Source organism: Diadema setosum, chromosome 16 (assembly GCF_964275005.1).
Source record: "Diadema setosum chromosome 16, eeDiaSeto1, whole genome shotgun sequence".
Taxonomy (NCBI): Eukaryota; Metazoa; Echinodermata; class Echinoidea; order Diadematoida; family Diadematidae; genus Diadema; species Diadema setosum.
The window spans coordinates 30,738,737-30,870,883 of record NC_092700.1 but is presented as its reverse complement, the minus strand read 5'-3'; the positions used below and the strand labels follow the sequence as shown (position 1 = coordinate 30,870,883).

The following is a 132,147-nucleotide window of genomic DNA, read 5'->3' as shown; positions in this document are numbered from 1 at the left end:
GATTAAACAATATTCAGCATTTATGTTAAAGAAAAAAAAATGCATTCAGGATCATCATGATCATATTCCAAATCTGAATTTGGCAAAACTACTAAGACGACAAAATAACCGAGTTTTGTTAAAAGTGAATGACAGAATTTCATTAAAAAGGGTCTTCACATAATGCGAAAGTCATGAATTTTGAGAGTGTCAAATGGATTAGAGCATAAATAAAACATGTTTTTGTTAATAATCAGGCAACCACCACGACCACCGCCCCTTTCCCTCTAGCTGTCATTGTACTGGGTTATCAAAAGATTACTTTTTTCCCCATGAGAAGGATACCACTTATTATCAAATTCATGTAAAAGGGAACTATAAATCATGATTAGTGTACAGGCAAATTGAAGACTTGTGAGGTAATCACAACACATCCTCCAAAAGTGTTGTTATATACAAATATCAACATTTTTGGAACAGCAATAAAAATGTGAAACGTAATAATTTCATAACTTTTTATACTATACAAAAAATGTCCAACTTTGATGGCGCCACTACCACAATGTCTTTCTCTGGTCCGACTCCAGCTATTGAAATCAATTATTTTGAATAATGGTTGATAGGTTATACATATATGAATTAAAATACTACTCCGTGATCAAATTAACTTGTGAAATCAAACTTGCAGGATGACATAAGTTTCAATCGGACATAACATTACAACAACAACAACAACAACAAAAGAGAGAGAGAGAGAGAAGCAAAATACAGAGACATCAGTGCTACGGTCAGGCAGTAAGTTACGTATTAAGGCTTGTGAGTTTTGAAATTGCAGCTTGTTACGTCTGTCATGTGAGAGATCCCAAGAGAACAGGCAGATAGATCCTGAGCTTGCTTCCAAAAGGCCCTAAATCCAATATTTATCGAATTGCATATTTTGCATGATTCGAATAGACCTATTAGATACCATGTCTATCTAAATCACTTAATTTTTACTCAAAATTGTTTCAGAAAAATATGAAAATCAATGTGTGAAATTTCTGCTTTCAACCCAAAGGCGCTAAATCCATATCAGAGTTCAACCCGTTGAACCGAAAGGCGCTATGTCCACTTCCTCTAATCTTTACTCTTGATTGGTTCAACCATACAACCTCGTGTTGTTTGACCAATTGGAGAGCAAGATGCAAAAGCATAGTAAACATCCATTCCTTGCTATGATAATTTTATGAGGGAGATTAAATGTGGCTTCTTTCACTTTGACTCTCTCAGTGCGAGTCAATATCTCTCCGTCAACCCCTAGAGGGCAGCAGTGACACAGCAAAGAAAATACTAATGAGCCTCTAATTAAAGTAATACACCGTGTTGTATCCACAAAACTGAGAAATTAACAAAGAGGACAGCATCATATCCTGCACAATATGTTTCATTCTATTCAAACTGTGTATCTCGAACTTATACTGTCTACATGTAATTTCTCCCCCCCCCCCCCCCCCCCCCGGTGTAATTTCGATATGATATCCATTATAACACTACTTTAAATCTACAACATAAATGGATATCAAATAATATTTCATCTAAGTTTACAACGTCGTTTCTTTGAACTATTATTGAACCTTGACCCCACCCATAGATTAGGAATGGGTTTGGAATCTCCCCCCCCCCCCACGTTCCAAGGAAAGAAAAAGAAAACAAAAAACAAAGAAAATGATAAAATTAAATGGGCAGATTTTAATAACGTCTTCGATGATGTTTCTTGCTATACGTTGTATAACGAGCGCAGTATCATTGAAAAGATTAAACTTCTCGTCTCTGTTTGATGATGACCATACCTAAAAATATTTAAAAAAATGAAAACAGCACATCTGTTTTTGCATTCAAACTCCTAACGTACCACTATACGCATGCTACAAAACGTGGTGAAATAAGTACGATAGGCCTTTATGAATTTATCTGTATAGGAGCACATATAGATAATTTACTGGACGAGGGTACAAAATTTCTCCAAAACTCAATAATAGTTTGTATAGCAGCTGGTCTATGTATGATTACAAATTGTTGATAACTGAGTTGATTTTGTTTCACAATCACTCAATATCGGTCTTAAATTAATTGCTTAGGTTCTCAATAGGCCTAAATCTATTTGAGCTAATAGGAAAAATTTTCTAACAAAATGCTTACAGAAAGCCTGAACAAAAAACGTAGCTCTATATGATTCCTCTTTAATCACAATGAAGGCACAATTCTTTTGACCATATATAGGCCTACTTTGTGACTTCCACCAGACATTTTGAATTTGATCTTGAATCAATGGTAAGACTTGTTAAAGTTTTGCGTACAAACTTGAAAATGCGACACACGACCAGCGTAATGATCAAGAAAATTTGTCACAAATAATAGGTCCTATACAGATAAAAATGTAAAAACGCTAAGAAATTCACATTTCACCTCGGATTTAGAAGAAGATGTCGATTTATCACAAGGTTTTATCGCGTGAACTGTTCGAAATGTTCACGTTAGACATTTTACAGTAAAATACCGGTACGAAAAATTTAAGCCTCAAGTTTGCCGATTTATTCTTTGTCGTCCGCTCGGTAAGAATGTGTACGGTGAATCGTGGGTATGAATTGTGATTCTGGTGCCAGGACAAGGTGCGAAAGATTTCGATTATTCCATTACTAAGTATACGAAAATCGTGTCCGGAATTAGGGCCTATAATGCGATTTTACACCGCGCAAAAAGACAACTTTTTGGAGAGGGGTATACATTGAAGTCTATTTTTCAAAAATCGGAGTGAATAATTTTCATAATTTGCCGAATTCGTAATTTTCAGGACTTTGTGAATAACTGGTGCTATTTTTGGCCGAAATCGCTCATCCTCTAAGTACGGAATTCAGAGCCACGGAAAAAAAAAAAAAAAAAAAAAAAAATGCGTCCGGTGAACACGATTCGGTACGATTCACTCTCCGACTTCGACATGCCCGCGCTTGCCTCAGGTGACGAAAGCATCACTAATTGTAAGATTTTTCCGTAATATAGATTATACATACTGTAAATGAATGAAAAGTAATAACACCTGTACCACTGTAGCTTCATAAAAAGATACGGCTTATGGCAATAACGGATCCAGAGGGGGCGGTGCTTTAGAAAAGAAATAAAAAGAAAAAATGTGTGTGTGTGTGTGTGGGGGGGGGGGGGAGGGGGCGTGCGCCCCTCTTTAATTTTGTAAAGGCGCCTCCCCTTTATGGAAATTCCTGAATCCGCCCCTGTATGGTGCTAGCTATTGGTGGTTAGATTTTGAGATCAGTGTTTGAGACTGTGTAAGCCTAGATGTGTTCCTTTTTTCAACAACATAGGGCATATTTACAAAAGTTCACACAAATGCACAGTAATAGGTCTAATATAGAGAGTAGGTCTATGCAGCCCCCATGCAGCCCCCAGTAGGATCCAGAATACTATAAATTCACCGGCTTGGTTTTTACTTGCACATGGCAAATTTTTATTTTGTACAATTGATTATAATTGCCATCTGTAAATACACTCTGTCCGTCGGCCGTTGATGTCACCTTGTACCATCCCAGTATAGCTTCCCACGAAAAGCTGCAACAGGGATTACTCCTTCAAGGTTCAAGGTTCAAGGTCCTACATATTTAAGGAGAATTCAGTAGAAAAATACTTAATTAAGGCAACACTAGTATCTGGAACATTTAAGCTTTATGGATCCGTGAGGGCAATACAAGAAAAAAAAAATAGGGTTAAGGTACCCTGTACAACATTTTCAATTAAAAAAACAACAATAATAATTGTCATTCTTGAGGTAGACCCCTGGAGGTGAAACCAAGCTCATTTCTTTTTTCTTCTTTTTTTTTGTCTGCTAATCGATAGGCCAATGACCCTATATTACTCGATTTTCTGTAGAACCCTAGTATTTCATGAATGCAATGTAAGCAGAAAATTCGATTTTTTTTTTTTCATCTGTAAATAAAAAAAAAAAAACACGTACACACTTAGTATCTGAAATTTCGGTGAAAATCATTTTTTAAATTTAATTGACAGATAATCAGTTAATAAATTGATGTCCTACTGTCAATCCAATAATGAAGCTATCACGACATGTCAAAGGAAAAGCGCTTGTTAGAGTGTTTTGGTTTCTGTGTTTTTTCCACCATCTAAACCGACTGTAATTGAGATACAGAGGTTTTGTCGCTACGCTGGCGCCTCAACAGCGCAAAATGTCGTACGACGTAGGCATAAGTGTATTACGGAAAATAGTGATGCACATGTTTCGGACTAGACCCATCATTCCAAAGCGTGCATTCTGCTCAAGCTAGTATTCTATCCTTCTATACGTGTGGTAGTAGGTGCTTCGTACCTTCAACAAAGCAGCTTGTCTGGAAGTTAATAACGTCTCTTATACAGAGCGAAGAATACGCAAAGCATGGGTAGTAGAGAGAAGGTAAGCTATGTGCACATTAATCTGTTAAGTTCTTGTGCATTCTTGTATTTTCTCGGGTCACTCTCTCACGTCAGTCAGAAAGACTGCGTTCTTCCTATAAAGTCGTTGAATCGTGTAGTGAACGAACTTTTTCCTATAGGAGTATAGTGACACGCGTAGTAGCGAATTACAATGGAGTCGCAAAATTCTCCGTGTGTTCTTTTGCGCGGTGATACAATAATGTAGTGACTTCTTCTGGTTCTTGTTCTTATACTTCTTCTTCTTCTTCTTCTTTTTCTTCTTCTTCTTCTTCTTCTTCTTCTTCTTCTCCTTCTTCTTCTCTTCCTCCTGATCCTCGTCCTCATTATTGTAGTCATTCTTTTTGTATTTAGACCTAAGTTTAAACCATCACCAACCCTTCTCGTGCAAGCAACCATCAACAGCTATTAGACTTGTTACTCGAAAACTCACTGTCACAAGTTATTAGAGAAGTCACTCGCCCTGCATCCTGTAACATCTTAGATCTTCTTGTAACCTCCAACCCAGCCCTCATTTCAGACGTTAATGTACATCCTGGCATCTCAGATCATGATATTATATCCTTCACCTTCTCTGGCAATCTGAAGACAGCACCCAAGCCAGCTAGGAAGATCCTTCAGTTTCACAAAGCTGATCACGAGGGTCTGTCAGAAGCCGTCTTCAACTTCTCAACTGATTTCCTTGCTTCATCACCGGAACTCAATTCTGTTGATGAAAATTGGACCAAGATTCTCAATTTTCTCAACAAATGCATCAAAGACTTTATCCCATCCAAGATGAGTAAAAGTAGACACCACCTGCCATGGATTACACCTGAGCTTAAACGGCACATGCAAAAGCGTGATCGACTGTTCAAGAAAGCTCGAAGAAACCCTACGACAGCTGCCTGGCAATCTTACAGACAGCATAGGAACAAAGTCGCCAAATTAGTACACCAAGCACACCATAATTATGTTAACAACGTGATTGGTGAAAGCCTCAGTGAAAACCCGAAAACCTTCTGGTCCTATGTCAAACTCTCTCGTACTGAGAACTTGGGAATCCCTTCTCTACACCAGAATGACAAGCTCTATGCTACTGACAAGGACAAAGCTGAATGCCTGAATGCTTACTTCCAGTCAGTCTTCATCAAAGAAGACACTTGCCCAGATCTTCACCAGGGCACCTCCCCCTACCATCTCATTGGTCATCTCCACATCCACCGGCCTGGTGTTGAGAAACAGCTCCGTGAACTTAATCCATCAAAAGCAAGCGGCCCAGATGAGCTACCTCCTCGATTACTACAACTCATAGCCCACGAGATTGCTCCACCCTTGGCCTTCTTATTCCAACAGAGTTTCAACACAGGGACTGTTCCTACACAGTGGAAGCATGCCCGAGTTACTCCTATCCACAAGTCTGGTGACAAATGCAATCCTGCAAATTACCGACCAATCTCTTTGACCTGTGTCTGTTCCAAGATTATGGAACATATCGTACTCAGCCATATCTCCAAACATCTTGCCTCCCACAATATCCTCATTGATATACAACATGGGTTTAGACAGAAACTTTCCACCACCACCCAACTCATATCAGCCATTCATGACTGGTCCAGTACTCTTCAGTCAAGGGGCCAAACAGATATCATCTTCCTGGATTTTCGTAAAGCATTCGACCGAGTTCCTCACCAACGGCTAAGCTTGAAACTCCAATACTACGGCATAACTGGCAATACTCTACACTGGATCAACTCCCTCCTTTCTGGTAGACAACAAGCAGTCACAGTAAGAGGATCTCAATCAACCTGGAGACCCGTGTCATCAGGAGTGCCCCAGGGCTCGGTGATCGGACCAGTTCTCTTCCTGCTCTATGTAAATGATATCAATGTACATGTCCAGTCCAAGATGCGGTTGTTTGCAGATGATAGTACTATCTACCGCGAAATCCACCATTTGGAAGATCACGAAATCCTGCAGCAAGACCTCCATGCTCTCGCCGAGTGGTCCAAACAGTGGCTAATGGATTTCAACATTCCCAAATGTGCTACTCTTACTATTACCAGAAAACGGAAACCTTCGCTCCGTGAATACAAGCTCCTTCAGGAGACCATACCCAGAGTCCAACAATACAAGTACCTGGGGGTCACGGTTTCAAAAGATCTTCGCTGGGCTACTCACTGCCAGGCCATTCGTCAAAAAGCAAACAAAACTCTCGGTCTCCTACGTCGTACATTATCCCCATGCTCCAAAGCTGTCAAAAACAGGGCATATCAAATGCTTGTTCGTCCGCAGCTAGAGTATGGATCAGAGGCATGGAATCCATACCACACCAATACAGTACAAGGCCTTGAAGGAGTCCAAAAAGCAGCTGCTCGCTTCGTTCACCATGATTACAGATGGGGTACTTCCTCTACATCCCTTGTATCCAAACTGGGATGGGAGACACTGCACATACGACGCCTCACAGCACAATGCACCATGTTCTACAAAGTCCACTACAACCTTGTCAACATATCACTTCCGCCCTCCATCTTTCCAGCCCCTTACATTGGCAGACATGACCACCAGCTCAAATACATGATACCAGATGCCTCAATTGACCCATACAAATATTCCTTCTATCCACGTACTGTATGGATCTGGAACCACCTACCAAGCAACGCTGTCACTGCACCTACTGTTGACACCTTCCAGAAGGCTGCCCTACCAATTATCAGAAGGTTGCAGCCTCCCGTAGGGTCCAAAATGCTGTAAGCCTGGCAGCCTGATTTTTATTTGCACGCACATGACATTTTATTGTAAATAGTTACATCTGTATAATAGCACTTCAAGCACCGTCGGCCAACGTCGTCATCGCACAGCCCATCCCAGTTTAGCTTCGACGAGCTGCTACAGGGATTATCATTTCAAGTATTCAAGTATCAAGTAAACTGTAGTCATAAAGATGAAACTATACACCACAACCCTGTTGCTGTACACAAGTGTTGGCACACAGGGATGCCGTGCGAAACCATGGGCTAGTGACAGTAGTGTAATTAGACGGTGACTTCCCTCTACCTGGCTCAGCAAGAAGCAATTAAATTTAACTTTTTTCATAGGCAAGCAAGAAGCATGTAAGATAAATTACTATTAGCCCGACCAGACACCGTGCGAACGACACTGGACTTGTGTACAGCGACAGGGCTGTGTACCGGTATAGTAGCCCTACTACATATCGACCACCCTTATTGAAACCGACCGCGTATAATTCGCGCACTGAACACTTAATACGCACTTCTCTGCGCGCAAAGCACATAAAAATGGATTGGCTTTGAATGTAGATTAGGATGGTGTGGGAAAACGCGATAATTCACTCTTCATTAATGGTTTTAATCAAGGACAAAATTTCGAATGAATATTTTCACCGAATCGTAATGACAGCACAATGTAATGTCTATGGAAGTTTCTAAAAGGCTTCTAAAAAGCTTCGTACAACACGGTGTTCAATACAACTCGGTTTACGTGCATTGTCAATGCAAAATCAGCGGTCGATCCTAAAAACGCGATTTACTGCGGGGAGCTGAAACGAGGCCACGCAAGTTCGTCGGCGATATTTTTGCACTGAAACTTCGAATCGAAAAGGGAACAACGGCATTTGATAGAGCTGGATTTTCTCAATCACGTAGGTCAAGTTTTTAACGTGAATTTCAGTGTTAAATATTCTTATCAAGCAAATAAACATTAGGCGGTCGATTAGTAGTAGGTCCAACCCTATATAGTCCTACCCCTAGTTAGAAATCTGCCTGCTTGTTAGGTAAATCATGTTTTCATTCATTTTCTTTCTTTATTAAATGGGATGATTGTTTGATTTACTTCCACCACAAGTGCGTACCTGGTAATTTACACTGGGCGACTGGTACAGTGTGTGTCAGTAAGTGAGCATCAAATGTTAAATCCTGCATTTGCAAATGTGAGTTGATTTTATATTCTCAACCACAGGAAGCCATTGTAATCTGCCTTGATGTAGGGCCGTCCATGAACCAGGCTGCCCCAGGACACTGCACCAGTCTGGAGACGGCTTGTGATGTCATTACAATGATCCTGCAACGCAAGGTGAGCCTTTCTTTTGACTTTTGTTTCTGTGTTGTTGTGTTGTGTTTTGTTTGAATGCTTCTGTAAATCATATGTTTTGGGTGATTTTGTCCATTTTCAGCATGTTAAGAGTGATATGTAGAGTCCACTAACTAGCTATTTTATCCATATTCTAAATTTCTATGCTTGAGTCCAAAATGTATTTAATGTGAAATCAATCTTTTGGAGAATGGTGATCTTTATTTGACATTTATATATAAATTCAAGATTTGCTTCATAAGCAGAGATTGAGCAAGGAAACAATGAGTGCCCATGACAGCCCACAAAACGCAGTGGCAAAAAAAAGTTGTAATGCACAGATATCACAGTGGATATCAATGAACTTTACTATTCTCAGTGAAAAATGACTGCTTGAGAAAAAAGAACATGAGCTGGACACAGCTCTTTGAAATTTCCTGTATGGGTGGAAACGAATACGACACGAGTTGAGATGGATTTATTTATTTAGTGTGACCAGTAAGGAAGCAATGAAAAACATCAAGCAATTACTGTTAAACCAGAAATATTCACGGCATGAACCTTATGCATATTGCCACTGACATCCATTGTGTTGTGTAGACAAAAAACTTTTGCTTGCATTTTGAAAATCATGGCTCCTTACGAAATTGGCGAAAGTTTCATGCACTTGAAAATTTCTGGTTTTACAGTACTGTGGCATTATACAGAATCTGCTCAACAGCAGGTAAATCTCTCCTCTGTTTTACCTCTACCAAGGGAGGAGGTAATGTTTTCATCGGCATTGGTTTGTTTGTTTGTTTGTTTGTCCATGTGCAAAATGACTCAAAAAGTTGTGCACGGATTGGGATGAGACTTGCAGGAAAGGTTGAGAATGACACAAAGAACAGATGATCAAATTTTGGTAGTGATCGGGAAATTTGTATGGATTTTCTGAAGGATTTTCAATGTTTTGGCTGGGAGGGTCAATGAACTTGGGAGTTCAAGCTGCACATTTTTGAGGTTTTCATACGCGCACTAAAGTGCATGCTTCAGTTTTTCTGCAGCTGGGAGAGGCGCGCCGCGCAGCTCAGGGTTTATGACGTAACAAAGGCGTCTATATTGGGAAATCGGGAGATTTTTTTCAGCATGCATACATATGGGTGGAAATCACTGATCTCTATGAAAGAGCAAGATCATCGGTGGAAAGTAACTGCTTGGCGGAGGTCTGTGCCCTCAGAGTGCTTTTCTATTTTTTTTTATTTGTTTGTTTCTGTTTCACTGAGTATGTTAGAATTATTCTTCATCCTGCATTTGTTGATATCTTGACAGGTCCTTTCAGAATCCAAAGATGAGATTGCCCTCCTCCTCTTCGGTACACCGGGCACCGCCAATCGCCTTAGCGATGAGGGTTATGAGAACATCACGGAGGAAAGGCCGTTCAAGATGGCGGACCTGGATTTCATCCAGCACATCCGTACCAACATCCACCCAAGCCCCGTCTCTGGCGACTGTATCCTTTTAATGTTGACCTTGAAAGTGTTATAATAGCAGTGATAATAATTATAATGATTATAATGATTATAATGATTATAATGATGATGATGATGATAATGTTGATAATAAAAAAAAATCATAGTGATACTGAGTTCTTGAAAATGCCTTACCATAAGATAAGCCGTGCTTATATTGAAAAAAAAAATTACCTACAAGAGTATAAACAAAAATTTCAGTGTTTATATAAAAGAAGAATACAGTTATCAATATTAATTATCCAAAAAATGATTTTTAATGCAGATTTGAATAAATTTATCAAAATCTGTTGTATATTAAGTGTTAAGGGGAAGACTGTTCTGTATAATGCTGCTGCTATTTTCCCCAAAGCCCTATACCCTTTATCTATATTGTGAAATTGTAAGTTTGTCATGCGTGGATGTACATCAGTGCTCCAGGTTTCTAATCATGGTGCATTTGAACATTTGACTTTCTCAATATGCAGCTTGTCACTGGATTGAGTTTTGAAGCACAGATGGGGCACTGTGGAAAAATAAAGTATGAGATTGAAAGGTGATCCTGAGTGATTTGTTAGGAGTAAAATAAATGTATTAAAGTAAATTGGATGACAAGTCATGCTCATCAATACAGCAGTGAGTTCATTAGTGAACTTACAGATAAGTTTGTTGTGTGCAAATTAGTATTCTATGTTACTAGCCCTAGGTGATGACACTTCAGTTGCACTGTACAGCAGAATAAGTTCATAATCAAATCAAGTCACTATGGAAAGTACTGTGTCATATACAAGTAGGTATTGCAGATATCATTAGCAATGGACATACATGTATGAATATATTGTTGTAGAAAGTTACCATGTCATTCCGTGGATTTGTTCCTGCTAAGATGATCCTTGACAACAAGTTTGCTCCCTGACGCACATCAGGCATTGATGCGCTGGTCGTTGCCATGGACATGATCCACACGGCCATCAGTGACAAGGGGGCAAAGTTCACGCAGAATCGCATCATCCTCTTCTCCGACCTAGGAGGAGAGTTCGCTGACGACAAGCTCGAGCAGGTCATCGGAGGGCTCAAGTCCATGAAGACTGAAGTCAATCACATGTGAGTCCTTTGGGTATGAAGACTAGGGATGCCACCTTTTTGGACAAAAGCCTGAATTTAGGTTGTGGTAGTATCAAATTTCAAGCGCATTCATTTACAAACTAGCTTCTTGCAGATGATTTTCAGGGGGCCGTTTCATAAAACTTGTCATCAGTGACAAGTTGTCATAGATGTGACAAGCTACTGAAATCCTTGCATCTGATTGGCTGAGAGCAAATTTGTCATAGAAATGTGGCGGTTGTCACTGATGACAGGTTTTATGAAACAGGCCCTGGGGTCTTCTCTTTCATTCTTAGTGGCCTCCCTGGAAGACATTGCATTGTGGTATAAAATGAGATGAGATGAGATGGGGTAACAATGAACCATGTCACAGGATGGCCATTCAAAGATGTAGTCTCTTCCTCAGAGTCTTCCTAAGGTTGTTTTTTTTTTTTTCTGTATCTTTGTATTAGAATTTTGTTTTGTCTTGTTTTTGGTTTTTTTTTTTTTTCAGGAGGCAGTGATTGCCTTCGGAACAGCATGTGTTGCACTTTGAAAATCAAATTGTAACTTTTATGCTTAGGAAATATCTTAGAGGAAATAGTACCAAGGTATTGACATTTCTATTTCCATCAAATGCTTTCAGATTTGAATGCCTCTGTTACTACTGATTTGGATATGTTCATCATACCAGTCATTATTTTCAGCTACAATGATGTACCTTCCTGGTGTGGATCCACCAAGACTTGTACATTCCCCTCTACTCCCAAACCAGCTGTGCATAACTATAATACTGCCATTGCTCAGAAAATCCATAATCCCTGGCCTGATCTCTGGAGTCACACTTCTCCCCTCTCCCTCCCCTCCAGAGGACTCCAGTTTGAAGAGGATGAAGATGAGAGTGAGGACCACGATAGACCCTCTACCAGCTCCAACAGCCGAGGGGGTGGTCAGCAGAAGGCAAAGACTCCCCAACAGAGGGCCGGAGAGCAGCTGATCAAACACATCCTCCAGCAGGTTGATGGGCAGAACTACACATTCCAGTAAGTTTAGGTTTTATCTCAGCATAATGAAGGTTCTCTGTCGAGGGTTGTCTAAGTTCCCCTTGGTGTGATGCCTACGTATCCCTCCTCTCTCTTCGCTTTGTCCCAAATTAACCAATCATAGTTAATACAAATTTCTTCTGCGTAAAATATGATTGACAGATTGCGTATGCCAACAGACGTCCTGTAAAGGTGCCCTATTTCATGCTTATTTTAGACCATGGTCTAAATTTGTACCACAGTCTAAGTTTAAGCCACCTTCATGAATTTGGGCCAAAATGTTTGGAATATCAACAGAATGATTAGATAAGCTTCAGTTTTAAGCACGCCTTCTGATTTTGCAAATACGCTCTGATGTAAAGTTTAACAATACATAATTTGATGCAGCAAGTGTATTATGTCTTTCTTTCTGTCCAGATTGTACTGTTTTACAATTTCAGAATTATGACCTCAGTTTTCTTGTATTGTTTCCATTCTCATGTTAAAATACAGTATATCTTGATAGATGTCTATGTAGCAAAGACACTCCATTATTTTGGTATTCGAAGGTAATGTCTAGACAAATATTTTTTTTAATGAATTTACTCCTTTCCACCTGCCACTTTGTTACCAGGGAAGTAATACCAGCTGTCACCATGTTTGAGAAGCGAGCTGTTCGCCCTACACCATGGAAGGTGAACCTTGAGATTGGATCAGAGCTGAAGATACCAGTGTCGGGATACCTCAAGGTACTTTTCTTCACTTTCTCCACTCTGTACAATGCACATTGTGTGTGTACAGGTCTGTAGCACAGCTTTTCCTTGTCATTTAGTCTGTGACAGAGTTTTTAGGACTTGTCCTTTAGAGTGATATATTTCTACGGGTTGATACCGTAATATCTATTTAAGTAGGAGGGGATGTGGGGAGGAGTGAAAAGTTAGCTGTTGACCAAAGATGAATTTTTAGTACACCTCCATTCATGCTTAGCGTTGTTTAGTTCCATAAGTCATATATTTTCTTTCAAAATACTGTACTTATGATATAGTAGTGTAGAAATATAGTATGTTGTTAATATGCTTATATATTTCTTCATATTTGCTTTCATCATGTATCAATATATTTATATATCATAATCATTTAATGTATGATATATCTGATGTCTCAATATAAAAGTTATATTGTTCCTTTAGCCATTTAACACCAAAGTGTATAGTCTAAGAATGAATCACTAGCAGAATGTCACAGGCGTTAATCAGTCATTGCCAATTGGGGAATCACATGTCGTCTTCTGTGCACCTGTAGGTGAAGGAGACCCCGATGCGAAGCTGGAAGTCCACCTACCAGAAGGGGCCAAACCGGGAGTACACGCCCAAGACCATCCGCTCCAAGCATCTCAACGATGACGAGGAGACGGAGGTGGAGAGCGAAGACATGGTGGAAGGTATGCCAGTAATGTCTGTTTCTTTTGCTTGCAGGTGAAGGTTAGGTGTTTTCTGTGTGGGGCCACTGTGGCATAATGTATAAGACTCATGACTACAGTCAGATGTTCTGAGTTTGAATCTCATCAGGTGCTTTCATCTTCTTCTGCATCTTGTATTCCTTCCTGTGTGTATGCCAGATATTGGCAGGTGAAATTCGCAAATAACTCTTTAGTATGGATTGGATGTATTCATATAATATTTAATATTTCAAAGAGCAAGGTTGGAGGGATTTAAGTTAGTTATTAAAGGGAAGATAAACCCCAAGAACAATGTGGATTGAGTGAAAGCAGCAACATTAGTAGAACACATCAGTGAAAGTTTGAAGAAAATCGGACAATCGATGCAAAAGTTATGAATTTTTAAAGTTTTGGTGTTGGAACCGCTGGATGAGGAGACTACTAGAGGTTATGACGTATGAGTGGACTACAATATCAAGAAAATATAAAGAAAATGCTACAAAAATCCATTTTTCATGAAAATTACAAATTCCATCAACTTGATATTGACATATGTTAAGGGTAGCAATACCATCCTCTGCTTTCTGAAAGCGGTTGGTCCACTGCTCTTTCATAATTCTAGAAAAGTGAATTTTTGTTGAATATCCTTTATGTTTTCTTTGTATTGTTGTCCACTCATACGTCATATCCTCTAGTAGTCTCCTCATCCAGCGGTTCCAACACCAAAACTTTAAAAATTCATAACTTTTGCATCGATTGTCCGATTTTTCTCAAACTTTCACTGATGTGTTCTGCTAATGTTGCTGCTTTCACTCAATCCACATTGCTCTTTGGGTTTATCTTCCCTTTAATGACAAGTTTAAGGATGAAATGACAAATGATATGTGAGAGAACATTCAAAGGGTAGAGTAGTTTCAGGTTGCTGTGGGTCCAATGCATCCAGACCATGAATGAGGGCTTGAGAGTGATTGTATCTGTGAAGTCCTTAGAACTTGTCACTGTTGTGATGCTGTTCCGAATGAGACATTTCCATTAGAGGTATGGCATGGGTTGTAAGGGCATGAGGCAAAGAGTATTGGCTTCAGTACCAGAGAGGAATTAGAAGGTTTTCAGCCCTGTCTTAATGATGGAGTCAGTTTAGTCAAGATGGGTCCTAGACTTCATTATCCTGAGATGTTCATAGGAGGTCTTCCGTTGAGTGGTTGAGCCACTCATTGTCCATTGCAGTTGATTGTCAGATCTTTTTCAGTTCATCACCAATATCGACGGGTTGATCTTGTTACGACACTTTGCAGGATAAAACTGTGTCACTGTCAGTATCTCCTGGAGTTCTCTGGGTGTAGAGTTCAGCAGCGCTACATCATCTGCCAGAAGGATAACTCTTGAGTATCTATTGAGGGAAGGAGCATCGGAGGTCTCTACTGCATAGTTCTTTGATGAGATCATCAATGAATGGAGTATATAGGGAGGGCGAGAGGACTCCACGTTGTCGTACTCCCTTGGTGATGTGGAAGGATGTTGAGATTCTCTCTTGCCAGTAGACTCTGCTTGCCATCCCATCGAACATATTTTGAATGATGTTGTGTTTTTCCTAGAAGTCTCTGATGCCACACTTTATCGAAAGCCTTTTCTGCATCAAGAAAGGCAATGAAAGTGGGTTTCCTGGAAACACTGTATAATTCCATGACAAGTTCAAGAGTGAGTGAAGTAAAAATTGGCAGGTAAATCCCTTATGAAACCCAAATTGAGGTTCATCAAGTATACCTGGAGATGAGAGCTGTTGTTCAGGGTGGGGTTTTATGCACTGCTCCAGGAGCTTGTCCAAGACGGAAGTGAGTGTGATCCCACGGTAGTTTTTTGAGTCTGTTAAATCCTTGCCTTTACCTTTGTGAAATGGCAGGATAATGCCTTCCTTTAGGGACTGTGGGCAACACCCATGCTTGATGTTTGGCATTCAGCACTAGTAGAAGCATCCCAAGATTTTTGAGATGCTAAGGGCTGGTGTTATCTGGGTTACTTTCCTTGCTGGTATTTAGTCCGTTTATTGCTTTTCATACCTTTTCAAGAGTTAAATTTGAAAAGCCATTGGCTCTTTTCTTTCGAAAGACCAATAAGTGTACAAGCCATCCTCCAACCCTCTGTCTCGTTGCTCGCTTCCCCCATCGCCAGGCCATCGCTACGGCAACGACATCATCCCCATCTCCGAGGAGGACAAGAAGAACATGGACTACCAGAAGCCCGGCAAGGTCATGCAGGTCTTGGGGTTCACCAAGGACACCAACGTAAGTCAAACTTCATTGTGGTCATTGCTCTCCTGGAAGCACCTGGCACTATATGGGTGACACTTCATTCAAGTTTTTTGCATTAGCGAAGGTCTTCAAATATATAACATATAAATGCATCCAAATTACCAAAAGATTGTAAATGTAGTGGATGCCTAGTGGTAGACTACACCAGTATCTGAAGTGTTTCAGGTCTTGCTCTTTAGGACTTCCGTATGGAGCAAACAAATATTATAAAGCCTCTCTCTGTTTTGTTCTCATAATTATTCTGTTCATATGAATGCATTTCTTTTTTCGTGATATGGTTATCAGCCTCTATCTGTAGCCAATACACAAATCAATAAAAGTTCATCAGTGCAGGCAAAGTGTCGGTAAGAATTGTCTGAACCATTCAAGGCAGCATATTGCTACTCAACTCTTTCCAATAATTCATGAAAGATTGTCTTTAGTGTTAGCCCAACTTGATACTGTATACGCTATATATTTCGTGGGGGTTTTATTTTCGCGAGTCGGGAGCTATTCGCAAAATTAACAACACGCGAAAATATTACCTTCTAAAATGAATCCCTTGCCTTGATGATACGAACATTTCAGTACCTAGTGTACCATGTCACGGCTTACCGAACAGACCATACTGGCTAAGCTTGTTTACGTACATATAGCACGTCCACGTCTACTTACGAATACTGTAGAGAGCCAAATCCATTGCGCCACAACGTTACAAACGCGCAGCGTGTCACCCTTGATTTGATACATGTACTAGTACTAGCTCTTGTGTTTGCATGCCGCTACGTCTTTACAACTTTAGGGGCTGGGGCTTCGTATGCTCCAGCAGCTGGTTGCCGCTGAATTTACTCGTACCCCTCGTACCACTCGTCAGAAATCTAGCGCGATGGACTCAACCACTTCAAAAATCATAAATGTTGAATTCTAACTTACTAGTTTGCAGAGTTTGGTAAGTTTTTTTCATGCAGTGTATAACTAGTATCATTCTTATTTGCTAGTGGCCTAGTAACAAGTTGAAAATTCACACTTTCTTTGCCACTTCATATTTTCTCTGGTCCCCCAATCGCGAATTTAACCACTCGCGAAAATGTGTGACAGCGGCAATTCGCAAAAATTTATGTACGCGAAAATTATAGCGTATACAGTACTCTAATTACAAGATTTTCCATGTATGTAATGTCCCTCCTGTGTGACCAAGTTCTATTTTGGGAAATTGTTCAGCAAGGGAATACTTTGCCAGGGTCTGCAGGGCCATGACCTGGGTTGCTTCCCTATCAGACATTTAGCACAATCGCAGCTTGGATTAGTTGCAGTTAGCATGGCAGCAGTTTTGAAACAACCAACTGACTGTGAGCTATGTGATTGTTCCCATAGTCACTGCAATCTTAACAATGAACAAGAAATCACATGGCCTCTGGCTGACATGTTTCTACCAACTCCTTCAACGAGGGTGTTCTAGATTCAGTGTCTCAAGTACTGATATCTGAGAACAACCTTGTGAAGCTCCTCCCCTTCTCATATCTGTTACCATGGATACCCAGATCAAGAAGCACCACCAGATGGGTTCCAGCGTGTACATCTTCGTGCCCCAGCCTGACGACCAGGCGGCGGCAATGGCCTTCTCTGCCTTGACCAATGCCCTCTATGAGACAAACTCTGTGGCCATCATCAGAAGGGCGTATTCGGCCAGCAGCAACCCTCGCATCGGATTCCTGGTCCCGCACATCAAGGCCAAGTATGAGGTCAGTTAGCGGTCAGCCCTCATCACAAACAACATCAACAACAATCAAGATTTTTGTACACTGTAAGAGCTGTTATTTTTGCAAGGGCTTAATTTTTTTCTGCAATTTCACGAATCATGATCAGGACACAAGTTGAACAACACACAAAACTATCACCAGGTACAGTAATTGGTGGAGTGAAGGAGAGTATCAGTGTCAAAGCACAGAAATGTCTCTCAATAATGTTTGTGACCTCCTCGTTCACAAAAAATATCTGACTGTACATGAAAATTCCAGCTTTTACAGTATATCTCAGAATTTCCCTGTCCTCATTTCTGTTACAAAGTTCTACATGGATTTTTTCTTGCATCCTAAACTCTCTTCTTGTTGGTTGATGTGAAGGGAAAAGAATCACATATTTCGTGAGTGTAATGATTTACTAATTGGGATTTGTCAAACAATTTTGTGATGGGATCAGGTGTTCTATTTGCTGTTGAGAACCATAATGACGGAACAAAAAATATGTGTTCTCCCTCTTTGGAGAAAAGCATAATGATTTCCCAACGTGGAGACAGTATTAGGCCCATTACAGGATGCCTAATGCAAATGGTTACTTTCATGAATATTGGTTGACCCGAGCACTTCGCGAAGATTAAAATGCTGCAAAATGTACCGTGAATACAGGACATGTCTGTATGATTAACCCATTGAGGATGGACTGATTTTGCTGCAACACGCATTTCCCAGAGACACTTGCCCGAGTATACTCGGGACTCATCCTCAACGGGTTAATTACCCTTATATCTTTGTCTGTTTCCCTTCGTAGGCCTTATTTTACATTGAGCTGCCCTTTGCCGAGGATCTACGAATGTACACATTTGCCTCACTCGATAGCAACAAGAAGTGCAAACCAACTGGTAAGTTCAGTTCTCTTCTCCCAATAAAATGGAAGAAAGAGAATGAACAATCAACAAATTTTTCCTGTACTCACCCATTCAGCAGTGTATGTATGCTGATGCAAGTGTAAGTGTGCATTTGTGCGTATGTGTGTATGTTTGTATGTGTGCTGATATACATACTTATGTATAATGCATTATCACAAAAGCCATACAATGTTCAGAATGTGATAGTATCCCCCGAACAGAGTTCGGAGGATACTATGGATTTGGCCTTGTTGCGCTGCCGCGTCCGTGTCCGCCGCAGAGATTTTCTTGTGAGCGCTCTACTGGCTGCAGTTCTTCTTAGATCATTTTCAAATTTGGCATGAAGGTGTGTTATGGTAAGACGAAGAAGCCTTTTGTTTTTGGTGGTGGTGCCCTTGCTTGTTCCGTCTTTATACATGAAAAAGTAAATATAACAGGGTCTGCTAGTGTGTACGATGCTGGCCTTGTTTCTTGACTGATTTTTTTTTCAAATTTGGTATGTAAATGTATCATAGTTAAATCTATACACCTATACCTATTGATAATGCTGCCCTCACTGTTCCACCTTTTACAGGGTCAAAGGTCACCCTGATCATGTCAAAATTTGCAAAAATGCCTATTTATGCAATAACTTGATTGTTCTCACTGGATTTTACTCAGACTTGCTAAGGAGGTGTATGGGTGGTCATTCTACATGAAGGACACAACAGTTTGTGGTTATGGCGCCCTCAGTGTTCCGAATTGGATGCCATGTCACGTTTCTTGTGTGCGCTCTATCAGCCATATTTCATATCAGATTTTCTTCAAATTTGGCAAAAAGGTGCATTATAGTGAAATGAAGATGCCTTTTGTTTTTGGTGGTGGCGCCCTTGCTTATTTCGTCTTGCTTATTTCGGTAAATTTTTCAGGGTCTTCTTGTGTGTAAGATCCTGGCTATGTTTCTTGACTTTTTCTTCTTTTTTTTTTTCAAAATTTGGTATGTAAACATATCATAGTCAAATCTAGACACCTTTACATATTGATAGTGCTGCCCCCACTGTCCCACCTTTTACAGGGTCAAAGATCATCCTGATCAGGACAAAATTTGGAAAAAATGCTTATTTATGCAATGACTTGATTGTTACTGGATTGTATGCAAACCTGTGAAGGAGGTGTATGAGTGGTCATTCTATAGTAGGACACAACAGTTTGTGGTGATGGTGCCCTCAGTGTTCCAATTTGGATGCCATGTCACATTTCTTGTAGGATACCATTCAAACCTGCTGTGGAGGTTTATGGGGGTTATTCTGGGTAACAAAAGTTTTATGGAAAGCGCCCTCATTGTTTAGACGTTTATAGGATGCCATGTCATATTTCTTATGCTACACCAGCCTCATTACAGTGATCACAACCTAGTGTATTTGAAGACTCCTACTAATAACCTGTAGTGGCACAAGGTAAATTCTGTAAGAACAACTGATCGAAAACACCCAAAGTGCAAACATTGGTTCCCAGTTGCCATATTATTCAACAGTTTAGCCTAAAAAAAAATCATCCAAATGGGGTATGGGGGGGGGGTTCGGGGAATGCTCTAGTTTGTTTGTCTTTTTTGCAGATATAACTTTGTCAAATGCTAAGCTCTCAATTGATATATAATTTCCTCTGCTTCATTACAAGGAAAATATTCTCAAAAAGAATTTAGTGTTAGAAATCTGTAAAGGTTATATTGCCAAAGTCAGCTTTACTTGCATTTTCCTTAATTTTATGATCTTTAAGTGGGTGTCGTGATGATGCACCACATATTTTGGGTGTGTGTGTGTGTGTGTGTATGCAGATGTGTTTTTTTTGCCATGATTTAGCAAAACATGTATTGGTAATTCAAAATATCCAAGATTTTCAATTAAACAGTTAACTCTCCAGGTGAATTGCTTTCCAAGATAAGTTGTCTGCTAGTAGTGGCGAACGGTCTTCTGCTATCCAGGGTACTCAAGTAATTGTAATGAGGCTTTGTTTTTTGTTCTTTCTGTAAACTTGTGGACTCCTTTTTCTGCAGATGAGCAGTTAAAAGCCATTGATGATCTGATTGATGGGATGGATTTGATGAAAGCCAAGGAGTGAGTATACAGGCATTAGTGTCTAGTAAATTCTTTCATATTCTTTTCGCTAGGATCTGAGATTGTGTAAATGTTTTGTTGTTCATTTGGATCAACCATATTGTGAATATTGGAGGAGGTGGAAGAGTGAACTCAGTTAGGGGACTTGTTTAGGCCACTGCTGAGAAATTTGGAAGTCAACAGTGATCTACAATTTGAATAATGCACAAAACTCAACTACTCAGTAGTTCTGTGTGTCAGCCACACTTAAGCCTTTTTGTTGCAGTCTTCTGTATTTTTGTCCCCGCCGAACGAGTTCGAGCAGGGGACTATGAAACGAGCTCCGTACGTATGTGTGTCCGTGTGTCCGTCCGTCCGTCCGTCCGTCCGTCCGTCCGTCCGTGTGTCCGTCCGTCCGTCCGTGTGTCCGTGTGTGCGTCCGTGTGTGATCAAAATCTTCAATTTGCTACTTCTCTGTCATTTATGAGCCAATTTTGATTCTGTTTGCTTTATATGATAGCACTACATGGGAGCTTTGAAACTTCTACACAGAATTTCAGTCGTGACCTTTGACCTTGACCTTTGACCTATATTGTACATTTTGCTACAAAATGCTACTCCTTCGCCATTTCTAACCCGATTTCGATTCCGTTTGCTTTATGTGATGGCACTAGGTGAGGGCTTCAAAACTGCTACATAGAATTTTGACCTTTGACTTCTTTGACCTTTGACCTTGATTTTTTGACCTATATTGTACATTTTTGCTACAAAATGCTACTCCTTCGCCATTTCTAACCCGATTTCGATTCCGTTTGCTTTATGTGATGGCACTAGGTGAGGGCTTCAAAACTTCTACACAGAATTTTGACCTTTGACTTCTTTGACCTTTGACCTTGATTTTTGACCTATATTGCACATTTTGCTACGAAATGCTACTCCTTCGCCATTTTTAACCCGATTTCAATTCTGTTTGCTTTATATGATGGCACTAGTTGAGGGCTTCAAAACTTCTACACAGAATTTTGACCTTTGACTTCTATGACCTTTGACCTTGATTTTTGACCTATATTGTGCATTTTGCTACAGAATGCTACTCCTTCGCCATTTCTAACCCGATTTCGATTCCGTTTGCTTTATGTGATAGCACTAGGTGAGGGCTTCAAAACTTCTACACAGAATTTTGACCTTTGTCTTCTTTGACCTTTGACCTTGATTTTTGACCCATATTGTACATTGGCTACAAAATGCTACTCCTTCGCCATTTCTAACCCGATTTCGATTCCGTTTGCTTTATGTGATGGCACTAGGTGAGGGCTTCAAAACTTCTACACAGAATTTTGACCTTTGACTTCTTTGACCTTTGACCTTGATTTTTTGACCTATATTGCACATTTTGTTACAAAATGCTACTTCCGGCGGGGACATATGTTACGCACCGCGTAATTTCTACTTTTCCTTGTTTATCTATAAACACAAATCTAAAAGTATAAGAGCTGATGTAATAACATATAGAGTGTGTGGCAAGAATGTATATAGAAATGTTTGTAAGTTTTGATGAACTTTCTTCACAAAATATACATGATGGACACACATGCAGTGCATGGGTCTGCAAAGGTAGCCTAGTAATGTACTGGAATTTACGGTGAGCCCCGAAAAAAATTCAATTCAAAATCTAACGGTCAATAAAAATATACTAAATGTTACCTTCCACTTTCAATACTTTATGGGAGTTTCTAAAATAACACTCTCTTCAACATACCACTGTATTTATACAACTCTTCATTTGAGGCATGCAAATGGGATTCCCTACCTTTAACACAAATTTATTTGGCCTCAAATATCTATTTGGGGAAAGCGTAAAACATGTTTGATTTTGCATGCATTGATTAAAATGGTATTTCAGCATAGTCTTTTGAGACGAAACAAAAAGAGAAGAAGATAGAAATGATAGGAAATCATCGTTGTTTTCATGTTTAGCAGTATATGCTGTAAGGGTTTGGAAATAATTTATTTGTGTAGTATATTGATCTGTTACACTAGTCTGCCCATAACTACACTGTAACATTTAATATTTGATACTTTTTGCTCAAAATTTGTTTCCGTAGGGATGAAGACGAGGAGGAACCACTGAAACCTAAGAACACATTGAATCCATATACCCAGAGGCTGTGCCAGGTAAGCCCCACAGATTTACCTTCATGGAGTGTGAACTCACCCAAATCAGTGTGAAAGCATCATTGAATGGACTGTTCACTCTCACACTCCATTCAATGCCTTACACTGACAGTCATTTCCCTCTGTGATATATATATATTTTTGGTGGTGGTCTGTTCACATTTTGGTCCATTTCCTACTTCGTTCACTGGTTTAAACCCTAAAAAGACTGGGCTATTTTGGTAGCTCGAAAGACTGGGGGGGGGGGGGCTTAAAGGGCCCCCCCTTAAGATCTCGGCTGTGGATCGCGCGATCGCCGCGGAAATTTGCACAATGGTAGTGTGCGATGTAATCTACAAGATCGTATATTCAAATTTTACAAAATAGTCTTCTTTTATTTTATTTTGATTAATTATGCTAATTCATGTGAGAAATCAGACTCTTTGATCTAAATCAGTAAATAAAGCTCCAAAAGTGCTCATTTTCGGTCTAATTATTCTTTGTGGCATTCTTAGCAAATGTACTAGAAAAAAAATTCGGTATCAAAATTAATTTCTTATTTTTTTATTGTTTTATGAATTTCTTATGTATTTCTTTGTTTTTTCGACCTTTTGATTTTATTGTTTTTTTTAACAAAATTTGTGGCAGACACTTTTTGAAGCATAATACTCCTAAAACAAATTAATTTTAGCCATTGAGAGTAAAAATAAGCATATTTATATGAACCATTTGAAAAAACTCAATTTGCATTGACTTTGTACACAAAATCACATTTTGGAGCCATTTTCGGCCTCATGTGCATGTACAAAAAGTTATGTAACTTCAGAACCGTACCCCCGGGCGTCACAAATTTGGTGTCAAAATGTGCGGGAAACTCGAAAGAAAAAAGTCATAGAGCATCGCGGCGAGAGCATTGCGTGTTGCAGAGTAATCGCGCGAAATGTCGAGGGGGAGGCCTTTTAGGCCCCCCCCCCCCCAGTCTTTTTAGGGTTAACCCTTTCTGTGCCAGGGACTTTGAACAGTGTGTACAAAGTTCTGGGGTTTTCTATGCCAATCGGCATTCAAAGCACAATATGGGTTTAAAATAATTAGGAGGTGAGAGGGTTAATCATGATCTGGCAGCGTGCCTGCTTTTTGGCCTTTGAATTTTGATTTTTGGTTGTGTTATACTGTCAGAAAAATGGATGTTGCAAGGACGACATTTCTGATGACATGGGAGTGGGGTTGGGGATGAGGGATTAATGGTACAGTCCTAAAGTGCCTTGACCCAACTCTAAAGTTCCCTAATACTTAGAAATCTTCTTAGATTTGTAGGTGTACTGGCATAGAGTGTATATGTTCTTGAGCCCAATGACTATGCCGATATTGTTGCTTTGCCCAACCCAACACCCATAACATGAGAAATTCTGTGGATGTTGTCGAAACAATTTTTTTTAAAGTATGTTTTTGTAAGTATGTTTCTTCCCAGGAAGAACAGTACCTGCTTATTGATGGGGCTACCCTGTTGAAATGAGACTGAATCAAATAAATGAATTAATAAAATGAATAATTCTTAATATCGTTCATATTCCCTCTCTGCCTGTGTGTTCTGTCCAGTGTCTGATGCACCGTGCCCTGAACCCCGATGACCCCTTGCCAGACATCCAAGAGGCCATAGCCAGCTACCTGCAGCCTCCCAGGGCGGTGGCCGTCCGCTGCGAGCCCCAGGTCGAGAAGGTCAAAGGTCTCTTCAAGCTGGAGAAGGTCAAGGCCAAGGAGGATGTGACGGGAGACACTCTGTGGAAGGCGGGGTGAGTCGCAGGGTTGCTGGGACTGCATCCCAGATCCAAGTTTTAGGGACTGATGGGCTGCGTTCGAGCATCTCGAAAGTGAATTGAGCCATACCGTACCATACTTTGCCATATTAGGAGCGTTTGAGAGCTGTGTAGAGGTAGCGAACCTCGGAACTTATTTCTGGACTCATGTCAGAGATAGAGGGGTCACATATATTGTAGCAACTGGGTCATGCACCTTGCGCACTTATGCTGCCTACAGATGTCCCTAACAAAGAGAATCGGTTCTTTGTATTATGACTTGGTATATTGTGAGCATTCTTCTCATTCAACAGCTTGGAAGGTATGCTTTTGGACCACTTTGCGCCCGGGTGCTGTCTGGCTCAGTGTGGCACACTTTTGGAGCTTATCGAAAGTGGTCCACTTTTGGCACAGTGCAGTGCAATGCAGTGCAATTTAAAAGTGTTAGGGTGCGTTCAAGCGCTTTAAAGTGAACCAAAGTGAACTGAACCAACACATACCGTACTGAACTGTGCCAGATTTGGAGTGTTCGAGCGCTCTGTTGAGAAAGTGTACCTCTGAGTTAATTTTAGAGGGAGTCACAAATTTTGTAGCTAAAGGTCATTTACTTGACGCACTTAAACTGCTTACAGATGTCCCAAACAAAGAGAGTGAACTCTTTGCATTATGACGTATATGCTCGATACACGCATTCTCATATGTGAACTTTGGTACGCTATTGGTACCCTCTTGGAGCGCATCGCAAAGTGGTACACTTTTGGCTCAGTACAGTACGGTACGGTACGGTACACTTTAGGAGCGTTCGAACGCTCCTCTGGTATGGATATGGTACGCTTGAACGCACCGTTACAGCACTCCTCTGGCTCCTATATTGTGTGACATGCTTTAGGAGAGTGCTCAGACACACCCGTAGACATTGATAAAGTGGTCTCCAGGCAGAAATTAAAACAAAACAAAACTAAAACCATTGTCATTGATTTAACAAAATGAAACTATGCCTCCTAGTGGTCATCATACCAACAAACAATGTACACCAGGTAATTACATGAAAGGACTTATGTTTGATGCAGTGTAACTGCTATACTTGTAAAATCTGTGGTGCAAATTTTGTATCAATATTCTCTCGGTATTGATGGTCTTAACAAGAAGTGGTTTTCCTCACCGACAGAGACCAGACCAATGGTGAGCCTGCATCCAAGAAGGCCAGGATGGATGATGACGCTAATGACGGTGACCTTACCCTCGCTGGATTAACCAAGGGTGCAGTAACGGAGGTGAGATCCTGTTAATGGTATCAATAGTAAAAGTGGTAAGATTAGTAGTACTACTAGTGTTGAAGTTATGGTGATGGTGGTGGTGGTGGTAGTAGTAGTTGCAGTAGTAGTAATAGTAGTAGTAGTAGTGGTAGTAGCAGTAGTAGTAGTAGTAGTAGTAGTTGTTGTTGTTGTATTAATGGTAGTAGCAGTAGTAGTAATAGTAGTAGTAGTAGTAGGAGGAGGAGGAGGATGATTAAGGTAGTGCTAATGCTACAAGTAGTATGAAAGTTTGAAAAAGATAGTAGTTGTGGTAGTAAATGCACATAATAGGAATAGTTCTGTAAATGCCATACATGTATATCTCAAATTTGAACTCTTGAAAGTGGCTCCAGTGACTGAATTAGAAAGCATTGCTATTATTTTTGCTGGAGCAAGATTGTTGATTTCAAGTCATTGGTTTTGACTGTCTCATAAACATTTCCCTTTTTTGGTCTTTCTGCATAGATTAAATTTCGGCTCTCCTGTGAAAGAAAATTTATACTAACTATTTTTTTTTTTTTTTTTTTGGTGTACCATTGCCATTAGTGCTGTTGAATGAGGACAAAAAAAAAATGCTGTGGTGATTTTTCAAAGGCATGTGCTGAAAGGAATATTTTCACTCTTCCACACACTTTCTCTCTGTTTTTTATTACTTCTTGAAGGTTGGCACTGTTGATCCATGCGGCGACTTCCGCGCCATGATCTCACAGAAGGACGAAGACAGATTCAAAGAAGGTAGGTTTTCACTGACATTATTCAATAATGATAGTGATAATAGTAATTATAGGATATAATCTATTATTATTTTGTGTGTGCGTATTTGAAATTGCATGTCCTTCAATATGTATGTAAATTAGTCACCTTTTTCCTGCAATGGCATAGTTATTGCTTTGGATGAATGTGTCTAAGATTAATAAGTTACATCAGACTATGTTGCCATGTTTTGTGTATCTCTTCTTTGCTATCTTTCTCTGATGTCTGTGAAGAAATTTCTAAAGAGAAGTTACAAAATCTTCATCTTTTTGTCCCCGCCGAACGAGTTCGAGCAGGGGACTATGAAACGGGCTCCGTACGTGTGTGTGTCCGTGTGTCCGTCCGTGCGTCCGTGTGTCCGTGTGTCCGTCCGTGCGTCCGTGTGTCCGTGCGTCCGTGTGTGATCAAAATGTTCAAAATGCTACTCCTTCGCCATTTCTAACCCGATTTTGATTCTGTTTGCTTTATATGATAGCACTACATAGGAGCTTTGAAACTTCTATACAGAATTTCAGTTGTGACCTTTGACCTTGACCTTTGACCTATATTGTACATTTTGCTTCAAAATGCTACTCCTTCGCCATTTGTAACCCGATTTCGATTCCGTTTGCTTTATATGATGGCACTAGGTGAGGGCTTCAAAACTTCTACACAGAATTTTGACCTTTGACTTCTTTGACCTTTGACCTTGATTTTTGACCTATATTGTACTTTTTTGCTACAAAATGCTACTCCTTCGCCATTTGTAACCCGATTTCAATTCCGTTTGCTTCATGTGATGGCACTAGGTGAGGGCTTCAAAACTTCTACACGGAATTTTGACCTTTGACTTCTTTGACCTTTGACCTTGATTTTTTACCTATATTGTACTTTTTTGCTACCAAATGCTACTCCTTCGCCATTTGTAACCCGATTTCGATTCCGTTTGCTTTAAGTGATGGCACTAGGTGAGGGCTTCAAAACTTCTACACAGAATTTTGACCTTTGACTTCTTTGACCTTTGACCTTGATTTTTGACCTGTATTGTACATTTTGCTACCAAATGCTACTCCTTCGCCATTTCTAACCCGATTTCGATTCCGTTTGCTTTATGTGATGGCACTAGGTGAGGGCTTCAAAACTTCTACACAGAATTTTGACCTTTGACTTCTTTGACCTTTGACCTTGATTTTTTTACCTATATTGTACATTGGCTACAAAATGCTACTCCTTCGTCATTTCTAACCCGATTTCGATTCCATTTGCTTTATGTGATGGCACTAGGTGAGGGCTTCAAAACTTCTACATAGAATTTTGACCCTTGACTTCTTTCACCTTTGACCTTGATCTTTTTACCTATATTGTACATTTTGCTACTAAATGCTACTTCCGGCGGGGACATATTTTACGCACCGCGTAATTTCTACTTTTCCTTGTTTTTTATGGTATGTAAATTGCCAATGTTTGCAAGGCTGTACAGATTTCTGAGTGTGAGCACTGCGAGAAACACCCTGCAAACCCTGCAAGCCTAACCGCTGTCAGCTTCATGACTTGGTAAAATTGCACAGGATTTAAAAAAAAGAAAAGAAAAAAAAAAGAACTAATTACTGATAATGCTATTATTGTAGCTGTCAGTTGGTTTGAAGTGCAACTTGGCTGGCAAAGGTGAACATCTTTGTTGCTGTACTTTCCAAATAAAAAGTAACAGACAAAAATTACACCAATCTGATCTCATCATTGTGAGTATTCTGCCATCCTGCCTTGATTCTGATGATGGACATAATTATCATAATCATTTCCCATGGCAGCTGCCAAGCAGATGGGTGAAAGGATTCTGGAACTGGTGCGGAAGTCGTTCGGAGCTCAGCTCTACTCCAAAGCCCTTGATTGTCTTCGAGTCTATCGGGAGGAGGCCATCAAGGTAAGCCACAGATGGAGGATTTCTACATGTGGAGATATAGGTTGATAAGATGGCTGCCCTCCAAATTCTGTTGTGTCAAGGGATAAGTCCACCTTCACATACATGGGGATTGAGTGAATGCAGCAATATTAATAGAACACATTAGTGAAATTTTGTGGGAACTCAGACAGTCCATTTAAAAGTTATGAATTTGTAAAGTAATTACAAAGTCACTGCTGGGTGAGAAGACTACTACAGTGTATGATGTCACATGAATAGAATGATTTAAGGAATATAGAATACAAGGAATTTCACAAAATTTTATTTTTTTGAAAAAAGTGCACATTTTCTTGACTTGTCCCTGACATATGTTAAGGGTAGTATTAATCCCCTTGCCTTCTAAAAGAGCCAAGTCAAGTGTCCTTTCATTATGCGAGAAGAGTGAAAATGTGTTTAATTTTCTTTAAATTTCCTTTATATCGTTGTACACATGTGTCATCACAAGCTGTAGTTGTCTTCTCATCCAGCAGTGACTGAAACTTTAAAGTCATAAATTTTAAACGGATTGTCCCATTTTCACGAATGTGTTCTTCTAATACTGCTGCATTCACTCAATCCACATGTCTATGAAGGTGAACTTGTCCTTTAAGAGTTCAAGAATAAGTTCGGTAATATTTCCAGCAAATAACATACATGAGCATGCATGATAATGTGATCATTGAATATGCTGGGGGCATATGTCTAGAAGTGAAAAACTGCCACCTTTACAAGACTATGGTGTCCCTTGTCGTCGTGGACCATTATGATGTTGTAGCGTTGTTGCTATTGTTTTTGTGCATCACAGTTGAGTGAACCGGAGACCTTCAATGATTACATCAGGAAGCTGAAGGAGGAGCTGAAGGAGCTTCAGAAGACTGATTTCTGGCAGGATGTGACCAAAGGTGAGTGTTAGGGTTAACATACAGGAACCTTTTGTGGAGTGGTTAGGGGGTAAGGAGGCAGGTAGGGAAGGGGGACAGTCTACCAGTGAAAGCATGCAGAGATCCGTTTTGTGGGTCACTTAAAGGCATAATTTACCATTTGCAGATGAAACAAAAACCCAACTGTAGTGCTTCAAAATAGTTCTAAAATGTTAGGGATAGAAACAACCAATTTAAAATTTGAAACAGTGTAATCGATGTTGAGTATTGTTAAATATAGAAAATGTGAACAATTGTTATAATGAAAATGTTTCCAGACTAAACTGTCTACAGTTATGGTTTATTGAGAAAAGCAGTGATATCTCCTTATACTTTAGGCTTTATTGCAAATTTGTATATGGTAGGATGTTTTGTGATACAGCTGACCTACACACATGTATCAAATGTGACATTCTGAACATTTTTTAAATCACTGCTTCCAAAGGAAAACAGGACCTTTAAGCCTTATATCTTGGTATGGCTGAACGTCCAATCGTGTCGTCATATCTATCACAGTGTACCTATTAGAGAAGTGCTTTGCAACACCTATCTCCCATAGACACCTGCCCGAGTATACTTGGGACTAGTTTCAACTGGTTGATAGAACAAACAAAAAAAATGTGCTGCTAAATGTATGGGCCATACAGTGTAAAGTATGTTTCCTTTGGCTTAACATTTCAGATAACGTTACTCTTGTAGACAGCTCTGAATCCAGCGACAGTAAAGTAACCAGAGAAGAGGCCGAAAAGGTATGTATTTTTCTTCTCTCTCGCATTGTTGCTATTGTTAGAAGACATTTTCTTTCCCTTTGTTGTTATAGTTGTGGTTTCTCTCACAGTGTTTTTCTTCTTTCTTTTTTTTTAATCTTTGGGCATACAGTTTGGCTAGATTATCATACAAATGTGCAATTGGGCTAATCAGAAGTGGTTCCCACACTTTTCCAGCATTTTTCTGCCGATACAAGCAATATTAAGTGAGATCCGCACAAACTTTATTATCATTCTTAGAAGTAGTAGTTGCAGTAGTAAACAAAGAACAGAAGTGTAACCTTACAAAGCAGAAATTGATATAAAAGTTGAGAATTTCATCAAGCCATATGACACTTCACCTCTCTGTTGCTCTCCTGCCAGATTTCATTGTAAACAACAACAACAAAAATGCCAACCAATTTTTTTTTTTTCAGTTTTAAAGATTATCCTCACCTCGTACCAACAGTAAAGATATTCAGTGTCATACTAAATTCCAACGATTTTCTGAAGTGAGATACGAGACTGAAAAAACGTAGCAAAATCCACACATTTATATGCAAGTAAGCTGAACGACGCAATAGAATCCTTATGCTGTACATTGAGCCTGGAAAAAAAAAGAATAAAAACATCTTTTAAAACGTTGGGATATGATCATTCACAGAATTGTACTCTCTTTTTTAATTGTAAGCAAAATCTGCAAATTCTGCCATATGTCGTGATACAGGCCTGGGCCCTGTTTTATGAAGAGTTATAATTGATTATATAGTTGATATTTATCATAAGTCTATGGCAGCCTCTGTGTGGTAAAGAAACTTATAATAGATTGTATCTTTTGATGAAACAGGGCCCTGACCTCACTTTTTCTTTTAATCATGGTGCGATATATTAATGGCATCACGATCCACTCGCTATATTTCTTACCATGTGCTCTTCAATCTCATTGCCATGTTCAACTGCAGTTTATCCAGGAGGAGGAGGTGCCAATGGAAGAAGAGCCAGCCGCAGCAGAGCCTGAGGAAGATGCAGATGATTTGGTAAGTTTCTGGTGTTTATGCTCTTTGGATTACCTTAAAATTCAGAACCCCAAAGCATTATGATTATAGTCTGTGGTGCAAAATCACCTGCAGCTATAACAACATTTTGATCTTTATAATTAAAGAAAATTTCTGGTCCTGAGGACTTTGTTATGACATGAGTCGTTGGTATATACAGTGCATAAAGAACAGGATTTTGATGAAATTCTTGTTACAACAAAGTATACAATCAGATCCCAAAATCATAATCAATATATCTTTTGATATATACTCTGCTCTTTGGCTATAAAAGAAAGAAAAAAAGAAAAAAAAAATCAACATATTTAAAGAAAACTACCGGTCCTAAGGATTTTCGTTACAATGGGAGCCACGTGTATTTGAGCTAGAAACATTGATGAAGAGTCAATACAAGTTCTCAAATTCCTGATTGGTTTATGACTCTTAACTAAGTACCAGTACTCTATCAAGATTTGCAGGACATTACATCAGTATTTTCTGTATGATAATTATTACAAGAGGGTATGATAGAATGAAAGAATTTTGTTGTGATTGCTGTATAAAAGTATGAGCATGAAGAGGCTGTTACTAGTTTGCTCCTTTTTTTTTTCTGTGAGTTTCACATGACATATTACCATCATTATTAGTCGTCAGCCTATAAAATTTGCTTCATTTTAACTCACACATATCATTATGTAATCAATCACTGTGTAAAGATCAATGCGTTGTGTTGATCTGACAAATTTTACTATTATGTTGTAACATAATCTCGACTGTGTTTTCTTTGCCAATTAGCAAAGATGTCTGGAAACTAATCATCAGTGAATAGAGATTACCCAATCTTCCTAGTCCCTAATGTGTCATCATGGCATTCCGGCTTATTGCCATGCCTTAGTGGGCTTGCTTTGAATGCTACGATTATCCCTGATAGGTCAAGTTTTGATGGATTAGTGAATGCTGTTGAAAAAGCTTGGCAAGTTAAAGGGATAGTATAGTATAGTATTGGTTGAAGCGAGGATTGAGTCTTTATTTATTTATTTTTTATTTTTTTGCAAGATACTCAGATATTTCTTTACGAAATAAAAAAGAGCATACAATTCTAAAAGGAATTAAAAGTGCATTTGATGAAAATCAGTTTTGAAGTGGCTGAGATGTAAAAAATAAAGTAAATCAAAGTGATCCTAATAAGAGGTGGGTCCCACTTTTTCTTTTGGATTGCTTTGTTTAGGGTATCTCAGCCATTTCAAAACCAATTTTCATCAAACAAACTTTGAATTCCTTTTAGAATTATATGCTCTTTCATATTTTATAAGAGGTTTCTCATCATTTCAAAAAAGATATTATAAAAAAATGTTGGAAACCTGTAGCCCCATCTCAACCGAAGCTGTACCATCCCTTTAAGTTTAGCACATACAGGGTGAATGGGTGTTTGAAGTGTGCAGAATCGAACATCCTTGTTACTGTCTATCTTGTCCCATTCTTTTCAGCTTGATATGATGTAAGAGACCCAGAAAGCCCCGGAATGAGAACATTGGAGAGGAGTTGAGGACGTCGGAGAAGAGTTGAGGGAACCATGGCAACAGAAATCATTCCTCCATCACGGGAAGCAGTGACATTGCACATCAAGGGCTCCCTCTCCATCTCTGCTGTAGCAGCTCTTCTCTCGTAATGTTCCTACCACGCCATGAACACTCTCAAACTGGCATGGCTGCAACAGACAATTGACGCACCACAGTACTTGATTCATGGTTCGTTTGTCATGCGCATTATGTTTTGTTGTGATATCAACTGTGACAGGGACATGCCCTAGGAACACACAAGAATCTTAAGAGGGATAATATGATTAGACTAGGACTGCTATCTGATTATTTTATAATAATATTTTTTTATTTTTTTCTGCATCAAAAATAAGAAAATATGTTTTTGAAATGAAAGATACATGTCTTTTTCTGAAATTTCACGTACCATGCAATGTGTACACAGTAAGCTTATTTTCTAACCAGAATATGACCTTTGTTATTGATTTTTTTTGGATAGCAATGCAGGAGCAGTAAATGAAAATAGTGCACATTGCAGTGTTCTGTATCCTTTGCATTCATTCCATGTCACTATCGTGAATAATTCCCTCTATCATGTGCTATAGAAGATTGCCTGACAGACGTTAGCACTGGACAGCTGCCTCAAAATGGTATTTTTTGTTGATGTTTCGAGGGTGCGTTCACACGTGGGATAACATCTTTGAGAGCGGTTGATAGGCGAGGGTTGCGCAATGTTACATTGTTTTGGGATCAGAGATTTGCTGATGTTCAACACGTCTATGCCTCCAACATGGGAAGATTAACTATGTAGATGTTTTTACTTACTCAGCAATGAATTTTGTATTCAGGACTCAACACTTGCTAGAAGCATGTAGCTAAAAGCATGCACCTCCCAAACATACCAATTTCCATAGGAGGCATAGAATTAATTGTGCCGTTATTTGCGATACTGTATGAATGACTGGATGTGAAATATTCATAGGTAATTCTGGTCATGGCGGCATTGTTTCATCATTAAAGAATTCTGTTTTAGTACTCGACAGAAAGAGAAATTAACCAAAGTAAATGTGGATCATTTAGTAGGGAGAATTTACACACTGGCATTGTATGATAATCATCATTATTCAGATAGTTGAGTTTTGCTGTTATTGTTGGTATTTAATTCAAATTATGTTTACCCAGGTGGCATATCATCTATGATAACATCTCAAAGCTGGTTGCTTTCATATACCGCTGTGCTACCATGAAGTTGTTCCATGTGACTAACAAGAAAATCTGGTGGCTGGGTCACCTGAATGAAGCCAGCCAATCACCATCTACATCAGTCCATCTTTTTCTTAATATTTGAGAGAAGAAAAAATTTTAAAACAAAAGAAGAATCATACAACATTTGGCTTTTGAAATCCTAGCCCTTCATTTTGATTTATATTAATCACTACATACTGAGCAGCCAGAGTTGTTTTATTCATTTGACTTCCTCACTCTTTTAATGTTTTCATTCTGTGTTATCATTCAGTTTAACATTTTTTATGCCTCCGCCAACGAAGTGGCCGGAGGCATTATTATTGGAATGCAACATAATCTGGCTGGAAGGGGGAAATGATTTTTATGACCTTAAAGGACAAGTTCACCTTCATAAACATAAGGATTGAGAGAATGCAGAAATGTAAGTAGAACACATCAGTGAAACTTTGAGGAAAATTGGACAATCGATGTAAAAGTTATGAATTTTTAAAATTTTTGTGTTGGAACTGCTGGATGAGGAGACTACTACAGCTTGTGAGTCATATGTGTACAACAGTATAAAGAAAATGTAAAGAAAATTCAACATATTTTCACTTTTTGTCCCCGCCGAACGAGTTCGGCCAGGGGACTATGAAACGGGCTCCGTACGTGTGTGTGTCCGTCCGTGCGTCCGTGCGTCCGTGCGTCCGTGTGTCCGTCCGTGTGTGCGTCCGTGTGTGATCAAAATGTTCAAAATGCTACTCCTTCGCCATTTCTAACCCGATTTTGATTCTGTTTGCTTTATATGATAGCACTACATGGGAGCTTTGAAACTTCTATACAGAATTTCAATTGTGACCTTTGACCTTGACCTTTGACCTATATTGTACATTTTGCTTCAAAATGCTACTCCTTCGCCATTTCTAACCCGATTTTGATTCCGTTTGCTTTATATGATGGCACTAGGTGAGGGCTTCAAAACTTCTACACAGAATTTTGACCTTTGACTTCTTTGACCTTTGACCTTGATTTTTGACCTATATTGTACATTTTGCTACAAAATACTACTCCTTCGCCATTTGTAACCCGATTTCAATTCCGTTTGCTTTAAGTGATGGCACTAGGTGAGGGCTTCAAAACTTCTACACAGAATTTTGACCTTTGACTTCTTTGACCTTTGACCTTGATTTTTGACCTATATTGTACATTGCCTACAAAATGCTACTCCTTCGCCATTTCTAACCCGATTTCGATTCCGTTTGCTTTATATGATGGCACTAGGTGAGGGCTTCAAAACTTCTACACAGAATTTTGACCTTTGACTTCTTTGACCTTTGACCTTGATTTTTGACCTATATTGTACATTTTGCTACAAAATGATACTCCTTTGCCATTTGTAACCCGATTTCAATTCCGTTTGCTTTGAGTGATGGCACTATGTGAGGGCTTCAAAACTTCTACACAGAATTTTGACCTTTGACTTCTTTGACCTTTGACCTTGATTTTTTTACCTATATTGTACATTGGCTACAAAATGCTACTCCTTCGCCATTTCTAACCCGATTTCGATTCCGTTTGCTTTATGTGATGGCACTAGGTGAGGGCTTCAAAACTTCTACATAGAATTTTGACCTTTGACTTCTTTGACCTTTGACCTTCATCTTTTTACCTATATTGTACATTTTGCTACTAAATGCTACTTCCGGCGGGGACATATATTACGCACCGCGTAATTTCTACTTTTCCTTGTTTCGCATAATAAAAGACCACTTGACTTGCCTCTTTCTAAAGGCAGGGGGAATAATATTACCCATAACATATGTCGGTAACGAGTCAAGGGAATGCGTATTTCTTTTCAAAAGATGAAATTTTGTGAAATTCTGTTTATATTTTCCTTATATTGTTGTACGCATGTCATGTGACATCTAAATTATTCGTACACTGCAGTAGTCTTCTCATCCAGCGGTTACTGCACAAAAACTTCAAAAATTCATAACTTTTGAACGGATTGTCCGATTTTCCTCAAACTTTCAATAATGTGTTCTACTAATATTGCTACATTCTCTCAATCCTTATGTTTATGAAGGTGAACTTGTCCTTTAAAGATGGGGTACACTATTGAACACCTTGCTTGCTTCAACTTGATGCGCACGTAGCAAAGGTGCATTGCTATTCAATAGATATTGTATTCAATAATCCACCTATATATTTTTTGAATTTGGTAGATCATAAAGTTTGATGCAAAATACTGTAACTTGCCTTTGCCTGCTTCAGAGGTTCAATTGATAATATAAAATGCAGACCACATTGGGGAAAGGGGATTGTTCGTGTATGATCTCTGAATGAAATGAGCTCATAGGTTGTGGCTTTTGCTTACTCACGCCGAGGAGGTACCACAAATTCCCTCAAAGATGATGAATATAAAAGTGCCGGAGCTTTTTATGTTTCCTTCCACCCTTTTAGCAGGAGGTAGCTATTAGTGAGCTCTTTAGTTCAGCTTGTGAAAGTTAATGAAACTTTGGGTGGGCTTGCCTATGAAGAAATGGCGATTGCCTTTGATATGAGAACTTGCGATAGCCCGACCAAAAAGTTTCGAAAGTTTTCTCTTTTTTTTTCACATACATGAATACATTTTCCACATTGAAGTATAATTAAGTTTAATCCACTTCTATAACATTCAGCAGATTTTCCTCGTGAATCTGTCAACTTTGATTATGCCTCGGAGTGAAAGTTCTCAGGCAAAGTGTAGGTGAACTCCACCTCGATTGATATCTTTCGGTGTGTAAATCCCCCTTGTGTGTCTTTGGTTTACTCATTCAAGTCCCTGATGTGTTTTAATGTACACATAGATCATTGGCTTACAGTGATTTGACCGAGTATAAGGCGTACTATCTTGCACTGCTATCTATACTATCTTGGTGCAGAGGTTGCAGCTGAAACACTGAAAGTTGATATTTTGTGTCCTCCTTTTTCTTGTAACGTTTTCTCTTACCTCCCATGCAAGTCATTGTAACAGGTCATAATATTTATATATCCAAACTTAGGATTTAAGTCCAAGCATTGTTATTCTGACACAATATTTTGAGGTAATACAGGACTCAACTTATTATATTTCTGCTGAAACAAAACAAAACAAAACAAAACAAAACAAACCTGGGACATCACTGTGGGAAAAGGTTACCACACTTACAATTGTTACTGCATCAGTTCACAATGGCTTTGGCTAGAAACTTGTAAAAAAAAATTATCTACATACACGTTGGTAGATTTTAAAATGCCATCTTTAATGACTTGGAAAGAAGAAGAAGAAGAATACATGTCACAAAATGTCAAAAAAGAATGGCCAGTTTGGTTCTTGTGAGGAAGGAAAGCGATGCCAATATTGCAAGGGCAGCTTTAAGCAGAGCTTAACGAGAGTGCCCATGTTTATTCTTTAAGAATCTCTGGAATATTTGTTGTACGTGTTTCCAGAAGTTTATTAATCATGAAATGATAAAATTGTACGTTTATGAATTGACCCTATTTTTTTTCCTCATGAAATTCCTTGCCCAATTGTTCTATTTAGTTGCTAAAATGAATGAGATTTTGCTGGTAACTGATTTTGGTATGGTGTTAATGAAGTCTGTTTTGAAATATAAAGAACAGTAAAATGAAATAGGGGTTGACATGTATGTAACTGTTCACTTCTTGTGTATTTTCGTGTGCATGCACACACAAATTGTTTTTGTTTTTGGCATAATGTGTCTTTCAATACAGTGTACTTTCATTGTAAATTGGGATCTTGAAACAGTGTTGTTTCGATCTGAAAATTTAAGAAATATAAAATGAAGAAATCACACACAACACACAGACACACACACAAACATGCATGCACATGCAACCATACATACACCCGGGAATGTACTGGGAAGATAGCACATGTCAATGAAATGCATGTAGAACTATGGCCAAGGATTTTGTCAAGTACAGCTATTACCCCGCTCTTTCATCCTGCTGGTTCAAAATGCTTTATGCTAGACCAAATCAATTATCAATTTGAATTCACTGGAAGTTTGGTTGGCACGAAGGGAATGCCTGTAAAGGCCTCTTTCCTTCGAATCTGGTTGCATGTCCTTCGCTCTGTGGATGTGATTGCTAGGCCAGGCAAGTCTTTGGTAAAGAATAAGGCAAGTCCTGGCGTTATTATGGAAGCTTTTTTTTTTTTTTTTTCAGGAAGCAGTGTGCGTAACATGGATGGGGAAAAAAATGGACTCTATGACATGAACAGTGAAAGGCAACTCCATGTGAAGATGATTACAGAAAGCAATGCGGGTTTGTCACCGAGTGTGACATGGCATCAACCTTGTGCAAACATGGTTAATAATTATGGTATATTGCCACTTGGTATAGTCCCTTTTTGTCTAATGCCCGTTTGGTCTCATTGTACGTGGTCTAATCCCGTTTTGTCTACAACCAGTTCGTCTAAAATTGATATTATTTGGTCTAGTAGCCACCTTGCCTACTTACCATTTAGTTCGACTAATACCATTTTAATTACGCTGTGCTCATTTCATCTAATATCCCATTGGTCCATTACCACTTAGTCTGTGTCTAGTAGGCGAGTTGAAAACTAAAGTATTGGTCTTTAGACGAAATAACTGTTGGCCTAAGTTGGTATTAGACTATTAAGTGATTATTAGACGAAATGATCACTTAAATAGACCAACTGGAAACGGACCAAACGGATGAGTCGTGTTGTTATTAGACAACATAACAGTGCAGTGAACTGTCTTTATAAAGAGCAATGGTATTTTAAAAAAAAAAAAAAAAAAAAAATTGTAGATTGTAGATTGTATTGTTTTTCAGTCCGAGATATGACACATTTTCTATGTGACAAAGTGTTATCTGTTCCCAAGGGAGTATGTTGTAACAAGCGTCCAATGTTGTAAATTGGCATATCAACGAGCTTTAGATCAGCGACGCGAACGCTATTTAAGACGACGCAGCCTCCCGGGTTGGACAATAGAAACGGCTGTCTTAGCTTGCGCGCGTGCAGAACACCACTTTTTGCCTAATGAACATCGTCTTTCTAAGCGTTCGCGTCGCAGACCTATAAATCTCGATAATGTTACGTTCCTCATCGTTGACTCTTTGTACATGTATTCGTATTGTTCTGTGTAGTTTGTACTTGTTCATCACGAGCACGTGATTATGAGCCGAAATAAAGAAATGCCTTTAAAAGGCGTTGTCATTTCTTACACAAAAGACTCTCATGAATTGACTGTGTCATTTTGAATGTTGTGGCGTGCCCAATTCACTCTGTGCTGAACTCATATGAATCGAGTGACTCGTTTAGAAACGAAAGGGTAGAAGTTTCATCCAAATCGAATAAAGAATGAGAAAGTTATGGAATTTCATAAAAAAGTTTCATCGTTTTTACAAATTAATACTACAGCTGTACCAGTCACAAATACATACGAAAGTTACATAAATTATAGGGCCATATCCTCAAAATATTTGAAGGTATGCTTTCATGGACATTGTTATTGCATACTGTACACGGAGTATAGAAAGCTTTCTGTGTTTGATGTACAACGGAATGTCAGCGCGCAACTGACTGGATAGAGGTATTATTTCATTCGCGACATGTGCACAAATATTTTATTGTTGAATTTATTTTTTTCATTTGCGCCGTACAATGGAATGTTGTGTTGATGAAATTTCCAAGTCGTAATTCACCGTGTGATCGCACTTTTTAACGTCAATGGCATGCTAACAGGCTGACAGGAGCTGTGTCGAGATCTGAACGTATGAAATAACAAACTTCAACATTATATTGTTTCAAACATGATGGCTAGGAATAGACATGCTACCCGATATGCTTCTATGCTATGGAGGTACATGTAGGCCTACATGTAGCTGATGGCAGGATCGGATTCTTTTCTCTTCTCTCTTTTTTTTTTTTTTTTTTTCCTACAAAGAGCTCTTTCATGAGGAGAGCGCGCATGCGCGCTCCTACAATGAATAGGGAGCGGCCCCACAAAGCACTTATTGTATTTTTGAGCAAAATAAACAAAATGAAAATTATGCAGTGCACTGTAATAAAAAACACGCTGATGAGATTGAAACACACTATTTCTCGGATAACAAAAATGTCGTTTATGTTCAAAACTTCAGTGATAGCGTTCTGTTGTATCCATAATAAACATCTCTTTTTGGATTATTTCCACGAACGTTCTCACTGGCTTTCGCTAAATACATAAGCATGCTCACGTCGGCAATAATATGTTTTATCAGGGAAGAAATTACTATACTTTCTCCCTCGGATGTGCTTGTCGATACATTGTACAATGTATTTCTGTAGTAATTATACTCGTAGATATCACACGCATGGTGTTTTTCGCGGCTTAGGATGACCTACGTTTTGGGCGAAGGAATCCGAACACTGCCAATAGAGTGGCGCTCTGAAGCCAGGCGCGCTCTGAACAAACTCAAGCCATCCATCCTCCACCTTTCTAATCTCGCTGTCTCCCTCTCTCTCTCCTTTTTCTCTCTATCTCTCTCCCTCTTTTCCCGTCCTTTTTACTCACTTTCTTTTGAAGTCTTTTTTTTTTTTGTATCTTTATCGACATGATATTTTCACAGCTGGTATATTTTTCTCCTTCTTTCTAAATGCTAACTCTCAGGGCATCTTCTCTAAAGGAAACTACCTCAGCTTTTAAAGTTTAGGAGCGATGTATTGTGGGAATACTAAAGTAATAAACCTCATCAAATGATCCGGATTTCTCTTATCCAAGGCAAACCCTCATCAGTGGGCGATTGACAAGATAACAGGTTTCGATTCCGCCGTTGATACCGTGACTTTGATGATTGTCGACAATATCTGCCGAAAGATATTAGACCAAATTTAGAAGTACACCGGTAAAATAAATGGGGCAATAGGTAAATTCAAATCGCGAGGGTTATTGTAAGGGAATCGAGATTGCAAGATTAAAGCAATTAACGTTACCGAACTTCAGGATAGCACCAATGAAAGATTGGACTGATGGAAATGACGGGGGAGTGTGGCTCTATGAGCCCATGAACCCTTTTCTCGCTCCTCACGACTTTCCCCAGTCCTGACGGTAAGTGACGGCTAAATGAGGAATAATGCGCTGGCTATAAAAACGTGAGGCGAGAAGACGTCTTCTAGAAGTTCGACAATGTTCCTTATTTGGGGTGAGAATGCGAAAAGATGATTTGTTCGAACTCGCTAAAGCGCCTTTATATTAGGATGAGAAGGAGAAAAAGGCAATTTCCCCAAACTCGCCTATAGGCCCTTTGCTTGTTTAGAACAAGAGACGCGTCCTCTCAAAACTTGGGTAAGAGCTTTCATGTCGGAAAAGAAACCGAGAAAGCGACCTTGTTGAAGTTGAAACTAGCTCATCCGCCTCGTTGAAGACGATTGGCGCCGAGGCGCCCTTGTCAGGCGAAAAAGCACCTTCTTGTCCCGTTGTCGCACACAAAGCACCTTGGCGAGTTTTGAAAGCAGCCTTCATGCCTTATTAGCGAGGTTTACATCTGAGACGCGAACGCAAAGGACGATGCTATTAGGCTAAACATGGTGCTCTGCGCATGCGTGAGACATCTGTTTCCATTGTTCAACCCGGGCACGTGCCGGGAGGCTGTGTCGTCATGGCGTTCTCGTCGCAGATTTAAAGCTCGATAATTGTCCTAAAGAAGGTGCTTTTAAGCGAGTTTGCATAATTATAAACGATTTCTCGTTTCACGTTTCAAACGCTGCGTTGGCCATCGTCAGTTTGGTCGGTGAGTATTCTGGGCCCTGTTTTATGAAGAGTTAAAATCGATTATAAAGTTGATTTCAACTGTAAGTCTATGGCAGACTGTGTGGTAAGGAAATTTAAATATTTAATCTTTTGATAAAACGGGGCCCTGGACATGTTTTTACATTCACTTTTCCTACAGGATGATGAAGAGATAACTCAGTGATTCCCCTCAGCTGGAGATATAGACATACCGAGTACTGGAGTTACCAACACAAGAAATTAAACAGATGGCTAAAATCTGAAGAACAAAAAGAGAATAGCGATTATACATGACAAAGCTTACATTTATGAGTCCTTGTTGAAGTAACAATAAGTTCAGACATAATGAATTGATGATAAGTATAACAATATTTACAATATCATTTATAGATATTGATATTCTTACCGTCATCGTTATAAGTTATTGAATTCATGAAAAGAATTAAGAAATCCATTAGATTGCTATCCCAAGGCAGACATGTTTTCATCCACATACCTTGATTCGTCTCCGAAATAATTTCTCTCTTTTTGTCATCAGTTTGGCAAGTATCATGTTCCAGTTTTCGCCCTGACAAACGTGGAACGAGAAATGAAAGTGTTCCACCAATTTCTTCTCGTTTCCTTTGGATGACGTTGAGCCACTGAGTAGCCCGGGGACAAAATGTGTCAGTTCTTACGAGACTTGATAAACCTATTCACACTTACCAACATTTTAGGATCGGAATATGCATGTCTGTATACTCACAAAATTTGCACGGAAACAGAAATACCAACGTTCTTTACCAGGAATCGAATCTATACGTTCAAATACGGGCATGTTCGCGAACGTTTCCACTCTTGAAAACTTTACTTTACATCAGGCCGTGTCACACCTTTCCGGGCAAGCTAACCGGTCTTGTTGCGAGGAGGGATTTTCCGCACGCAGGAAAATTTTCCGCGGGCGGACAAGAATGTTTGCGAGTTTCGAACCTGTTTCTTACCTACTAGACACGTACTACTTACCTACTTCTTACCTTCTACTTGCGTGTATTCCGTGTGACCTGCGTGAGAGCTTTGAAACCGATCCGTTTTCTGTTACGAGCGACTTACAGGTGCTGAGATGTACCTGCGTTGGAGTTGCCTACGAGGCGCTGCTGGTAAGGGTCTCATACTGGTGTTCTGCGTGTACCTCTGCGAGCGAACCCCCATGACTCACTCGGAACAAGTTTTGAGCATGCTCAAGGCCTTGTCATACCACATTAGGGGAAGTTTTGCGGCTTGACTTAAAGATTTACGTGCGCACGTCCTGGCGACTACGGATGAGATATACGTGCCAGGTACATCTCATTGCATCATAAGCAATGAGATATACGTGCCAGGTACTGTCATGTGCGGGTCATCAGCGGGGACCTCCGACAAGTCGTACGCAAGGCTTGCCCGGAAGCGTTTTTTTTTTTTTTTTTTTTTTTTTTTTTTTTTTTTTTTTTTTTTTTTTTTAAGACGGCACAGATTGGGGCATGGGAAAAATGTTGGGTTAGGGTTTTTGGTTGGGGTTAAGGTTAGGGTTAGGGTTAGGGTTGGGGTTAGGGTTAGGGTTAGGGTTTGATGGTTAGGGTTAGGATTAGGATTAGGGTTAGGTTTAGGGATAGGGTCTCCAATAGATTTTTAGAGTCCCCAATCTGCGCCGTCTAAAAAAAAAAAAAAAAAAACACGCTGCCCGGAAAAGTGTGACACGGCCTAACTGCCACAATGGACATTCCCGCGCAGAAATTTTCCCGCTATCGTTAACACGTATTATACAGTGCCCGGCAAAAAGCGGCGGTGCTCGCTGAGATCTCACGATAATTTCCAGCAAACTGTCGGAATTGATGTTCATACTGAATACATGTATAAGAACAATAATTAATTTGAGTAATTTGAGGAGGAAAAATACCACTAACCGTTGGCCTGAAATCTCGACTCTGTTATTGGTTGAAAATGTGCATTTTCCGCTGCAAAAGGCAAGGAGTTCAATCACCGGCGTTCGAGTAAAAGCCCTATAGTTTGGCGTGGTGTGAAAGTTTTCTGTACGTCACCCACATGTAAGATTGGATAAAATGAAATTACATGTTTGCATTATGAGTCATCAACGCGAGCTGCCGACTTGCAGATTTTTTATTTTTTTTTTTCTATTTGAGACCACCCGCATTGGGTTCTTTTCTCTCATTGCGTCAATTATCTTCGTTGTGGTTATTCCCTCATTATCACACGCATGCGCATTATGAACGTCTAGTGTCTGGATGGGGATCAATCTGAAAATCGCTTCTTTCAACGCTGAAAGGTCCAGTTTACCTTTGGGAGCAGTGATTTGAAGAATTTTCAAGATATCACATTTGATGCATAAGTGTAGGTCTGTTGTATCACAAAAACATTCTACCACATAAAATTTTCGCAATAAAGCCTAAAATAAAACAAGATATCAGTATTTTTGTCATTCAACCATAACTGTAGACGGTTTAGTCTGGAAACATTTTTATCATACCTATTGTTCACATTTTGAGTATTTAACAATACGTAACATCGATTATAAGGATTCAAATTTTTACAGTGGTTGTTTCTATCCCTAACTCACATTTTAGAACTATTTTAAAGTACTAATGCTGGGTTTTTCTTTCATGTGCAAATGGTAAATTATGCCTTTAGATTACGATTCCTTCGCTTACCACACCATGGCAATTGCTCGACTGTCAAAAATTTCCAGTAATTTGGGTTTGTTTCCTATACTGGCTAAGAGACTAACGCCTTGCACCACTATAAAACTTGAAGAATTATTCTACATTTTTTGCCTTTGAATTTTCACGAACTATCTTTGAGATAAGGTTTTTCTTGACACCCCCAAACAAAAAGCATGTGGGAGCTTTACTGCTTTCAATTGTCAAGAAGAAAACCTTACATTAAGTTTACAAAAAGCATCGGGTTTTCTAAAGCAAGACTATTTCTTATTTTTATTATCATTATTTTTGTTTTGTTTTGCCGGCACGTTACCACATAATCGGTGTATATCTTGGAGACATTTACCTTTCGACTTGTAACACGTGACCCTGAGTTTTACATTATGGCTGTTTCTTGTTTTGTTTTTGTCAACGGGAATTTATGAATAGGAGCTTGTACAGAAAGCGAGAGGTGAACTAAAAATAACTCCGACATATAAACATAAGCTTCCAACAGTATGTACCGTGTATGAAGTACGAGACGGTTAATTTCATTTTAGAAAATTCTTCCTGACCGAATCGATGTAATCCGTGAAGGATTATCGAAAGCCTAATCATATCAGCGAATAGGGAATGCAATTTTCCCTAATTTGAAGAATGTTTTCTTCCAAAAATGCACCCCTAATTTTTGTGAATAGGCCCCCAAATCGAGCTAATTTGGGTTTTGACGTATAATACGGGATCCAAAATGTCCCTCATTCACGTCTTTGTTGATGAGCAAATCACGCCGGAATGTAGTCTCTTCAAAAGGATCGCGTCTTGAAAAAAGATCCCTGCATCGTTATTGTGTGATGACTGCGGGGAATAAAGGATGATCCTCGCTTAAAGGGTGTGTACAGTTCTGGTCGAGGTGAAGATTTCGCTTTTAACGTTTTGTGAGATATTCAAAAACCACTCTATGAGATGTCAAAGAGCATGCAGTTCTAAGGGGTATCAAAAGTTTATTCGATGAAAATCGGTTTTGAAATGGCTGAGATATCCAAAAACAAGGTGAAACAAAGAGATACTAATAAAGTTGGGGCATGTCGCCTTTTATTATTAGCACTTTTTGGGATATCTCAGCCATTTGAAAACCAATTTTCATCAAATAAACGCTGAATCCTTCTTAAAATTACATGCTCTGTCATATTTCATAAGAGGCTTTTCATTATCTCACTTAGGAATGTTCAAAACATGAATCCCTACCTCAACCAGTACTGTACAGTCCCTTTAATCTTAGGCTTCATGTCGTGCGTGCATGGATAGAGGAGACGCTGGAACGAAAGAATGAAAGAAATGACGAGCGAATGCATTTCGGTCGCCCGTAGGTGATAAAAGCACTGACCGTTGCCTTGTGGTAATCTCGACAGTTCGTTGGAAAGTTTTAACCACTGCTGAGGGTATAGAGTCAGTCGCCTCGATATGGTTGTCGCTCTGCTTTTAATACGTCTCTACTCTTGATAAAGACTTTAAAAACACACAATTTCTTATCGGCATAATTCTCCAGGAAGCATGGATACGATGTGCTGAAGTTGACATGTGAGGGGTTACCAGAAAAACAAAAGCCATCTTTGACTGACTTAAAAATTAGTTACTTTATTCAAGTTCGCTATCTCGGAAAAACTGTAAGATTTGAAAAGAATTCAATCAAACGTAGAACCTTTCAACCCCAAACAACAACAATTAAGGGAATAATCATCAACATCTAAAGAAAATAGAATGACAAATCAGACATTGCCCTTCAAAAAGAGTATAATTTCATCACTATTGTTTTCACAAGTATCAAGGTAGAATCACTAAAGCTCTGCCAAGAAATGTACCAACTTGGTCTGTGTAGCAGACTAGCACATCTTTTGGCAAATTGTGGTAATCTGCGATTACTATTAATCTCCTATCAGAAAAGAAAGAAGTCTTCAGACCCATCACTCAAAACGTCGTTCGGAATTCTCAGTGCATTGTGCCAATTCATTCAGAGCCCTAAGTACCATGATAATAGCATGATGGGAGGTCCGATTCTACATACGGCATACAGTCTTATTGCTGTCGTAGCCCGAATCTAGCCTTTCCATTAAAAAAGAAGAAGAAGAAGAAAAAAGTAACAATGAAAGTCCAAACCTCGTATTTCCCAAGAGTAGAAGTTGGTATCAAACTAAACCTAAAACCCTATCACAACCCTAACCCTTACCCTAGTCCTTGGAGAAAATTAGACCCGAATAGACCGGTTCTGTGACGATTCAGATTTTAATCATGCTTTGCCCGGGATGCTTTGTTCACAAAGGTTGCCCTAACAACTACAAAGCTTGCCTGACCTAGCAACAACCAAGCAAATTCCTTCCTATGGAACTTAATGGGAGGGAGCAGGTACATGTAATGTTTTGCTACGATGCTGTTGGAAAAGAAACATCCATAAATTGTAATAAATTACCGAGACGGTCTGTTGTGGCAGAAGCAAAAGAATGTCGTGTCAACCTGTTAGAATGATAGTCAGCTGCGCTAGTTCGACTTGGACGGCAGTGAATGTTTTGCCCTTTTCAAGAGTTAAGGAATTGCACCTGTTTTGAGCACGGTAAAGCAGGTGTTCACATTTTACAAATAGGTACATTAATGTAAATTTCACAAATCGATACATTCAGGCCGGTAAGTTATTAAACTTGCAGCTGTAAACAGTTGAATGTCGTGCAAATAACAATGAATAAATGCCAGGGGCACTGCCATATAGGCCTACTGTAGTGGATTATAATTGACTTTTAAACAAAAGCCTCGAGTTCGAATCCCGCCAAGTGCGAGAGTGATTAGAGAATATTTCTTTCATTTTATTTATTTTTGGTTATCTTTACTCCCACGATGGTCCTCTCAAACCATGTGTTTCGGTTATGTATTTAATAAATGGATACCTGACAACGCTATATAGGGTGATGATAAGGGCAGGACACTGGTAGAGCAGTGACAACACTGAAGAGGCCTACCTGCCTACCTGTCGGGAAAAAAAAACTAAAATCTTTAATGTATTATCTAATTTAATATCTCATCACCACCTACATTGACATTAGAATGTCATTCAGGAGTGTTAGTCAAATGAAGACGATCTGACTCTACAGTGAAGGATTTTTTTTCCCCCAAAGACTATGATCTCATCAGTTTCTTCACTGGAATAGCCTTATTTTGCTTCAGTGTAACTAGCAACCATCATTACAGTACACTGTGGGAGGGGATCTTTAAAAAGGGTAAGCTTAAAATACAGCTACTGACCCTTCATTATCAACCCTCCCTACCCCCTTTCTGTCCATCACTTTCTTCGTGTAATGAATTGGTCCCTGTCATTCATTTCGTCCTATCCTGTTTCATCTCATTTATCCTTCTTTTGTCGTGAGATCTTTTGTCGTGTGACACGATAGGCCTATACAGGTGTTACTGTGCGCTCAATGCTCACTGATCTCTGCGATAGGTTCACACATCCCATTCAAACGCACACTAAAAACGCAACAACGCGTCGACTATTTTGCGCCTAGAGGAGAAAAATGCGACACCTCCAAACAAAGCAGAGCCCTTCAAGCTATGAATGGCGCCACCTATGGCGGCAGCCTATCAAAATGCCGATCACTGAGGAGGACATTACGACGAGTCTGCTGTTTAGGGTATAGGGCAATTACCCCCAGAGCAATTATCCCGGACCCATCCCTTGACCCTAACTCTCACCCTAATCCTGAACCTAATCCTAACCCTAACCCAAACTCCGAACCCTAAACCTAACCATAACCCTAATCTTTATTGTAACCTTATCATTAACCAGTAATTAGCCGGGGGTAAATTGCCCTCGGGGGTAATTGCCCTGATATGCCACCATGCATCTACAGTATTTTGCCGTCTTTCGTTGACCCAGTGCGAATATGTCTGGCTTACAGTCAGTGGGTCTAGGGTTCGAACGTCATTGAGACAATGCCGTGTGTTATCATGCCATTTTCTCTGTGTACACCCGCTCGCGGATAAAACCATGGAGCTACCATGATAAAACGTTACAATGGAGGTCGCATGTGTAAACGAGAAAAGTTCATGCACGTTAAAAAAAAAAAAAATCCATTCTTCATAAAGCCCCCGTCACATTAGAGCGGATCGAGCCAACGAATGCCTAGCGGATCCGAAAATTTGCAGATACGCTCACATCCGTTGCTCGTCGTTCTTGACCCGCTTGACATTCGTTGTATCCGCTAGCTGTTCGCAGAGATTCGCAGAGATCCGCCGGAGCCAAATTTTGATTTTGGACATGTCCAAAATCTTGAGCGGATGACGAACGGAATGACAATCCGCTCTGTGTTCGCTTAGCATCCGCTGATTGAAAGTTTTGGTCGCTCTGCATTCGTTTCTCATTCGTCCGCCGTTCGTCCAAATTCGCCCAGCAAATCTGCACAGCAACACACGTTAATCAAACGTAGATAGAAAATAGATATTCATATATAGCACACAATAATAATAACAAAAGTGATAATTATAATAATAAGAAAAAAAGGTCTTATTTGCCCAGGGTAGTCTCTTCAGTGTTGTCACTGCTCTACCAGAGGGCCCTGACATTATCATTACCCCAGCGTTGCCAGGTACCCATTTATACACCTGGGTCGAGAAGGACATCGTGGGTAAAAAAACAAATCTTGTCCAAGGATGTAAGCACTGGGCGGGATTCGAACCCGTGTCCTCGGTTCGGGAGTGGGATCCACTATGCCACAGCCCCCCCCCCCCCCCCACATGACATTTTATTATACGTATTCTGGCATTGAGTAGTAAGAGAACATTCTTCTAAACCACTGCTATAAAAGTCAACCTGTAGTAAATGGGAATCTCTGAATGGAAATTGGGAATTGGGAAAGTTCGACTTCAGTTGGAGGCACCAGACGCAATGGAGGATGTTGGACTACCAACATCATCGTCACGTGATCATCAGAAGGAAGTACTAGGGAATCTTGAATGAGCGACATCAGGAGTACTTGGTGGTTACTTCTGCTTCCTTCTTTTGGGGGCCATTTTTACAGTCACAACTATCTAACAAAGAAGAGTGAAAATGTTCAATCTTGAAGGAGTGAATAACAGAAAAGAGTGAGTTTCGAGTGAAATTGGAGTGACTTTGGAGTGACAATGTTCATTTTTCACTACTTTTGGAGTGACCTCAGGGATCACTCCAAAATCTTCTAGTGATCCCTGAGGTTACTCCAAAATTAGTGAAAATGAACATTTTCACTCCAAAGTCACTCCAATTTCACTCGAAAGTCACTCTTTTCTGTTATTCACTCCTTCATGAGTGAACATTTTCACCCTTCTTTTTTTAGAGAGACATTACTTGACACTGTCACTGCTCAATGATATGGTAGAGTGTGCGTCATCCGAGATCCGTCACGTGATTGCCGCAGTATCGCTCTGCATATGTTGGGCATTCGCTGCTCATTCGCTTTATCCGCTCAGCATCCGTCGGATGGACTGTACACATTCGCTTTCATTCGTTACTTTATCCGCTCGTTACACGGTTAGCATATGTTCATCATTCGTTAGGCGAACGTTCGAAAACCACATTTTGCTTGCGAATTCGAGCGGATTTGAGCGTATCTGGACTTTGCCAAATTTTGCCCATCCGCTAGGCATTCGTTGATTTATACGCTGTAGTGTGACGGGGCCTTTACCTTGGGAAAGGGGGCAAAATCGCTGTGCTAGTTCCACAACAATCAGAAATCAAGAAAATACCCGAAACTGTTATGTTCTTCTGGTTACTCTGACGACTTGTTACTACAGTAACAGAGACTCCAACTCTCCCGTTTTCGACGGGAGATCTCCCGCCGAAAACCCATTTTTGCAAAATCTCCCGTTCTCCCGCTTGAGATTTAATTTCTCCCGCCCTGGCTCTGTCTCCCGTTGGAAAGGATTTCTTACTTATTGCTATTGTATGTTGAAAAAATAAGCCTTAGATAGCACCAGGGAGCATGTAGAACCCCAGGAACTTCGCGCTTCGCACACATCAACTTGGAGTCTCCCGTTTGCTAGGGGTTTCAGGCGGGAGAATCTCCAGATTAGAAGGTGCTTTGGGTTGGAGTCTCTGCAGTAATAACGTTTTTCTTTCTCTTTTCTCTGGCCTACCATGCGGTTGCTACCGCAATGCGCCAGATAAGTAGCCGGGTGCCACTGGGAGCAGTATGCTGTGGGTGCCGCGGGCGGCCGCGATGAAGGAAGCACTTCAATTACGCGCAGATTTGCTCATTAGCGCTTAGGCTCCATGAGTATTACGAGCCTATTTCTGGCGGTTTATGATTCCAACCAAGTAATGGCCGAGTCAGAGACACCGAGGGTATAATATCCACCTCATTCTAACTTCTCCTTCAAACTTTCCCACTTCAATGATTCACCCTATTCTGTTGGAGATGGGGCGGAGGGAGGGAGGGGTGCATGGGTAGTTCGGATGGAGGTGGAGGTAATTATAATTATCAATGAAGGGGGTTATTATTGTCGCAGAAAATGGTGTCTGGTAAAAGACAATCATCCCAAAGCCGATAACGACTCAACCTTAATTTCCTAATCGAACACTAAATGAATATGCCGTCATCATGCATTTTCTTTTTTAAATTCATACCTCCATCTTTTTATTCATCCATCTAATTCATAAATTCATTCATTCATTCATTTTGTTTCATGCTGTATGTGCAGGAGAAAAGAAAACTGTTCGGAAAGATTTCATCACATCATAAAGATCCAATGGCACAACGAAAACAAACGAAATTGGCAGGTATAGACTCGACCTAAACAAAAAAAGGAAAAAAAAAGAGAGAAATGGGTGTGGTGTAGTGATATTTTGAGTAAGGTTATACGTGCTGCCACATCTTACTGCCGAAATGACCGCATTGGTTACGTGACTGTTTATTTGGATGACGTCACCCGAAAGATACACAAACATGACTGCGCCTGATAACGCGCCTTCCGAATACCGAACTGAAACCCTGAATTGAATGGACCCAAAACATGATATTTTCTGATATTTTTATCTTCACACTTATGCGGAGTGCTTTTCAGTGATGACATCATAATTTGTTTGCCTACCTGATGCAAGCGATATCACTATTTTGAAAGAAAAAGAAGAAAACAATGTGAAGCTTTACAAATCCATAATTGAAAATATTGTGTGGTTGCTCCGCTTGAATCTTTTTTCCACACTGTCTGTCGGATTTTATTTCATTATGTTTGTATGCTGAAATCAGTTGAAAAAGGCGAGATGTTTAATTTCAAGTCTTCATCACCTGTCGACTCTTGTCAATGTTCACGGTAATATATCATTATGCTCTACACAATGTCACCTAGAATGAGAAGTATTGGACAGGACGGTGTTCCCTATCAAGCTTCCAATTTAATGTTTTGATACAAAGTGTTCAGAAGAACAAAAGTATCCATAAATTATAGATTCTCAGAGAGAAAAAAAAAACGCCTGCAGATATACTGTTTGCGATCATCTCTATATATGCATGATCAGTATGGCTTGGCTATTTCGTTTATCGCCTATCATACTGCCTATATATATTTTGTAGTGCCGTATCACTTCGGGTCGTTTAATCACACTTTGAGAGTGAGATTTGTTGCTAGGCAACGTCCCGCTCCGTTGGAACCTCTCCTCTTCAGTTACTCTTCACTGTCATCAATAGATAATATGGGTGTGGTACCAGCCGAAGATCTCTGAAGACGCATGAAAAAAGCGGAATGCGAATTCGACTAATCTCAAACTTCCGTTGGTTCTCCGTCTCTCTCTCTCTCTTCTTCTTCTTCTTTCTATCTTTCCCCTCTCTCCCTCTATCTCTCCCTTTCTCCCCCTCTCTCTCCTCCTCTCTCACTCTCTCTCTGACAGGAAAAAATAGATAAGACAAGACTGAAGAGTTGCCACTGCCATTTGAAAGGTTGACTTTGAAATTTGAAATTCCAACTAAGGAGGTATCATTAACAAGGAGGTATATCACTAACTTTATACCTCCTTGTTCCAAAATTCGACTGAAAAATTTAATGGAGCGCTCTGGGACCTGTTGCACAAAACGATGCAATCAAACATGAGATGTCCGAAAATCAATTATAGGTCAGATACCAGCCAATCAGAACTGAGTATTCAGAGACTTGTTTTTGATATCATCTTGTATGCAACAGGGCCCTGGTCGCCGCTGCATGATGATGATGAGTTATAATTGCGTATAGTAGGTGTGTACGCACGGTTGTTAGCATGATACATACACAGATAATGTATGGGTATAAATGCTTGTACACAGAATAGGTATACAATTTCTTGTTCACCGTGCGGCAAAAGAAGTGCAGACAGTTAATCATTGCTTGCTGGAGCAAGTTCATATGAAATGTATGCCATGTTCACGCTCTGTGGGTAATTGCACACTCTCGAATGCAATGAGTTGAATAAAGATGAAAGAAAGAAAACACATTTGGGGGAATAAGGGTATGTAAGGAAAGTATTTTAAGATTGCTTATAGCCAGGATCCGGTTTCAGTGGCAAGTCCCCCGCGTGGCAGATTGCAGGGAAATAAATGGTGAATTGACGATGTTTTGACATTGACAGTGTATCGAAACTCCTTTCACTCGGTAAATAGTTCCACTGTGGGAGAGATTTAAGGCTATTCCACGTGAGGGTTGGGACATTTGCACCCGACAAAACAGTGACAATTCTTGATGGTAACAAAACGTGAGGTATTAGGAGAAAGGAACAGAACAAAATAAGACAAATTCCTAACTGAAAATGTTTAAGAGAGATCTTCTTCTCTGTATACCTTCATCCTGCCGGCCTCTCGGATCATGCTAAAGAGGAGTTATGTCGTGGGAAAACGAGACAATTGTGATAAACATCCCGTTCACGGTTGACTTGAAACCATGGTGAATGAAGTCGAGAACGGTTGTCTTCATTTTGATTCATCACTTCGCCTCAAAGAGATGTCGACAGCACGTACCGAATCTATCTTCCAGTGCATGTGCGGGGGCGTAATTTGGCAAATCACGAGAACGAAGCTGTTTAGCAGAAGGGTGCACGCCACGAGTTCGACACCCAGGCATCATACAGCCCACGAGTCATACAGCCCATTCATCAGTTCGACACTAAGCAAACAGGGCTCACGAGACCGACAGCTTAAATCCCTTGTTGTAATGTAGAAGTCGTGGGCTGTTCTTCCCTAGAGTCGAATTCATAGGCTGTATGACTCACTGACCTTTTTTGAATGTCGAACTCGTGGGCTGTATGGCTCGTGGGTGTCGGTCTCGTGGGATGACCCCAAGCAGAGCAAAGCTACAAGGTAACAAGACCGAGAACAGTGATTCACAGTGAATCATTATAGTCTCAGGTTCCCAGTTCGAATCCCTCAGCAGCTACCAGCTGCGGTGGGTGCATGTTACGAGACCGACACTCACGAGTCATACAGCCCACGAGTCATAAAGCCCATGAGTTCGACACTAAGCTAACAAGGTCCACGATACCGACCCGTGTTATATCTGTCGAACTCGTGAGCTGTTTTTACCTGGTGTCGAACTCATGGGCTTTATTTGCCTAGTGTCGAACTCGTAATTGGGCTGTATGACTCGTGAGCTTTGTGACTCATGGACCTGTTTTCAATGTCGAACTCGTGGGCTGTATGGCACGTATGGCTCATGGGTGTCAGTCTCGTGGGATGACCCCGCTGCTGTGATGCTTCCCTAGGACGCCTTATCCACGTTGCCTTGCAATCTCATATAGCCGTTGATCTCGTAGCATGGTAACACGCATTACAGGCTGGGACATTTAATAGACATGGATGCGACCAAATTCAAACCAAAAAGAACGAACGAACAAAGAAACCAACAAACAAAGACAAATGTACAATTAGCTCACAATCTACAATAAAATAATTACAGATTACTGTATATCACAGATAATATCAGGGGGGCATTTCATCAACGAGTTCGTCGGAGTTTTCACCGACAAATTTGCTATCAGCCAATCAGACGCATGGATTTCATTAGCTTTTAACAGTTGTCAGTGTAAATCCTTGCGTCTGATTGGCTGATAGCAAATTTGTCGGTGAAAACCTCCGACGAACTCGTTGATGAAACGCCCCACAGGGCCGATACTCTATAAAACATTAACAAAAAGATATGCGAGAGCTGAATATCATTGAATGCTTTATGATACGTTGTATGCCTTACATCAAGTAGGTACTATAGGCAAGCTCTCCCTGGTATAATTAGCTACCTTTTCTATTCTATATACCGTTCTCATTTGATATGAAAGCTTGATTGATGCAGTAATTCTGCCAAATTATATATATATATATATATATATATATATATATATATATATATATATATATATATATATATATAATATATATATATATATATTAATTACAAAATGTCATTATTATCATTCCCTAGTGTTGTTATTTCATTTTTGTTACAGCAATGAATCAATGTAATTTGACTATCGCCTTCATTTATAAGTATATATTTGCATAATATTCTACTGAACTTGGTAGAGGCGATAAGAGCAAAACGCACATCACCAAACCTACCAATCCTACTTTAATGAAGTTAAACATTGCCTTTCCAAAAACACTATAACATTTTAAAGACTAGCCTTGAACACTTTTGAGACTAGCCTTTATACCTTTTCGTGCCGTGGGCCTCGGACGACATGAATAAGTCTGAGGGGTTTGTGTGCCAGTTTGCAAAGAGTTGAGCAATACTATGTACTACCTATACTTATAGCTAAGATTTCAAATCCTGTTTCCATTGACTTGATAAAAGTTTTTCTGAAGGCAAATTAGGGGTAGGATGATAGCTTCTCTCAAATTGGAAGGAGGGGGTAGGGCTGGGTATTCATCCCCCCCCCCCCCCCGCCCCACCGTTTTAAGGTACCCTAATTAACTGGGTCTGCCAATAACTGTCAAGGGTTTGTCTCGTCTATCATGCCAACAAAGCACGATTAGTGTCTTTTAAGGGTTTTTGCATTTGTTTTCGTTGTTTTTTAAAGTGCCATGACAGTTTCCGTTTGTCTTATTTCGCGTCTGTAGCAATTCCCTATCCCTCCAAAATGTTGTCTGGTGAAGGGTGAGTCACACGGAGCGGGGGGAGAGATCCACCCCGAGAGTTCCCGCTGGGATACAGGAGGCGAACAGCCCTCGTTTCTGGCTAACCCCGCGGCCTCATTACGTCTCGCAAAAACGTTTCTGGTATTACAAAGAGCTGATAAAGCAGCGTTTCAAAGTTTGTTGTCGGCTGGTAAAACGAGACAAAACAAGGAATCAGGAAAAGGAAGGGGAGGGATTGGGAGAGAGGGAGACTTAGGGAGAGTGGAAGAGAGTGATGGAGAGAGAAATAGATAGAGAGGGGGAGAGAGAAAGGTAGACATGCATACTAACTAGCAGTCATGTAAAGTGGTGCACTCGTGGTTCAGAAATTTAATAAGACAACGCGTTCGATCGCTGTAACGGAATTCACAGAGAAATACAAATTAGGTAAAATTATAAATAGTATGAAAAGATTAGGTAGAAAGTTTGGATATATTATCTCTTCTATATTGTTGAGATGTGCTCTTGTCGCGAACTTGCACTCTATGTTTCGTCTGAACGGTGAAAAGCCACGGTGAAAATATCTGCATAGCGCCCTCAGTGTTGGATTACACGTTGCTCGTTTTCACCCCCAAATTCTGCAAAATCCGTCACTTCATATTCGCTTGAATTTTTAACGCTATTTTCTTCACATTACGATTTTTAAACATAATCACGGAATGATATACAATTTTAAAATCAAAATACCAGATGTAATTTTGTAGTTTGTAGTTCTCTGTTCTCTGTATGTTTCACGATTACACTGTATCGTGAAGTTACCGAATTTACATTCTTGGCACGTTCATGTTTAAACTCAGCTTTTGGCGTCAGTGGCTCTTGAAGTTTGAGGTATTATTCCCCTCAAACAATTATTTTGTCCTTTCGAGTGCATTTGTTCCATGGCAATCGATGTGTTTTCGTCTTGTTGAGATGATGAAGACATCTTTGTATTGACTAAGGTAACATTTGAAGAATAAAAACGGTATAAAATAGTCACTGAGTTAGCAACTACAATGCTACGCTGTTATCCACGTTGTCGGGTATTCAAAGATGAGTTGATTTTAACTTTTGCTAATCAAAATTATATACTAGTAATGAAGAGATGAAAGCACGCTTTTAAGATTAGAACCAACATGGACACAATATAATCAAGAGCTGTAGAATCATCGAGCATCTACCACGGATCACCGAAAATAAAATTAGGATTTCCCATGGTTGATGCGGTTGCACTATATATGTCATACTACTAGTGGCAAGTTTTTTGTACACTAATTGTTTTCGTCGAAATTACGTCATCAAGGTTATGGTAGTCCCGTCCCGCTAACTTCACCGTTCCCATAGCATGGCGCGCCGGCTGTCCGTGTCTCCCGCGTTTCTTTGATCAAGCTGTTGACGGGCTCCACGCCGCATCTGTTCGCGGCATCCCCGGCGATAGTCGAATTTGACATGACACCGGAAATATTTCCCCCTTCTTCGTCATCCCCGATCTGACAAGAGAGATGCTAGTCTGAGCTCAAGGCAGACGCCCATGGCCATATACAATTACAACCATAGCTAGGTCGTATCGCGTTGGCCCCTTTCCCACCGTAAAGTAAAGATTCGAAAGGTATGGACGTAAAGTGATCATGGCGATATCTATACCTATTTATGTACCTATCATACTTACCGCTGCATCTATCTATCCATCTGCCTACCTACCTGTAAATCAATCAGTCTATCTACCTACCTATCGATCTATCTATCTATCTATCTATCTATCTTTCTTTCTTTCTTTCTTTCTTTCTATCTATCTATCTATCTATCTATCTATCTATCTATCTATCTATCTATCTATCTATCTATATCTATCTATCTTTCTATCTATCTATCTATCTATCTATCTATCTATCTATCTATCTATCTATCTATCTATCTATCTATCTATCTATCTATCTATCTATTATCTATCTTTCTATCTATCTATCTATCTATATCTATCTTTCTATCTATCTATCTATCTATCTATCTATCTATCTATCTATCTAATTATGTGATATTAGCACTCACACAGAAAACACACACACACACACATTATATACATTTAAAGTGCGTTATTCTATCTATAACCATTGAATACGCATCCTTTTGAATAGGATAAGAAAAAAAGGGGGCCAGTGTGATATGAAATCAAAATTTTGAATAGACAATCTAGCTATAACCGTTACCTGCACAGCACGCAGGAATGAAGTTTGATAGACTTGATTTGAACAGTTACCCATTCAGAATTCAATGTTATAACCTTCAACATGTTTCAAAGGTTTAACATAATGTTGAAAGAACGCTCGTTACACAGGTGTTCTTTTTTTAATTGAATAAGTCCGTGTGACTCAATTACATGAAATTAATGTCCAATATTCGAACGTTCACTCTCCAAATGTATTGTTCCTTTTAAAAAAAAAGTTCAGTTACAACATTATGTATTCCTCGTTTGATGTTGTTTTACACCATGACCCAACCTTATCTTCCGACTGATTCTACATCGATACCATGATTGCCAACATTGCCACGACATTGAACAGTCGCACCAAGGAGGTAGCTCGCCAAGAATATCTCCTTGGTCGCACTGGTTCGGTTGATCAAAAGGAAGAAAACTGAAGAAGCCTAAAGAGATTCAGACATCGCTTGTCAGGTGGACACATCGCAGGTGCGCGAGCTATCAGGAAAGATCTCTTCATTTCATTTCGACGGCTCACAGGCGCGCCAGGTAACCAAGGAGGTATAACGATGCGTTCGGCAAGACTCATCCCCTCCTTGAGACAACCACCCACCCACACAGACACGAAGAGAACCTAACTAAGAGCATGTAGCTCCATGCTAAAAGTATTGTAATGTTGATAGATGACAGAACAGCGCGCCCTTCTATCATTATAGTACCACAAGATGACGAACGGTTACTGGATGACGAGGCAGTATTCGCGGGAGTTTTGTCTGCTTAATTGCAGTCATATTGACTTTGGACAAGAAAGGGGGAACAATTCGCTTAGCAGGATGCAGGTGCAAGAAACCAGGGGGGTAATCATGTCCGCCAGAAAGGAAATTTCCCCCAATAAAACCATTTTCACTTGCCCCGTATATACGTCGGTTGACTGACGAAAAGGCAATATATATATCCTTTGAGTTACAAGTTCTGCGTATATATATATATATATGCCTACACTGCCAACTTATCTATCGCTGTACGAACACAGGGTTATGCTACGGTACTACATATTCTATAATAGTCGAAACGGTAGGGGGAGGGGGTACCATTGATCCTTGCCACCCCCCCCCCCCCATTAAAGAAAAAGAAATGTTCCGACCTCTGATATGATTTCACATGCACTGTACGAGAGTATGTAAACGATTAAAGAAAATGATAAACCCATGTCCAGAAGGCCGAGGTGAAATACATTGACACGTGAATTAATTTCTCATTTTGAGTCCGTATACAGTCTTACAGTGATAGGATTTGACATCGCAAATATTGATTCCCCGTGCACGAATTCATTGTTTTCAGTGCACATACGAGTGCTATATCGAATGTAACGAATATCACGTGATAACAATTTAACCACGATCAAAACCGGACCCAGATGACAAAATCCGATACACCCGCTTATTGTCACCCGCCGAAAGTTGGACAGCGTCAGAGGAAAAATCAAGTGGTTTCACTCGATCTCTACAGTCAGTGGCAAACGATGATTATTTCTGGGCGCTCGCGACTTCCGGTTCATGTCGACTCGAATCAATTCGGCTCTCCGAATAAAACAACAGAAGCAACAACGCCGACAATGTTACCGTGGAAAGACGTATTTCACCCCCTCCCCGCCGATCACGGCGTGTCTCGTACGTTGTCGTGCTCAGCTTTCGAGGTCATATTATTGTTTTGTTTGTTTTGTCTCATGTCCTCTTCTTTCATTTGTTAATGTGCTTCTTATAATGACGAGCAAATAAATTCATCGCGTTCGCTAAGTTGCAATGATTCAGAGTTACTCTTCCGTAAATACGACTCGAATGGTCGAGGTGATTCACGGGGGCTCTTCCGATAAATATGACACAAATGCGTTCCGAAAATTGACTGGAAACTTTTCGAACATACGCTCCCGACGCCGAAGCCAGATCTGTTGGCTTCGCAGATCAGTCTTGAAGTATGTGAGCTTGACGGGGAAATCGTTGACGTTTTAGGGAATTACACGATATGATATAAAACAAAATGTTCGCTGTATTCCAAGGTTAAAAATGATAAGCAACCCCCTCCATGACTTACTGAAATTATTATGTTAAAAGCCGAGAACCACTGTTGCCAATACTCCCTCCCGAAAATTGGGATTTTTGTGCTCGAAACTAAACCAACCAATGCATGATTAAACAGATTTGAATGAATGAATGAATGAATGAATGAATGAATGAATGAATGAATGAATGAATGAATGGATGGATGAATGAATGAATGGATGAATGAATGAATGAAGGAATGGATGAATAAATGAATGGATGGATGGATGGATGAATGAATGAATGAATGAATGGATGAATGAATGAATGAATGGATGGATGAATAAATGAATGAATGAATGGATGAATGGATGAATGAATCAATGAATGAATGAATGAATGAATGAATGAATGAATGAATGGATGAATGAATGAATGAATGAATGAATGAATGAATGAATGAATGGATGGATGAATGAGTGAATGAATGAATGAATGAATGAATGAATGAATGGATGGATGAATAAATGAATGAATGAATGGATGAATGAATGAATGAATGAATGAATGAATGAATGAATCAATGAATCAATGAATCAATGAATGAATCAATGAATTAATGCATGAATGAATGAATCAATGAAGGAATATAAAGGGGTAAAATTCATGATTGAAGAATTTTACAGAGAACCCCTTTCACCTCTTTGCATGGACTTGTTCTTATTCTAACGCGGATAATTGAATTCGTTTTGTTTTTGTTTTTGTTTTATTCATTCTACTTGGCCACGTAAGAATTCCAGAGTCCAAATCGGGTTTTATCGATAAGAAGAAACATTAACAAGAATTCAAAGAAAACAATGATTTTCTTTACATAGAAGAAATGCAGAGCAATATCTTTGACCTTCAGATCGACTTTGATAATTATTGTACAGTTCAATCAGACGTAAAGAATAATAGACTTTTGTCAAAATCTGACAGAAAATAAAGCAAAAATGCAAGTGCGTGAAAATAGGATCAACAACAAACTCAAAATTGAGAAGGTTATCACGTTACAAATCTCCCCTTGACCCTTTCATTAGTCCTCGCTAATAATATTTATAGAACAAACTTTTACCATTTCTTTTTAATGAAATTAAGAAGAATAAGATGTTCCCTTCTTATCAAATTAGTGCAGCTTATAAAGAAAAAAAAAAAGAAACAAGCAACAATAATTTTGCTGCAAAGATATAGAGTAGCTGAGACTTCCGATTAATCATATAGGTAGTATGATTTTCGTGATATTTTTACATACAAATAAGTGGGTAGTTCTGAGTTTACGTATTTCAATTTGGTGTATATGTTGTGCGGTTGCTACGAAGTTATAATTATTCTGTGAAAAAAAGGTAAGAATTAAAATGTCTCATTTTTTTTACGTCATGTCCAATTTGTTTGAAATCTCTGTCAGTCTCTCCTTTTGAATTTACTCTATCCATTAAAATCAACTATAAAGTGGTCAGGTGTGAAAATGTAAGAATATAGTCTGTATTATCAAGTCATTGCTCCGCTTCTCAACATCACGATATTGGCCTACTGGACGATATTTCAGTGTCTGTCTCGTGCGTATATTCTGGTTTCGGTCGACACCGCGACGTCATTCGTGTTCTGCCGTGTGTTAAACTCTGCCGGTGAATAACCTCGGTCGTCTGAGCTGAGCAGAAATAAAGCAAGTGATAGAACGCAGTCAGAAAGACGCGCGAAACAAAACAACGAAGACATTACAGTAAACTCGATAGACGGGACCGACAATTACAGCTCACCGCGCGACTACCGGGCTTTAATGCTTGCACGATGTTTTGAGAGGGGAAAAATGAACAAATGTTTGAAGGCCCGGAGGAAGCTGTCTGCCTGACCAATTACTGGCGGGAAAACAGTCAGTGACTTGTATTATTTGCTGCTCCCTCTAATACCATGCCCTGTCCCCTCGCTGGCTACAAATCTTCAAGAGGTAATAGTGTAAATCCAGATCATCTCCACAAACTTTTCTGTTTGTTTGTTGGTTTGTTTTTTGATTGTTTGTTTGTTTGTTTGTTTGTTTGTTTGTTTGTTTGTTTCTTTGTCTGTCTGTCTGCTTGCTTGCTTTTGTGTAAATATAGTGCAAGTCAACTAAGGATAGAAAGTCAAATAAGGATAGAAACGTGTGCGTGATCTATTCTGTTCACGTCTTATATGCATGTTTTTAACGACATTGAAGATGTGGCAAAATAATTTCCCTTGAAGAATTTAAAAACAGGAGTATCATCCGTCTTTTCATCGACGTCCGAGACAGGCGTACCCTGATTAAGGTACCACTTCGGTAGCAGTGGAAAGCGCCTTGGAAAAATGAATTAGAAATTCCGAGTTCAAATCCTGCACGATACGTCCATTCTTGCTTAATTGAAAACGATGATCATAACGACAATGTCGACGACATTGACGACAACATTGGAGATTATGACATTTTTTTCGTTACTATATCACTAAAATCGTTATCATCCTTATCATATTGTTATTGTTGCTGGTGCTACGGAAATTACAATATTATTATCATCTGATTACCACCGTTTACAAGAGTCACTAAGAGGCATCGAGCAAACAATACATTATTATTCATCATTACTATTATGACGAGGATTATTATTATTATTGATCCTGTTATTATTATTATTGATCCTGTTATTATTATTGTTATTATTATTATTATCATATTTGTAATGATATTAATCCTCAGCATTATTACTATCACCATCATCATTATCACCATCGTTACTGAACTCATTATAAGTGCTGTAAAAATTATTTTAAAAGTCGAAAATTATCCCAATTGTATTCCTACTGCCTTTAAAGGGTGTGTACAGTTCTGGTCGAGGTGAGGATTTAGCTTTTAGCGTTTTGCGAGATATTCAGAAACCATTCACCACCAACTTATTAAAGAATTGTCCTGTCTCTCGAGTGATTGTTGTGGAATAAAAAAAGAAATGTTGAATGAATTTCTTCTTGATATTGTGGATATCATGTTTACAAGTCATAACGCTGACTCTGTCATGAGGTCGTCACGAAACTAGTTCGCAGATGTATGCTTCCCCACTACTAAACACATACAGGAGTGTTCAAGATTCATGATGGATCAGCCACGGGGGTGGGGGGAGGGGGGAGGAGGGGGAGGGTGGAGAAAGGAGAGAAAGTACAGAGGGGGAGTGTGCTTGCGTCTGGAGTTCTGGAGGGGTAGGGAGACAAATGTAAGGGGGAGGGGATTTAATTGGTAAGAAACATACGAGAATGCAGCAGCTTCCGGAATACACGCCAAGTCAATTCTCGCCATCTCGCCTCGCTAGACAAACGACAGCCTTCCGTCTTCCTGCGACCAGAGGAAAGCTTGGCAACCAGTAAAACTAGCCAGCCAGTCGGCCAGTCAAGCGACCAGCGGTCAGCAGGATCTCTTGACATCGTCCTGTCGCGATTTCTAAAGCATCCCCTCTCCCCAGAGAAGGGAGGAAGGAAGCGAGGAAATAAGGGAAGACGGAGGGAGAGGAAGCGCTGGCATTTCTTTTCTTTTTTTCGCAAGTCACGCTTCAGTGGAAGAATTCACAAAGGGGTATTAGTAGTTCGTGGGAGAAAAGAAAAGAAAAGAAAAAACAACACGACAAAATACGGTGGTAAGGCTTCGCTAAGAAGTTGTTAGATAAACCACCGAGCCCGACTTATCCACAAACCCTTTCAAGACTTTTTCCCCTTCTTCTTCTTCTTCTTCTTCATTTCATCGCGGCGATCTAACAATAGGGGGTGCAAAAGCGTTAACGGCCGTATAAGGGGAGACCGCGGTGCGGGAAGCAACTGGCTTTGCTCACTTCGGAGAAAGCGCGGACGGGTTCGCGACGTGTTTTGTGTTACCTCGGGAGTTTTCTTTCGCGGAGGAGTTTGGGGGCGACTTGCAGGGGTGTGAAGAGAAGTCACTAGCAAGAAAACAAGTCAACGCAATCAAGCAGAGAGGTGAAAATAAAGGAGTGACAAGGTGGAGAGGAGGAAAAAGGTATCTCTTTTTGGTGCCCAGTCTAGCGTGGCGTGTACTATCCGCGATGTAAGGGAGGGTTTAGCCGGAGGAAAATTGGGCTTTAAAGTCAACACCGTCGCACGGACGGATTCGAGAGTTATTAGCGCCTTTACAGTGGAGGAGAAACAAGAAAAGGCGAAGTTCACGGAAAAAGAATTCATTCATCGGGAAATTGCCACAACTTTTCGTGGAGTTGGCTCCCTGTCGCGAAGGGTAACCCTTGTGATTAATAATAAGTGCACAGAACAAAACCTGCGTGAGTTCTGTGCCAGGGGGAAAAAAAAAACCAGCGTGACACGCTCATAGGTGATTGACACCTAGCTATTCATTCGATACGGAGCGTCTCTCAGATAGGGCTCCCGCGGCAACCGTCTGTATCTACTCACAGTCATGGAATACCTTAGGAGAACTAACATGGATCTATCCACTACGGCCAGGTACGTCGTCCTCCTCAGCCTCCTCTTCGTGCCGGGGCTCGGCTGGGACGTTTTTTACGCCAGCGACGACGACACCCTCGATCTTTCGCGATCGCGGCGCGATGCCGGCGAGCGGTCGACGTCGCGCATGAGCACGTGGGAACGCAACGAACTCCAACAGGAGATCCTGAACATATTGGGCCTCCAGCACCGGCCGCGACCGCCGGCGCTTCGCGGGGGCCACAATCACTCGGCCCCGCTGTTCATGATGGAGCTGTACCGCTCCTTGAACGTCGACGCGGAATCGGAGAACGGCGGGATGGACGGGGGCAGCGACGGCTTCTCCAATGCCATTTACAACTCGCCCGACGCGGGCAGACTCGGGCGAGTCATGTCTGGAACTGGTTTCAACTATACGAGGAACGAAGTTCAGGCCGTGACTCAGGCAGATACGATCATGAGTTTACCTGGTATGATTTCTTTCACAACTATTATTTGTCTTTAAAAAACTTGTTTGTTCATCTGTTGTCTTGTTTTATGCAATGTATTGTGTCGTAATGCAAGAGGTAGACTTCCTCTAAAATCCCTCCTTCATTTATTTTATTTTCAGGTAGGCCTATGTTACATGCCAAAGTGAATTTGCATCTTTTCTAACCCACACAAACGGGTCAGCTTAGAAAACGCATGTGTAGTGAATACATCTCTCTTGTTTTGAGTGGTGATTAGTATTTCCACAGACCATTATTGAGCTGCAAAAGGTATTTTAATATACAACGTAGTCATATCGAATTCAATTATGTAAATGACGCCGATTCTATAGACAATATTACGTCCAATCGTCGTACGTTCAGGGAGATTAACTCGGATTTTGCTAAACTGGTCCCAGATCAAAAAGAAGAACGTCTAAGGAGTGCCTAGTGTTGATAAAACAATGTCAATGCATAACAACTACTTAATCAGTGTAGTTGACCAGTATCATTACAAAACAACTCGGAGAAATTATCAGGTTTTGTGGATATTGATCCATTGGACGCCTTGCTTTAAAATATTGCGGATACCTCTTTAGATACCTGGTTGAAATCACGTTATATCTCATTATGGCCAGATAATAGAGCATGTTAGCGTTTCAGTGATCACACGGTTATGATGATCTATCAGTGGGATCAATCTACATTTCACTAAAATTCCCTGAATGTATTTTAACAAATCCTATCAAATATACCTGCTAAATGAATTTGTTCCTGTCTCTACCTTGCATTTCATTATAGCATACAAACTAAGTTAATCTTCGTATTAGGCCACACAACGCTTTGGAGATTAAAGGAGAATACGAAGAATGAGCATTGCAGCATAGACGAGATAATCAATGCAGTCCCATGTGTTGATGAAAACGCTGTACATAACAGAACGCCACTTTCTCCATTGTTTGATAACTCCGTTTGCTATTAGAGCGTGTCATACCACACGATCCGTGGGTCGTATAGAGAAGCGTTACGAACCATGGACTGGTGGTATATAGAGTATAACTCCGCTCTGGTGAGGTTTCGCAGGTTTTCACTTGTAAACATAAAAGACTTATCCTGGCCCAGCCAAGAAATCAAGCATGCACTTACAGCAAAGATAGGAAAGAAATGAAAAGTTTGAAATCACACAAAAATACACACACATACATACACAAATATACACACAAATAATGTCATGTTTGGTTACTAGAAGTGATAAATCATGACCAAAATTGAGCAGTGTGTGTTGCAAATCCACATTATAGATCTCGAAGAACTTTAGTGAAATTCAAGGGGATTTTTGCTCTCATTGCCGTTGTTTGTTGATGGGATTTTTATCTGCAACATTCTTACAACTTATGGTTACATCACCCTTAAATGCAAAATTCTTCTCAATCTAGAATTTATTGCATTTTGCAGCAGCTTAACAATCAAAATAATAACATAATAATTGTTATAAGGAAAGATACAAAAAAAAGAATCGAATGTAACTTTTCAGCATTGTATATTTACACTGCAATACCAACTTTTAGCACTTTTGGGTCAACTGTGTGTGTGGTTTTTTTTTCTGTATCTACTCACTTGCTTGTTGAGCTATGATGAAAATGATAGCAGTAATGTACAATGAAAATATATTTGGTTTTAACAAGGAGCTTCACATTGCAGCGTTATAATTTAGTATTTCGAGGCATCTTCAAAATAGTTTAGCTCATTTTGAAGTCCGTTCTGCAAGACCATCCTTTAAAAGCAAACCTGCTCAGAAGAAGCTAGCCAATTTGTTGATTTTTTTTTCTTGTTCAGTTGGCTATATTCCAAGTACTTTTCGATGGTTTTCCAATAGGTTGAGAGAGAAAGAGAGAGAAAGAGAGAGAGAGAGATGGAAGGAGAAGGGGGATTGTACTTGAAAAATTACTTTATGTACCTTGGGTACGTGACAAAACAAAGGCATAATAGATCGGAGAATCTTAGAGCAAATTTAATTGTGTAGGAGTTATAACTATCGGCATGTTCGTATTGCTGTCCGACACGCCGCTCGCGTGGCATCTCACAAAGGTTGTGCTGGCCAATGTGACTCCGACGTACTCAAACCAAAGTAAACCAAAACCCAAAGAGAAATGTGGATTGAGTGAAAGCAGCAACATTAGTAGAACACATCAGTGAAACTTTGAGGAAAATCGGACAATTGATGCAAAGTGAATCCCCCCCCCCCAAAAAAAAAGTCATTTTTCATGAAAATTACACATTCCATCAACTTGATGTACATACTGACACATGATGCTAAGGGTAGTAATTATTCCCCCTGCTTTCTGAAAGCGGTTAGTCAAATGCTCTTTCTTTATGCCAGAAAAGTGAAATCATGTTTAATTTCTTTATTTTTTTTTGTAATTGCTGTCCACATACGTCATAATCTCAAGTAATCTCCTCATCTAGCGGTTCCAACACAAAAACTTTAAAAAGTCATAACTTTTGCATCGATTGTCCGATTTTCCTCAAACTTTCATTAATGTGTTCTACTAATGTTGCTGCTTTCACCCAATCCACAGTTCTCTTGAGTTTTGTTTTCTTTTAACTGTCTTCAAAGAATTTCTAAGTTTCATAGATCTGTGGAACGATACATGGTTGCAGATCAACTCCTCTAAAAAAAAAAAACACCAAAAACATCGGGCATATTTCTGTACGCGTCATTCACCCTTATAGTAGACAGAGAGAAACTTGGAAAGCGTTAGAGGGTTCCATTCGTTAAATGTCAGACAAATCTAAAGAATACAGGCCCTGTGGCATGATATACGCAACTAGCTGGGAATACCGGCTCAGCGGTATAGTAGGTAGGCCTATCAAAATGGGCAGGATAGATATTTCAATGAAAGAATGATATCTTTTCAGCCCCTTCCTAAAACTTCAGATCATAGAGTTTTGCTTTTCAAACTATTTTCTTTCGTAACAGCGCTTAAAATGTCCATGACCGATTTCATTTAATATCAGTCTCAGTTTTGAATCAAGATTCCCTTTTATATAGGATCGATCCATTCCAAACGAGACCCTGAAATCCCCCAAAGCTTCTTGCAGTAGGACCCCCAGCTTCCCGAATGCAAAGTGGTAATCAGTGCGCGGTATAAAGTGTGTCTATGATTGTAAATGACAAAGCATCTGGTGATAACCAATACAATTTACACGTGATTATACTTATCTTGCCGATTGAGATATACTGCGATACAAGTTAAGACGAATGAATGATAAAGTGGAAAGGAAAACTATAGGCCTAATAGATGTGATATAAACGGAACTTGGCAGGTGTTGCTTCTACTACTACTACGACGGCACGCGATAACTTGTACTACTACCACCTGACTATATCACTCTGGCCAATACTAATGCAATACCCAAGACGTATCATTCAGAATTGAGACATGGCATTTTACTCCTTCTCACAACGCTATGTACTAAAAAACAAACAAACAAACAAACAAACAAACAAACAAACAATTACAAACTCTGTGAATGGCTATAGGTGAAAGGTTACAAAATAAGGCCGTGGTATTAGATATTAATTTCAGAGACAATGTCATGCTAGGGAGAGTTGTATACTTGTTGATTTCATTATTGCCCTTGTCATTAGAGTCTGCATTTCATTTTGATTGTGCAGTACCCAATATTTTACTTCCCATTTTCAGAGGTATATGATAATGCCGTGAGTATACAAGCTTCATGTACTGCTCCCACTGCGACCACAGTTATGACAACGTCCCAACGGATTTCCCCTGATGTAGCCTAAACAGGGCACTGACGGACGTAAACCTTGCAGATAATACTTTTATGATGGATGTAGGAGGCATTGTTGAGAAATCTTTTAGAACCAGAAATCGAGCACTAGCGGAGATCAGAGCTGATGACGTAGACTAAATATCCACGATGCGGACAAATATGAATACGACATTATCGCCAAAAACCCTTATAAATGATAATTTTTGTATTCATATCAATGATTTAGGAATCGGTCATCATCAATCATAATCTGTAATGGTGGCGTACACTCACTGTACTGATAGGCCTAAAAGACAGTGTCGAATGTGGTCGTTCCTGAATATCAAATGAGGATTCCAACGGTTGAACTGTCTACAAACAACGCTTCACCTAGTTGAGTTTGACACTATAAGATATGGGTGTACTGCAACCTCCTTCATTTTCTTTTTCCCCCATGGCACCCCCAGAAGTGCCCCACCTCCTTCAACTTTACTATTTTCATTCTTTAAAGACGCTTACCATGATTACGGCTTCTCATTATTCTACTGCTGCTGCTGCTACTACTACTAGGTCTACTACAACTAGGCTCTTCAGTTCTAGGTGTACAGCCATGACAACTGCTACAACTACAACTACATGTACTCGTATGCTGCTCTCGCTCTTACTACAACCCTGTATTACAGACCTATACTATAGGCCTATATTATGGTCAAACTCTGTATTATACTGATACTACCACATACCATGGAGCCTCAACGCATATTATGTCTCCACCACCTGACCACCGTTATTGCTGTACATCTACAGAAAGAGGAATCTAACGTAATTAAATCGATAATTACTTCCAGCATAATTACGTTTAATGGAGTGTAAAATGTGTGTTTGCATCATACGTTATATTTCATATAGGCCTACCTAAATCATGTGGTCATTAAACAGTATAAACAGGGAGCTAACCGTTGTAGTTCCATGGTATAGATACCAGTCCGTTTAGAAGTGCAGCAATGTCTTGGAATATACTTTTCCACGAGTGTATGTGTACTCCGAAACAAAGCGTTATCCAGTCCGTCTGTATTTATTCGTTTTACCAGCTGTCTCTGAACTCACTGACGACTTGTTTACGAACGGGTCGACGGTTTGTCGCAAGCCCGAATTGTCCCCAGACACGTGCAGGTCAAAGCCGAGGGAAAAATTCGCATGGATATGATATTTCAATGTATGCTTGTTATCTTTTTTTCCCCACTCCAACTTAGTTGCGTGCCCTCTCAAAAAGTAGTACAACCGAAATACACATACACACACATACACACTCACTGCCTGTAGTGCGTGTTGCACAAAAATGCACGGCCTTCGGATTCACAAACGGAGTGCTCTGCGTAACGTAGTGGTACAGTAATTTCATTTACTGGAAGACTGGTTATACAGGTAAACAGCGAGTGCACCATTTCTAGCTGGTTTAGTTTTATGTGCTTGTTTTCGACGAGTTTTTAAATTATCTTCCATGAAGGGGAGCAATCATTGTTTGTAAGCCTTTCAATAAAAAAAAATAATAATAATGGTCAATGAAAATAACAGACTGCAAATTTAGATCAAGCTGCTCTTTACTTTTAATGATAATCGACATGGATAACTCGATTTTCGTTCGATGTTGTTATTTTTTCTACCAGTATTCTAAATAAAGCAATCGGAACTCAAACTGTAGGACAATAGCATTAGCATGCTACACTGCTCTGTGGGCTAAGCTTGCAATATCAATTAAAAACAAGCATGGATAACTTTTTCGTTTGTGGAAAAAAAAAACGCTTCATCTATTTGAATTCACTGATGCACTTAAAAACATACTGAAAATGCATTTCTGTGTCAAGACGATGTACATCGTTTTATACCAATTTAGAAAGTTAAAGAAACAAAATCAAACACAACACCCTCCGACTGATAAATTATACAAAATCAACAAGCCCAAAAGTCCAAAAGAAAACCCGCTCGTTACAGAAGGACCAAACTTTGTCACTCTCCCCTCCCCTCATCACACCCTATTATCCCCCACCATACTCCTACTTCATGCCAACGCATCAAAAAGCAATACGTCGATCTTTCCTTCAACTCCCTGGTCACCAAGTAAAACAACTTGATCATGTTATAAGACAGTTAACAAGAACATGCGTAACATTCAATGCTCCCTCTCACAAACCCACACACATCAGCCGGGGTATTTATGCATCTTGCTAAATAATATAAAATATCCATTCCCTTTGTTGTTGTTGTTGTTGTTGTTGTTGTTGAGCCCCTGTTGTTGGCTTTGCTGGTGCGAATGTTGTTTTTGCAATTAATCAAAATCAATTTTACAAGTGCTTTGCGAAACATGACGGAGTGGCATCGTCGTGATAGCGGGGGCCATAATCGCCATGTTGTTTACCTTTTTTCGCGAGAAAATTTGAGTTCTTGCCAAACAATGTGTTATCACTGTGTAACGCAGGGACATGCCTTATGCATGTCTTCATTTCGTCAAAATATATCAAAACTCGTCAAAACTTGTGAGGCATTTCATGCACATGTGTAATGGTCCGGCTGATGGTCTGTCGTCAACTTTTTCCACGATATTGTTTTTCGAGAACATCCACTGTAACAACGATAATTATACAGACGCTATTGTTGTGGTTGCTGTTTTTTAAAGGTAATGAAAGGATATGGAGTGACAAATCCAGCTACATGGTGGACAATAGAATGATGAAAAATTATAAAGACCTGTGTAAAAACACAAGTATCAAAATAACGTCGAGATTGCGGAGCGTCTTTGACTTGATTGAATTGCAGTTCCGCTCCTTCTTATGTTCAAGTCGAGGGTGGTAAATAAAATAGAATAAGACAGATGAAATGATAGTAGTGACAAAAGTGGACGTTAAATAAGAGATAGTTGTGATTTTTGTTCTCCTGCCCACACAATCGACATTGGTTTTAATCTTATCTGGGGGCTAGTTGAGACGAAAACGGCACCAACTCAGAGTCTTTCATTTGCTCGTGAGCAATATTGTATACATATCCTGCAAAATTATGCTTTGACCAATTATCATTCAGGTAAACTACGACATCTTCACCCTTAAAGTCGTAATTGCTAAGCTATTGCAACATCACAATAGTTTCGTGAGGGGGATAACAACAAACTTTTCTATTCGAAAACGTGTCAATTATGAGTAATGTTCATAGGGACCCGTGTGTAAGCCAATTGGAGAAAACTTGTGGGACCATGACGTCATCACCTCATCTCATTTGCATATCACGTGACGTGGTTGCCAGCTAATAACTCTGTTTTGTGAAAGCATCTATAGGCGTGTGTAAAATTCCAAAATTTCCAAGTCGTAATTCCGACTTTGATAAACTCTCTATCATGCTGTGTGTTGGATTTTACTTCATTATTTTGTTGAAGCAAATTGAAAGATTATTTATAATATTGATTAACTATGTTGATGCCACCTATAGGGTTCAGTTAAATGTCCCGTAAAGAGAAGATAAAAGACAAAAATTCCAGTAGCATGTTTGCACAGCAGATGTAGGCGATGTAATGTTTTTCGAAAATATCTCTTCCGAATGAGGTAGATGGTAAGTGGAATCCCATTTTGCCAAACATCCCTGGGCTCATCGGCTTATGTGAAGACAAGATGTTTTCATTTTAGACAAAATGTAGTCAGAAGTAAAAAGCAAAACAAAGCAAAACAAATAGACAAACAAACACACAAACAAAAACAACAAGAAATAGATGACAACGGGCTAATTTTTAAGAGAAGTGGTAAAACAGTAGATAATCGGGATCGGTTTTATACACACGGATTCAGATGATTTCCACATTTTCACTTTTTTGATTTAAAGGGTGTGTACAGTTCTGGTCGAGGTGAGGATTTAGCTTTTAACGTTTTGCGAGATATTCAGAAACCACTCTATGAGATGTCAAAGAGCATGCAGTTCTAAGGGGTATCAAAAGTTTATTCGATGAAAATCGGTTTTGAAATGGCTGAGATATCCAAAAACAATGTGAAACAAAGAGATCCTAATAAAGTTGTGGCATGTCGCCTTTTATTATTAGCACTTTTTTGGATATCTCAGCCATTTGAAAACCAATTTTCATCAAATAAACGTTGAATCCTTCTTAAAATTACATGCTCTTTCATATTTCATAAGCGGCTTTTCATTATCTCACTTAGGAATGTTCAAAACATGAATCCCCACCTCAACCAGTACTGTACAGTCCCTTTAACTGATATTTGTAGCATATTGTTCAAAAAGCAAAATACATTTCGTAGATGGAGTATAGAATAGATTGGTTTGAGCGTGGGAAGGGGATGGAGATGGCCTTGCTGAATTTAATGTGTTACACCTTCTAACTTTTTACCGAGTAATGAAAAATATCACAATTTTAGACAGTCATTGGGTGAATAGTATACTGAGTGCACTGTGTGCAGGATATTAAATCCCTTCTTAGTGAGTGTAAATACTTTGGTTGAGAATAATAAAGGAAGTATTAGCCTAGCACCTAATCGTAGCGATTAAGAAGCAATGATTACCGATCCCTTGAACTTTTGAATACTTTAAAAACTCTGTTTTCTGATGTTCACCACAATACGCACCACACAGCACGGTACAACACAGGGGCCAATGTTTCTGTAATAGGGGCGGGCGCCCATGCAGACGAGCCCTCAAAATCATTGAAATCCGATGCATGTTCGCTTGGCCACAAAGCGGCCTATTGTACAGCCGAGTGTTACTTCGGTGGAGTGATGTCATCAATCAACTATTAACGTTGCCATGGCGACCGGCGTTTCTCCTATTTTAAACGTATCGATGACTGATGACCTCAGATGCAAAGATGCCAGCCGCTGATAGGCGCGCATTGTAAGCGGAGTTCGCGTCCATTTCTCCTGTTCTTGCCTCTTATTTCAGACTATACGATGGGGATCAAATCTCCATTTCATATCAATAGTACGGACAGAGACCACTTTTGACGATGGAGAAGGTGAAGGGGGGGGGGGGGTTAAGAGGGGCACAGGGAGGGGGAAAAAGAAGAGAAAGAAACAGGGACACAAGGGGAGGGCGTTTATCATGGAAATGATTTGTGTTGAAGAGATTTAGCCGGTTTGTAATTTTCATCATGTTCATGGTCTCTTGTGAATTCGAAAGGGGTGTCCTGGCAATATGAAAGAAAACTGAAAAGGAGCTATCCCTGACAGTAAATGTCACTTGATAAGCGTTACAATTGTATCTCTCCTTCAGTCCCCCCCCCCCCCCCCTCTCTCTCTCTCTCTCCCTCTCTCACTCTCGGGGGGGGGGGGGAGGGTTGGGAGGTGAAAAAAGCAATACCATAACGACTTCATAGATTCCATTGATTTCAAAATCTCGAGTAAATCGTGTTTGAAACAAGGACATAAATATGTTTTAACTTGTTTCGGAGACTGGGAATCGCTACTGACTACAATTCTTCATCTTTGAATCTGAAAGCGATAACATGAGATTAAATCCTCTATCAAAATACAATTACAAAATGACTTGGTGATTTAGATAGTTAGACAATTTGGAATTTGAAAATCGGAGATGTTAGACCGTCTCAGTGAAGATAATGCCCAAAATGTCTACATTACATTTGAGTAATTCTTGATATCAAACGCCTTTTAACCAGTTGACACAGGATAGGATTGCGATGGTTATTGTTGTACACATAGGGATTCTATTCAGTTTCGTGTGTTTTCACCTAATACAGGGTACTTTCGTTATAACGAAGTACTCGGGACCGGCGGTTTTCTTTCGTTATATCGAAATTTCGTTATAACCGAAAAGTATAGTGTATAAGCACATACAGATTATATTTTTGGGACAGAAATTTTGATTGTATAACGAGAATTTCGTCATAACCGTGTTCGTTACGACGGGAGTAGACTGCATATATATGGACATGGTTACAATCATAATCAATATGCAAATTAGATGTGGTGATGTTCTTTGTTCTTTGATGTTTTATTTCGTGCCACATGCAGAAAGAAGTATAACAACGTTATCTATTCCATCGCCTCAGACTTCAGATATTCAGGATGCTATCATATGCCTTTCTTTTCACAACTAATGCTACATCACTAGAAGTAAGTAGAAATTAAGGACTGAATTCACTCCAAATATAAGTTATTATCCGGCAAACTCGGTGTGATATTAGATTAACAGGATGTTAAAGGACCTTTACAGCTGACAAAGAGCACATCAACTTGAAAGTTTAAATGCATGTTAAGATATGTGTGGATTGTATACTAATTGTATAAAGCACTTAAGATATGCTCGCTACAATGTTTTGTATGAAAATAATATATTGTCTTCCTTTTTTGGTATGACAAGGAGCCAGTGCATGTACCTGCTAATAATAAATCTGAAGCTTTGTAATTGGCATGATCGGTGTAAAAGCAAGCGATAAAAAGTTTTATGTGAGATGTTCATCGTAGACTTTCCTTAGATTGGTCTTTGTAAAGCTTCAAAACTTCACTACGATTGATTGATTATTCCAGGAGTGATGGCATACTTATTCCTGTTTCGCTGGAATGGCGCCCTTCGGTTTACCTTGCGTATAATACAGTACTTGACTCTGTCACCTACGTATCACACGTAAGTTGAATTTGAAAGCATCGGCGCTATTGAAGCGCGCGACGCCGAAATGCACGCGGTATAGAAGCATTGTTACGTAAGTCCGTGCACGAAAAGTTGTTGGTATTGAGGTGGTGGTGATTGGAGGGTATTGGGTGTGCAGGCGGGTGGTGGGGTCGAACGAACTATCATCCGAGTTGAATACACTATTATTGTAGAGGCAAAAGGGACTACAAATAGGTGATGTATAGCTTCACTTGTGTCGCACCAGCTCATCCCTAAAGAGGCTTCTAAACAGAATTTTTTCCCCCTCCATCCCTTCTTTTCTCTCTTTTTATATGGTGGTTGAAGTGTGGATGCGTAGCCGTATAGCAATCCACCGTCATGTGGTATACAAGGCAGTATTCAGCGTAGATCGGAAAGCAGGTTCTGGCAACACCCAAACAACGTGTGGAACATAACATACCACTCTAGCGAACAATCCACTCGATACCGCCACATGAAAAAAAAAAAAAGCCTTTGGTGTTGTATGCAACCAGGCTGCCCATAGAACTGACTGGGTTAAACTAGAATGACTGAATGCAAAGCGCTCTCTCTGCGTTATAAGAGTGTATTATCGATCGGCTTCAGTTCCTTGAGACACCGAACGAAAGGTGGTAAAACAAACGCATCAGTTTAGCAGTTGCAGTCTGTGACCATGATGTGAACGTTTCGTGCGAGCTCGATCTTCAGTTTTTGTTCGTGTCAGAGCGACTCACAGAAGTCTCCCAGAGAAAAAGCACCCAGAGAAAATTGAAATAAAGCATATCAATGGAAGATATTTGGTGCTCAACTTTTGGTGACGGCAATACCACAAATGTTTGTACGCCAATTCCTGTAACCATAGGCACTGTTGTACATTATTTCTAGTTTGAAAAAAAAAAATCGTAGTTAAGTGGTCCAATGCATGCTACCAGTGTCCATTTGATTACTATGAAGCTTGGGAAATGTAGCTTTAAAACACCAAATGCTTAACAAAATAATGTGAAAATCTGTCAGTAGCCGCATATTTGCCATGCTAAATATTTTTCCCCATAACAATCCTTTGATGTTTATATGATGCTTTCTGAATTACAGTTGTGTTAGAGTAAACCATTCAGTGAACGATTATTTATACGTGACTGATATCTGCTCATAGATCTCTTTATTATATATAGTGGCAGTATATAGACCTATATTTCTATATTGTTTGCTGAAGTGCTATATTTAGGGCCTACTTTAAAGAAATATATTTGAAGAGTTTGTTTGCAAAAACCGATAAGTCCATATTTGCCAAATGGAGATATTTGAGATTAAAGGTCAAGAAAAATAAAGAGAATGATAAGAAAACTGTTGCTTCTTTTCACCATAACTTAAAAAATATACCTTTATATGTAGTGACCAAATAAAAGGTATTATTTTGTACTTTATGACAGAGATCGTACTTCAAAATCTTCAAAAATGGACTTATCGGTTTTTGCAAACAAACCCTTCATTTGAACATCACCACTGTAGGCTCTGCCAGCATCAGAGTTCGAAAATGTCAGAATTTAAGCCACCGCAATGTGATCCAAGACGGAGGGGGAGACTCGGAATCTGGAACGGGAGCCTGTTGATATTTGAGGGCATGATTACAAAGAGGGGCACTAAGTTTGCGAGTATTATAGATTAGATCTCCCTAAACGCATCGGACAATGACTGTAATGACAGTAATGACACCCCATTTAAGAAAACCAAGTGATCATAAAATGAGGTCTTCACCCCTTTTCACGCACCAAATTGAAAAGCTCGCCCATTTCTCTTCAAAAAAATCGCTTCAACTCAGAGGAACGAGATAGTTATATATAGATAAAAAGAGAGAAAAGCAAGAGAGAGAGAGAAAAGGTGAAAAAAAAGAATAAACAAACCTTGTGGCGCATTGTAATGCATTCATCGGAAAATAACTTCAGACATTTCTATCGAGAATGACGTATGAAGCAATCGGTCTTTGTCATTTTTTTTCCACGGCATCCTAACTATGCCATAACGCGGAGTCTTTAGCCTGAGGGGCAGAAGGCCGGTCGTCGTGCTATCCTTTCACCAATCGTGAAGTCATTGATAGTGATCTATCCATCTCCGTTTTTTTGCCCGACGCATTTTGTCGCTGAACAATGATTATACGAGGCCGTGAGCTCAATTTTCGCATTTCTGGAGAGAAACAACAACAACAACAACAAACGAACAACCCAGAAAATCCAGAGCGATATCCGATTCACGTGCATTAAAGGTCTTATTATAATTATCTCTTTTGCAAACGTCATGAAAATTTGCGTGGTCGAAGAATTGTGTCTTCGAATTAACATCTTGTATGAAATCTTACGGTCATACATCTCTGACTAAAAGAAAATAAGAAAGAAATTAAGAACTAACTCCACGCCACTACAGAGAATACGATCCCCTTTTTACAGAAATTAATGGCTGAATTTTTTCGAGGTCCGAATAAATTCACTGTTTTAGAATTGTTCCACCTCCATCACAAAGAAGAAGTTTCCAGTGTTATCATTCTGAGGGAAGGCCTGAATTGATTACCTCTACAATGATCAGCTTATGAAAGAAATCGAATATTCAGGGTCACAAGAGGACACACAAACTTTAATAGTCTGATGCAGTTTGCCAAAAATTTGGGACCCCAGTAGCAAGAGATAAAATAAAAAAGCACACACAAAAGCACAGACAAAGCACATGCTCGTTTAAAGTCCCTCCCTTTCCAACCGCATGATCAAACATGACGCATCCATTTCTAGCGAAGTGATTGTAAAGAAATGGTTGAAAATTTGGGGTTTATGTGTGACACGTGTATACAAGTATTTCTGACTCAAATTGGCCAGAAAACACCTCAAAGCTCATTGACACTAACTCTAAATGATCAACCCCCCCCCCCCCCTGCTGAAAAAAAAAAACCAACCAAACAAACAAACAAACCTTCAAACCAAGATGACCATCACACTTTCACGCTCGTTCTTCGTTTCAACATGCACTGACCAACATGGGGTGCAGTGGTATAGAGTAGTAAAGGGCTTTTTCAGTGGTCACTTTTTAGCTACGTGTATATACCATAACGACTGCCAATCAGCAGTTAAGATTTTTGTAGTTGTAAATGCATTTTACTGGTAGATTAACGGGATCGTATAGTTTTGGTTGAGCCCTTATTTCAGGTTTCTAACGTTTTTGGTGAGATAATGAGAAACCTCTTTGAAATATGAAAGAGCGTGTAATTCCACAAGGAATTCAACGTTTATTTGATGAAAATTGGTTTTGAAATCGACTCATGAAACACATCCTAAATAGGACATAAATATAATGAAGACAATGATGATTTATAGTCAATGTCTAGAGACTGGTATATAGGCTAATCGATGAACGTAGAAAGCAGTGGTTTTCTGGGATTTTTCCACGATATTTGGGGCAGTTTCGTGATTCTGTCGGTCACTAATCCGTTCCGCAGGGCGCCCTGTGTATGTCTGTCACATCCAGCCAGTGATGACGGTTGATGTCCGCACAGGGCTCGCGTCAAAACACAACCAGATCCGCGATATCGCTTGCGTGAGTAAGTTAGTGTGTGCTTGGATGCCAGTTTTTGCAGTTGATAACCCTTAAAGGGAATGTATCATGGAGTTCATTCCCATAGATATAACAATATAGATAATGTCTCATTTAGTTGCATTTTAGCGGCGATTTATCTGTGTTGTATTGAACATAGCAAAGTCTTCCGCGCTTCGCGCGTGAGGGGGGGAAGATCCCCCGTACCCACTACCTGCGCGCTTCGCGAGCCGCCACGAAAACGACAGAATTCATTCAAAGTCATCGTCGACAAGCGTGAAGAAATGCCCGAAACCCTGAAATATAAGAGTTTCATCGCAACATGAGCTAAATGCCATTTTAAACATTTTAAAGTAAGTCCATCATCAGATAGATCGAAATAAACCATTTCCAGTGATACCTCACTTGTCACCTTATAACAAGGAATATTCTTGAAGTTACATGATTAAAGATATCCCGTATTTTCTTATTATCTTTTCGTTTGTTAACACTTAATCGCAAACATCTCAGCTTAACAAGAATGGACTTTTTCGATAAAACTCTTCATTTATCTATATTGATTATAGCCGGTACAGTGGAAACTTAAGATCAGTAAAATTCTATAAGCAAACTCAGCAAAACAGTGATATGAGTCATGTCTGTTTAAACAATTCGACAGGTCCATAATGCATCCATCGTTTAAGCAAACAAAGAAACAAACAGAAAAACGAAGCAAAGCAGGCCTAAAAAATGTCATTGACATCATTTGCAAGGAGGCCGCCAATGGCAATGAACGAATCGTCGTTTCTTGACATGACGTCATCTTTATAGTGAGCAGCTCTGTGACATAATCCGCGACGTCAAAGAATCCGTCGTCGGCGGGGATAAGACCGAAATTTAAATTTCCTCGAATTTGAATTCGCGGTATGTTTTCTTGACTTCCGTTAGAGGATTTATGAGAACAAGAAGTCATTAATTTGATTATAGCAAAACATTGAAGTAAAAAAGATATTCCCCTGAGAAACTGAAATCCACGTCATTTAAAGGGTGTGTACAGTTCTGGTCGTGGTGAGGATTTAGCTTTTAACGTTTTGCAAGATATTCAGAAACCACTCTATGAGATGTCAAAGAGCATGCAGTTCTAAGGGGTATCAAAAGTTTAGTCGATGAAAATCGGTTTTGAAATGGCTGAGATATCCAAAAACAAGGTGAAACAAAAAGATCCTAATAAAGTTGTGGCATGTGGCCTTTTATTATTAGCACTTTTTTCGATATCTCAGCCATTTGAAATCCAATTTTCATCAAATAAACGCTGAATCCTTCTTAAAATTACATGCTCTTTCATATTTCATAAGAGGTTATTCATTATCTCACTCAGGAATGTTCAAAACATGAATCCCCACCTCAACCAGTACTGTACAGTCCCTTTAATATATGTGCTTAACATTATGAGGAAGCGTGATGAGAGTAGAGTTTGCATTTTCTATGGTACGCCACAGGTTAGACGATTATGATTATCTTCTGCGGTAGTTTTGTCATATTTTTCCCAAACATATTATTGACTCAGAGTGTTTATTTTTCTAGTCTAACTCAAGAGGAAATAGTCAAATCCACACTTTGTTAGGGATATACTGGAGATTAGATAATTACCATTTATTTTCAAGTGCGATAGTAAGATTTTATGTACGAAAATACGTTAGTAGTGTGACTATCATAATCGCACAAAGTAAGTTTATATGGACAGATGCCTATTTAGACACGTGTTATCCTGATTTTTATGTAATGTTCTGATGTTCTAAGTCACAGCAGTTAATTGCCTATTTTTCAAAGTGCTTTGGCAGAAATGTTTTGATGTATTACGTGCTTCGATCAATATTATCCGTTCGATATAGATAATGAATACCCCAGAGTGAGAAAAAAAAAAGTTTATAGCTTCATCAGTCAAGTCACATTTTCTTGACAAGAACAGCGACATTGAAATATTATTTTGATGGCATCGAAAATGTGTAGACATTCTCATTGACATTGAGATGTCTCCTTCAGCATCCGTTAGATAGTCTGGCGTTTTTCACTTATCACTTTTATTCACCTGAGCTTTCACTGCGAGTTATGAAATTCCCTTTCGGTAGACTACCGCTTACAGCATCCTTAAACTTGTCGATTATTGGCGCGCCATTCAAAGTCGGATGTATCTGTTGCCTGCTGACCGAAGTATGTCTTTCGTGGTCAGCCAGTGAAGAAATTGTGAGCCCGCCTTTTAATTAACAAGAATTATCATGCAGGCGCAAGACTTCCGGTTGGTGAAATATCGTGGGGCCGGTGATGGGGCCGCATGTGTGTGTGTGTGTGGGGGGGGGGAGGGGGTGGTGGGTGTGTGTTTCTGTGTGACCCTTGGCAGGCAGCATCCATGATAGGGTGATAGGATATCAACTCGGCAAAGCCCCCAAATTAGAAATTTTAAAAACTTTCTTCACTAGAACCAGGAGTGATACAGCTAAGTTAATGTTATGAGTAAGTAGGTTGGTGACTGTAGAATCATAAAGCAAACAAAAACATAAACGATGCTCATAGTTATCCAACAGTAAAGGACTACAAGGTTGCTTCCATCTTTCCTGCCCGTAAAGCTGCTACTCGGAATGCGTCGCAGCTGCGCAGCTGTGCCTTCAAACTGATTTGCGCAATCATTCAACGCGACTATGACGAGCCACATCAGAAGCGATTCGAGTCGGATGTGCCATCATAGGAAAGAGAGTAATTGCACCAATGGCATTCCATACACTTTTCAGATGCCATTCCGAAGAAAAGCAACTTGGCATTCGCCGACCCCCGCAATGACCTTCCGGAAGTTAAGGTCAGCTCTTTCTTTATCCCCGGGTATTCGTTGCTCTTCATTATTTGTTTATGGTTTTCTAATAATTCTGTCAAACTTTCCCCGCTCCTGTTCGCCAAATGTCAAAATTGAGGACAAATCTGTTTTTTTTCCCCACTCCTTCTTTCATTTCATTTTAACGACGGGGAGTAGTCGTTATTCAAGACGTCAATCAATAGTGTCACACGAATATAAATATAGACCTCACAAATAAATCCGCCCTGTCAGAGTGTTACCATTTTTCTGGCGCTGTGCGGGATACCTTGTCAACACACGTCAGTCATACGCCAGAATCGTAAACCAAACACGCACCAGTCAAAGAGAAAAAAAGAGAGACGAGGTAACTCGGAAACTAAAATCTATTTTTCACTCTCACGGTTAAAGTCAGGACAAATTTTGCTGCTTCTGATGGTTTCTCGACAAAGAAATGATAAGTGATCAAAATAATATTTCCTTCCGACAACACTGTACGTGCTGCGATTTACTCTAGGTCATCTGTCCATATTTTCAGATGATTCTTTTACATCTCTTTTGCTTTTTGAATGATATTCAATCTTGAATATGTCATGAATAATTATGTGAGTTCAACTGCAGGTATAACTGTCCGCAGTTTAGTAATCAAGTGAATTCCTAACAGCCTTGAGGAAAATAGAAATATAATTTTATATAATTGTGTTATACCGAATACATAAACTTCCAGTGCATATAGAGAGATTCTAAAACACTGAATAAAAAGTGATGTGAGTATATTTACAGGTTAACAGAAATGAGCATGTGATTTTTTTTTAAAGCACGTCTCTAGTTTTTCTAGAACTCGTGTGAACGCTTTATATCTCACTTAAAAATTGTAATTGGTTTAAAGGTTTTATGCTGCTACTGTATGAAAGCAGGTATCCCAAAGTAGTATCTTAGACCATTTAGATTAATGTATTGAACAAAGAAAAGAGAAAAATTCATTGACAAAAAAATGTTAACCGCCTTATCAAATTATCTTATCTTCAAAAGAAATCATCGCTGAATGTTGAAAGTAAGGCACAAAAGGTAATATAGAAAAAAACCGAAGCAAACATGGAAAGATACACTGTTTAGAACCGCAACAAAATCACTTAACACTTCAACGAAATGGTCGACGTATTTGATTAGAACTTATGGCCTTATCACCATGCAATACACATGTAACAATGTGTAAGTAGCTTATTTTACCGTTGGTCTTTAACACGTGTTCAGATGTTTTTTTTTTTTTTATTGTTGTTGAAAACTCGTCAGTTTGTTTAAACATAGTGAACGACAGTTGCTTTGCATGTTATTTTAAATTGTGTGAATTCTGAAGGTGTGGTCCCTGTGCCCCGTATTGATGTAGGAAGTCTTATACTAATTATTTATCATACAATTCACAATCGCTTCAAACAAATTCAAGACAGTCTATATTTCAAACCTTCCGCCTTGAAAGATCACGCAGAATTCTCTCTTCGGTATTAATACTGATTTTTTTCTTCCCATGCGAGGCTGCCAAAGTACATACAAGCCAAATCGGGATTAGTTCTTTCGCCGAGGTGAGGAAGTGGTCTTTTATAGTGGTATTAATTTTTCAAGTACGATCACACGTATAAGTGGCTGAACACTGTATGCCATTTTTTCTTCTTTTCTCGTAGGTCTCTTCTAAAACTCAGTCCAACCCTGACAATGAATGATTCATAACGACCACGTTCGTTGTCATAGCAGTGAGGAGGTTAAAGTCACGTGACTGTGTATATGGTCTAGCTATATGGATGTCCGAAAAGAAGTCTGTACTCTTTGAGAGTACTACGTTGTAACGGCTGGTAACTCTTAACAGTCATGGCATCCTCGTTTGTTTAAAATAGCTTCTTTTCCTCTTTTTTTCTTTCGTTCGTTCTTTCGCTCCTTCTTCCTTTCTTCCTTTATTTTTCTTTTGTCTTGCTGATTGATCAATTCATCTATCAGTCTATCGATGTAGCTGTATTTGTTTCTTTATTTCTTTTGTTTTCCCATTAATTTCCTCTGTGCCACATTATGAAAGGAACATCATACCAACGTTAATAATCATCATTATGGGCTATGTAATTATGATGTGCTTTCTTCTATAATTGGCGTTACCATTAATAATTGTCAAAACACACTCAGTATTAAAGGGATCGTACAGTTTTGGTTGAGACCTAATTTCAGGTTTCTAACATTTTTTGATGAAATATTGAGAAACCTTTTATAAAACATGAAAGAGCATGTAATTCTATGCGGAATTGAACGTTTATTTGATGAAAATTGGTTTTGAAATGGCTGAGATATCCCAAAAAGAGTGATTCTAATAAAGTGTGGGACCCACACTTTATTACGATCGCTTTGTTTTACTTCCTAGTTTTACTTAGTCATTCCATACCCGATTTTCATCAAATAAACTTTGAATTCCTCTTAAAATGGTATGCTCTGTACTATATCATAAGTGTTTTCTTGGTATCTCGCAAAAAGTTAAAAGCCCAATTCTTATCTCCACCAATACTGTACCATCCCTTTAAACCCCATACTGTCGATATAGGGTATGTAGGAGAAGAAAGTTGATATTGAAAATTGTTTCATTATGCATTGAGCATTTGAGTCGTGCACGCGCGAATCTCTCTTTCTTTATTTTTTGTTCTTTCCTTTAACTGAACTTTAGTATGTACAATAAGTTCATTGCCTGGTGTTACCGTGCAGTGAACTTATGTTACATTAATACATCAATAGGTCTATTTCAAAAAGGAGGAAATAATCATTCCATTCGTCGTTGTGTTAGTTTTTCTCCTATTATACTAGTACTTTAGCACGAAACGCCCAACAACATAAACCCCTAAAAATATTCCTCATACAGTAGTAGTTTGAATGGGAGGCGTGCCCCCCTTTGCTTGCGGTAAAGTTTGCAACGGGACATGATTCTACTATAGCCACGGACACATCAGCCTGACTTTTCACCTATCACAGACCATGTAGACCGCTACAGAAAGGCGATTCGTCAGACTGTTGGCGCCAGTGGAAACGAACCCAGTTGATGAGACTTTAATCATAATTCGTGACTCATGCGAGCCGTTAATGCGCCAATTAAACATTTCTGGGCTAAAAGCAAATTACAGGAAATGGAAAACGCCCTGCCCTTAAAAATCACCACGCGCTTTGCTTTTCGTTCATATCTTGCATCGAACCTGTTTGTACGCTTCACTGTCACTTTCGCCTCGTACGGCGAAGATCCGGGTGCGAAGACCAATTCCTTGTTATAATTACTGTACCCATTAATGAGGGAACTGAGGAAAAAAGTTTAAGTTTTATCCGTATTCAGTTCTCTTCGAAGTAAACAAGGGCAAAATTTAGAATGATTCTGTTTTATCTCTACGTGTCTGCCACTACTTTTTTTTTTTTTTCAAGGCACAACTCAGGATTGGTGCATGGTCGTTGGCAATGGCGGAATATACATAAGCGTGAGGCTGTGAATATGAATGAATGAGGCTATGTGATGTATACATCGCGTAATAATGTCAGTGCTAAGTTTATTGCAAGGCTCTCCATTGGCTCGTTTGTTTGTTTGTTTGTCTGTTACTTTACGTAAAGGTGGTATTATGACGTAAAACAGATATTGATAGACATCCTCGGATTTATAGATAAATACATAAATATATAGACAGATATGTGTGTGTATATGTATATACACATATACAGCTGTTTGTACATTTAAAAAAAAGTTAGATAAGGATAGATCCATAGCCAGTGATGTATTTAGAGAGGGATGCAATGAACACAAGAACACGAGGTTTACAGCTTTGTACCTCATGAATGAAACGTCTGCTGAAATCATCTAGAACCGATTAGAGCAAAACAGCAGCAAAATAAGACTTATACAAAATAATATCCACGACGAACCAATTTTCTCCCGCTGTGCTCGGCGGAACATGGCAGCAATGATTATGTGGAGCGCTCTGATCTTTGCACTTTTCGGTCCAAGGTCAATGAACTCTACAGCAGTAGAATCATGAGCGATTTTCTATTGATTCTCTTTTTACGAGTTTTCCCCAGACACTTTTTTCCGGGTTGTGTAGGTAGAAGTTGTGGGGTCAATGTTATTTTGGTCTAAATGCTACACTTTGCAGCCAGTGATTTTAATAAACTAGCCAGCAGGTGCCAAAAGCAGTATTTTTGTCAATAAAACGGTAGGACGGTAAGTGAATCAGTAATGTGAAAATCAAACTATTTCATCTTTTTTTTTTTCTAAACACACATTGGGGCATATTTTTTAGCACAACGAAAGCTCCCTCTCATCTTCTTCCTCCTCCTCCTGTAGGGCGTCTGTATAGAATTGTTTTCATCCACCTGTTGCTGAAAAAAAGATACATTCAATCTGAAGATTGTTAGAATTATTTCTTATTTCCGATCAAGTTCTGTGAGAGCTCTACCCAATCTCCGCAGGTTTAAAATTCCACGAAAATAATAGTGGGATGTGATATGGCTTTGAAATATTTCGTTACAATCCATTACAAAGAAACAGTAACCACGACAAAGAAGTTGGTCGTAACACAAGTAATGACGACAACTAGGTCTACCGCGCGATTCAAAATACAGACATTCTTGCTGGTTTAGTAACCCCAGAAAACAATGCAGCAAAAAACAAACAAACAAAACAAAACATTATAGGCCTCTTTACCTCTGTCGCTTTGGGTTTTTTTTTTTTTTTCCCGTGGGATCGTATCTGCTGTTTACATTTCTAAGCATTTTAAACAATCTATTGTATGTGTGAAAAAAACAAAACAAGAAAACTTTCAAAATGATTTGGAATTTCCGATATAGCGGCACGCGATGTTTTTGACTTTGGGTGTGATATAGGTTTATATTGCCCGTGTTATTGCCCGGCAGATCACTCCCATCCATCGTTAACGGGCTTTATGGCATTGCCTTAGAATCCTTCTCTTTCTCTTCATAGCTTCTATGATCTCTGTCACTTTCTCCCCCTTCCTCCTAAACTTCGGGGGTGGGGAAGGGGTGGTTGTGCCCCTCCGAGGGGCTAACTCGGGTCAATCTCTGTTTGTTGATTTTGTAATATCAGTCAGATTTATTCACAATCAGGGCGAACGCCGCCCCCCTGATTTATCTCGCTATTTTGCCGCGGTGGCCGACGAGAAAGCGTGACTTTCATCTCACTCACGTCGCGAGATGTCGAGAGCAATTTTCGGCGACCTCGCGGACGAGAAGACAAGAAATAAGAGAGGAAGAGAGATCTAGATAAAATAAAAGTTTAGAGATACGTGTGAGTAATGCGATTGTATCCATTACAATGCAAGGAAGGAGTGAAAATTGATTCTTTTTTTAAGATTACCTGACGTTTAGTCGAAAGAGCGATCTCAAGGCACAATAAAAGGCCCATAAGTTAGACAGGCCCATGTCCCCCCAGAATCCACTAAAGCTTCCGTAAAGGATAATAACTATGGTCTGCAGTTCATTTAGTTCCTCCTCCCTAAAGGGGGCGGAGTGGGGCGTTTGGGGTGAGTAAATGAGAGGACTTGAATTTGCTCACAGTTTGGTAGTGAAAAAAAAAAGGAGAGATAATGGGGCCCCTACACGTTCAACAGACAAGTGTTCCGAGGCAATGAGAATATCACTGTAACCCGCTTTCCTGTTACAATGCTTAGTGCTCTTTGGTGCAAGATTTGGTACTTGCTGTATAAGTTTATAATTTGTTAGTCCGAAGGTTCGTTAGTCCGAAAATGAAATGAGGTTCGTTATTCCGAAGGTTTGTTAGTACGCATGCACCTTCTTCAAATCTTTGGATTAGCAAAACCCTGCTTAACGAACCTCATTTCATTTTCTGATCAACGAATATTCGGAATATAGAACTCTATTTCATTTTCGGAATTACCAACCTTCCGAATAACGAGCCCTCAGAATAACCCACAAAATGTTTGGATTACTGAACCCTTATTCATTTTCTTATTTACGAACATTATACGGAATTGCGTGTTTCTTTTTCACGAACGAATAACGAACCTTCGTAATAACCCCACAAAATGTTCAGATTAACGAGCATATACGGAATAGTGTGTTTCTTATTCACAAACCTTCAGAATAACGAACCTTGGGAATAGCCCCCCCCCAAAAAAAAAAAAAAAATGTTCAGATTAACGAACCCTTCTTCATTTTCGGATTAACGAACATATACGGAAAATAATGCGTCTCTTATTCAAGAACCTTCAGAATAACGAACCTTAGGAATAAACTCCAAAATGTTTGGATTAACGAGCATATAAGGAACAGTGTGTTTCTTATTCACGAACCTTCGGAGTAACGAACCTTATTTCATTTACGGATTAACGAAATAACCTTCGGAATAACGAACATCACCCGATACTAATATTGTTCGATACAAGACGAACCGAGCTTCTTGACGAAGCATTCATTCAACACTGGACACGTCTGAGGTGAGAAAAAAGGAAAGAAAGAAAGAAAGAAAGCATGAAGGAAGACGAAATCTTCGCCTGTCGCTGTCAAGAATGAAATTGGTAATCTAGACATCTTATAGATCCCTCCTGGTATGTTTGTGAAAACTTAAGATGGCAATGGATCCCCTTGTTTTCCTTGTCAATATTGTACAATGTACTTTGTGTGATAAATGCAGCAGTTCTTTGTGACTAGAATTCCCCACTTCATTGTTTAACCATAGCGATAGGAATGGCGACATCCGTCTGCAATGCCAGATTGACGTTGGTAAATGGAAATAAACGATTGGAATGATTGTCATGAAAATAATCAGTATTCAGTGACCGGAAGCACAATTTAGCGGAAACAAACATAAATTTCAATAGAAAGGGGTTAAGCACCATTGAGCCAAACCTAGTCTGTGCTAAAGACCTTGTTTCAATATGGTCGTTAACTCCCCCCCCCCCAATTTTACGCATGACATCTGTCAATTGAATAACAAGGAGTCAAGTGTGTCTCCAACCCCTTTGCTATTTTTTTTTTTCATGAAAGAAAGTTACCCATCGCCTTAGGTCAATGCTCTTTCATTTATTATCATTTCAAATTTTAACTCATCTATTCATCACGCGTCCAGACGATGCATGTATTACATTAACAAAGACACTCGTCGCCACTTCCTCCCGATAAAATGCCTTACGATGCTTCCTTGTGGCATTTCTACGTTTGTATAAGACTATAAGTCAATGTTATACTCTCCCATTTAATTCGACAATTTCAATCAAACGCTCTGTGAAAGAGATTGTATGACCATGCCGATTTGTTGGACAAGTAGTAACATGGTTAGTCTGGATGACGAGACTAGTCACGGGTCACTCCCATCCCCCGAAAGTCACGTTCAAAGGGAATCTGGAGGACTGTCCGGGTACCGTCGGCGATTGCAGGTCTCAAAGCAGGGCGTAAAAGTGTCATCAAACTCGCAAATATCTCAGTGGTATCCACTTTGCTCGAGAGGGGTAGGAGGTTCACAGAAAGGGAAATTGGGAATGGACCTAGCCTTTCTTCAAGGCTGGCTATATAGTCTGTTCTCTGGTCCACATCTTGCGACTATGCAGTATACATAAAACTATAGCTTGGGCTACATTTACTGAAATCCCATGATCAGTCATTGAGAACCATCCTACAATCATTGCAACATTTCTGTCCTAATTTGGCATCGATTTCAAATTATGAAGCCTATGACACAGAAGTAAATAGAGTACTATTCTTTTTCTCGTTTTTGCTGATTGATGATTGTTTGTAAATATTGTGATTTCATGTGATTTCGAAATAAAACATATAAATAAAAAAAAGTAAATAGAATACTAGATCTATATGTAAAAAAAAAAAGTATTAATTTCCTCCCGAATTTTTAATTAAGATCTTATTATAGACCAATTTGTGCAATCAAACGAGAGAAATATTTCATATCAGATATGGATGCTCCACCAAAATCATACGGAAATGGATTTGAATAATGGATTTTAGTGCCATTGGTAATTCAAAAATCTTCATTTTGGGGACAACATTAGTCAAATGTATTACGTAATTAGTCAAGATGATAGAAACTCCATGCACGACTTAAATCCAGGCTAATTAGGAACAGCTGGGAGATTGTTCCATTTCCTTACCCAAGAGATCAGTACAAATTCATTTTCAAAATGAATTCCGGAAACAGAATATTTTTTTTTTAAAAGAAGTCAATATTTCATACTTGCTCATGCGTTAGTTACACAGACCAACTTGGCTTTCTTAAAGACTGATAGTAATGTTTATATCTCCCGAGCTGTCATGTATTGTAATTACATATTATGTAGTTACATGTAGGCCTATTCAGTATCAAGTAATATGTGTCATTATCGAAGCGAACATGACATTATTTAGTTCAAACTAATGGCACATCATTCAACACTGATTTCAATCGACGTCAAAATTCATTGTTAACGTCACGGGATGAGAGTTGCTCGTGTTGTTTTTCTTCTCGTTTTTTGGCTGTCATAATTGTTGTTGCCTTCTTATTTCATTAAAACGTCACGTGAAGAAGGCTTTTGGTAGTAGGCTCCCCTATAGAATAGCAAATATCCGAATTGAACTTGAACTATACTTATCTACACTTACTTATAACACATGAAACGATCCGTAAGTGTACTTGATGATTTTTTCCATTTTTTTTTTCTGAATTGAAAAAAAAACACCCCACCCAAATGCATTTCAGTCCCTTTATGAAATAAGTGATAATTCATTGTGTTGTCATGTTTGCCATGGTCACTGCTAGGCAACCATCTAAACCACTATCAGTACAATTTGTTTTTAATATTAGTAGGCTGTTTTCAGTCAAGAATTACGTCATTTAAATTACTCAATCTTGAAATGGCGTTGAACAATTTTTTTTTTCATATTTTGTTTTGACAGTCCCACAGGTCTGCTTTCAGTAAGCATGTACGTGACACGATTACACCGTCTTTCCTGTAGAATCCGTGTGATTTCCATAAAAATAAGAATCAAGATTCTTAGCAAACAGGACAATAAACCCGTCACAGTCATCAACGGTGTTTTTCTCTTCAGTCACCACCAGCGAAACCTGTTGCACATTTTGATGATGATAATCATAGAACCACGTGACGAGGAAGGCACACGTTTAATACAACACTAACAGGAAAGTATAGTACGCCATGCGTGCGAAGAGATAATCCCGCGGGAGCGATTAAACTCTCTCTCGTTTACCGTGCGGCTTTCCATAAAAGCGGCGCTGCGGTGAGCCAGATGGGCTGATCGTGATTTTGGCGCTTCTCATGGAAATGCGTGACGTTATTCCCAAAATCAAGATCGTTACCACGTGACTGGAAATGTGATACAGATTTTGGGCGGGAGGGTGAGCCAACAGAAAATTGTTCTTGATGAATCTCTCCTGTCCGGATGTAATGTGAAGGACAATGACCGATGGTCTACAGAGCGAAGACAAACATTTACGAAGACAGTCTGTTGATATAATATGCCGAGCATTCATCAACATCATGGCTCATGCCGCTCGCTCTATTTAATGTTTCTTGTCGCTGCTTCATTTTTTTCCCATTTTCCTTTAGTAGTCTAGACAGATATATCCTACCTCTTGAAGGAGATAGGACCCATTAATCTATCACGTACATATACCCCAATAACCACAAATTAGATGTCGCTTTATCCAAATCCCACGGAGGGTTTCGATTATTATTAATCATCTTCACTTTTTTCTTTCGACATCACGTAAATACAAGGTTCTCTCAAGCATAGAAAAAAATATGACTGTCACTTTCAAGAAAAATACCATTATGAAAGAAGCATATACTAAGGTTAACACGTTTATATTTCTTTTTGCCTATTGAGGGAAAACGTCAGGACATGCCTTTATTTCATGTGTGAGATAAACCGCCATTCTATAAAACGCGGATATTTCCATAATTATTTGCATACAGTTGAAGGGGTGTGTGTGGTTAAGGGTAGGGATAAAATTTAAGATTCGACTTCCCTTAATGACTGTGTGTGTGTGTGTGTGTGTGTGTGTGTGTGTGTGTGTGTGTGTGTGTGTGTGTGTGTGTGTGTGTGTGTCTGTGTGTCTGTGTGTCTGTGTGTCTGTGTGTTACTATGAGCCTACTTTGATATTAATGTTTTATCGTGTTTTTTTTATATATTCCCCTCCACATGTTCATGATGCATTGGTTTAAAATTTGAATGCGTTTCAGTGAAGATCCCGTTTATTTTTTTTCTTTTGCCTCATCTGAGGATTTATTCAGGATTCCATTCAAAATACACAATCAAAATAATATCTTCGCAACGATGTCACATAAAAGTGATGCAAGCACAATCGTGCATTAGAGATTCAACAATTCGTTTGGTAACAACTGTTCATTTCTCCGTAGTGTTCTCCTATGTTTCATATAACATTGTATTTCTATTCTCGTTTTAATTTCTCTCATAAACACATACTTTAAAGAAGAACTTCTTTTATCATTACTGGTTTCATTCCGTTTCAAAATAAGCTTATAAATACTCCAAAATGCTATTGTCAAAAACAAACTATACTGACTCTTACACTGTATTTTCAGTAAATGTGAAACATTGATATTTGTTACTGTTACATGGTATACATCTTGTAACAAACTCCTTACGTATGAAAGAAAATTTTCATTAAGTTTGCATTCAATGAAAGCATGAACAATATCTTCTTTTACGTTGCAGTTCGGGCACAAATCATCATGACTTAAACCCCATTTGAATAGATTACTTCTCACTGGCAATAAATTATACAACAATTTCAAATTAAATTCTCGTAATTTGTTTTCTTTTATATATTCTAAATTATATCTGAATACACTGGCCCAATCAGCTTGGAAATGAAACTTGTTCTCCCAATATAAGGAACATGTATTGGTTAACAAGTTTTTTGAAGGTATCAAATTATACAATGCCTTGCTGCTTAGATCCATAATGAAAACTACTTTTTTCGAAACACATACACTTGGTATACACAACTGTTTCTTTTCTGATATAACTATCAAACATTTCCTTACGTATCATGTTATACCATACTAATGGTATTGCTTTTTGTAATGTTGCATAATCAAAAATTGCAGTACATTTTCTTCTCTTAAAATTAATTTCTGACATAATGTATTCAAAAGACCGGGAACCATTTATTGTTACTAAATCTCCAAAATAGAGTATGCCACTTTCATACCAATCTTTATAAAACAGCGAATGCTTGTCAAACAATACAAGTTTGTTATACCAAACAATCTGATTTAAAACATCAGTTGACCCACTGTTTACACTATTGATATCTTTCACTGTAGTACAATATCGTATTTGTTCCCATGCCTGTAAAATTTCTTTATAAAACTTTGGAACTTTCTTATCAATTTCATTAATATTACTCGTGTTGTAATTACAATTCAGCAGCAAAATAATACCCCCTAGCAAATCAAACCAATAAGAGCACACTATTTTCCATATATCTCTTGAGTCATTGAGAAAACGACCCAGCCATTTCAACCGAAAACTTAGCAATTGTTTTTGTATATCCATCATCTTTATTCCACCTTTGCTGAAATCTTCTGTAATAATACTTCGCTTTATTTTTTCATTTTTTCTTTTCCATATAAACTTAAACACCATATTTTCCAAAATTTTCAAAAATTTAAACGGTATTGAATCTACCATTATCAGATGAATAACTTGACTAAGGGCTAAGCTTTTTAAAACAATAACTCGTCCAAAGATGGTTAAACTTCTCTTTGTCCAACTGTCAAGGATTTTTTGCAACTTGAATAATTTTTGCTCTCAATCTAACTCCAAAGCTGCATCATTATTGGGGTGAATATAATGTCCCAAATATCTAACTGGTTTACTCGACCACTTCAAATAAAACTTATCTAAATTCCAACGTTCACTCTGTTTACCCAACCAAATCATAAATGTTTTATCTTTGTTAATCTTTAGACCTGCTACATCTCCAAAAGAATATAACTCTTTTAAAATTTCCTCTAACGATTTTTCATCTTGAACAAAAAACAAGGTATCATCAGCATATTGTAACAGTTTAAGTTGAAAATCATAGCCTGCTAATTCCATTGGCCGAATACTTCTGTTTTCTCTGATGCTGTTGGCCATGAATTCAGCTGCTAAAATGAATAATAGTGATGACAGTGGACATCCTTGTCGGACTCCTCTTTCAACATTAAAACTTTCCGATATCCAACCATTAATCAATACAGAGCTCGATATGTGCGTGTAAAGAGTACGAATCCATTTTCGAAATGATTCGCCAAAATTTAATCTTTCTAAACACAAACTCAAAAATTCTATATCCAAAACATCAAATGCCTTAGCAAAGTCTGCTAGCATTATTGCTCCGGTTTTACCGCTTTTCATAACATATTCAATGATGTCTTTCGTTAACCTTACATTGCAGGCAGCTAAGCGGCCCTTTGAAGATCCCGTTTTGAAGATCCCGTTTATATTCTTGAACCACAGAGGAGATGGTCTGCTTGTTTGTTTGTTTGTTTGTTTTATTTGTTTATTTGCTTGTTTGTTTGTTTGTTTGTTTGTTTTGTTTGTTTGCTTGTTTGTTTGCTTTCTCCTCATCAACACTTTGGCGGTTTTCGGATAAAACACATCTCATTCTTTAACGATTAGAGTTCGGAATAGGATAATGAAAGTTATTTCTGGGTTGTTTTACGAGTGGTCGAATCCGTACTTTCCTGATGTAACGTCAATGGCTAAACCCTTCAGAAACGTTTTAAAGAGTCCGTTTCTTATTTTGTATAGTGGAACGTCAAACACGCGAATTCCTCTGAATCAGAAGAAGCGACGTGGCAAGGATTGGGGAAACAGGACAGTGAACTGAAAAAAAAATACATAAACAAAAGCAAACAAGACAGCAAACAGAAGAGGAAAACAAACAATACAAGAACAACAAACGTCATCGTTTGTTGGGCATCGAACAACGGCGTCTGGTTAACAACTTCGAAAGTATATCTAGGAAAATCCAATTTAAGCACATTTCATTGAAGGCATATCTTGCAAAACCGGGAGGGAAAATTATTGCGAGAGAATCGAAAGCTTAAAAAATAGGAAAATTTCGTTTTGTTTCGTTGAAAACAGATATTGAGAAATGATTTTTCAGTTTTTCGTCTGTTGAGGAGTTCCCCGACACTTTATTTTAATCACCAGACGCCAGAAGTTACAGAGCACCTTTCACCAGCGTTGCGTTTGGGAATTTCTTCGTTTTTTATGTCTCTTTTCATCTCGTCAAAGATCTTATTGTGAGGGGAAATTTAAAGTCAATATCCATATTGCTTCCAGGTTTCCTAGAAAGTTTTTTTTTTTCCAAATCATGTTCAGCACACTAGGTCTGTAAGCATGCTTGGTCTGTGAAGCTGAGCTGAGAGAGTTGGCTTGTATTAATACATCATCATTTTCTCGTGTTTGTTGGCCGCGGGCATTCTGTCAAAATCCAACGACAAAAAATGACGATGGCTCGAGTCCTGATGGAAACATGCCATCCCCCTACAACAAAAAGTAACGGTCTGTAGAGCTGATGAGGAGGGGAGAGAGAGAAATAGAGAGAGAGAGGGAGAGGGTGGCGAGGGAGAAAGGCTTGCAGGACACAGGTGCCGACCACATGTCCTGGCTGGCCTTCTCCCCGAGACTTCCCCCGTGAGTCAGGGTTGCATCACCGCTCTTACCACCGCGCGAGTTTCGCTTTGGCAGGTCGAGGGACGCTTTGAAAAAAAAAAATGATACTATCCCACCCACCCAGGTTCTTCGCTTCGAGGCTTGCCACAAGAATTTTAACACAGCAGCAACGACAAACGACATTGAAAGAAGCATGTCGTGCTTTGTGGCTTGACATGCCCTTGAAAGAGTCATGGTTAGTACAGTTTTTTTTCTGGTCTTAACACACGCACGATATTGACGTCATTTTCCAGGCATTAAACAGGAGTGAACCGAGGACAAAAAGCAGGAGGCATACATGTCTAATGCCCAGAGCGCGTCATGCAAGATTTTAAAGTTTTCCTATATCAAGGTGACTAGCTCTTACGACAAGTACAAGTTGCAAACCATTCATTAAGCCAGATCGATTGTGCGAAATATCACGCCAGTTTTAGAGACAACGAATGTCATCACATTTCCGTTGACCAAACGCGGAACAAATATCGCATTTTTGTCATATATTCTTCAATTTCAAAAGTTTTTGCTCTTTAAAATTTCAAGCAGACCCATCCACAGCTGCGAGACTTATGGTCATGGTTAATTTTGTCATCGTAGTCTTTGATAACAGTCACCATGTAGTAATTCGTGTCAGAGCCATCCGTAGGAGCTCAACCGAGCTATGACGAAGAGTGAAAGAGTTGGTCTTATAAACATTATAAGTGCAGTGAAAATGGTGTGAGTCAATATGTGATGTATTCGTAATAAAACGATAATGACAATGATGATATGAGCATTGATGTGGGTGTGTTCACTCGTAGTCTTAACATTTCTAGTTTGAACGCACTTGACGTATACGGATGTTAAAAAAAAGATGAAATAGTTCCTCGTCTTGTCGGCCTCTTGAGGCGCGGAAAGACAAGAATACGAGATCTAATGGTCATAGCTCGTCATCTTGCCTTATCGGACCCCCAAAGGGTCGAGAAGGCGAGGACCTATTTCGTCTTCTTGATGACGCTTCCGTAGGAAGGCGCGTGAAAGTGCAACCGTAGATCGGCCATTGATCAAACCATTATGGCACTCCATGAACAAACCATGGACAGTGGGCATGGCGGTGTGCGGTATGAAATTTTGCATTTCGTGTATTGATGCTGTGCAATAATCATTAGTTAAGTATATATCCATGGGCGTTGTAATTAGGGTTAGATGGGGTTTAGGACTAGGGTTTCTTGTTTAAGATGTAGCTTCGGGTTAAAGTGTTCATAGATCCCGAATGATTGGCGTCCCAGAGCTGATGTGTAGAACCATACTGGAATGATACCGGCTGGTAAACTGACTGTTCCAGCAGGGGGTTAATCGTAAATAGCGATGGTAAACTTCTAGGAATAAATTCTGACTAATTACTTGTGTAGATGTTGTTGTAATCTTCGTGAACTTGTTCGGCCATCTTTATCAGGTTGTCGACAAGTGGTATGATCACTATACGCAGTCAACCGAACGTATGTTTCAAAGCTCTCCTCACTCGCGAGTTGCTCCAAATGAGGAACCATCTTACCTGTTAACACAATACATATATACATACCAACAACCAGAATACGCGCAGGTGTTCGTGATGCGTGATCAATGAAGGACAAGTATAACCATGGAGTTACTAACTTAGTAGCTCCATGGTATAACCATTCAGCAACGCTACTTGCGAACAGACGAATGCCGTGTGTCTGCGTGAAACGCCTTGTTACAAGTCTAGCTGGGAGTGTATATATTGACGGTCGCAAACAATTAGCCTAAATTTGAAGCAGTATGGCTCTTGCAGCTGCTCTCCAGATTTTTCATTCCAAATTCTTTGCGAAACCGTAAAGTCCCTTTTATTAACACACACACGAAATCCACAAACAGACGAATAATTAGAATTATCATTATTTAAAAAAAAATACCAACAACAAAAGGGGTCGTCACGCAGCTATATAGTACATTCCAGCAGTCAAAAGAAAGAGGAAACATGTTTCGAATTACATTGACGAGTTTAGTCACTTCAAAAAAAAAAAGATAATTTGTTGGTGAATGTTTTTGTGTTTGTGTGTTTTCGTGTTTGTGTCTATGTGTATGTGTGTTGTAATATACATGTTTGGGGCAAAAGATGAGAGAAGTATGTCGGCTGTCCGCCGGAAATGCGCCATCTTGTACATGATGACGCTAACGTGACTATCCCCGAAATTCATTTTTTCCCCTCGGACTGGCGAAAAAGTTTATGAGATAACGAGCATTCATTACGGCGCGAAAGTGCTCCGCGCTGCGCCCGCTGCGTCTACTGCGATAAATATAGTTTTTGTCGGGGTCGACCCGTAGGAGTGGCTCCCCCATCGCGTGGGACTCGCCCGATGCCTCAAACCACTGGCTCCCCGTATACCACACATCGAACACTGCTGTATCAACTATTATCGCAGTCGGGGTCTGGACTGCTATGCTAACCAAATAGGGATTAATCATTATCATATTGTTGGATTCGACGAAATCGTCATTCCAAACAAAGGGAAAAGTTTTTTCTTTTTGATGGGGGGGGGTATATATATGCAAAAAAAAAAAAAAAAACGATTAGTATAGGGTGTGTGGTTGTGGTGGTTATTTTCGTCCTGGTACGAATATTAAGGTTTCTCAAATTGTTAATATACTGTTTTCTTGTGAAAAGGAAAGGCATAGGGTGACGTCAGTCATGACGAAATCTTTGCAGTTAGGTCCAGTTTATATCCATAGTTGAAAATATATCTGTTCTCGTCATCGAGAATAGATATAAGTCTCTCAGTGATGTTTATCTACTCCCTGTTTAATAACGTATCGTTTATCAGGGGAAAGAAATCTGCGATGTGTTTGTTGGTGTAGTTGACCGTGAGGGAACAGAGCGTGGTGAAGAAATTCCCGATGTCATCACATTGAGAAGTCCACCTCAGTTTAGCTCCCTCAACCATACTTCGTCCTGCCAGGATCCTAAAGTGATATTTTATGTTTTGTTGAGGAAGAAATGAAAATGAACTGAAACGTCTGCGTAATTTCGTATCTGTCATTATTCCTGTAGTTTTGTTTTTTTTTTATCGAGTGGACATTATCACCAGCACTTCTTTCATAATTATCTTTATGTGGAAGCAACATCCACATTTAAGAAATCGTAGTAAATGGTAGTAGTAGTAGTAGTAGAAGTATTAGTAGTAGTGGTGGTGGTGGTGGTAGTAGTATAGTAGCAGCAGCAGCGGTAGCGGCAGCAGCAGCAGTAGTAGTATAGTCGTAGTATAGTAGTAGTAGCAGCAGTAGCAGCAGCAGCAACAGCAGTAGTATAAGTCGTACTCGTAGTAGGAGATAGACATAGTAGTAGCAATACCTATCATGCCTGCAGTGGTAATAGCATTTGAATTGATAGTGAGTCGGCCTATAGCATATCTATGACAAGTACAAGTTCGAGAAAAACTTCACACAGAAACACTCAAACCAAGGATGCGCTCCCTTACTCAAACCAAGTAGGTACGATGTATACAAGGCGAGCCTAAACTCTTACGGAGGTAACTTGAGATGAAAGAAACGGAAAAAAAGATGAAGAAAATGAATGCTTTATGCCCCCTAGGACCTTTGTATTCCAGCCTCTCCGTCAGCTCCCGTTTCTCCTGAACGATTAACCCTCCGTCCTCTACCCCATCGCACCCTACTCTGACATGTAAGAGTTATATCCAACAGGTGAATAAAACGAGAACCCCGGAGAGCTCCTGTCCTGCAGGAGATGAGTTTAGAAAAGGGAATCTGGGGGTATGATGTTACCTGACCTTCTATGAATTATGGTGTTTCATCGATTATTAACCGTGAACTCGACAACCCTCCGTCTTTATACTCGTGCCGCACATCGTCAATTCCGGATTGCGGTCACCCCCACCCCTCTTCCTCCACATTTCTTTTCAAGTCTTGGGAAAATTGTAGCGATTTCATCTTGATGGTAGTTTCTTCGTACCGGTTTCCCGATAGACATTAAGCCACCAGCTTTCTTCAGGTATTGCCATTTACACTAAATGTTTGCTACAAAGAGTGCAATACATCCTTACCAGAGACTGTGAGCATCACCATCACCACTATTACACAAATACCATCATCGTCATCCGTCCACCACCAACACGATCATCATTAACATCATGGTCAACCCCCCCCCCCCCAACCAACCATCATCATCACTATCATTTCGATCACTGCCAAAGTTGTATTTGATTAGTTGATTAATTGTCTTTGGTATGAATGCAGTGTGCCGTCTGTGGAATCATCTGCACATCAATATAATCGTGACTTATATCAGCCCCATCATCGTCATTTTACGAACACCACCATTATCAGAATAGTTATTATCGTCACCGTTCATGGCGTAATCCATCAAAGGTTCAGTGCTACATTTCCATCCTCACAATTGACATCAATCGTTATCACTAACACAGTCCATTAGTTTGGTCTTCACCATCCAGCATGGTTGTCTCTATGGTTAATATTATAACCACCACCACCATCATCATCATCATCGCCATCATAATTTTCGTCATTTTGGTAATCTCCGTTTCCCTGCCTTTGTACCTTCTCTTCATGTGGGTGTCTTCCTCTAATATTTCTTCGTCACCATCGTTCGCCTTTGCTTAGAAGTGCAAAGGTCCTTGAACTGCCGCGTCCTCGCATTGCGTCTCTGAACGACGATGACTCCGGTTGCAGCCATTTGTTCAGCTAGTCATGAACGTGGTCGCCTCTTGCTGTCTTGCGCTCTCCCCACGCGGACGCGGAGATTTCGTGAGCGTACTTTTTGAGTTCCGCTCTCTCCCTCGCTCGCGGGCTCTCTGCGGACTCGTAAATCACCCGCTCGCCTGCCACCGATGAGCTGAAGCGTCAATAAATGTCATTTCAAAAAATGCTTAATTTTTCCTTTCCTTAATTCCACTGACCCATTTCCTTGCGCTGAGTGATTGATATTCCGGCCCAACACCAACAATCAAGGGCATGACGTGACCGTGACTACAAAGGGTATACGGAGGCAGGAGTGGGATTGGGTGCCGAACAAGGTACTGGAGACAAATTTCGCCTACTGTATATGTATCACAGATATATCATGCAAATTTAACGGACGTTTACTCGGATTCCTAGCCTCAAACATTAACGTCACACCAAGGGACACATATCCACTTATCTGTAGGTATCACTTGGTAGCTATGCCTATATTACCCCATACTAAACGTCGATTCGGCATGTTTGAGCTGGTGACGCCTTATAACTGCTCCAAGACCCTGTCGAATTGAAGTTTCATACCGTCTTCGGAACTTGCTGCTTCATCATCATCATCATCATACATTACAAAGATTATTTTTATCTGGGGGCTTGTAATTAGGCTACGTCGCTACCTCGCTGCTTGCACCGTAATGAGGCTTTAATAATCAGTAGGGCCATGAATGTACCCGCATCGCACCAAGACGAGAAACCGCCGAAGCCAATGCGGATGCCCTTAAATTGAATCCTCATTCTCTTCGCCCGCTTAGAGAACATCGAACCTGACACATTAAAGACCTTTTTTTTTTTTTCGTTAAAAAATAAAGAAATATATAAATGCCAGGGCCCAGTGGCTCTCTCCCTCCACCCGTTCATTAGTTTGTAACTGGATATTTCTCTCGATTCCCCAAGCTTAGTTGTGACCGCACAGTAAGGGACGTAGATGTGAAATATATTATAGCGAATGTGTGATATTTCGATCCTCCATGCCTCGAAATCACACCAACTTTAATTGGGTGATTTTAAAAAGCTTTAAAAAGAATGTTAAAGGAGAAGAACATGTGACGAGGCTGATTTCACTCAATCCACATTTCTCTTTGGGTTTGGGTTTCCTTTAATATGTACAAACATGTAACAATAGTAATGTCCTAATTAAATCTAATGATATTGAGATATTACCACCTAGTATACCAGCGGCGGTATTTTTCACGGAGCTCAGTTTGTATCTCCGCGTCTTGATTATTTTGCGAATGAGTTGGTTGATATTTCCGTGAATATAAAGCGATCTTTTGCTTGTTTTCACATGATGGGCAATAGAGCGCAATATCGCCGCATCTGTCAAAAAAAAAAAAAAATAGTCAAAACAAACAAGCAATACAAACAAAAACAATAACCTAAATAACGACGTGACGTCAATGATGCATCGGGGTGTAAACTCCCAGCGGCTTGTTGTAAGACTATAAGTGACTCCGTTGTTTACATTTTGATAGAGGTCCGTAGCTCTCTTCGCCGTGGGCCAAGCTTGACAGTTGATTTTTCAGCGTCGCACCAACGTGACGAGCAGACAGAAAAGAGGAAAAAAAAAGAAGAAAGAAAAAACATAACATACAAACAAGCTGTAATTGCGAAAGAATTTGGCTTGACCTTAGCGAGTAAACACGTCAGGTCAACGGGGATGTTTCGTGCGTGTCCAACATTCCTTCCTCCTCGTGCCTTGTAACTTTTCTACTATTTTACCCAAAGAGTGGTTTATAAAGGAGGATACCTCCCTAAATATTCTCTCACAGGTGTTACAAATATAACTGGGTGACTTGCGTTTATTTTGCGCCAATCTGGAATTGATTTATTCTGTTGTTATCGTTGGTGCTGCTGCTGCTGCTCAGTTCTTTCTTACTATACAAAAAGAAAAATGATTTAATTCCATGTGATATGGTTTAAATGTACAATTTCACATCACGATCAAGTTGACTTTAACTGAATGGAGTATATTGAGATGGAGAGGATAGTGGGACATTGGACGTAAAAATGAAATTTGGAAGAGGCGAAGATGTTATCGCCTCACAGCTCCACGATTGGTTCGCACGCAAAATACTATCACACTCATGCTTTTTTTGTCGATGATCTAGCAATTGCAGTCTCTTCTCCCCTATCAAGTCATCGTCGCTAAGTTGTTACAGGATCGCACTAATTCGACGTGAATGATAAATCGTATTTTTTTATTGATGTCATGTCAACAACGGAAATGTCGCGAAGAATAACTGTGTACAAGTCAATGGGAGGCTCGTGATGACATCATCACTTCCGCCCGTGCACTTATTAGAGTTTGCGTCGGATGCGACTTATATCTCTGATTCATTAGAACTGGGGAAACTATAAAATTCTTACAACTTTCTTATTTGGGGGCCGATTCTGATGGAACCTGTACTATGCTGTTCCTCTGATTTTTCTTTCCCGGATTCTGACGGACAGAAAACGAGTTGACGCACTTTGCAAGTCAACAATGAATTTCAGCAAAATTTGTGTAGTCCTTTCCGTGCCAAAAACTTTAGAAAGTTTCTACAAAGCTATATGGGTTTTATCTTGTTTTTCTGAAAGGGTTAAGATCACGCGTCATTATTAAAGCGTTATTTGTCATGTAGATGTCTTCCACTTTGAATGATTCTTTCATTTCCTGCGCTTTCTTGTCTTTGTAATACATTTAAGCCAGTCACCAACCAGAGAACGCGATTCCTCCAGGTTGTCTGTGCGATGAAATGCTTTACACAATTCGATAGGAGGATGACGTGATTTCTTCACCCACTAATTATTTCATTCCAGAATCAATTAATCGACTTCCTATATAGAACTGTTGTTTTGCACATGAGGGGCAAAGTAATAATCTCCAACCGAATCCTGTTTGCGCACGGCAAATCTGTCATAATCCGTGTTTTGACGAACTTCTGACAATTTGCAAGATTCGATGTCTAAAGTTGTGAACAGAACGTGGCTTGTAGATACAATGACTCTCTTACTAGGTGCGGCGACAGATCACTTGATCTTTACCACAGTTTGTTGTAACTTAAAGCTCTCCATTCGACATCTTTATTGCAGCCAAGCTTTTCCTTGATGCAATTTCATTCAAACTTGTTTCTTTGCAGTTGAGGCCTATGCAATTTTGAGTGCATTATTTGTTATCTTCCTGTGATCCTAATGGAACAAAGTGTTGTTCATATTATTGTTTGTTTTGTGTTAATTACCACCGATAAAACGAAACATAACAGACCACTTTACATTGATTTGCCACATGGGACTTTTGCACGCAAAATCCGGCGAGCAATTACACTATAGCATTTATCTCGTCTATCGTTTTCTGCTTCTGATTGCCATTGCGATAATAATAATGCTATTAATTCAGTAACTTTAATAACATAATCAATGCATATAAGCCTACTCTAATATTTGTCAAAGATTTCCAGAATTCTTATTCTTAATGTTCTCGTTCCATACTCTCTGTATACATTTTAAAAAATCGAAGGGAAATAGCCCTAGCTTTCCCTGTTTGTTTTTTTCATTATGAAGTATATTGGTTATGATGAAGATGAAGATGATGATGATGATGTTTCATTTTATTTCTACTTTTTTTTTTAACTTTACTAGTCTACTCTTCGCTTTTTGTTTTGTTTTTTGTTTTGTTTTTGTTGGTTTTTTTTTCAGTCGAAGATTCCCTAGCTGATTTATATCTTTTGCTACTGGAAGTCACTGCATTTCTATTCCAGTCGATTCAAATCAATAAGGATAAGCTCCATTTGGCTCTGCTATATCACGCAATTGTCAAATATAATATCAAGGAAATGAAATGATAACGCTAAATCCACGACTTCAATATAGTCTCTTGCTGTGCCTGGGTGTAATGATAAGAGGAGTGGAATTCTGGTTGAGGTGGTCGCAGGTCGGGTGGGGGGATGCGGGAGAAAAGGCAGTGGAGAATACATACACGTATTTTCAACATCTCTTGCTATTCATCAAAAACGGCAAGTTATGGCTGAGAAGACGGAGTCGTGTCATTTCATGTAAATAGTCGACGTCTTTATCGGCCATTAATGGCCGCTCGATGAGCGCGGATAAACACATTGCGGTGTACGGTAAATCTGTTTTAAAACCGACTTTGACATGTCATGTACACATCTGTCCAACAAACGCGGTGGAGGGAAAAACCTGACGTTTGGAGGAGAAAGAGAAAAATACAAAACGAAGACGAGAACAGGGGGTCCCGACTCACGTGAGAAAGGATGCCCTGGCGGCGCGTAGCTCCCACCGAGTTCTTTGCCCCCGTGACGTTGAGCGGAGAAATCTACCGGAACGGCGTGCGAACGGCCTCTACTATCTGCAGCCATTATTTTCAATAATACGGGCTTTTCTGTACTTTATTTGAGCGTCTTCAATATTGCCACTGATCTGAAGGCATTTCCGGGTATCAATATGTACACCGCATACACAACGGTCAAGAGAAATCATGGATTCTATTGTTCAATAACTGAACACACGCACCAGAAAGGATTTGAACAAAAATGATAACATAAAATCCAAAGCTTCAAATAGGCCTACTTGGGCGTCCTTTAATTGATCAGATACGTGGGAGCGCTATAATGCTTGATTTTGCACAAGAGCGAGCTGTGCTTTGATAACTTGGTTAACGACTGTCTTTAAACTGTTAAAGGTATAAGCACAAAGAAACGTGAGTAGTTTGGAAAATTTGGAGTAGTTACTGCAAAACTTTCCCTCAGTACAATCGCGATAACAGTTAGCTTGGCGAACAAGAAACGAGATGGTAATAATCTATGACCAATGATGACGCTATTCAAAAGTGTTCACAGTTGGACATAGGGTATTATGGAATGGGATAAGTTGATGACGGTTAAAAATAAACATCCCCCAGAAAAAAAAAAATATGCATCGAGCCATAAGATTATCAGGATTACAGCTCTGAAATGGGCTGTCAAACCTTATACTTCGTCTCTATAGTTTAATAGTTGTATATCACAGGATATCATTTTCCATAATTTATGTCATTGTAGAGTTATGTCTCTTTCACATAATATCATGTATGTAGGTGCCTATGCTCATGGGGGAAAATATTTCATTAAGAAAATACCCTTCCTTTATTTTCATCGCGTATATATGATTCATTTCGTTTTGTTTCATTTTTAGCTACCTTTGCTGTTTGATTCACAGAATGTATATTCTCCATTTGACCATTGTATGTCACCATTGTAACTCCCTAGCCCTCGTCGTAACTGTCACCAAGAGTATTTCTGCGACTTAACATGAAGTTATATGAGAAGAAATAAAACTTTGCTACAAAGCTGAACACGTATACGTACTTACCTGTGCAGAGGAATGCCAAATAGCTCTTGTCTCCCATTTCATTGCTGTCTCGCTTTTCATTTTGATTTATGATAAAACTGCTATTGCCGTCAACCCGGTATGATAAGTATCAATTCTGCGGCGATGGTTTATAGATTTCTAAACACGCTGCGGTAAACAACGGCCTGCCCCTACTTGATACTCGTGGGCACATCATAAACCGCTTATTAGGGGTCCTGGGTGCGAATATCGGGGAGAAAGTGATGCTGTCGTTGTTTTTCTTTTCGGTGGCGACTATTCTGTATAATAGGGAGCCTACGTGGATGAGGGTCGATAGTGTATCGCCTGCTGTCATTTACCATCACCTGCAACGCAATAATGTATTTTGATTAATGACGTTCGTAATAATACATCGCCCAGCCAAAATGGGATTTTAGTAAGATTGTGCGAGAATAGAGCGTAAATCAATTCTTTCAAGTGAAGGCATTTTAATACAAAGTACGATGATCATTTATTATGTAGGCCTAAATGGAACCTAGCTTTATGATATGTAGTGACAAACTACACAGAAAATTACGTACAGAATTGATTTAGAGACAAATCGTAAGAGGTTAGAATGTAAAAAAATCTTTCATTAAAGCATAGCTGCATGAAACAAAATTAGTGTGTATAGGTGTTCAGATATTTGTTGTGTACTAATCTGCGTTTCAGACGAAACGATTAAGTAAAAATAAGTAATAGTGTAGTGTTCGCTGTAATGCTTGGTAAATTAGTGAGATAAATCGGGTTGCTATCGACGAAAGCATTGCTAACATCTACCGAAATTAGATGCAATGACTATGGAAATATTAGCTTTAACCACCTGGTGCACAATCACAGAATTAATGGCTAAAATTCAACAGCCGTGAGATTCTTTTTACTATAGATTCCAAATCGGCAGGAATCCATCTGGGAATACAGCCGATACCATGCTGGGAGTGACCCCTTTCTACACTTTGACCCCATGGTCAAAGGTCACGACCCCTTCAGTCAGTCTCTACTCAAAGAAGTGGGAAGACCAAAGAGAGAAAAAAAATCATCACATTCTTTCAAATCAAATGGATACATGTTGACAACCCTCTAGTGTATATTTTCTCCTGCATTTTTTTCACTCTCTCGTCTCTTTCGACTGTTCATTTTCGTATATAACTCTCGCTTGCCTGCAAACTAGCACGCAGTGTCCCTTCTTTTTCTCTGTCGCATGTTTTTTTTTTCCTGCTGATCAGACTGGCTAAAAAAGCATGTGTCAAAGGTCAGCTCATTTGACTCGTACCCATATCGATGAAGTTTAACTTTGAAGTGGGTGGTATATGGTGAATAACGCTATTATAATTGGTTCGTTTCTCGACTTACGTGTGTATATATGCATCCTTCCGTCCTTGGGATAGATATTATACCCATAACTTTACCTCTTCAGTATCGAGATGCGCTTATTTTGTACCGGACAATACTAAGGTAATTAAAAAGAAGTGCAGGACAATTTTTTTTTAGAACAGTTCTCACTATAAGGGTCTACCTAAGATGAAATACTGATTACTGCATTAGTTAAATTGCATTTAACTTGGTTCGGGTCTCTTTTAAATTGACCTGTCATTTTTTTTTTCCTGACGATGTCTCTCTCAGCTCAGCTCTCAGCTCATCCGTCACCAATTATCGCAAGGCGTTTGGATTTAAACTTCACAAGATGTCAATTTCTTAGGTGGGACTATGTGGCATTATATTTTGTGTGAGGGTGGATGCCTAGAAAATGACTACCAGTTAAGTTGACAATAGTATTTTCTTCCTTCTTCACCCCTGTCCCCTCCTTAAAAAATACCATGACTTCTTTCATGATGACTGGGAAACAGACGGAAAAAATGAAAATGTCATGGTTTGTTGACGTCCTCTCAATTCCTTACCTAGGCGTCAACACAGTAGATATCCTTTATCATGAAAAGTTGCTGCTAATACTCGAGATACACGCATATTAAAGACCGATGTATGATGTTTGGGATTTTCGTTCTCATGTACTCCTTACTCCATGTACTCCTAGAGGGGCACGCGACACGTGAAGGGAGCAGATTCTTCCAAAACTGATACCGGACCAAAAGAAATAAGAAGTCGATGATGATAATATACCCCGAGAACACTTCCATGGCTTATTAGCGAGGAAGAGCGGAAACTTCGAGACATGCGAGTCTTGAGTTTCCCCAAGTCTCCAGCCGAAAGTGCGCTCTACCCACCCAGAGCGGGTTCGCAGCACTTCCAGCGTCGGCTCGATTCCTACCAGATGGATGGGTTAGTCTGGGATTCCGGCCTCTTACACAATCATTTTGGGCCACGTTTCATAAAACTTGTTAGCACCAACAAGTTACGATAGTTCCCTTACAAGCTACTTAAATGCTTGCATCTGATTGGCTGAGAGTAAAAATTTTGTCATAGTACTGTGGCAGTTGTTACTGATATCAAGTTTTATGAAACGGGACCCTGGTGTTGACATTATTGACGATTGTGACGGAGCTAAAGCAATACATGTGCAAAACAAAACTAGACCACCAGCAAAACAAATCCCGTTGAAACGAAATTAGATTCAGTTTCGTACAGCATTCGTTAAAAGAGGCGGTAATGAAATAAGACATACATAAAATTACTGCCTTAAAACATAAGCAGGGATTGGTCTCAAGAAACGTCGATTCCACTTTCCTTTTCAATTTATATGACAGTAATGATAAATATACACGTGCTAATTATAGTCCTCGTGCAGTTCATGCCAGATTCTGCTTCAAATTTGTTGATGAAATTGAAATATGGAGACTAAAGATTAAAATTTCAAGTGCAATTCCACAGCACGTTCAAGCTGACGTTATTGAACATGGAACTACACAAAAGATCTGTTGTAGCTCCATGGTCCAAACAATGGTTTGCACTCTCACCCGGTCCGTCATCGAGAACACTCGGGGCCGGCGTGTGATGACGCGGTTACGTCATTGTCGACATATATAGCGCCATCTACAGAGGATCAGGCACACTCTTTGTTGGTACTTGTAGATCTGTAACGCTCCGTTTGAGTGTCTATTTTAGCCCTAAGGGGGGGGGGGGCTTCAGTATGCCCAACAATAGTTGATTTATGCACTGACATAATACATCTAACTTATGGCATAACCCATTGAATCACCTTTTCTTCTTAATTTGGAAGCACCAGAGTTCTGGCGAGCAATAACCCTTGTGGAACGGATCCACGGTCACACAGAGTGCTTTAAGTGAGAGTGTCCCAATGTCACATAATAACTACTAAAATGTGATATTGGGACATTTCGCAGAATTCTCTCTACGTGATGCAAGGCGTGACTGTGTGTTTGTTCCAAACGGGAAGTTGCAGTGTTTTAAAACCGATACTTTTTGCTCGTAGCATTCATCAGCAAACGATGGATGTCTACAGAAGTTTCACGGAAACTTTTCCCTTAATATCTCTCGTCACTTCAACATCATCATCATCATCAACAACAACAACAACAACAGTAACAACAGCAGCAACAACAACATCAAAATCCAACTAATACAAACTCCTTCTGTCCAAACAAATCGATGAGAAACTACCACCAAAATCTACCATGACAACCAAAGGCTTGCTAAACGTCATAATGGGCTCATTGATTTTCTACGACGAGTTCGTCTTCTCTTCCGCAGTTCCCCTCGTGTCTACGGCGCCGAGACTAGTATGACAGTGTAGACCGTCCGAAACACAATGCGCACTTGTCATCGGCGGCCACCTATCGATATCACAGGCATTCCCTATCGATACCGCAGATTTACTGATGAGGATTCGATGGTATCTGGGATTAGATTACCAAACTCGAGAAATTCGAAACAGTAGTGCGTGCCTCTACTCCCCAGGGAATCATTGTATCACTTCTGAAAGAAGGGCAAAAAAAGAATTTTCCCAATGTCAGTAATTTCGCATGCCAGAGTGTACTGTGTGTGGTATTTCAGCAAGATCATTCGTCTAGTTTTCTTTTGTAAGGAGTTGAGGTTGCCCGGTGGGTTGAAGTTCAGGCATATATGGAACATGTAAACGGTAGTGCTGTTCAAATCGGACCAATCTGAAATGAGCAAGGAATGTGATCCGTCTGTAGTACATAGGCCATACGCGTAGTTGATGGCACCTCATACAGCCCTTGTAAATGATAATACGTATAGTCTACGATAAAACGCCTGAAAGACATCGGCAATGTGTGTCTTGTTCCGTAATAATAAGTGCGACAGTTTCTCGGCGTGGTTCAGAATGTAAAAAGTTTACATTCTTTTCATTCTTGCTGCTTTGGAATTTGAAGAATTTACTTTCAAACCAGAGAGCGTTCTTCCGGTAACGCTACTTCCTAGCGGAAACAATAGCATCGATGTCCAATTTACATGTACGGGTATTTGTTTGCGTAAGTTCTATTCATCGCGTATTACGTCTTTTTCATCGTTTCTTTGCTGCGTTCGCATAGTTTTGACCACTTCTGTATATAGTTGGGATAAGTTCGAAATGGACAGGCAGATGTAATACCAACAAATCTTCTAGAAATCTAACATGGATATAGTACAGACGATTACACTTTGAATCAACTTGGTATTGTTCAGCCCTCATTGTTAGCGGTATTGTTATAAAGAACAGAGTAGTACAGTAGAATAATTCTACGTTACGTAGAATGAAGATTTAAAAAAAAAAAAAAGATGAGAGAATGAACCTCAAGGGCGTTGTTTTCTTATTTTTTAATTTTGAATATCGTAACCTCAGCCCCATGTCCAAGATAGCCTTCGGCGTAAAACCATTAGATTGTTGTGCCGCCTTTATGCTTTATGAGCAATTAACCCAGATCACTTTCAACTCGGCCTTCGTATTCGAGTGAGACGAAGTCGCAACGTGTATAAGGAAAAGGTGAAAGCGGGATGCCAATTAATAAAGTGAGTTTCTGTGATTGTATTCAGTTTAGTGTTTTCTTTTAACCGCCTGAGTACATCACGGCCTTCTTCCAATTCCTTTTGATATATTATTGGTGCTTCTCTTTTTTCTTCTTTCTGGAGACTTTTCAAATACTCTCAAAGACTTTCAATTCATGTAAGATCCAGGAGATTATTCTCGCAGAAATTCAAATCGTAGCAAAACATTATACAAAAAGTTGATTGATTATCAATGACGTCCGTTTCCCTTTCTTAAATGAGAGTCAAGGCTTCGTTCCTTGAGGGAGTTTTTTTTTTTTTTTTTTTTTTGAGGGGGGTGTGGAGGGCTGGGGTTAGTGTGCCCCTGACAGGTGGAATAAAGAATTGATCACGTATTTAACTGTGAGTTTAATAGTTCAACTTGCTCCTGGCTATAAAAGAGTGGAAGACGGGGAAGACATTTGAAGAGGTGTGTGGAACCGAGAGTGCCCTGAATGTCTTTATGAAGGGTTCTCGAGATCGCCTGCAGGAATTTTCTTCAAACCGACTCTTACCAATGTCTTCCTTCCGTTCAGTTCTCTGCCCTGTTTGTTCTTTCTTTCTTTCTTTCTTTCTTTTCTCTCTTTCTTTTGTTTTTCTTTCCACCCTCAAACTGAGTTGGCCGATGACGTTTCTTGGGTTTCGCTCCGTGTGCGCGTATTTTTAGCCGGCAATTCGATGTAATTTCATTACTGGCTCTATACAGGGATTTCTGTACGAAACTGAATCGCCTCCTATTTCAAAGGGAATTGCTTTTTTTCTCTTCTTCTTCTTCTTTCTTTCAATCTTTCTGCCTCCGACACAAAAGGCCCGGACGAGAGAGAGAGAGAGGTAGCGGGGAACGGGGTTGCACATTTTCCCCAGCTTAGGTAGGAAACGTAAATATTTTCATTACTAACAACAAAAGAGTCAGGGACAAGGAAGCCGTGTTCACACTCGCCACTTAAACTCGACCTTCTTTTTTTTTATTTTCACTGGATTAAAGAGAAAGAATTTACATCAAAGCGCATCTTCGTTTTAAACACGTTTTATGTAACGGCGTCTCATCAAGGAGATAAGACGAAACCTCCCTGGTCCCATTGGTTTTCCATTCACAGTGATCCATGCGTCCGTTTAAGAAAACTGCTTGATACGTCAATGTCTTGAAAATGTCATTTTAAAATCCTGCGTCTATGTCGTTGTTTGCTTTTGACGCTGGTTCATGTTAGGTTTCCTTACATGTGATCAACGCCGTTTTGCACGAGACGTCCTTCGATCATGTAAGAATGTATTACAGCTCGTCTTGTTAACCCCCTGTGATTATTTCTTTAAAGATATAGCTCCTGAAGAATTGTTGTTTTCTTGTGATCGATAATGATAATAATTAGTAATGATAATGTCTCATTCCTCCAGGGTAGCCTCTCCAGTGTTTCCACTGCTCTACCAGAGGTCCTTGCCATTAGTATTGCCCTAGCGTTGCCAGGTACCCATTTATACACCTGGGTCGAGAGGAGCATGGTGGGTAAAAACATCTTGTCAAAGGACTTTACGCAATGGGAGGGAGTCGAACTCGGGTCCTCCGATTGAGAGTCGGGAGTCTTATCCACTAAGCCACAGCACCCTGAAAAATTGAAAGTCCTACTTCGGGTCAAAGAAAAAATGACAAAAATCTAATTCATCATTATGTTACCGAATATATTATGCACCAGCAATTTTGTTAGATTGTGCAATATAATGCATGGTTTCCACCATTTCTACACTTGAAACAGTACAGACAGAATTCTGATAATTATGAAAATTATCATGATGATGATGATGATGATGCCGATTATAATATTCTTTATCATTTATATCGTCATCATTATCGCCTTCATCATCATGTTTAATCATCACTATCACTTGAAGACTATTGTAAAATCGGTTATCATCGTTTACGAAATAAAAACGGAAATAAAAACCAGACAACGTAGCCTATACACAAACATTGCAATATCTTTAAAATAAGAAATTAGCTGATACAGGATGAAATGCCTCTTCAGACTTATATAGATAGTCATGCTGATTTGAAATCATGTTGCTGTCAAAATTTTCGGAACAAAAAAGTCACATTGTAACGATTACAAAAAACAAAAACAAACTAAGAATAATATTAATTCTCAGGAGTTCTCATATCTAGACACAAACATTCAATTTGATTCATTTGGGCACAAACACTCTCTAGGTAAAGAATACTGACTTACTTTAACTTCCCTAAACATCAAAACGTCAATATGATGACTGATTCGATTTTTCGAGGACGTCCAAGAAATAGCAGACGCTCTGACATTCAGCATCAGCCATGTTTTTCCCATTTTTCCCATCAACCATCCGGCTCTTATTTGGCTGGATTCTTAGGCCGTACTTGCGAAGGTGACTGCTTCTTGCATCAGCCAAATTTCCTGTTTGCGAATCAGAATCGAATCTGGTAAAGTCGATGGTATTCCCCCACCATCTTCACGTCTGTTTTCATGTCGCAGAGATTTTCTCTTTGGTTGATGTATTTTTGTGTGCGCGCGCTTGTGCGGTTGTGTTTTAGCGCCATGTTCTAAGAGAGCATGGTGTGTGTGTGTGTGTGTGTGTGTGTGTGTGTGCGTGTGTAGAACAATCATTAAGTTTAAGATCCCTAGCAGGGTGTCTCCCCCTCCCCCCCCCCCCAGCATCATTACCTTCTGCGGCCTTCTCCCGCCCCTTTCCCTCAGTCCGCCAACCCTCCAGAAAGCCAGTATTCCAAATCTCTCACAAGTCACTGACAATGGAACGGATGTGAACGCTTCCGCCGTCTAAACAGACTCCATTGTTGCCTCGCAGACATGGCTTGGAAATAACTAGAGAGATGAAAAAATGCAAGCAGAAAAAAAAAAGAGAAGGGGGAAAAAAGGATAAGAATTAAGTGTTACAAAGGGGAAAGAAAACAGATTACATTATGTACTGCTTACTGCTCTCCAGTAGCGATTCTTTAATAGCCACCACCGGGTCGTTTGGGAACGCGGCCATGCAGGGAGTCGGTTCAATGACCGAGAAAAACCCGTCCAAAGTCTCATGATCACGTGATCTGGCAACCGCCATTAATATTAACACCTGGAAGCAGTGGAGGCTCATACACGTAGACTGACACGCTCACATAAAACGTTTTTGACTCCAAACGCTAATTGCGACTTACGTGACTATAACAGAGTTGAGCGATAGCCAGTAGAATGTTGACGGTTTGGCTATCGTAAACGCAATTACTGGAACCTAGAAATGGTGAAAATCGTTAATGTAAAGTCTCGCAGGGTGAGCAGGCTCAGAGCTCCACAAAAGACCCCAATGGACGGAAAGGAGTAGTGTGTTCACGCTTTTATTCAAAACCAAGACATAGTTCTCAGAAGGGTTTAACATTCATCTTCCACTATTTGGTCTACCAAGAAACTTGTCTGTCTGGCGCAATTGCCAGAACGATAAGTCGTTTTGGAGTATCAAAAGTGTAAACAAATTTCGATCGTATGCATACGACTTTTATTCCTGAAGCGCCCTCCCTGTTCAGTAGTGGATATAGGTAGAACGTTACGTGATGGTCGATGGTGCCCTGGCAATCCTATTTCTCATGAAGCTGCATGCGATTCGAAAATATCGATACTAGATGGATACTGGATGGTTGATACTGCTGTGGCCTGATTCCTCGATTATCGACACTCGATTGTATAAAGAATTCCGTAGCAACCACGATCAGGACCTGGTGTGCTCGACTGAGACCGTAGTGCTTCCGGCGTACCTTTTTGGCTAATACTTCGCATTTTCGTCGTTATCCAACTGAAATTGTGTTATTACGCGTTATTTCACACCTTTTATTTGTATAAGTGGACATTTTAGAGCAAAACTGGACAGTTCTGCAAGCAAAATGAGAACTATGATTTTCCTACCAGCTTGTTAAGGCAAACGAATTTCACGAGTCATCAGGCAATATCGCTTTAGTTTCTAGGATCGAAAGTATGCGGCGATGTGGCGACACAGTGTGAAAACAGTGTGTCTTCACTTTTAGTATCATTTATTTCACATCAATCAGCAATCATACTGTGATTCTATACGCGACCAAATTTTGTAGTACTAGGTAACACAGCAGGAGGAACAGCGTGTCACTCTTGACATGGCATTCTTTCCTCCTTGATTTTGTCTATTTTGGGTGGTTTTTTTTCTTCTAAGAATGAATTTAATGGGCAATACCTCAGGCGACTTTCGCTGAAGAAACAAAAGAGGATCAGTATTTTTGGTCAGAACTGTATCATTTTTTTTCGAAGTTTAATCGCGAAAGTGCACTGGTTTTCCATTCTGAATGTAGCGGATAAGATGGTTCAGCAAAGCGTTCAGTGTGATCTAAATTTCTCATGAAATAACGCTCGTATATTTTATTCCGTACAGAGATGTCGCTGGTAAAACATACAATCTTTTTGCTTTGCTTTGTTTTGTGATGGGTTTTTTTAGCCATGCGTTCGACCTTCGACGTGCAAGTTATTGGCAATGTCATGATTCTCAGACTATAAAAAAACACACACCTTTTGATGTTTAAACTCTGAAGATATTTCCAATCGTCAATGGAGGAGTTAAAGGAACATCAGCGTCTTTCATTTTCTATAATCATATGTATTCATGATTACATGTATATTACATTATATTTTATGATGTACATCAATATTTAGGCCTATATGTTTGCACAGTATAAGAGAGACAGGGAGAGAAAAAAAAGAGAGAAAGGGGCGTCGTTTTGAACATGGGGGATTTTAGTTGCTTGATTGTGTATCGTAAATACAGACAGCAACCATTCGTAATAGCGTGGACTTTTTTTTTTAATTATCATTCGACGTAGGCCTACACACCATAGCTCATTCATCAACGTAGATAAACACTCATACACACACATACGTTGTTACTCGCTCACACGCACATACAAACGTACACACGCACACACCAGGCATGCACCTGGGGGGTAAAATCGGAAATCGTTGATACGATATTCTTTTCATCATTAGAGACCACAGGAAGGATAGTTTTACCTCCGGGGACGAAACCGATAGTTTCCACATTACTTCGATGACAAACCTGTCCAGAGTGCTGGCATATGAGGGCGCACTCCCGGAAGGAAGAAGAGCGAAAAAAAAAAAAAAAAAAAAAAAAAAACGTTGCGTCTCGTCATGTGTGTATCATTGTGAGTGTGCATTGTTATGGTGTCTACATTTCATGGTTGGTTGTAGCCAAAAGACAAGACAAACTGTTCCTTTTCAACTCTGATGGTAGCAGTGGTAGCGTTCCTAGATATTGTAAGGACTATTGACCCCGCCATCTTTATTACGACAATGACGATCAACAACAGAGAGTCATCGTTTTTCATTATCATCATCATCATCATCATCATCATCATCTTCATCTTCATCATCATCATTTTCATCACCATCGTAAACATCACTATCATAATCGTCATCATCATTATCGTCATCATCATCATCGTCATCATCGTCATCATCATCATCATCATCATCAACATCATCATCACCATCATCATCAACATCGTCATCATCATCAGTGTCGTTATTATTGTATTACATCAATGATTACCGTACATAGTTTGATGTGCTGGCTATAGTGTAGTCTGTCGAATGGACGTTTAGCCTTAGGTTACCTTGCAGTAAACTTCAGTCCCCGTTGCCACTCTTGGACTGCAGTAAAGCCGATTAAAGAAAGACAGTAAGAATGAGGGGGAAAGAAGACAACGTCGCGTGCGAAGATTTTTTGTATTGCAAGAGTAATCAAGCTTGCAAAGTGTTAGAGAGGAAATCAGCTTTGCTTTCGAAACTCAAACGTGGAAAGTAAAAACAAAAAACAAAAACACACATTAGATTACTTAGATGGAACCAAACTTTCGCGTAGCCTAGTTTTGTTTATCTTCTCCCTTTCTTATTCCAGACGGGCCTTAACTCTCCCCGCCCTTTATTAGCACCCCCACCCTTTAATCCTTGGGGACGCATCGCCGCCATGTTGAATTCTGGTTGCTAGGGAATTGAAGGAGGCTGCGGGAGTTGCTATGGGAAGGCTCAGGAAGAGGCTGTTATATGAAACGGAAGCGTAATTTGCCATGAGATATCTGATAGAACCACTTCTGATGGAATTAGAGAAAAGGGGGCCACGGAAAAGCGCCCGAGATATGTACACTTCGCGTTTCGGGCGACGCTTCGCGATGCGCAAGTTGGCGTCAACCTGGACAGCTGCCAATATGCAGCAGCGCGCCATCAGCGTTGAATGTATGGAGATGGGTTGGCAGAGTTGTGTGCGTCAGTTTGTCCCACTCTTTCTTTTTGTACAAGATGGTTCACGATTTTTATCTGGGCATTCTTTCCTTCCTCACTTATTCCGAGTGGATGGCCATTTTTAGATATTTGATAATGGTACATTTATTTTGGTTTACAATTTAAAGTACTAATACACTTTGATAGGCCTACAATTAGTTGTCTTGAGTGGCAGTATTAACAAGCGCACATCAGAAGAAACAAATTTCTTTTAATCAAAGATGGTCTGCAATATTCATTTTGCCAATATCCTAATTTCACTCTTTGGTATGCTTTCATTGTTTTTGTCGAAAAACACTGATTACGTATAGAGGAGGGGGGGGGGGGATATTTTGATGATATTTAAACAGTCAGATGTACACGTTCCCGGAGTAATGATATCAGTATATCAGTGAATATGAAATGTCTAAGATCCTCACCGAATTGTTCTAATCTCTCTCCCCATTCTCTCCTGCCCCTTTCTTTCTAATTATTTCACAGTCCATTACAAAGAGGCGGCCATCAGGAGACACGGAGCCCACCGATACCGCTTCGATATAGGAAGAATCCCGCCAGGGGAGACCGTGACGTCAGCGGAGCTGCGCGTCTTTCGCGACTCGCGCGGACAGGATAGCGCGCTGTACAGAATCGACGTGTTGCTTTTGAGGGAGAGGTCATTAGACGCGTAAGCAAAAATGTCATCATTTTCTTTCTTTTGTTATATTCCTCTCATAGGCCCCTATATACTGCAAATGCTCATGGTAGCGCTGGAATACACTGAAGAAAGTTCTAGATCCTTTAAAGTCGTATATCCCTCTTGCAAACGTCACGAAATTTTGAATGTCTGAAAAAGAATGTCTCCCAACATGGGGGTCTAAAATATCTACCTCTGTAATATTTACGCTCATGAGAGGAATCAAGTTTTCAGGGTTGCTACTTAGAGCTTACAGATGTTTAATTATCATCCATAAGCGAAAGTTCGTCTATAAATGATGTGGTAATGATCGTGATAATACAAGACTATCAAAAACTACACACAACTTACTTTCAAAGTTCAAAGTTCTAAGTTCATTAGAAGTTAGTGCTTCATTCCATTCCATATTGCAACAAACGCGCAGAATTAATTACTTAGCAGACATTAGCATTACAAGTATTTAATTTCTAGTGTTAAAAATTTCTTCTCTTGTTTATCTTTGGGTTGTTTTCTCCTGAAGTGAGAGGTTACCAGTCTACTTGGACGGTACCATTGTCGGCGAGGGGGATCATGGCTGGCTGGTTTTCGACATGACGTTAGCAACAGACACCTGGCGCACTTACCCCGGAGCAAATGTAGGAATCCAGCTCAGGGTAGAGAGCCTCCAAGGTGAGTGGGGGATTCAGCTAGTCGCATGACTCCAGTCGTTCTCTTGATAATCGGCAAGCTTTCCCAATTCTTGCCGAACATAGCCATAACAATTCTAGAAATATAAATTTACTTGGGAAAAATAAGAAATATAAATAGCTGAATATTTGGAGAGGGTCGGGAGGAGAGAATGAATCCATTGACATTCGTTACAATCCGATTTTTTTTTTTTTTTGGGGGGGGGGTCATCTTTTTTTTTCTGTCAAATTGACGTGCAGGCCTATAAACAGTTGATACAATTTTTTCTATAATGATTTGAAAACCAAATTTTTATTCATCTGCTACATACATGTCAGAATTTTGACTCCAACTTGCATGAAATAGACGTTGTGATGTCGAGCAAACGAATTGAGAATAAAAATATGATGTTCATTATTAAAACAGAAATACTATAATAGGTTCTATATCACGGCATTTGATGACTCCTCTTTAAAGTATTTTGATGCATGTTTGTCCATTCTCACCTCTCATCGTCGTCCAGGTCGTGATATCGACCCGACAGAGGCCGGCGTGGTCGGCGTCGGGAACGACGAGGGTAAGGAGCCATTCATGGTCGTCTTCTTTCGGCGCGACGAGGAGATCGCCTCTATCTCCTCCACCACACGCGCCAGTCGACAGCGGCGGTCGTCGACCAGCCGGCGGAAGGCTAGGAAGAAGCCGCGACGTCAGGATAACGAGAACGATGTCGGTTCGACGAAAGGTGAGCAGGTTGAATGTCCTCCTGTCCCATAAAAACAATACTGAAAATGATAATCTGAAACCACCAGAAGAAAATCAAATGGTGATAGACTGCAGTTTGGCTTTCTTTTAAACAGTTTCGAAAGAAAGAAACGATAATGTGTGCGGATGATATGAAATTTTAGTAAGCTCTTTTAAGAGTAACAATTTAAGAAAAACAGTAGGCCTGTCCACAGAGAAGATTTTTTTTTTTAAACCAATTTCATTTCAGTATTTCATTGCTCGTATTTCTTTCTTTCTCGTTGATGATGATTTGTATGGAAAAGATTCGGTAAATACTTATGATATTGTTTGACTCTTCGCTTGGTCAATATTATGTAGAATGCACTGAATCTATTCTGTAGAACAATGCAATGCAGTTTAATGCAGTTCCGCTGGGCATGAAATATCATTTCTGTATTGATGTGTGGGATCAAATTGCGAAAGGTTGAACGCCTTGAGAGACACCGTGATCTGCCCCCCCCCCAAAAAAAAAAAAATAGACACAATAGCATTCCTACCAAGTAGCCCAGTAAACTTTCTCAACTGCACCGTTATATCGGAGAGTGGTGGTTTTCTTATTCTCCTTAATCTGATCTTCCGACATTGTGGTTGGGCATTCGTACTCTCAAAAATCATTTTAAAAAGATATAAAATGATAAATATTGTGGTTAAAACCAATTGCAATACAGTAGACGAAATGAAACATTTAAAACTTGAAAATCGCTCGTCAATCACTTTGGAATGGAACTTTATCTTGATCCTTACTTGTACTCCATGTAAACTGATTATTACTCGCATCGGAGTTTCAAAATCCACTGAAAAAAAATATGACAGGAATACGTTTTTCCCTCGACACAACTAGACACATTGAATGAATGAATACTAGTACTTAAAAAAAATGCTGACGCCGATTTCGCTATGATTTTGATGATACTGTTCCACATTAATGTATCATATATTATATACAATAATCACTGATAGTTATGATCGTTAATCCAGTCAGTGCCTCTCGCTAGATGGCCTGTAAATCATTCTGTTCTTTTTTAGACTTTCTGTCAGCAAAGTCTATATGGAGATATACTTATCTAGATAAATCTGATAGCACTTGAAACGATCATGAAACTTAACTCCAAGTCTGCCCAACCCATATGTCGATAATACCTATTGAATCGTTTCTTCTTTCACCACACACTTTTTTTGTTTTATCTTATTCTGTCAAGGTACCTTATCTTTCAATCCAAGTATGATAATAGTAATTATGTACCTAAACATTGTGTTCACTGGTTTGCCCAATTACATGCATGCTTGATTATAACGTTTGCTTTCATGTAACCACTTTTCATTTGGGTCACCAAACATCATGCTTTTTGTCTCTCGATTGATATTATGTAAATGTGGGTGAGGTCCCTTTTTTCGATGCTTCCCTTAAATCGTTGGCCTATTGTAGATAGGGGGCTGATTTCTCTTAAAATGCATAGTTATGGAAATCGATGCTTCACATCGGATCACGGGAGCACAAACCATGGGAATTGGTTGATTACAATCGCGATAAATTATATACACGTCATGAACTGGCAAGATCGCACATAACGTAGATATATATATCATATTTTTTTTTTCTCTCTTTGTTGCGGTCGGTCAAACATCCTGTATTGATAAGAAGAACGCGATAGTTTTTAACTGCATAGTGTTAAAAAAAGGGTAAAATTCCTGTTCCAATGAATGCAGTTGACTAATACAAATGCATACTTTTAGTTATGATTTGATGCGCCAAAACAATGGAAATGTTATAGGGCCTACAATTAAAGTTTGTGTGCTTGGTTCAAGTGCATACGGAAATGAAGTGGCCATTTTAAGAATTTCCAGAAAACTGCCATTCTGAAGTCATTTAACAGACAAACATTTGAGACTAATCCTCATAACTTCACTTTTTTTTATTATTTTAAAACACACACCTCTAGATATTCCTTTTCAATCCCCACGCTTTGTAGATTAGACACACCTATATTTTAGTTACAAATAAGACCTGATAACGAAGGAAGGATCCATGAAATGATAATTCTTTCGGACACCAAATGAATGAAATGCCCGACTTATAGAATATTATGTAATCATTGTAAAGTTTAAAAGCAAAGAACTTAGAGTATAAACATTTCAACCGAAATTATATGACGCAATCTGGTCATGTGTTAGCTTTGACTGCTTAATTCCTGTTAATTTCATTTTCAACTCTTAATTGATTATTCTCGAACATCAGGATAAACTTCTTTTTTATTCTTTTTATCAACGTAAGTAATGAGGTTTTTGGTATCGTATCTTAACAAAATGTTTACAGCAAAACTGTTGTAGATATTAGTGACTTTTGAAGACAGATGTTTCCCATGTTTATTGCAGAAAGAGAGAGAAAAAAAAAGAGCGGGCAAAATGTTATAACGAAGGGAAAGCCAATATCTCTTGGAGTTACTGTTATTTCTTATTAAAAAATATTTGCTGTCCGGTTCTCCTCGAATACCATTGATTTGTCTAATATTCATCTTTACCATTGCATGATTCCATTGTCTGAGATTGGCTCTACGCTTAATACCTCGGACGTAGTCCGTCCGAGTATCCTTTTTGTGTTTCTCACAGTTGACGTTTGAATTGTGTTTTTGTTTGCCTGTCCACTTTTTCCGCATCTCTTATTTTATTGCATACTCATCCCACTATTTTTTGTATTTTCTTCTTTTTTTGTTGTCCACCTTACCCATCCCCATTTGTTTCACACTCTCCTATACAGATTTAGCATCTCGAAATAGCGATTGGCAATGTAAACGAAATCATTTGTTCGTCAATTTTGAAGACCTATCTTGGCAGGTAATGACGTCATTCTATTATGACTGATTCTTGTTTTGGATGTCACCCCGGGTAGTGTGGGTATTTACGAGGTTATTTTTTCAGAATCATGATTATGGTGTTATTTTTTGTTTTGTCTCACTACGTGGTAGTAGTATTCAGTGAGTCTACAATCCCTGTGCGTTTTATTCTCTCGCAGATTTTAACACTCAGCTGAGAAAGGGAAAACGCCAATGTAAGCGAAAATCTCTGGTCGTGAATTTCGAAGATCTTGCCTGGCAGGTAAACGACACATGCGAGTCTTTAAAAGACCCCCCACCAAGCAGTGCATTATTCACTTAAAAATCCTACACTTAGCCTCATAAATAGCTCTAGAGACGCATCCCATGTTATGAACGTTGCCATGGTAACAATGTCTCATCGGCTTGAAATCAACTCTGGATGTTTCGACATCGAGGAACCTGTTCGTGTCAGCTCTGCGGTCGACGTGGAGGAATTTATTACATGATATTTTTCATCATCTATTATAAGTTTACGGACACTGTTATTGTTTTCATCTTAATCGTTACTATTATTACTGCAATCGTCACTTGAATGATACCATTATCATCACTGATTTCATAATCGATTACTGATAGATTTATAGAATCATTTTTTTCTTATTTTTGTCATGCTCTCATCGTCATTGTTGTAATCATAGTCATCGTCATCTTCGTCGTCATTCTTACGAAGTACTAGCCTTTTGTCAGGGCCCTCTCGCTGTATATGATGGCTGTAACGGGCAAGCGAAGCGAGCTCAGCCGAAGGCTACAGCGCTCGCGCTGACCAAGTCAATTGAGCTCACCACTATACCGCGAGAGGACCTTTGCAAAAGGCTGACGAAATACGTGAGCTGCAGGGGAATGTGTGTACGCCAAATGGCTAAGAGTCGCCAAAGTGTGTGTTGAAATGGCTATCGAAGGATTTACCATCAATAGGTCTATTTTCTCCTTGAAATTCGAATGTTCGGTCTCCAGTTAATCAGCTTAGGCATACAAAAACTTATCTTGAACGGTCCGACTAATTTTGAAACTGTCTTAACATTTGGCTAAAGGAGTACAATTGAACTAATGAGGGGTTACTTTGGCATCAAAAGATGATCCTAAATTCTAAGAAAGAAAGAGAAAAAAAATGAGAAGGACAGAAAGTCAGAGAAAGGAAGAAAGAACGAACAAAATGAGAAAATGAAAGAAAGGGGAAAAGAACTAAGGAAAGTGAACAGAAAAGAAACGAAAGAAGGAATGAAAGAAACAAAGGAAATGGTTTGGTAATTCCTGTTGATTTCGAGATAAGTTTTTGTTCGTTATCGATATCTCTTGTTGTGTCGGCCAACCACAGATTACCATGTTTGACTGCTGGTCTTTCAATTGGGGAATATCAGAATTGAAGAAAACCAAAACCCGAATACTAGTGTGGATTAAGTGAAAGCAGCAATATTAGTAATACTCGTCAGTGAAAGTTTGAGGAAAAAGCAGACAATCGAGTTATGAATATTCAAAGTTTCGGTGAGGTCACCACTGGATAAGAAGATTATTACAGACTACAACAATAATATTTTATGAAGAAAATAAAAAAAAAATCAGCGTATAATCACTTTTCTAGTATAATGAAGGAGCACTTGAATTACTTCTTTCAGAAAGCAGGAGGAATAATGCTACCCTTTACATGATTCTGTCTGCAACAAAATTAATCATTGGAATGTGTACTTTTCATTCGATATTAAATTTTGTGAATATACTCATCTTATTTTCTTTATATAGTAGTATGTTGTCCAAGCATGACGTCATGAACTGTAATAGTCTTATCCAATACTCAATCCATGTTAATATTTGGGGTTTGTTTTCTCCGTTGGAGACTAGTCCCGAGTATACTCGGACAGGTTTCTATAGAAAATACGTGTTATAGCAAAATTAGTTCGTCCTCAATGGGTTTACACAGTAAACATGTCTGGCTTCGTGCACACACAGGAGAGTAGTGCATGCATTCATCATATTAATTTCATCTAGATAATAATTATTGATGCTCATTTGCATGGTTTTTGACGAACACTTTTCGCTTTTGTTTTTAGAGGTATAACCATCCTTGCACGTGTATTGAAACACCGTTATTAGCATATTTGATATAGAGCGTATAATGCTAAGGAGCACTATCAAAAGAAGCAAAACTCGGTCAACTTCAAAATGATACATAGTTCTAAATTCAGTGCTGAAAAAAAAAATAGATAGGACGCATGACTTATAACACTGCTTGTAATGGTCTCCAATCGAAGTTAATCACAATGAAATCATGGCGATGATTTGGTTAATGATGCTAACAATAAAGAGAATGAGATGGCTAATATAGATAATGCTCACTGCGATGATCATACATTTTCTATTAATGCTGACGATGAAGATGAAGATGATGGTGACGACGACAACGATAATGATGGTGAAAATGAAGATGATGATGATGTTGATGATGACGATGATGAAATGGTGACGATGTTAGTGACCATGATAATAACGAGGGAGATAATATGGACTTCAGCAAGTGTCAAAACAATTCTATTATTTGACGAGACTACACCTCGGGTCAAGCGAAGCAAGTCACAAGGAATGTGTAAGGGTATTGTATTATGGCATACATTTTGAGATTTGAGATTTTGATATGAAGAAGCACTAATAAAGACGATTGGTTAAAGGGATGATTAAGTATTTGGTGGAGATGAGGATTTAGCTTTTAACATTTTGGGAGATACCAAGAAACCATTTGTGAAATAGAACAGAGCATACCATTCTAGGAGGAATTCAAAGTTTATTAGATGAAAATCGGTCGAAATGGTTGAGATATAAAAAAGAAAGTAAAACAAAGCGATCCAAATACAAGGTGGGTCCCACCTTTTAATAGGATCGTTCTGTTTTGGAAATCTCAGCCATTGTAAAGCCAAATTTCATCAAATAGACTTTGACTTCCTGTTAGAATTATACGCTCTTTCATATTTCATAAAAGGTTTCTCATTATTTCATAAAAATCATCCTGATAAAAAGTTAGAAACCTGAAGCAACATCTCAACCAAAATTGTACCATCCCTTTAAAGTGGAAGACTGTCGAAGTTTTACACCAGCAGTGCGAATCTATCTGAAAGACAGCAATGTATATAGGCACGACCTGGCAAAGATGGTTGTCAGCGACCTTTGCCTATCTTCATCAAAAACAAATGTAGGAAACGTACAAAGTGTTTTAATATATTCATGTATTCAGCTGCTCTATTTTCTCTGTTTTGGTTAATTTTTGTCTATAATTTTTATCGTTATGGTTATCATGATGATGGTGATGATGATGATGATGATGATGATGATGATGGCACTGATAATGATGATGATAATTATGATAGAGATGCTGCTGGTGATAATAATGGTAATGATGGTGATGATGCTGATGATGCTGATGCTGCTGATGATGATAATGGTGATAATTGTTATTGTCATGTTCTTGTTGGAAAGGGGGAGGAAGTTTACTGTAATCAAGGTGGGGTGGAACTGAATGTCTACCTGAAACAAGTACTACTGCATTGTTTGGGCCAAACGATATAAAATGTCTGGCTTAGGAACTTTAGAATAGAAACAAACAAGCATAAAACAAACAATGTGATTTCCAGTACACCATTGACTGGGAGGATGATTTCGAGAAGAAAAAAAAAAATCAAAGCCGACTGAGACGAGACTACGCCTTGCAGGCATAACAACGGAACGTTACCATAGTGATTCAGAGTGTGGGAGGTTGAGAATGGCTGATAATTATGAGGTGATTCAGGAAGCATACTTCATAGATTCTCAAATTGCGGAAATCAAACGATTAATGAAGAGAGAAAAGGAGGAGATAGAGATAGAGATAGAGATAGAGACAGAGATAGAGATAGAGATAGAGATAGAGTTAGAGATAGAGATAGAGATAGAGATAAGATAGAGATAGAGATAGAGATAGAGATAGAGATAGAGATAGAAATAGCGAGAGATAGAGAGGGAGATAGAGAGAGAGATAGAGATATAGAAGGAGATAGATATAGAGATAGAGAGATAGATACATAGAGATAGAGAGAGAGGTGGGGGAAGGAGAGGGACAGGGTTAGAGAGAGGGGAGGGGTGGGTGCTCACGAAGTGGTTAAAATCTCAAATGGCTTCCTTTTTTATATTACTATGAAGTTTGCAACCCTTTAAAACGCTCATTGCGTGAAAAGAGAGAAAACAGAACGAAAGAGGAAGAGAATGCTGTATTTCGTTTGTCATGCAGCTTGATTTATGTAAGGATATGACTCTCGATATGGTTTGTCCCTGCAGTAGAAAGACACACTAGAAAAAAAAAACACCCAACAACAATGGTCTGCCATGAGCTCTTGTGGAAAAAGTAATTACGAATTGTTCTCGGAAATATATTGAACATTCTGGAAATAACTTGATATCTGTGATTTTGTAGAGAATGATAGTTTCAGGTTCTTCCATCATCAGTTCCTTCTGTAGAGAACACTCAAAGTGTCTTCTGATGAAAAAAAAAAAAAAAAACCCGAATGAAATTCTTTGTCTCTTCTGTCACACGAGTGTTTTTTTTTTTAAACTTTGCCTTCGACTGGAAGAGAAGGACGGAGACTGTTCAGACTTTCCTTATGTCTGAGGAGGTCTTGAGAGCAGATACAGTTATTAAGATGGGTAAGGACATGTCTTCGAAAGCTCGGAAAGAAGAGTTATTTCCCAAACAATTTCTCACGCAGTGAAAATACCAGAAAAAGCGACAACAAATTCGAAGAAGAGCCTTTGGTTTATGATGTTTTGTTTTTGCTTTCATTTTCTGTTTCACCTTCAATGAAGATCATCCACATTAGAGATACATAATTATCTCGTGTGACACCCACAAAGCCTTCATTGCGTTTGGACTTGGTGATCTAAATTTAGTTTTATAGTATGGTTGTTTACATGGAGGCAATACTAAAACGTGGAAAAAAGGACCTTAACATCCGATCTGCTTTTGTCAAAGTCAATACGGGCACGAACGATTTTCCCGTTTGTTGAAATATACGAACTATTTCCCTGTTATCGTTATGGCGATGCTACATGAACAGACCGGAAATTAGACTGTCATTAACTTGTCCCCTGAGTTTGATGGTTGATGTGAAGGCGACAAGAGTTTCCTTTTTATTATCGTTTATTGACTCATGGGGCAAATTATCTGATTCATATTCCTTCCCAACCCGAGATGTCAACATGAGATCGAAAGATGAAAACATTCATGTTCATAGATTTAATAAGGGGCGCTCTGAAAGAGCCTAATAACCGGAACCGGAAACGCTCTCATCTCATTACTTTAATAAACACGCATTTCATAAGATGCTCTCTCGCCCAAGAAGGTGGCTGCACTTGGAAATGAACTGAATTACTTTTTCTTTTCTTTTCTTTTTCTTGGCGGTGGGGTGGTGGGGACTCCTCGAAATATTCATAAAGCTGCATGCTCATGTTCGTTAAAGGTCCAGTTTACCTTTGGGAGCCGTGATTTAAAAATGTTCAAGATCAAGATATGAGTAAGTCTGTTGTACCACAAAACATCCGAACATATAAGATTTACGCAATAAAGCCTAAAGTATAAGGAAATATCAGTATTTTCTTAATAAACCGTAACTGTAGACGGTTTAGTCTGGAAACATTTTCTATATTTAACAATACTTAACATCGATTTTACTGATTCAAATTTGTACAGTGGTTGTTTCTATCCCTAACTCACATTTTTAGAACTATTTCAAAGCCATAATCCTCGGTTTTTGTTTCATCTGCAAAAGATAAAATATGCCATTAATATCTAACCTACGCGATGTCTGAATGGGGTTGAACTCATTCACATTTAATCATTTTCGGAGAGCAAAAGTGATGTTAGCTAAAAAGACTTATTGAGAGGAGGAACCATTAACCAATGGCAGATTTACAACTAAGTGAATTTTCAGTTATTCTATGGATTATGGAAATCCCTTGCGTGTGTTTCATAACGACTGATGAATGTTTGTTTGAATGCATGGATACATGCAAGAATGGACAGATGAATGACAAAATGAAGTAACAAGCAAGAGTGAACGAAGATTGATTGATTGATTGATTGATTGATTGATTGATTGATTGATTGAATGAGTGAATGAATGTATGAATGAATGATTGATTGATTGATTGATTGATTGATTGATTGATTGATTGATCGATTGATTGAATGAATGAATGAATGAATGAATGAATGATTGATTGATTGATTGATTGATTGATTGATTGATTGATTGATTGATTGATTGATTGATTGATTGATTGAGTGAGTGAGTGAGTGAGTGATTGATCTATTGATTGTTTGGTTGATTGATTGATCGAAGTTATGTATTTTATATTTGGATCAATGCATTGACGATGTAATGGGCCAATTCATGGGTTGAAGAGTCCAAATAGATGAAATGATTATCGATTTGTAATGTAAATGTGTAGGAATTTATATAGTCATCCGCTCAGAGTTCGAAATTCAAACGAATAATTTAATCAAGTTGCTCTGCCTATCAATTTGCTTCCAAAACAGGAATGGATCATCGCTCCGTCGGGTTACAAGGCGTTTTACTGCAAGGGCGAGTGCGCGTTCCCTCTCAATGGGCACGCGAATGCCACCAACCACGCAATTGTCCAGACGCTGGTCCACCATATGAACCCCAACGAAGTACCTCAGCCGTGCTGCGCGCCGACCAGCCTAAGTTCGATCACCGTACTCTTCTACGATGACAACTACAACGTCGTGCTCAAGAAGTACAAGAATATGGTCGTGCGCGCTTGCGGATGTCATTAGCGGGCCCCGCACGCTAGTCTTTGATGAGCAGCGACAACGGGCAGACTACACGGTGATCGCGTGTTAACACGACCTCTAAAAATGAACTTCGAAGTAGCCATTCGCCGATCGCAGTATCACTTTATCTTGGGTTGGGAAAAAGAATTGTTTTCTGTTAATATTTTTTTTTTTGTTGTTTAGAATGCATTTTGTTTTAGCATGCAAAAATGTATAGCAAGTCCACCATGTGCAGTGGAATAAGTGGTGACCGTGGAAATATTGTTATGATTCTTTTATCATGGCACAAGCATCATATCCACCATGATGTTTCTATGACAACATCATCGTTACTAGGTAACAGGATTTGCCAGACGTCGTTGAAGTCAAAGCAGACTTATACAACGTAACCATATAGACAGGAATGTCACAATAAGCTCGGTCTGCTTGTTTGAGCTATGTGTGATAAAAATCTTGTCTTGCAGAAATGTTTGCGATCTTGATTCGTAGCGTGGATGTTGGATGTATAAGATATAGAGCAAAGGGGGGGGGGGCGGGTGTGCTTTTGAAGGGAGTCGAGATACCTCTCTAGTTATCATCTCGTCGCTTTTGTGTGTGTATGTGTGTGTGTGTGTGTGTGTGTGTGTGTGTGTGTGTGTGTGTGTGTGTGTGTGTGTGGGTGTTGTGCATGCAAATACGATGGCCGTACTTTTACTTTTTAGCAGAATCGCCAAATCAAAGAAATACTGCAAGGTAATGTCTAGCAATCAAGATGAATTGTATAAGGTTTCATACGTAAGGTTTCATTTTTGTGAAGGATCGTTAAGGAACATTTTTTGTTTTTTTAATCAATGCTATCGCCCCTCCTTAGCTTTATATAGCAAGTCAGGAAACCGTAGTTTTCCATGATAGATACTTAGCTTTCCGCGATACACTTGAAGGAGCTTTGGGATCTAAGACGGAAGGCGGAATAGCCAGGATTTAAGTTTGACATGGCGGTGGCTGAATTAAAATCTTCAAGATCTGTGAGAACTATGCTGGCTTCAAGCTCTATGATGGCGAAATGCATTTAGAAAAAAAAAAAAAATCGACACTTCAGCTTACAAACGTTCTGAAAATTATGCAGTCACTATTGAGATAACAATAAAGAAATTTTACAATGCTCATATATCATGATTATTCTACTGAATGGTTTTCGGGGAATTTCGGACCAGATAGTTTAAAGTTAGTCTGAAAAGAAGATCTTAATTATATGAGCACAGCCGTGAACATTTGATTAAATCGGAAAAATAAGGAAGTTATGAAGATTTGAAGCTTTAAGAATTTTTACAAAACAGTTTTCAAACAGTTGATATCAATATTCATATGGGTGAGCTGATGATGTCATCAACTCACAATTTTTCCATTGAAAGAACTGACCAAAATTCATTTTTTTATTTCCTGTAAACTTGTAAAACATGCTGTTATAATTATTATGATGCTGAATGAGTCCTCAGTGCGCAGACACCAGTCTCTGTAATACTTACACAAATAATCTCAATTCGAGCGTTCGGAACTCGATATGAGGATTATATAAGATTGAAAATTGGCAACTCTTTACCACATAAGGTGGGACGCTATAACGCGAGTTTAAGCCATTGGTTGCGAGATGAGTAATAACCCCCAATAGTCTTGACACAAACGCAGTTTGGAAGACATGACGTCAGAGTTTTGCCGCATATCTTATCTGCATGTAAATGTAATCAAAATATCGAAAAAGATACATATTGTGCTACAGTCATGAAGGAGATTAATAATTTCGAAGAGAAGAATTTCAATCGAAATGATACAGACGTCATGTTAAACAAAAGAATTCCTATAATGTTATTAATCATATAAACCCTGAATATGCAGTGCACAAATTGCCTGATAAAAATCAATATAGTGATAAATCCATAGTAATTATTAGCTTTATCGTCTTTTTATCTTCATTTTTCATGATTATTGCTGGTGTAATCATCGCCATATATAATTCGTATCATACAATGACTAGAAGTTATTACATCATAACAAGAAAGGACAACCACAGGGTTCTTTACAACATGAATCAATAAGAGCACAGATATAAAATCACATTAGAATATCATTATTATTATAGATCAAAGTGAATCATTTTTTATTTATCAGTTGGTCATTTTAGTCAAATGTGGTTGTTCCAAAGGTGATGACGAGCGATTGTTATAATTATGGTTGTAATAATCACAACGATAGTTATATACACGACTAATCAAATCATCGTGATAACGCTGATTTTACAGTCATTATCAAAATCATTATCACTTGGTCATTTTAATCTAATGTGGTTATCCCAAATGTGATGACAGTTGTAATGATTGAGATAATGGTTACAATAACAACAACGTTGGTGATAATACACTAGTTAAATCATTGTGATCACGCTGACAACGGTGTTAAGTATTATCATTTTACAATCATTATCAAAATCATTATCACCTGGTCATTTTAGTCTAGTGGTGGTTCCAAATGTGATAACGGTTTTAATGATTAAGATAATGGCTATAATAATTACAACGATAGTGATAAACACGACTATAGTTAAATAATTGTCATCACTCCAACAACGGTGATGACAAATAACTATCATAATTAATATCAGGTATTGTGATGATGATGATGATGATGATTTTTACTATAATCATTAACATAATTGTCATGATAATCATCATCATGTTCGTCGTCGTCATCGGTATCGTCTTCGGTATGAACATGGTTATAATCATTACTATATATTCAAGACCGATCGTCACCCACTTTCCCCTTCCATTCTCCGAGACGTCACCCTTTGAAGTGGTGATCTACATTATCGTTCAAGGAGAACTTGATATCACGCAAAGCGAGAGCCTCATGGGAGACCTATGTACAAACAAACAGAACGAAACGGAAATGACAGACTCTGTAGCTTTTATTCCCCGGTTGACGCTCGACGCATAATGTCCTCTAAAGCAGTTGTATGCTCCGTTGTTATGAGTTTGTAAAAATCACTCCGCTTCAACCTCCATTATCAAAATCCCTCATCAAAAAACGAACAAACATACATACAAAAACACACAAACAAACAAAACGTCATTCTTGCACGAAGAGTATTGTCTGCGACAAAAGATAGATCTTGCGAGACCAGCTCTGACGATCATAATTCATGTGAGGTGTTACGTAATCACCACGGTCGTCAGCAATTGTTACGTCACGCCCCTCGGCCAAATGTGGGGGCGGGGCAGGTTCGAGAGTGGACGAGACTGCACAAACATAAAATCAAGACTGAGATCAATTCAGTCTCAGAATTGCCTATACTCAAAATATATAAATATTTTTATGCATGCAATTATGATCACATTTCGAAGGGATTTTAGTGTCTAAAGAGTGAATTTTTAATTCCCATTGTTTGGAAGACTTGGAAGAAGTTGTAAGAAGTTTTGGCTACTATTATGATTATTGTTATCAATGGAAATTATTATCATATTCTGGCTACTACAGGTTCAACTAAATTTATCCTAATACGTTTTTCGAGGCGTTGTAATGGTATCTGCGAATAGACTTCCAAAACTTTTTTTTTTTTTTTTTTGGGGGGGGGGTGGGGGTATTGTTTTTTGTTCGATATGGAGATATGAATGTAATATTAAATTGTGTCTATACGCTATGTATGACTGCATTGTCTTCCAGGTCATTTTCACCTATAGGAATAATT

At 39.3% G+C, this 132,147-nt stretch overlaps 2 protein-coding genes across 2 annotated transcripts; both read left to right on the top strand.

The window, feature by feature from the left end:
- The first annotated feature begins 4,336 nt into the window (after positions 1–4,336).
- On the top strand, positions 4,337–32,669 carry LOC140239817 (X-ray repair cross-complementing protein 5-like). Its single transcript, XM_072319637.1, has 20 exons — positions 4,337–4,432; positions 8,410–8,523; positions 9,829–10,009; positions 10,934–11,111; positions 11,960–12,133; positions 12,747–12,861; positions 13,415–13,553; positions 15,720–15,832; positions 17,380–17,580; positions 18,386–18,476; positions 20,515–20,575; positions 22,660–22,729; positions 24,305–24,498; positions 25,670–25,775; positions 26,459–26,531; positions 28,337–28,449; positions 29,273–29,369; positions 30,069–30,136; positions 31,096–31,170; positions 32,655–32,669. The coding sequence occupies exons 1-20, from the start codon at positions 4,415–4,417 to the stop codon at positions 32,667–32,669; spliced, it is 2,196 nt and encodes a 731-aa protein (XP_072175738.1). The 5' UTR covers positions 4,337–4,414.
- Positions 32,670–64,197: 31,528 nt separating this feature from the next.
- LOC140240065 (protein DVR-1 homolog) lies at positions 64,198–128,429 on the top strand. The gene is made up of 6 exons (XM_072319873.1): positions 64,198–64,693; positions 117,101–117,284; positions 117,814–117,962; positions 118,483–118,701; positions 121,498–121,574; positions 128,169–128,429. Exons 1-6 carry the CDS (start codon positions 64,198–64,200, stop codon positions 128,427–128,429), a joined length of 1,386 nt encoding a protein of 461 aa, XP_072175974.1.
- Positions 128,430–132,147: the final 3,718 nt, after the last annotated feature.

What these genes read in the sequence shown, in the direction of transcription:
- LOC140239817 (XM_072319637.1), top strand. An exon ending in GGGCAGAACTACACATTCCA is followed by an intron (nt 12,134 to 12,746) that starts GTAAGTTTAGGT and finishes CTTTGTTACCAG; the next exon opens with GGAAGTAATACCAGCTGTCA. An exon ending in GACACTCTGTGGAAGGCGGG is followed by an intron (nt 24,499 to 25,669) that starts GTGAGTCGCAGG and finishes CCTCACCGACAG; the next exon opens with AGACCAGACCAATGGTGAGC.
- LOC140240065 (XM_072319873.1), top strand. Translation starts at nt 64,198, where the DNA reads ATGGAATACCTTAGGAGAACTAACATGGATCTATCCACTACGGCCAGG. An exon ending in AGGGAGAGGTCATTAGACGC is followed by an intron (nt 117,285 to 117,813) that starts GTAAGCAAAAAT and finishes TTTCTCCTGAAG; the next exon opens with TGAGAGGTTACCAGTCTACT. An exon ending in CAGGGTAGAGAGCCTCCAAG is followed by an intron (nt 117,963 to 118,482) that starts GTGAGTGGGGGA and finishes ATCGTCGTCCAG; the next exon opens with GTCGTGATATCGACCCGACA.